General features: G+C 41.5%; 3 protein-coding genes and 2 long non-coding RNA genes across 6 annotated transcripts; 2 read left to right on the top strand and 3 right to left on the bottom strand.

The window, feature by feature from the left end:
• Window positions 1-19,864: 19,864 nt before the first annotated feature.
• On the bottom strand, window positions 19,865-22,285 carry LOC123740622 (zinc finger protein 180-like; the record flags this gene model as incomplete). Its single annotated transcript, XM_045714136.1, has 2 exons — window positions 22,256-22,285; window positions 19,865-20,683 (listed from the first exon to the last, which is right to left on the bottom strand). Coding segments are annotated over exons 1-2 (849 nt in total), but the record flags the coding sequence as incomplete, so codon positions are not given.
• Window positions 22,286-31,623: 9,338 nt separating this feature from the next.
• Window positions 31,624-35,444, bottom strand: LOC106571784 (zinc finger protein 135-like). Its single transcript, XM_014145237.2, has 2 exons — window positions 34,818-35,444; window positions 31,624-32,625 (listed from the first exon to the last, which is right to left on the bottom strand). The coding sequence occupies exons 1-2, from the start codon at window positions 35,155-35,157 to the stop codon at window positions 32,351-32,353; spliced, it is 615 nt and encodes a 204-aa protein (XP_014000712.2). The 5' UTR covers window positions 35,158-35,444; the 3' UTR covers window positions 31,624-32,350.
• Window positions 35,445-68,509: 33,065 nt separating this feature from the next.
• On the top strand, window positions 68,510-113,124 carry LOC106571782 (zinc finger protein 135-like; the record flags this gene model as incomplete). The annotated part of the gene is made up of 3 exons (XM_045714135.1): window positions 68,510-68,659; window positions 82,740-83,178; window positions 112,253-113,124. Coding segments are annotated over exons 1-3 (1,461 nt in total), but the record flags the coding sequence as incomplete, so codon positions are not given.
• LOC106571787 (uncharacterized) lies at window positions 103,463-104,681 on the bottom strand. 2 transcript variants are annotated; one of them, XR_001321004.2, is made up of 3 exons: window positions 104,552-104,681; window positions 103,956-104,109; window positions 103,463-103,755 (listed from the first exon to the last, which is right to left on the bottom strand). It is a non-coding gene; the product is annotated as an uncharacterized lncRNA (long non-coding RNA). The 2 variants fall into 2 exon arrangements; XR_001321005.2 differs by having other exon boundaries at window positions 104,544-104,676.
• Window positions 105,269-112,195, top strand: LOC123740624 (uncharacterized). The gene is made up of 3 exons (XR_006768489.1): window positions 105,269-105,490; window positions 105,910-106,278; window positions 112,082-112,195. It is a non-coding gene; the product is annotated as an uncharacterized lncRNA (long non-coding RNA).
• Window positions 113,125-144,179: the final 31,055 nt, after the last annotated feature.

Below are 144,179 nucleotides of genomic sequence, written 5' to 3'. Positions count from 1 at the left end.
TGTCATACTTCCCAAGTCCATACCCAAACAGTTCGAGCTTCTAATTTAAAAAATGAATCTCTCCAGAAATAAGTCTCTCACTGTTGCCGCCTGTTATAGACCCCCCTCAGTTCCCAGCTGTGCCCTGGACACCATATGTGAATTGATTGCCCCCAATCTATCTTCAGAGTTGGTTCTATTAGGTGACCTAACCTGGGATATGCTTAACACCCCGGCCGTCCTACAATCCAAGCTAGATGCCCTCAATCTCACACAAATTATCAAGGAACCCATCAGGTACAACCCTAAATCCCTAAACATGGGCACCCTCATAGATATTATCCTGACCAACTTGCCCTCCAAATACACCTCTGCTGTTTTCAATCAGGATCTCAGCGATCGTTGCCTGCATCCGTTATGGGTCCGCGGTCAAACGACAACCCCTCATCACTGTCAAACGCTCCCTAAAACACTTCTGCAAGCAGGCCTTTCTAATCGACCTGGCCCGGGTATCCTGGAAGGATTTTGACCTCATCCAGTCAGTAGAGGATGCCTGGTTGTTCTTTAAAAGTAATTTCCTCACCACCTTAAATAAGCATGCCCCTTTCAAAAAATGTAGAACTAAGGACAGATATAGCCCTTGGTTCACTCCAGACCTGACTGCCCTCGACCAGCACAAAAACATCCTGTGGCGTACTGCACTAGCATCGAATATTCCCCGCGATATGCAACTTTTCAGAGAAGTCAGGAACCAATACACACAGTCAGTTAGGAAAGCAAAGGCTAGCTTTTTCAAACAGAAATTTGCATCCCGTAGCTCTAACTCCAAAAAGTTTTGGGACACTGTAAAGTCCATGGAGACTAAGAGCACCTCATCCCAGCTGCCCACTGCACTGAGGCTAGGAAACACTGTCACCACCGATAACTCCACGATAATCGAGAATTTCAATAAGCATTTCTCTACGGCTGGCCATGCTTTCCTCCTGGCTACCCCAACCCCGGCCAACAACTCCCCACAGCTACTTCCCTAAGCCTCCCCATCTTCTCCTTCACCCAAATCCAGATAGCTGATGTTCTGAAAGAGTTGCAAAACCTGGACCCGTACAAATCAGCTGGTCTTGACAATCTGGACCCTCTCTTTCTATAATTATCCGCCGCCATTGTCGCAACCCCTATTACTAGTCTGTTCAACCTCTCTTTCATATCGTCTGAGATTCCTAAATATTGGAACGCTTCCGTGGTCATCCCCCTCTTCAAAGGAGGTGACACTCTAGACCCAAACTGTTACAGACTTATATCCATCCTGCCCTGCCATTCTAAAGTCTTCGAAAGTCAAGTTAACAAACAGATCACTGATCATTTTTAATCCTACCGTACCTTCTCCTCTGTGCAATCCAGTTTCCGAGCTGGTCACGAGTCCACCTCAGCCACACTCAAGGTACTAAACGATATCATAACCGCCATCGATAAGAGACAGTACTGTGCAGCCGTCTTCATCAACCTGCCAAGGCTTTCAACTCTGTCAGTCACCGTATTCTTATCTGCAGACTCATTAGCCGAAAAGAACAACCGATCAATCAACAACCGATCGCTGCCTACACACGCCCGACTAGCATCACTACTCTGGATGGTTCTGACTTAGAATATGTGGACAGCTACAATACCTAGGTGTCTGGTTAGACTATAAACTCTCCTTCCAGACTAATATTAAAATATTAAGCATCTCCAATCCAAAATTAAATCTAGAACCGGCTTCCTATTTCGCAACAAAGCCTCCTTCACTCACGCTGCCAAACATACCCTTGTAAAACTGACTATCCTACCGATCCTTAACTTCGGCTTTGTCATTTACAAAATAGCCTCCAACACTCTACTCAGCAAACTGGATGCAGTCTATCACAGTGCCATCCGTTTTGTCACTAAAGCCCCATATACCACCCACCACTGCGACCTGTATGCTCTTGTCGGCTGGCCCTCGCTACATATTCGTCGCCAAACCCGCTGGCTCCAGGTCATCTATAAGTCTTTGCTAGGTAAAGCTCCGCCTTAACTCAGCTCACTGGTCACCATAGCAACACCCACCCATAGCACGCGCTCAAGGAGGTATATCTCACTGGTCATCCCCAAAGCCAACACCTCCTTTGGCCGCCTTTCCCTCCAGTTGTCTGCTGCCAATGACTGGAACGAATTGCAACAATCGCTGAAGTTGGAGACATACATCTCCCTCACTAACTTTAAGCATCAGCTATCTGAGCAGCTTACCGATCGCTGCAGCTGTACACAGCCCATCTGTAAATAGCCCATCCAACTGCCTACCTCATCCCCATGTTTTTATTTACTTTTTCTGCTCTTTTGCACACCAGTATTTCTACTTGTACATCATCATCTGCACATCTATCTCTCCAGTGTTAATTTGCTAAATTGTAATTACTTCGCTACTATGGCCTATTTATTGCCTTACCTCCGTACTCCATTTGCACACACTGTATATAGATTTTTCTATTGTGTTATTGACTGTTCGTTTGTTTATCCAATGTGTAACTGTTGTTTTTGTCGCTCTGCTTTGCTTTATCTTGGCCAGGTCACAGTTGTAAATGAGAACTTGTTCTCAACTGGCCTACCTGGTTAAATAAAGGTAAAATATATATATATATATGTATATATATATATATATATATATATATATATATATATATATATATATATATATATATAGTAACTTTATTGACAACACCCAAATGGATACTGTCATTAATGTGGTTCTTCAATAATTACACATAATTCTTAATACTGTAGCTGTTTAGTTACAGTCACATGTTCATCTATCATCAGCTGATCCAGGAAATCATTTTCTGAATGACAGTCACATGACAAACATCACGACATGCAACAACAACCAAAGTGCTTCTTCATTCATTACTCTGGTAAAGACAGTTATGCCGTGCTCCACGTTGGATCCAACATTCCTACTTTGGTCATAATGTGTAGAGAACTGTTACTTGATGGATAGGCTATTGTACAACACACAGAGCTATTTTCCTATATTTGTTGTTAGGTGAAGTTATGGGCCAATTTGGCAAACAAGCAGTGTACAAACACTCATTGTCAGGCTGATGGAAAAGCCAAAGAGCATTTTACTGGTTGAAGTGTTTTTTTTAGTACAAATCGGTTGATTTGCAACAATAACACAAACATAATAACACAAACAAAGACAGTACCGTGCAGTATCGAAGAGCCCTCACTGCTGCTCGATCATCCTATTTTTCCAACTTAATTGAGGAAAATAAGAACAATCCGAAATTTCTTTTTGATACTGTCGCAAAGCTAACTAAAAAGCAGCCTTCGCAAATGGAGGATGGCTTTCACTTCAGCAGTAATAAATTTATGAACTTCTTTGAGGAAAAGATCATGATCATTAGAAAGCAAATTACAGACTCCTCTTTAAATCTGGGTATTCCTCCAAAGCTCCATTGTCCTGAGTCTACACAACTCTGCCAGGACCTAGGATCAAGGGAGATACTAAAGTGTTTTAGTACTATATCTCTTGACGCAATGATGAAAATAATCATGGCCTCCAAACCCTCAAGCTGCATACTGGACCCTATTCCAACTAAACTACTGAAAGAGCTGCTTCCTGTGCTTGGCCCTCCTATGTTGAACATAATAAACGGCTCTCTATCCACCAGATGTGTACCAAGCTCACTAAAAGTGGCAGTAATAAAGCCTCTCTTGAAAAAGCCGAATCTTGATCCAGAAATTATAAAAAACTATCGGCCTATATCGAATCTTCCATTCCTCTCAAACATTTTTGAAAAAGCTGTTGCACAGCAACTCACTGCCTTCCTGAAGACAAACAATGTATACGAAACGCTTCAGTCTGGTTTTAGACCCCATCATAGCACTGAGACTGCACTTGTGAAGGTGGTAAATTACCTTTTAATGACGTCAGACCAAGGCTCTGCATCTGTCCTCGTGCTCCTAGATCTTAGTGCCGCTTTTGATACCATCGATCACCATATTCTTTTGGAGAGATTGGAAACCCAAATTGGTCTACATGGACAAGTTCTGGCCTGGTTTAGATCTTATCTGTCGGAAAGATATCAGTTTGTCTCTGTGAATGGTTTGTCCTCTGACAAATCAATTGTACATTTCGGTGTTCCTCAAGGTTCCGTTTTAGGACCACTATTGTTTTCACTATATATTTTACCTCTTGGGGATGTCATTCGAAAAAATAATGTTAAATTTCACTGCTATGCGGACGACACACAGCTGTACATTTCAATGAAACATGGTGAAGCCCCAAAATTGCCCTCGCTAGAAGCCTGTGTTTCAGACATAAAGAAGTGGATGGCTGCAAACATTCTACTTTTAAACTCGGACAAAACAGAGATGCTTGTTCTAGGTCCCAAGAAACAAAGAGATCTTCTGTTGAATCTGACAATTAATCTGGATGGTTGTACAGTCGTCTCAAATAAAACTGTGAAGGACCTCGGCGTTACTCTGGACCCTGATCTCTCTTTTGAAGAACATATCAAGACTGTTTCAAGGACAGCTTTTTTTCCATCTACGTAACATTGCAAAAATCAGAAATTTTCTGTCCAAAAATGACGCAGAAAAATTAATCCATGCTTTTGTTACTTCTAGGTTGGACTACTGCAATGCTCTACTTTCCGGCTACCCGGATAAAGCACTAAATAAACTTCAGTTAGTGCTAAATACGGCTGCTAGAATCCTGACTAGAACCAAAAAATTTGATCATATTACTCCAGTGCTAGCCTCCCTACACTGGCTTCCTGTTAAGGCAAGGGCTGATTTCAAGGTTTTACTGCTAACCTACAAAGCATTACATGGGCTTGCTCCTACCTATCTTTCCGATTTGGTCCTGCCGTACATACCTACACGTACGCTACGGTCACAAGACGCAGGCCTCCTAATTGTCCCTAGAATTTCTAAGCAAACGGCTGGAGGTAGGGCTTTCTCCTATAGAGCTCCATTTTTATGGAATGGTCTGCCTACCAATGTGAGAGACGCAGACTCAGTCTCAACCTTTAAGTCTTTACTGAAGACTTATCTCTTCAGTAGGTCCTATGATTAAGTATAGTCTGGCCCAGGAGTGTGAAGGTGAACGGAAAGGCTGGAGCAACGAACCGCCCTTGCTGTCTCTGCCTTGCCGGTTCCCCTCTTTCCACTGGGATTCTCTGCCTCTAACCCTTTTACAGGGGCTGAGTCACTGGCCTACTGGTGTTCTTCCATGCCGTCCATGGGAGGGGTGCGTCACTTGAGTGGGTTGAGTCACTGACGTGGTCTTCCTGTCTGGGTTGGCGCCCCCCCTTGGGTTGTGCCATGGCGGAGATCGTTGTGGGCTATACTCGGCCTTGTCTTAGGACGGTAAGTTGGTGGTTGGAGACATCCCTCTAGTGGTGTGGGGGCTGTGCTTTGGCAAAGTGGGTGGGGTTATATCCTGCCTGTTTGGCCCTGTCCGGGGTATCATCGGATGGGGCCACAGTGTCTTCTGATCCCTCCTGTCTCAGCCTCCAGTATTTATGCTGCAGTAGTTTATGTGTCGGGGGGCTAGGGTCAGTCTGTTACATCTGGAGTATATCTCTTGTCTTATCCGGTGTCCTGTGTGTATTTAAATATGCTCTCTCTAATTCTCTCTTTCTGTCTTTCTCTCGGAGGACCTGAGCCCTAGGACCATGCCTCAGGACTACCTGGTATGATGACTCCTTGCTGTCCCCAGTCCACCTGGCCGTGCTGCTGCTCCAGTTTCAACTGTTCTGCCTGCGGCTATGGAACCCTGACCTGTTCACCGGACGTGCTTGTTGCACCCTCGACAACTACTATGATTATTATTATTTGACCATGCTGGTCATTTATGAACATTTTAACATTTTAACATCTTGACCATGTTCTGTTATAATATCCACCCTGCACAGCCAGAAGAGGACTGGCCACCCCTCATAGCCTGGTTCCTCTCTAGGTTTCATCCTAGGTTTTTGGCCTTTCTAGGGAGTTTTTCCTAGGGAGTTTTTCCTAGCCACCGTGCTTCTTTCACATGCTTTGCTTGCTGTTTGGGGTTTTAGGCTGGGTTTCTGTACAGCACTTTGAGAATATCAGCTGATGTACGAAGGGCTATATAAAAATAAATTTGATTTGAATTTGATTTGATTAAACTACACCGGAGAATTCACACAAGTGATAATTCTCACTGCTGCTCTGATTGTGGGAAATTTTTTAAATCTTCATCAGAACTCAAAATACACCTGAGAAATCACACAAAAGAGAAACCTTACTTCTGCTCTGACTGTGGGAAGAGTTTTCCTCTGTCAACCAGCCTGATATCACACCAGAGAACACACACAAGAGAGAGACCTTACAGTTGTGATCAATGTGGGAGGAGTTTTCCTATTTTAACCTCTTTGGGCAGCCAGTGTAATCCCGTGGCGCGATATTCAAATACCTTAGAAATGCTGTTACTTCAATTTCTCAAACATATGACTATTTTACACCATTTTAAAGACAAGACTCTCGTTAATCTAACCACACTGTCCGATTTCAAAAAGGCTTTACAGCGAAAGCAAAACATTAGATTATGTCAGCAGAGTACCCAGCCAGAAATAATCAGACACCCATTTTTCAAGCTAGCATATAATGTCACATAAACCCAAACCACAGCTAAATGCAGCACTAACCTTTGATGATCTTCATCAGATGACACCCCTAGGACATTATGTTATACAATACATGCATGTTTTGTTCAATCAAGTTCATATTTATATCAAAAACCAGCTTTTTACATTAGCATGTGACTAGCATTCCCACCGAACACTTCCGGTCAATTTACTAAATTACTCACTATAAACGTTCACAAAAAACATAACAATTATTTTAAGAATTATAGATACAGAACTCCTCTATGCACTCGTTATGACCGATTTTAAAATAGCTTTTCGGTGAAAGCACATTTTGCAATATTCTCAGTAGATAGCCCGGCATCACAGGGCTAGCTATTTAGACACCCAGCAAGTTTAGCACTCACCAAAGTCAGATTTACTATAAGAAAAATGTTATTACCTTTGCTGTTCTTCGTCAGAATGCACTCCCAGGACTTCTACTTCAACAACAAATGTTGGTGTCGTGTCTTTGGGGGTACCATTAAACTGAAGATATGTTTATCAATTAGCTCCCTGTAATTATTATCACGCGATTAAACTGATTAATCGTTTAATTGTAATTAACTAGGAGGTCGGGGCACCAAGGAGAATATTCAGATTACAAAGCTATAATTTTCCTAATATAACTTTCCTATACTATAATATTCTATTCTATTATAGTATAGGCCGATTATCTCCTAGTTTAAATGGTGTATTTACCTCTAGTTCAGTCTCATTCCAAAACGTCGTAAATTGTTGTATCTGCACGAACCCAGTCTTTACTAAAATCATCCATACATCAATTGTCTTAAAATCATTTATTTACTACACTAAGTAATTAACAGAAAAACATACAAACAGTAATTATCGTCAACAAAGGATTGGTATCGGAATGTGCCCTTGTGGGCTAAACAGGCTGGTCGGCCTGTTGAACAATGGGTCATAAATGGTCAGCTGAGAAGTTTACACAGAGTTCATTAATATTACAATTGACAATTGAAGGCTCACTCATTCGGGAACAATTGCAATCAATATATATTTACGCTCAGTGTGTCGTCGTTCTTTGTTGGAGAGTTCGGTTCTGTTGGAGAGTTTTGTCCGCGTTCTCTCTCTCTCTCAGAATGGATCTTTCAGAGCGACATTCATTAATGTCGTCATAGAATGGTGGTTTCGTTGGTCTTCGCGTTCGATTATATAATTTACTTAGCTGCAGACTAATAATTAATATCAAAGACTTGTTCTTATTCTGTCGGTATCAATAGTCTAAAAGTTAACCACGTGGTATGGTTCACTTTCAGTAGAGGAATTGGATGGTCAAACCTCTGGCCATAGAGTGTAGGCCTGGTCTGGAGAAATGTAAATCAGGGAGTGTTTTATAGTGCCCATCGAACAGGCTGGTCAAATGACGCCTGGTCCTGTATATGTCCCTGGGGCGTGCCTATGACTGAGTTGGATTTGGTTACAGAAATACAATTCTATCACATTACATCAGTACATAGCGTCTCAATGTCTTACAAAAGCTTTATCCTTATCAATACATTCCATACACCCATATGAGGCAAGTCTTAAACTGAGTCTATTATATAAACAGTTTTATGATAATATGGCTATATTGTCTCTTCTGAGTATCACAAAATGGTACCAGCGGATCAGTTCGTAGCTGTATTCTTCAATTCTATGAGTTGGAAGAATTTCCTTTGTCTCTCTATGGGCCATGTGGCCGGAGACTTTCCGGGAATTTTATAGGTTTTCTACCCTTTACACACAGGGTGGATTGTGTGCAAAAGGGAGAGGCCAACGTCATGACATTGGTTTGGTCCCAAATAATCCATAGTTATATCCAAATAGCGGCGTTTTGTTCGTGCGTTCAAGACACTATCCGAATGGTAAAGAAGGGTGACGAGCACGACGCATTTCGTGACAAAAAAATTCTAAATATTCCATTATCGTACTTCAAAGCATGTCAACCGCTGTTTAAAATCAATTTTTATGCCACTTTTCTCGTAAAAAAGCGATAATATTCCGACCGGGAATCTGCGTTTAGGTAAAAAGACGAAAGAAAATAAAGCATGGGGTCGACTCGTGCACGCGCCTAAGCCCATTGTCCTCTGATCGGCCACTTACCAAAGGCGATAATGTGTTTCAGCCTGGGGCTGCCTCGATATCATTCAGCTTTTTCCCGGGTTCTGAGAGCCTATGGGAGCCGTAGGAAGTGTCACGTTACAGCAAAGATCCTCAGTCTTCAATAAAAAGAGCCAAGATGAACAAGAACTTGTCAGACAGGTCACTTCCTGTATGGAATCTTCTCAGGTTTTTGCCTGCCATATGAGTTCTGTTATACTCACAGACACCATTCAAACAGTTTTAGAAACTTTAGGGTGTTTTCTATCCAAAGCCAATAATTATATGCATGTTCTAGTTACTGGGCAGGAGTAGTAACCAGATTAAATCGGGTAAGTTTTTTATCCGGCCGTGTAAATACTGCCCCCTATCCCCAACATGTTAATCGCCCTGATATCAAAGAAACCGTGTAGCTCTGATGAATTTGGGAAGAGTTTTGCTTCACCTGGCGGCCTGACAGCACACCAGAGAACACACACAGGAGAGAAACTTTTTGGCTGTAATCAATGTGGGAAGAGTTTTAATCTGCTAAGCAGCCTGATATACCACCAGAAAACACACACAGGAGAGAAACCTTATAGCTGTGCTCAATGTGGGAAGAGTTTTACTTGGTCTAGCATGCTGACTAGACACCAAAGAACACACACAGGAGAGAAACCTTATAGCTGTAATCAATGTGGGAAGAGATACTCTAGTAAAAGATCTCTGATTAAACATCAGAAAATACATGGAGTTGTTTCATGATCTCAATGAATTAATGTCACAATGTAGAATGTTTAAACATTGTAGTAGGAGTATTTTAATGATGTCACAATGTAGAACCCTAAACGTTTGTCCCCTGTTCTATTGATTTCAGCATGATATGGATATTAGCCTCAGGGGGAAAATCCAGGCTCTGAATTGAAAGAGTTACTATTTATGAGATTTAACAAAAAGTGAGTAACAAAAAAAGAGTTGTGTTACACTTACCATGTTGGCGACCCACTGGAATCAAAACGCACCACTTCAAAATGTATCTGGCTGTTTTCTACAAATGGTCCTCTAACCAGGGATTTACACATTATTCCCAGATTCCGTGTGGTTTTTGAGCTGTTCGTTTTAACAGGACGTGCAATCTCATCTCCCTCCTCTCTCACAATTGATCTCATCGTGACATCGATGAGTGATGACAAATAAGTGTTGCATTCCTTTGTTTAGCGACCCCTAAATTTAAATGCATCATTCCAAAATATAGCTGACTGTCTTCTGCAGGTTGTCCTCTAACCAGTGAGGTAAAATATATCTCCCATTTCCATGTGTTTTTTAATTTGAGTTAGTTTCAACAACAGTACAACCTGATTTCCCCCCTGACGATATCAGCGATTTATTGCTACTTGTCAAAAAAATACAAGTAATATGATTATTGTGGCAGATGTTTGTGTATATAGCACATTTTATGTTTAGTTTTTCAATATATCACAAACTGTTTCTGCGTATTTGTTATTGAAAACTGTGTTTTGACATTGGGGCTATCCCATCTAGCAAAATGTCTTTGAAAAGAAGACTATGCCCGATGTCCTATATTCGTTCGGTTGTAGTTAAATTACTTGAAAACAACTTAATTTCAATGTACTTCCAAGTAGCCTAGTGGTTAGAGCGTTGAGCCAGTAACCAAAAAGTTGCTGGATCGAATCCCCGAGCTGACAAGGTAAAAATATGTTGAACCCATTGTTCCTAGGCCATCATTGTCGATAAGAATTTGTTCTTAACTGACTTGCCTAGTTAAATAAAGGTTAAATGAAAAGTGGACAAGAGTTCTAGAAGCTAGTGAGTTTTAGGATTCTATAAAGAATAAAATGGAAAAAATAATACGATTGTATATTATTATTTAGTAATACGTGTTTTTAATTGTTGACATCCAGTAGACACCATGTTTATATTGGTGAAGGTGAAGCATTGTAGTTGATTATCATGTGAAATGGAAGTTGTTTTCTGTTGGTGGTGAGCAAACTTGTCCATCAAAAATATAGGATATATTTGTTGTCTTAATTAAGGGGGAAGGTGTTACAGGCTTTGGTTTTCCCATTTATGTTTTGACGTTGGACTTTAGCACGTCTAGCTCGTTAGCACGTCTAGCTCGTTAGCACGTCTAGCTTTAGCACGTCTAGCTCGTTAGCACGTCTAGCTCGTTAGCACATCTAGCTCGTTAGCACGTCTAGCTCGTTAGCACGTAGGACGCACTGATTGGTGTCACCTTGTTAGTCAGTATGTGTTACACCTGTGCTGGCTTGTCCATCTCGTTAGTGGGAAGGTGATTCACCTGAGCTGGTCCAGGTTCTATTTAAGAGTGTCTGGCCCAGTGCTCCAGTTGTCTTGAAACATGTGGAGAGGCAACACCTTTAGTTGCTCCACCTTTTTGGTTTGCTTCCTGTCTTTAAGTTTGGTGTGGGTTTTTCTTTTGTTTGCCTCTTCTTGGGCAGATTTAGTGGGTCTCATGGTGGGTGTCTTTTAGGTCCCAGTTGTTGTTACTAGTCAACTTTCAGTGGACACAGAGTAAAACTGCAACATTATGTTATAATACTTTTATTGCAACAAATGGTTGTTTTATGCAACAGAATAGAGGGTTCTTAGAACTATTGTGTCTGTGTGTTCTACTGAGGATGGGCCTCTGGGAGAAAACACTGACAGGAGATTTACAATGTCTTTTGGGTGATAAAACCTAAAGAGACCACATTACAGAGCATGAGTTAATGTTTCTGTTCTATATGGTACCAGGGAGAGATGACCCCAGGGCCAGACCCTGGTCTCTACACAAAGAGTACTGTTTTTACAGCAGATACTGTCTGCTGAGAATTATAAGTATCTTTCATACAAATCTTAACCTTGTGACCCGTTCTATACATCTATTGTTCGTCATGTAGATTGAAAGGGGTGTATCTTGGCTGTAAAAGACCTTTGTACTTTTGTATTGTGGCTCTCAACGAATCATCTGGGGGTGATTCATCTCTCAATGAATCATCTGGGGGTGATTTGTCGACCAGCCATCATTATCATAGAGCACTCAATTGATTCACTTTATATGTGTGTGTTGTATTGACCTGCTCCCTTATTAAGTGAATAAAGATTTAGTTTAAGTATAACTCTGACTTGTGTGATAAGTTTGTCTCATTTTATATTAAAGAAATTAACAACCACATTTGGGGATGTGAATCTTCACTTGGTGACCGCTCCTGATGACCTGGGTAAATGGTGCACCAGGGATCCCTCTAACTTGGGATCTCAGGGAGACCACACTTTGGGAACGGAGCAGATGGTCCCACCTTTGATCTGAGAGGCAGCGAGCCGAGTGGATACCACATCTCAAACGTAGTTTAAAAAGAAAGAGGTGAGCGAAGCACGCAAAGTGGAGTTTTTAGAAAATCCTCGTAGGCTCTGAGTGTGTATTTCTTTGTGGAGGTGTAAACAGGGCCCAGTCAGAATCTGAGGCTGAGTCGGCTATCTGTGCAAACTGGATGAAAACTAGAATCTGTGTTTACTAGTTAAGACCATTTATGATATAGTGTAAGATAGTACGGTGCACCTGTAATTGTTTTAAACCTGGACTCCATTTTAGAAGTATTGAAAGATGTAAATGTATTTGTTTCATTATCCTAGGAACTATGAGATAGAAATTAGAAAATATTCCTGCAGGTTAAAATATTGTTGAAAAACAACTAATTGATTAGGTATGTTTGGGAATAGCATTGTGTGACTGTGATATGAGAGTTGTGTGACTGTGATATGAGAGTTGTGTGACTGTGTCTTAATCTGAAGTTTGGATAGTAACAGAGATCTGTCGTTCCTCACAGAGATCTATAGTTCCTCACCGAGATCTATAGTTCCTCACAGAGATCTATAGTTCCTCACAGAGATCTATAGTTCCTCCTAGAGATCTATAGTTCCTCCTAGAGATCTATAGTTCCTCACAAAGATCTATAGTTCCTCAGAGAGATAGATCTATAGTTCCTCAGAGAGATAGATCTATAGTTCCTCATGGAGATAGATCTATAGTTCCTCATAGAGATAGATCTATAGTTCCTCATGGAGATAGATCTATAGTTCCTCATGGAGATAGATCTATAGTTCCTCATAGAGATAGATCTATAGTTCCTCATAGAGAGAGATCTATAGTTCCTCATAGAGATAGATCTATAGTTCCTCATAGAGATAGATCTATAGTTCCTCATAGAGATCTATAGTTCCTCATAGAGATCTATAGTTCCTCATAGAGATAGATCTATAGTTCCTCATAGAGATAGATCTATAGTTCCTCATAGAGATAGATCTATAGTTCCTCATATAGAAATATGCTTAATCAGATGATTGACATGTGGATAATAAGCTTTGATATAACGTTATCTTGGGGTTCCTTCACTGCCCATCATAGAAGATCACGGGGTGGTATTGAGATATATGTATGATAATTTAGAAAGCAGAGGAAGGTCTATAGTTCCTGGGAGGCTTTGATTTTGCCGTGGTCTCTGGGAGGTTAGAGAACCGTTGACGATCCGGTCATTGTCCGGGAAACAAAAGTTTATTTTTGGTTCTGCTGGGTGTATGTTTGGAGAGCTGCTTCGTAGCTATGGAGAGTCCTTGAAAAAGCAAATGGAATGGTTGTTGTGAGTACCTAAGAATTACTTACGTTTTATATGGATTCTGTGAATATATGAAAATATGATGAATTGTATGTGTGTATAATGATTAGTAGAGATTTGATGAAGTAATACTGGGAATATAATTAGATACAATTTAAACAACCCATATGTAGACGAACGTAGGTTTTGAGTTGGTATCTTTAATGGATAATTTGATAAAGATGAGGGTTAAGCATTATTAAACTGTCTACAAAGTCTGGGCAGTTGTCTCAGAAACTGATGGGAGTGTGTCCACTTTAGGGGAAGTTACGGGGGGGGGGGGGGGCTGCCCCTACAAGCGACTTCCCCTACAAACCAATGACTCCCTTTGAAAACTGCGATGCGGCATCAGAAACATTTATTATAGTGTAAAAATGTACTACAAAGTGTAGCTAAACAGAATAACTTTGGTCATATTGACAATATTGATTTAAATAATTCATTGTTGATTTAGTGGCACCACAAATGTGAATTAATATTTACAAAACCATTTACCAAACAAAACACATTACAAAATTGAAACATTTCTGCAGATATATCAGACCATAATAAATAATACATTTGCTTTTTATGACTTTTAAAAATATATAAATAATGATGTACAATAAAAAACATAAAAAAATTAATCATAGGTCAACTAACAATATTGTAGACTTGATGCTAAATACAGATTTTTTTCAGCTTTAGTGTGTATATCATATCCACTTAGTTATGTTAGGAAGTTTTCCATCTTTATGACCGGCCCTGGTAACTTCACCCCAACTTCTCTGATCCCCAGAACACAGTACCTTAACAACATAAGTGTTTATGTGTTCATGACATTTTGGGGAAATTGAAGGGAAAATAAAAAATCCAGCCGTAGCAGAGCCCCAAGTCCCATGGGGACGTCCTCGAGGGCCTGGATGTTCTCCCCATCAAAGGCCAGCGGGATTTCACTCTCATGGTGAAATGGATTTCCACCGATGTGCAGTAAAGGAGTGAAGAGCAGTGAAATCTGTGTCAACAAAAGTAAGAAACGATTAATACACATACAATTAACAAAGAACATAACAAATGTTCAGCTGTAGTTTTATATAAGCATGCACACCTATGTTTAAGAAGAAACAGATGATTGGTGCATAGACATACCTTGTCACGGACATAAAGGCCACTCGGGTCCTCATTGAAGAGGTAGGGCAAGAGCAGAATCGCTGCTGTGGTCTCCAGTCCTAGTAAAGTAAAGCATTGATCTCACTACACTTGCTAATTTTATTACAAAATACATTAGAGAAAGGGAAGGAATAAGAGCTGTTGTTGGCTTTATGGAAACGATATACAATATATGGGAAAGAATATAGTTGAGGAAATAATCCAAACCTAGTTGTGCCTAGTTAGGACATAACGTTAGCTAGCTAGCTAACGGTACTGTACTGTAGCTCATACAACGCCGACGTTCAAACCCGGCTTTCTAATATTTACGTTCATTAACTATAGTGACGTTATGGAAGATATTCACAGAAAACCAGCATTGTCTTCGTTATTCATTATTAGTATGTTATATTATTATAATAAATTATTTGGAGACATATTCAGAGCCAAACATCAACCTAACTTAACCTTTTGAACTGTTGTCGCATCCAAACCTGTCACCATCGTTTTCAGTTGTAATTGCGAAGTTCCCAGAAGAAGTCCAGCAACAACGGAGGTTCCTCGATGAACCCACCTTCTAACAAGTTCTTTGAAGAACCTTTTGGGGCTGTTTTTCATTGACCAAGAACCCTACGGTTCTTAGGGGATCTGAGAACAACTCCAGTTGAACCCTTCATTATTAGAGTGTAGTCGGCTCTATTTACTCTCAGATTCAAACATGATGATTAGTATCAACGATCAAGTCAACTGCTGCTGCTCCAATACAGTATGAGGTGAGACGGTGAACTGATGTTGAACTGGGCAGTCAGCTGCTGCTGCTCCAATACAGTATGAGGTGAGACGGTGAACTGATGTTGAACTGGGCAGTCAGCTGCTGCTGCTCCAATACAGTATGAGGTGAGACGGTGAACTGATGTTGAACTGGGCAGTCAGCTGCTGCTGCTCCAATACAGTATGAGGTGAGACGGTGAACTGATGTTGAACTGGGCAGTCAGCTGCTGCTCCAATACAGTATGAGGTGAGACGGTGAATTGATGTTGAACTGGGCAGTCAGTCATTTATTCTGTACTATGAGTCTATCAACTGAACTGATATGAGTCTGGTAACATTGTTACTGCACATTGTGGTGGAAATTCTAACCAGTCAGGAGAGACTTTGTCATTTCTTCAAACAATCAACCTTTATTTGATAAGAATTGCAATAATGTAGCTGGTCAGCCCTACACTCTGAGGTGGAAGGCCGAGAGCTCGATGACACAAGGAGTTCAGAAGCCTTATATAGTCAAACTATCTTGTGCATATAGAAAACACGTGATCTTGGTATGTGTACGTGTGTGGAGAACGAGACACAGACTAACTGTGAATTGGTCGTCTCGTTCTGTAGCAACAGCTATTTATTCTAGTTTTCTAGTGAGGTGTCAAAACAACAGGAAATCACTCGAGACACAGTTCCTCTGAAGTAGATCAACGGTTCCCTGGATTGGGCCAAGCGCCTTTGGCCTGTCTGCCCAGAGGGTGTGTGGTTGCACACCCACACAAACATACACATAAACTTCTCAACCTTAAAGAGATCCTTCAACACATTAGAAGTCATATCAACTTAAAGAGGTTAACATAGATTCTTCCCTCACAAAATTGCCCAGAGATAAATCAGATCCAGACTGAACTGTGTAATGTAGTAGGGAGTTGTAGTTTCTCTAGAGATAAATCAGATCCAGCCTGAACTGTGTGATGTAGTAGGGAGTTGTAGTTTCTCTAGAGATTAATCAGATCCAGACTGAACTGTGTGATGTAGTAGGGAGTTGTAGTATCTCTAGAGATAAATCAGACCCAGACTGAACTGTGTGGTGTAGTAGGGAGTTGTAGTTTCTCTAGAGATAAATCAGATCCAGACTGAACTGTGTGATGTAGTAGAGAGTTGTAGTTTCCAACAGGCCAATATTCAACATAGTTTAGCACATGAAACTTAATTAACTACAGTGACCATAATCCATTGCGTGCCTACTTGTCTTGTCTGTGTTTCTTTTACACCTGCTATGTGAAAGAGACAGAAGAATGCACAATGGTCAATGCAATCAGGGATCCTTGGGACATCCCTACCCTAACCCCTAACCTTAACCCTTTTAAATGTCAACTAAAATGGCCTAGGGACATCCCAAGGATGTATCGCTACCTGAAAATACATGATCTAAGTGATTGATAGTTGGTATTCAGCAGTCATAAAGCCTTATTTACTTTAATGAACTACTAAAATAGTGATTTTGTCAGACAGCATAGACAGCAGCTCTACACTTTATTGACTGACTGATCCATTCATCCTTCCATCCCTCCTCAGCCTTCCTCTCCTCTGAAGATCCAGTGAGGGTGGAGCTCAGTCAGAGAGCTGTTGAGGGACTGGTTAGGAAGAACACTTCTACATCCAGAGGTGAGAGGTCACACATGGTTTATATGGTAAATATTTATGTCCCCTTAGCGGTTCATCACGTCAGCAAAAGGGAATATGTTCCATCTATGTTTATTTACATTAGTGCAACTTGTCCACTGATATTGGAGTAATTTCTCACCCCTTTTGGCTGTATGAAAGTTAATTTCCCCTCAGACACACACATTTGTTCTTTGATATTATGAAGGTCATTTGTGTAAAATGTACTTTTCCCCTCATTCACCCCATCTCTTTACATTGCTTATGCATATTTGGTGGCTTGACTGCATCCAGACTATGTCAAAGGCCCATCCTGGTAGATCTGAACCTAATGCAGCTTGGAGTGATCAGATGACAGAAGTCACATTTAGGTGCCAGGTGTAACGGAGGCCATAGATGCTCCATATCCATTACTTTGAGTGTTTTATTTAATATGACTACATGTGTTTCTGTGTCACAGGGGCAGTCAAGAAATGGAACAACAAGGCCACAGAACATGACATAAGCAGAGCTGTGGGAGACCACCTCAAGCCCCTGGTAGAGCCGGGGGTGGTGTTTACCACTCCACCACGCCTTCAGCAGGCTGGAAAAGTGATACTGTTTTTCATACTAAGAGTCTGTTGATTGGTCAGTCATTGGGTTCATTTGTTTTATTATATGTTCAAATAAAATCAAGCTTTATTCATACAGCACATTTCAGACATGGATGCAACAAAATGGCTTCACAGGAAAAAGATAATGAAAATAAACAGAAATATTTAGTACACAACAAACATAAGAGGATAAAAAACAGAAGACTTAAACTGAAAGACTAATGAGCACCCTATGGAAATGCCATTGATTAAAATGTTAATTGGATGCAATATCCAACCCAAAATATAAGCTTGGGACACTATGGGGGTCAGTGTCCACTGAAAATTGACTAGTAACAACAACTGGGACCTAAAAGACACCCACCATGAGACCCACTAAATCTGCCCAAGAAGAGGAAAACAAAATAAAAACCCACACCAAACTTAAAGACAGGAAGTAAACCAAAAAGGTGGAGCAACTAAAGGTGTTGACTCTCCACATCTATCAAGACAACTGGAGCACTGGGCCAGACACTCTTACATAGAACCTGGACCAGCTCAGGTGAAACACCTTCCCACTAACGAGATGGACAAGCCAGCACAGGTGTAACACATACTGACTAACGAGGTGACACCAATCAGTGCGTCCTACGTGCTGACGAGCTAGACGTGCTAACGAGCTAGACGTGCTAACGAGCTAGACGTGCTAGACGTGCTAACGAGCTAGACGTGCTAACGAGCTAGACGTGCTAAAGTCCAACCTCAAAACATAAATGGAAAAACCAAAGCCTGTAACACCTTCCCCCTTAAGACAACAAATATATCCTATATTTTTGTTGGACAAGTTTGCTCACCACCAACAGAAAACAACTTCCATTTCACATGATAATCAACTACAATGCTTCACCTTCACCAATATAAACATGGTGTCTACTGGCTGTCAACAATTAAAAACAAGAAAAAAACAAGTACTTCTAAATAATAATATACAATCGTATCTTTTCTCTCTATAGAATCCTAAAACCCACTAGATTCTAGAACTCTCGAGTCCAAACAAAACTCATCTCCAATACGGAAAAACAGTCAAAATAAATAGTGATCAAATGTACACCCCTTTGTTCATCTGTATTGGCAATAATTCACTTAATGGTGAGGCATGGAATAATAAAACATGTGGCTTTTGGTCTTTGGTCCAACGCTCTAACCACTAGGCTACCTGCAAGTAAGTACTGAATGTTTGAAATATGAGGTGATTTGAGTCATGCTTCTTCAGTAGTGGAATAAATACAATTAGCATTTTAATGTTGTCAAGAAATACTGGAGTGATGTAGGATTGTTAATAAAATTGATTATAGACCAATTTATTATACTGCGTCCATGTGTATAGGCTGCAAGTACGTTGAAATTAAGTTATTTTCAAGTCAATGAAAAAGACATCTTCTCAACTTTCACTTTCAACTAAAACTGAATGTATATTGGATGTCAGGCATAGTCTTATTTTCAAAGTCTTTTCAATTACTTTTTGCTGGGTGGGATATCTCAATGTCAAAACACAGTTTTAACGAGTCCAAATCAATAACCAATATGCAGAAACAGATTGGGATAAATTGAAAACCTAAACATAAAATGTGCTATATACACAAACATCTGCCACAATAATCATATTACTTGTAATTTTTTAAACAAGCATCTTATAAACTGCACAAGCACCAAAAACACTGTTGTTTTGACAAGTAACAATAAATCACTGATATCCATTAGGGGGGAAATCAGGTTGTACATGCTGTTGAAACTAACACAACAAAACAAAAAACACATGGAAATGGGAGATATATTTTACCTCACTGGTTAGAGGACAACCTGCCGAAGACAGTCAGCTACATTTTGGAGTGATGAATTTAAATGTAGGGGTCGCTAAACAAAGGAACACAACACTTATTTGTCATAACTCATCGCTAAAATCATTTGTGTGACAGAAGGGAGATGAGGTTGCACGTCCTGTTAAAACTAACAGCTCAAAAACCACACGGAATCTGGGAATAATGTGTACATCACTGGTTAGAGGACAACTTGTAGAAAACAGCTAGCTACATTTTTAAGTGTTGCGTTTTGATTCAAGTGGGTCAACAACATGGTAAGTGGAACGACCCTTTCAGAGCCTGGATTTTAAAATACTCCTTCTACAATGTTAAAACATTCTACACTGTGACATTAATTCATTGATATTATGAAACAACTCCTTCATGTATTTTCTGATATTTGATCAGAGATCTTTAATCAGATTATCTCTGGTCACAGCTATGACATTTCTCTCCTTCTCTCCTGTGTGTGTTCTCTGGTGTCGAGTCAGATTGCTAGATGTAATAAAACTCTTCCCACATTGATCACAGCTATAAGGCTTCTCTCCTGTGTGTGTTCTCTGGTGTATTGTCAGATTTCTAGGTCCTGTAAAACTCTTCCCACATTGATCACAGCTATAAGGTTTCTCTCCTGTGTGTATTCTCTGGTGTATTGTCAGATTTCTAGATCCTGTAAAACTCTTCCCACATTGATCACAGCTATAAGGCTTCTCTCCTGTGTGTATTCTCTGGTGTAGAGTCAGATTGCTAGATGCAGCAAAACTCTTCCCACAATGATCACAGCTATAAGGTTTCTCTCCTGTGTGTGTTCTCTGGTGTATTGTCAGATTGCTAGATCCTGTAAAACTCTTCCCACATTGATCACAGGTATAAGGCTTCTCTCCTGTGTGTATTCTCTGGTGTAGAGTCAGATTGCTAGATGCAGCAAAACTCTTCCCACAATGATCACAGCTATAAGGTTTCTCTCCTGTGTGTGTTCTCTGGTGTAAAGTCAGCTGGCCAGATGTAGTAAAACTCTTCCCACATTGATTACAGCTATAGGATTTCTCTCCTGTGTGTATTCTCTGGTGTAGAGTCAGACTGCTAGATGCAGCAAAATTCTTCCCACATTGATTACAGCTATAAGACTTCTCTCCTGTGTGTATTCTCTGGTGTAATGTCAGCTGGCCAGATTGGACAAAACTCTTCCCACATTGAGCACAGCTATAAGGTTTCTCTCCCGTGTGTATTCTCTGGTGTGATTTTAAATGTCCTGAAGAAACAAAACTCTTCCCACAGTCAGAGCAGCAGTGAGTTCTCTTCCCTGTGGGTCTCTGCGGGTGTTTCTTGAGGTGTTCTAATGTGGAGAGACTCTTCTCTGCCTCTTCAGCATCATGAGGTTGTTGAGGCTCCCCAGAGGATCCACGATAGTCCCGTATCTCTCCTGTGTAAACAACAAAGTCAGACAGATGGTTAAAGGCCCACAACAGCGGTAATCCACTGTAAAAGGTGATGCCAACAGCGGAGCCATGATGTTGTACATTAATTGACGTCTGTAATGAATGTTACAATTATTTGACAATTGTCTTAAAATTAGCAAGAATAGTCATATTTTAGTAGTAACATCGATGATTGTAGGCTAGAAGAAAGTTAAAGTTGCTGAAATCCTAAGCAGTGTGCCAGACGACTTTTGGTCTCCAATATAGGCCCCTTTCTGTGTTTAATACAATTGCGGCACGAGGGCGATGCGCACACAATTTGATTGCAGAAACACCTCCCTGCTAATGAGGAAACCAATACTTTTTGACAATGTATTCTGAATGTGAATGGGGGAAAACTCAGGGGAGTAACCTCCATTTCCAGGTTGCTTATGAGTGCATTTCACACTACTTTGGATTATAATTGTAAGGCTTGTTTGAATGTCCTGCTTAATATTATGTTTGTGTTATTATCGCAAATCAAACACTTTATAACACTTTTAACTCAAAAATGGCTCTGGAGGAGATGGCCGCCGTTTTACGGTCTCCTAACCAATTGTGCTATTATGTTTTCTTTTGCGATATTTGTAAATTATTTTGTACATAATGTTTCTGCAACCGTGTCTTACGGCAGAAAAGAGCTTCTGGATATCAGGACAGTGATCACTCACCTCGGATTAGACAAAGATTTTTTCAACAACAACAACAAGCAGGACTCAGACGATATTCTCCAAACACCCCACAGGGCCGACATCCTAATTATTCGCAAAAGGAAGCGACGCAGAGGACGAAGAGCCGGATGCCTCGTCCGGACCCGCAGAAGGCGAGTAGGAAAGCTGCCATTACCGTCAATATTACTCGCCAACATGCAATCACTGGACAATAAACTAGACAAGGTACGTTCACGAATATCCTACCAACGGGACATCAAAAACTGTAATATCCTATGTTTCATGGAATCGTGGCTGAATGACGACATGGATATTCAGCTAGCGTGATATACGCTGCACCGGCAGGATAGAACGGCACACTCCGGTAAGACGAGGGGGGGCGGTCTGTGCATATTTGTAAACAACAGCTGGTGCATGAAATCTAAGGAAGTCTCTAGATTTTGCTCGCCTGAAGTAGAGTATGTTGTGATACATTGCAGGCCACACTACTTGCCTAGAGAGTTCTCAGCTATACTTTTCGTGGCTGTTTATTTACCACCACAGACAGATGCCTGCACTAAGACCGCACTCAGTCAGCTGTATAAGGAAATAAGCAAACAGGAAACCGCTCACCGAGAGGCGGCGCTCCTAGTGGCCGGAGACTTTACTGCAGGAAAACTTAAATCAGTTCAACCAAATCTCTATCAACATGTTAAATGTGCAACCAGAGGGAAAAAAATTCTAGATCACCTGTACTCCACACACAGAGACGAAGCTCTCCCTCGATCTCCATTTGGTAACTCCGACCACAAATTTATCCTCATGATTCCTGCTTACAAGCAAAAATTAAAGCAGGAAGCACCAGTGTCTTGGTCTATAAAAAAATGGTCAGATGAAGCAGATGCTAAACTACAGGACTGTTTTGCTATCACAGACTGGAACATGTTCCGGGATTCTTCCGATGACATTGAGGAATACACCACATCAGTCACTGGCTTTATCAATAATTGCATTGAGGACATCGTCCCCACAGTGACTGTACGTACATACCCCAACCAGAAGCCATGGATTACAGGCAACATTCACACTGAGCTAAAGCGTAGAGCTGCCACTTTCAAGGTGCCGGACTCTAACCCGGAAGCTTACAAGAAATCCCACTATGCCCTGCGACGAACCATCAAACAGGCAAAGCGTCAATACAGGACTAAGATCGAATCGTACTACACCGAATCGTACTACACCGCTAAATCACTTCTATGCTCGCTTCGAGGCAAGCAACAATGAGGCATGCATGAGAGCTGTTCCGGACGACTGTGTGATCACGCTCTCCGTAGCCGACGTGAGTAAGACCTTTAAACAGGTCAACATACACAAGGCTGCGGGGCCAGACGGATTACCAGGACGTGTGCTCCGGGCATGTGCTGACCAACTGGCAGGTGTCTTTACTGACATTTTCAACATGTCCCTGATTGAGTCTGTAATACCAACATGCTTCAAGCAGACCACCATAGTCCCTGTGCCCAAGAACACAAAGGCAACCTACCTAAATTACTACAGACCCGTAGCACTCATGTCCGTAGCCATGAAGTGCTTTGAAAGGCTGGTAATGGCTCACATCAACACCATTATCCCAGAAACCCTACACCCACTCCAATTTGCATACCGCCCAAACAGATCCACAAATGATGCATTCTCTATTGCACTCCACACTGCCCTTTCCCACCTGGACAAAAGGAACACTTATGTGAGAATGCTATTCATTGACTACAGCTCAGCGTTCAACACCATAGTACCCTCAAAGCTCATCACTAAGCTAAGGAACCTGGGACTAAACACCTCCCTCTGCAACTGGATCCTGGACTTCCTGATGGGCCGCCCCCAGGTGGTGAGGGTAGGTAGCAACACATCTGCCACGCTGATCCTCAACACTGGAGCTCCCCAGGGCTGCGTGCTCAGTCCTCTCCTGTACTCCCTGTTCACCCACGACTGCATGGCCAGGCACGACTCCAACACCATCATTAAGTTTGCTGATGACACAACAGTGGTAGGTCTGATCACCGACAACGACGAGACAGCCTATAGGGAGGAGGTCAGAGACCTGGCCGGGTGGTGCCAGAATAACAACCTATCCCTCAACGTAACCAAGACTAAAGAGATGATTGTGGACTACAGGAAAAGGAGCACCGAGCACACCCCCATTCTCATTGACGGGGCTGTAGTGGAGCAGGTTGAGAGCTTCAAATTCCTTGGTGTCCACATCAACAACAAACTAGAATGGTCCAAACACACAAAGACAGTCGTGAAGTGGGCACGACAAAGCCTATTCCCCCTCAGGAAGCTAAAAAGATTTGGCATGGGTCCTGAGATCCTCAAAAGGTTCTACAGCTGCAACATCGAAAGTATCCTGACCGGTTGCATCACTGCCTGGTACAGCAATTGCTCGGCCTCCGACCGCAAGGCACTTCAGAGAGTAGTGCGTATGGCCCAGTACATCACTGGGGCAAAGCTGCCTACCATCCAGGACCTCTACACCAGGCGGTGTCAGAGGAAGGCCCTAAAAATTGTCAAAGACCCCAGCCACCCCAGTCATAGACTGTTCTCTCTACTACCGCATGGCAAGCGGTACCGGAGTGCCAAGTCTAGGACAAAAAGGCTTCTCAACAGTTTTTACCCCCAAGCCATAAGACTCCTGAACAGGTAACCAAATGGTTACCAGGACTATTTGCATTGTGTGCCCCCCCAACCCCTCTTTTACGCTGCTGCTACTCTCTGTTAATCTTATATGCATAGTCACTTTAACTATACTTTCATGTACATAGTACTTCAATTGGCCGGACCAACCAGTGCTCCCGCACATTGGCTAACTGGGCTATCTGCATTGTGTCCCACCACCTGCCAACCCCTCTTTTTACGCTGCTGCTACTGTCTGTTCATCATATATGCATAGTCACTTTAACCATACCTACATGTAAATACTACCTCAATAAGCCTGACTAACCGGTGTCTGTATATAGCCTTGCTACTCTTATTTTCAAATGTCTTTTTACTGTTGTTTTATTTCTTTACTTACACACACACACACCTTTTTTTCGTACTATTGGTTAGAGCCTGTAAGTAAGCATTTCACTGTAAGAATAACAGAATCACTGTTGTATTCGGCACACGTGACAAACTTTGATTTGATTATCGCAAATCAATCGCTTTGTACTTAAACACTTCAACCAGTAAAATGCTCTTTGGCTTTTCCATCAGCCTGAAAATGAGGGTTTGTACACTGTTTGCCAAATTGGCCCATAACTTCACCTAACAACAACATAAACCTACTGTAGGACCCATATCTTCACCTAACAATAACATAGACCTACTGTAGGACCCATAACTTCACCTAACAATAACATAGTAGACCTACTGTAGGACCCATAACTTCACCTAACAACAACATAAACCTACTGTAGGACCCATAACTTCACCTAACAATAACATAGACCTACTGTAGGACCCATAACGTCACCTAACAATAACATAAACCTACTGTAGGACCCATAACTTCACCTAACAACAAATATACCTATGTCGTGATGTTTGTCATTTGACTGGCATTCAGGAAAATGATTTCCTGGATCAGCTGATGATAGTTGAACATGTGACTGTAACTAAACAGCTACAGTATTAAGAATTATGTGTAATTATTGAAGACCCGTTTTAATGACAGAATCCATTTGGGTGTTGTCAATAAAGTTAAGGGGACGTGTGACACGCAGTTCCTAAAATACACGTTATAAACTAAGCTAATTGTCCCAAAATCCCTTTTAAAAAGTCAGGGTACGAGTGAGAAACCGTCAAGGCACCAACTTTGAGAAGGTTCTAAAACAAAGGTTTCAAACCAATTCATGAATGTTATTGAATTGTATAAATGTTATTGAATCTAGGTATGTTTCACCCTTAATGTAACTGAATCTAGGTATGTTTCACCTTTAACCTCACTAGGGTAGGGGGCAGCATTCGGAATTTTGGATGAAAAGCATGCCCAAAGTAAACTGCCTGCTACTCAGGCCCAGAAGCTAGGATATGCATATAATTGGTAGATGTGGATTGAAAACACGCTAAAGTGTCCAAAACTGTTAAAATAATGTCTGAGTATAACAGAACTGATATGGCTGGTGAAAACCTGAGGAAAATCCATCCAGGAAGTACTATTATTCTGAAATGGCTGTTTTTCCATTGAAATCCTATCCACCATACAAAGACTTATGACCCAGTTCACGATCCCTATGGCTTTCACAACATGTGGCCAGTCTTTAGGCATTGTTTCAGGCTTTTACTCTGAAAAATTAGGGAGAAACACCACTTTCAATGAGAAGACAGTGGACATTTCCAGACATGAGTCCAGCGCGTGACCGGGAGCGTGCCTTTCTTGTTTCTCCTTTTCTATTGACGAAGCTATTTTCCGGTTGAAATATGATTGATTATTTATGACAAAAACAACCTGAGGATTTACGTTTGATATGTTTCTACGAACCTTTACAGTACTTTTTTGATTTTTCGTCTGCCTGTTGTGACCGCGCTTTGTTCCAATGGATTACTGAACAAAACGCACCAACAAAACGGAGGTTTTTGGACATAAAGAGGGACATTATCGAACAAAATGAACATTTATTGTGTAACATGGAGTCTTGGGAGTGTAACCATATGAAGCTCATCAAAGGTAAGTGATACATTTTATCGCTATTTCTGAGTTTTGTTACTCCTCTACTTGGCTGGTTACTGTTTGTAATGATTTGTTTGCTGGGCGCTGTTCTCAGATAATCGCATGGTTTGCTTTCGCCATAAAGCCTTTTTGAAATCTGACACCGTGGTTGGATTAACAAGAAGTTAATCTTTACACCGATGTATAACATGTTTTATGAATTTTTATAATGAGTATTTCTGTTTTTGAATTTGGCGCTCTGCAATTTCACTGGATGTTGGCCATGTGGGACGGTAGCGTCCCACTCCCCCTAGAGAGGTTAATGTAATTGAATCTAGGGATGTCTTGCCTTTAATGTAATGGCATGAAAAATAAATGGCTGAATATTTTACAATGACTTACAGTTGAAGTCGGAAGTTTACATACACATTAGCCAAATACATTTAAACTCAGTTATTCACAATTCCTGACATTTAATCCGAGTGGAAATTCTTCCCTGTCTTAGGTCAGGTAGGATCACCACTTTATTTTAAGAATGTGAAATGTCAGAATAATAGTAGAGAGAATGATTTATTTCAGCTTTTATTTCGTTCATCACATTCCCAGTGGGTCAGAAGTTTACATACACTCAATTAGCATTTGGTAGTATTGCCTTTAAATTGTTTAACTTGGGTCAAACGTTTTGGGTAGCCTCCCACAAGCATCCCACAATAAGTTGGGTGAATTTTGGCCCATTCCTCCTGACAGAGCTGGTGTAACTGAGTCAGGTTTGTAGGCCTCCTTGCTTGCACACGCTTTTTCAGATCTGCCCACAAATGTTCTATAGGATTGAGGTCAGGGCTTTGTGATGGCCACTCCAATACCTTGACAGTGTTGTCCTTCAGCCATTTTGCCACAACTTTAGAAGTATGCTTGGGGTCATTGTCCATATGGAAGACTCACTTGCAACCAAGCTTTAACTTCCTGATGGATGTCTTGAGATGTTGCTTCAATATATCGACATACTTTTCCTTCCTCATGATGCTATCTATTTTGTGAAGTGCATTAGTCCCTATTGCAGCAAAGCACCCCCACAACATGATGCTGCCACCCTCGTGCTTCACGGTTGGGATGGTGTTCTTCGGCTTGCAAGCCTCCCCCTTTTCCCTCCAAACATAACGATGGTCATTATGGCCAAACAGTTCTATTTTTGTATAATCAGACCAGATTACATTTTTCCAAAATGTACGATCTTTGTCCCCATGTGCAGTTGCAAACCGTAGTCTGGCTTTTTTATGGCAGTTTTGGAGCAGTGGCTTCTTCCTTGCTGAGCGGCCTTTCAGATATTTCGATATAGGACTCGTTTTACTGTGGATATAGATACTTTTGTACCTGTTTCCTCCAGCATCTTCACAAGGTCCTTTGCTGTTGTTCTGGGATTGATTTGCTCTTTTCGCACCAAAGTATGTTCATCTCTAGGAGACAGAATGCGTCTCCTTCCTGAACGGTATGACGACTGCGTGGTCCCATGGTGTTTATACTTGCGTACTATTGTTTGTACAGATGAACGTGGTACCTTCAGGCGTTTGGAAATTGCTCCCAAGGATGAACCAGACTGAGGTCTTGGCTGATTTCTTTTGATATTCCCATGATGTCAAGCAAAGAGGCACCGAGTTTGAAGGTAGGCCTTGAAACACATCCACAGGTACACCTCCAATTTACTCAAATGTTGTCAATTAGCCTATCAGAAGCTTCTAAAGCCATGGCATCATTTTCTGGAATTCTCCAAGCTGTTTAAAGGCACAGTCAACTTAGTGTATGTAAACTTCAAACCCACTGGAATTGTGATACAGTGAATTATAAGTGAAATAATCTGTCTGTAAACAACTGTTGGAAAAATTACTTGTGTCATGCACAAAGTGGATGTCCTAACCGACTTGCCAAAATTATAGTTTGTTAACAAGAAATGTATGGAGCAGTTGAAAAACGAGTTTTAATGACTCCAACATAAGTGTATGTAAACTTCCCACTTCAACTGTATCAACAGCTGTAACAATTTGACCCCCACAGCAAATCTTAACAGGCAATTATAGAATATACTATATAGCCTCGAAATCAGGTTAAAAGTATCATTATGACGTTATGGTCCTTGTATTCATAGTGTAGTGAATTCAGGGGGTAGCCCTGAGCTGGACTCAAACTTGGGTCCAGCGACTGTCAAGCCAACACCTTATAACTGTTACGCCAAGATGTCTGAACTTCTTGACGAGGTCGCTAGGTTTTGGGTTAAAGTTCCAACAATAGCTTTCTCTATTTATTTGAGTGGTTACATTTCTCCTTCCCCCATCCCTCAGCTGTTTACCAAACCAAGTCTCTGGACAATCATTTTGTTTCTGTTTAAATCCTAGGTTGTCCCTTTAAAAAAGCCACATCAATCAATCTGCAGTTGAAACAATAACACAGCTGTAATTCCACCACTGTTTTGGTAATAAGATGATGATGGGTCTGGAGAAATGTAACTACTTTCAAATTCATAGACAGACCTATGGATGCAAGGACTGACCATCCATGATATCAACATTATAGTTTTAACCATGTTGAGGCTATACAGTGTTGATTTACATTGTTTCTAAACATTGGAGTAAAAAAAGCTTTTTTGGGGTTATGATGGGGTACAACAGTTGAACTAAGCTCATGAAGCATGTGTTATATTCGTCAAGAATCAATGGCTATAAATTAATAATTTAAAATCCAAATATGGATGTAACAATTGCAGATTTCCGCTTTAACACTAAACATCAGTTCAACAACTGCAGAGTTTGTGCCTCTGTATTTAAGACAGTACTTACTAGTGTTAATCAGGGAACGGTTTCTCAAACCCATCTTATGTCTAAGTTCACCGTTAGAACCATTGGACGCCTTAAGATGCGTTTGGGAAACCGGGCCCAGATATCCATTTTCCTCCTCTTCTTCCACCTCCTTTTTGGATGTGACAGTCATCTCCCCCTCCTCCTCTTTCACTCCAAAAACAGCATCCTCCTCTTCTTGTACAGTAACATCCTCCTCTTTCACGCTGAACGCCTCTTCCTCTTCTTTCACTGAAACGTCTTTCTCTTCTTCTTTCACGGTAACAGCTTCACCCTCCACTTGTTTTTGTATTGTAACATCTTTCTCTTCCTCCTCCTCTTTCACAAGAGCTTCTTTCTCCGTCCAGCAGACCTCTTCTTTAACAGGAGGAGAGTAGCTTAGTGAACTCATGGTCGGGGATGTTAGCTAACTAGCATTAGCGACTAGCCAAGTTCTAAGCTAACTTAGCAAACCAGCTAGCTGACAAACAACGTAAATATATAATTCAATGGGCCAACAAGTACATACGACAGAAGTGTGTTTAATACACAGCGACTAATATACACCAAACTAGTGTAAAGAGCGTGAATGTTGTAGCTATGTTTGCTAGAAAGCTACCGAGGTGTCTGACTAGCTGTTGTTGTTGGAGCGTCCCGTCCACTAGATTATACGTCACACTGGCAGCATCGGCTGAACCTAAAAGACGCACATCGCCATCTGCTGACTGGAGTGGGCAACGCAGTTGAGGAACCAAACGTTTATTTTTCATTTATTTCATAAAAGTGTAATATTATATTAAGTCGATCAAAAAGAAGCATGTGTTGATTGATTCGTGTTTAATGAGTGAGAATTTAAAACAAACTTTACACCCACTACATATTTGCATTGAACCATACTTCTGACATAATTCATTTTGACTCCAGAGGCATATCTTTTATCATAGCCAAAATGTGGTTTATTCAATTCTATTAAATGTTTCATGACTTTGTCAATCAACTTGTTGTTCGTAAATCTAAATCATGGTTTAGTGTTTCTGTATCAATATGGACTTTTAACAAATTCAAATCCTTTGGAGTAATTTTGACCCCAGCCAAAAGCACCTTTGATAAATAGGACGTTTATTTCAAATCAAAATCACATTTTATTGGTCACATACACGTGTTTAGCAGATATTATTGTGGGTGTAGTGAAATGCTTGTGTTTCTAGCTCCGACAGTGCAGTAATATCTAACAAGTAAAATCTAACAATTTCACAACATATACCCAATACACACAAATCTAAGTATTTGAATCTAGGTTTCTCTGTAGACATGATCCATCCCACCAGAGGGTGGAGGGGCACCTGTATCAGTGGTTTTGACCAGATAGACACCTGCAGACACACAGTATAGTGCCTCCCATGTACTCTCCTAAGATTGGACTTTTCTATATCACGTATCACATGACAGTGTATAAACTTTGATTTGATCATGTACAAAACTGCGGTAGAAAAGTAAAGTATTCAGACCCCTTCACATTTTCCACATTTTGTTACGTTACAGCCTTATTCTAAAATGTACTTTTTCCCCCCCTCATCAATCTACACACAATGCCCCATAATGACATCACAATACCCCATAATGACAAAGTGAAAACAGGTTTTTAGAGATTTTTGCAAATGTATTTACTTAGGTATTCAGACCTTTTGCTGTGAGACTCGAAATTGAGCTCAGATGCATCCTGATTCCATTGATTATCCTTGAGATGTTTCTACAACTTGATTGGAGTCCACTTGTGGTAAATGCAATTGATTGGACATGATTTGAAAGGCAGACATCTGTCTATGTAAGGTCCCACAGTTGACAGTGCATGTCAGAGCAAAAACCAAGCCATGAGGTCCAAAGGAATTGTCTATAGAGCTCTGAGACAGGATTGTGTCGAGGCACAGATCTGGGGAAGGGTTCCAAAAAATGTCTGCAGCATTGAAGGTCCCCAAGAACACAGTAGCCTCCATCATTCTTAAATGGAAGAAGTTTGGAACCACCAAGACTCTTCCTAGAGCTGGCCGCCTGGACAAACTAAGAAATCGGGGGAGAAGGGCCTTGGTCAGGGAGGTGAACAAGAACCCGATGTTCACTCTGACAGAGCTCCAGAGTTCCTCTGTGGAGATGGGAGAACCTTCCAGAAGGACAACCATCTCTGCAGCACTCCACCAATCAGGCCTTAATGTAGCAATGATTAAATTGTCAACATTTATTTCAATGGACAATTCAGTGAACTGTTCTGTGAAAGGTGTCGGCTAGAGATGACATGCAGGAGCTTGCAGGGATTTGTAGTCTTGCATGTCGTCTACTTTGACGCTAATTAGCATTTTAGAATCCGAGAGTAAAGAGAGACAAATATAGGCAACAGCTACTCTTCCTGGGGTTTATTATTGATCCCCATTAGTTCCTGCCAAGGCAGCAGCTACTCTTTCTGGGGTTTATTATGGATCCCCATTAGTTCCTGTCAAGGCAGCAGCTACTCTTCATGAGGTTTATTATGGATCCCCATTAGTTCCTGCCAAGGCAGCAGCTACTCTTCCTGGGGTTTATTATGGATCCCCATTAGTTCCTGCCAAGGCAGCAGCTACTCTTCCTGGGGTCCAGCTAAAATAAAGGCAGTTATACAATTTTAAAAATGTTACAATAAAATCACAACACACTGTGTGCCCTCAGTCACCTTGTCCTAGAGAGATTTACATGGTTATCAAAACGTCACATCAGGGTGAGCCTAAACAAAACACAGCCCTATGGGAAAAATGAATGGTGGAAAAACAATTGGAACCATTTCCCTGTTTGAACTCTAGTCTGACGGTCCAAACAAAAACACACATTCTCAGTCAAAAACACAAGTCAGAACACAGCCTCTCTATTCTCTCATGTGATTTCAGGTCCTCTGACTGGGAAAATGTCTTTCCACAATGAGAGCAGTGTATGTCTTCTTCTCCTGTGTATGTGTATGTATTCTTTCATGCTCTTTCAGGTACCTGAACCGGGTAAATCTCTTTCCACAGTGGGAGCAATGGTAAGGCTTTTCTCCTGTGTGTATTCTCTCATGCTCCTTCAGGCTCCCTAACTGGGTGCAACTCTTTCCACAATGGGAACATTGGAAAGGCTTTTCTCCTGTGTGTGTCCTCTCATGCCTTTCCACGCTCCCTAACCACCTAAAACTCTTTCCGCACAAGGAGCAGGTGTAAGGCTTCTCTCCAGTGTGTATTCTCTTATGTGTTCTCAGGGTCCCTAACTGAGTAAAACTCTTTCCGCACTAGGAGCAGTGGTAAGGCTTCTCTTCTGTGTGTATTCTCTTATGTGTTCTCAGGCTCCCTTACTGAGTAAAACTCTTTCCACACTGGGAACAGTGATAAGGCTTCTCTCCCGTGTGTGTTCTCTCATGCCCAACCAGGGCTCCTAACTGAGTAAAGTTCTTCCCACAGTGGGAACAGTGGTAGGGCTTTTCTCCTGTATGTATTCTCTCATGCATTTTCAGGCTCCCAAACCACCTAAAACTCTTTCCACAGTGGGAGCAGTGGTGTTGGTTAGGCGTCTCTGGGTCTGTTTCCCCTGAGGAACTCTTCCCGCTGTCAGAGTCTGGTCTCTCTCCTGCAAAAGACAGATTATTTAGTTAAACAGAGAGACCTGAAATAAACCTCCATTCAATAAAATTGTTTTCCTATCAGGTTTAATCTAGACTAGATCCCTCAATACCCTGAGGTCAATTTTCACAACATTACATCATTAAAAATAAACTTGGTGACGGTGAGATTTAAAAACAAATGATGTAGAGCTCCAAATCTAATCTCTCAGGGAATGTCATGATGTCATAATGATAGATAATGTCATGTTTACAGGCTGAGCAGAGCTCTATAATAATAGATAATGTCATGTTTATAGGCTGAACAGAGCTCTATAATAATAGATAATGTCATGTTTACAGGCTGAGCAGAGCTCTATAATAATAGATAATATCATGTTTACAGGCTGAGCAGAGCTCTATAATAATAGATAATGTCATGTTTATAGGCTGATCAGAGATCTATAATAATAGATAATGTCATGTTTACAGGCTGAACAGAGCTCTATAATAATAGATAATGTCATGTTTATAGGCTGAGCAGAGCTCTATAATAATAGATAATGTCATGTTTATAGGCTGAGCAGAGCTCTATAATAATAGATAATGTCATGTTTATAGGCTGAGCAGAGCTCCATAATAATAGATAATGTCATGTTTATAGGCTGAGCAGAGCTCTATAATAATAGATAATGTCATGTTTACAGGCTGAGCAGAGCTCTATAATAATAGATAATGTCATGTTTATAGGCTGAGCAGAGCTCTATAATAATAGATCATGTTTATAGGCTGAGCAGAGCTCTATAATAATATATCATGTTTATAGGCTGAGCAGAGCTCTATAATAATATATAATGTCATGTTTACAGGCTGAGCAGAGCTCTATAATAATAGATAATGTCATGTTTATAGGCTGATCAGAGCTCTATAATAATATATATTACTATTCCAGTCAATGTTATAGGCTGCATTTGATCTAATGTCAATAACGTTTTGTTGGTGTCCAACTTCATTTCTAAAGTAATAATTACCATATTTTCTAAATGATAATTCTTTAGTTTAGCCTTTCCTTGAAATGTTCAGTCTCCCCAAAACGCTTGTCCTTTTGATAATATGTTCAGTCTCCCCAAAACACTTGTCCTTTTAATAATATGTTCAGTCTCCCCAAAACGCTTGTCCTTTTGCTAATATGTTCAGTCTCCCCAAAACACTTGTCCTTTTGCTAACATGTTCAGTTTCCCCAAAATACTTGTCCTTTTGCTAATATGTTCAGTCTCCCCAATACGCTTGTCCTTTTGCTAATATGTTCAGTCTCCCCAAAACGCTTGTCCTTTTGCTAATATGTTCAGTCTCCCCAAAACGCTTGTCCTTTTGCTAATATGTTCAGTCTCCCCAAAACGCTTGTCCTTTTAATAATATCTTCAGTCTCCCCAAAACGCTTGTCCTTTTGCTAATATGTTCAGTCTCCCCAAAACTCTTGTCCTTTTGCTAATATGTTCAGTCTCCCCAAAACACTTGTCCTTTTGCTAATATGTTCAGTCTCCCCAAAACACTTGTCCTTTTAATAATATGTTCAGTCTCCCCAAAACGCTTGTCCTTTTGCTAATATGTTCAGTCTCCTCATAACACATGTCCTTTTCATGTCAATAATGCTTCTTATTTTATGTATTTCTCCAACATTAAGAAATCTGAGTTTTGCGGGTATACACACTCTACGCAAGGCCTACAATAGACACACGTCAAACGTTTCATTTATAACTTGTTTGCCATTCTGTGAGACAATTAAGTTGTGATTTTGTGGTGGGGGGACTCTGATGGTATACACATGTTACAGTTAAGCAATAAGGCCTGAGGAAGTGTGGTATATGGCCAATATAGCATGGTTAAAGACTGTCCTTATGCACAACACAACGTGCCTGGATACAGCCCTTAGCCGTGGTATATTGGCCATATATCACTGAGGTGTCTTATTGCTATTATAAACTGGTTACCAATGTAATCAGAACAGTAAAAATACATAGCCTGATCTACCACGGCTGTCAGCCAATCAGCATTCAGGGCTTTAATCACCCATTTTAAAATGTAGCTTTAACATTATAACATAAACTCCTAGAGTACAGAACAACATTTTCAAGTATAGAATTTCAATATGCTGCTTTAAAACAACACATTCGTTAAAAACCTTTGGACAGTTAGAGCCCGTTTTTAAGACAGTACTTACTGGTGGTAATCAGATCTTCTGACTCGTCTGTCAATATGACCGTTATCTCTCCCTGTTTCTCCTCCTTCACTCCAAAAACGGCACCCTCCTCTTTCTCTTCCTCCTCTTCTTTTACTGTAACATTCTCCTCTTTCACTCTGAACGCGTCTTCCTCTTGTTTAACTGAAACGTCTTTCTCTTCTTCTTTCACTGTAACGGCCTCACCCTCTACTTCTTGTTTTACTGTAACATCCTCCTCTTCCTTCTCCTCTTTCACGACAATGTTCAGCCCCAGAGCTTCTTTCTCCGTCCAGCAGACCTCCTCTTCTTTAACAGGAGGGGAGTAGTTTAGGGAGCTCATGTTCGGGGATGCTAGCTAGTTAGCATGAGCGACTAGTTTAGTGCTAGGCTAACTTATCAAGCCAGCTAGTTGACTAACAATGTACCTTTAACATTTAAATGGGGGCAATTAACTAGACGTCAGAAGTATATTTAAAACACAGAGGCAAATATGCACAGAAACAGTCTAAATGTTTCGGCTGTTGGCTACCAAGGTGGCTGACTCGTTGTTGTTGATCCGTTCCGTCCGCTAGATTATACGTCACGCTGCAGCATCGCCTGAAAGACGCACATCGCCGTCTGCTGACTGGAGTGGGTACCGGCGTTAAGATTTTTTTTTTTTTTTTGCGGACAAATGTATTTTCATTCCTTTCATTAAATAATACAATTATCTTGAGACGTTCAAAAAGACCTGTGCATATTTTGAGTGAGAATTTAAAACATACTGTCCTTCACATCTGTATTTAAGGCAGTTTCATATTCATTCATTTAAAGAAACCCACTGGTCACACTGGTTGAATTATCTGTCAAACTAGGAACTCTGCAGCCTAGTTGAACAGGGATCTATGTTCTATGAACGCTGCTGGGAGCAAACTGGAGAATAGCTAGAGGAAAACAAACCTAACTGCATCCCCAGTCCCTGGTATATCATCAGACTGTACAAACCTAACTACATCCCCAGTCCCTGGTATATCACCAGACTGTACAAACCTAACTGCATCCCCAGGCCCTGGTATATCACCAGACTGTACAAACCTAACTACATCCCCAGTCCCTGGTATATCACCAGACTGTACAAACCTAACTGCATCCCCAGTCCCTGGTATATCATCAGACTGTACAAACCTAACTACATCCCCAGTCCCTGGTATATCACCAGACTGTACAAACCTAACTGCATCCCCAGTCCCTGGTATATCACCATACTACATACAAACCTAACTACATCCCCAGTCCCTGGTATATCACCAGACTGTACAGACCTAACTGCATCCCCAATCCCTGGTATATCACCAGACTGTACAAACCTAACTGCATCCCCAGGCCCTGGTATATCATCAGACTGCATACAAACCTAACTGCATCCCCAGGCCCTGGTATATCACCAGACTGCATACAAACCTAACTACATCCCCAGGCCCTGGTATATCACCAGACTGTATACAAACCTAACTACATCCCCAGTCCCTGGTATATCACCAGACTGTACAAACCTAACTACATCCCCAGTCCCTGGTATATCACCAGACTGCATACAAACCTAACTACATCCCCAGTCCCTGGTATTTCACCACACTGTATACAAACCTAACTGCATCCCCAGTCCCTGAAATATCACCAGACTGTACAAACCTAACTGCATCCCCAGTCCCTGGTATATCACCAGACTGTACAAACCTAACTACATCCCCAGTCCCTGGTATATCACCAGACTGTACAAACCTAACTACATCCCCAGGCCCTGGTATATCACCAGACTGCATACAAACCTAACTGCATCCCCAGTCCCTGGTATATCACCAGACTGTACAAACCTAACTACATCCCCAGTTCCTGGTATATCACCAGACTGTACAAACCTAACTGCATCCCCAGTCCCTGGTATATCACCAGACTGTACAAACCTAACTACATCCCCAGGCCCTGGTATATCACCAGACTGCATACAAACCTAACTGCATCCCCAGTCCCTGGTATATCACCAGACTGTACAAACCTAACTACATCCCCAGTTCCTGGTATATCACCAGACTGTACAAACCTAACTACATCCCCAGTCCCTGGTATATCACCAGACTGTACAAACCTAACTACATCCCCAGGAGGCCGGGAGGGTCGTCAGTGAAATGGGACACACCTGGGCTGGGTGTGTCCCAGGATAAACGCACCTCTTCCCCGTTCATTGAGGAGACTCTCTCCATGCAGACACAGACAGATTTTGGGTGTCTGCGTTTATGTCATTATTATAGATGACATCCCACACCGTAGCAGCATAACCTTTATGTCATTATTATAGATGACATCCCACACCGTAGCAGCATAGCCTTTATGTCATTATTATAGATGACATCCCACACCGTAGCAGCATAACCTTTATGTCCTTATTATAGATGACGTCCCACACCGTAGCAGCATAACCTTTATGTCATTATTATAGATGACATCCCACACCGTAGCAGCATAGCCTTTATGTCATTATTATAGATGACGTCCCACACCGTAGCAGCATAGCCTTTATGTCATTATTATAGATGACATCCCACACCGTAGCAGCATAGTCTTTATGTCATCTTTTAAACCACTGGCCGTGCTCGAGAGCATCAAATCCATACTGCATTGTGGGTAAATGGTGACTGATTTATAAGTAATAATGAGTAGTTATTTATGATGTAAGGTGATTTGTAGATCAGTCAGTCGGCAGTCGCCTGCAATGTCGAACAAGCTCAATCCCAAACCAATCAGGTGGTTGTTTGATGAAATGAAGCTTCAGACGCCATTGATAACGTGCTGCTGATAAAGTGATACAGGCATCGGTACACTGCTTTGAAGATTACTGCTTAGCGATTTGGACGCAGGCCTCGTAGCTCCGGTATCAAAAGTAACATCCCTACTGACAACAAGGCAGCAGAGTCTACCGTGCTAATGCGTTCCCACTAGATATCACAACCACACAGTATATGAAAGCATGAGGGGTGGCTGACGTTGACAAGCTGGAGCTAGATACCGAGCTGGCATACAAACTCTGTAGCACATAGTGCATTGTGGGTAGTTTAGAAGATATCCGGAAATAAGTGAAGAAATAGGTAACAACGCAAAAACATACCTGTTTGTACTTATGGGGAACCAGATTGTGACTACAACTAAGTTACTGTGTTGTTACACTGGTGAGTAAAAACTCATGCTTCCTAAACTTAAACTTGTTGTCTGAAAATAAAATTTACATTTTACTCAACTGCGTTACCCACTCCAGTCAGCAGATGGCGGTGTTGGAATTTAAGGTAATGCTGTTGGTGTGACGTATAATGTAGTGGACGGAACGCTTCTTTCAAAAGCAGCAACAGTTAATCAACCACCTCGGTAGCTTGCTAGGCCTGTTGGGGCTCGGGGGCAGTATTGAGACATTTTGAAAAAAATATGTGCCCATTTTTAACTGCCTCCTACACCAACTCAGAAGCTAGGATATGCATATTATTAACACATTCGGATAGAAAACACTCTGAATTTTCTAAAACAGTTTGAATGGTGTCTGTAAGTATAACAAAACTCATATTGCAGGCAAAAACCTGTGAAAAATAGATCAAAGAAAAATGTGAATTTTGTGACTGTACTATTTAGTGTCATTGTTTTATAGATACCATAGTGAGAAAGGATTCATTTCGCAACACCTACGGCTTCCACTAGATGTCAACGATCTTTATAAAGTTGTTTGAAGCGTCTATGATAAACAGAGAGCAAATTAGAATCCAAGGAAGTTGACATGTCATCACTTCATTTTTTTGCGCCTGCGCATAAATCTGAGAAACGTGAGTTTGTCATCATTTTTTATCTAGACATAGGATAGGTTGTGTGAAAATATTACTGATGTTTAACGTTAAAAATGGACCAAAAGATTAATGCTAAACAACATTTGACATGTTTGAACGAACATAAATAGATTATTTACTAGGTTTTTTTTAGCTTTTCGGAGTGATTTTACCAGCGCCCCAACCACGTTTTGTGGGAGCATAATGAACGCTAAGTACTTGGTGTTATTTGGACATAAATTATGAACTTTGTCAAAAGAAACCACATTTGTTCCGGACCTGGAATGCCTTCCGGACCTGGGATCCTGCCTTCTGATGGAGATAATCAAAGGTAAGGGGTATTTACAATGTTATTATCGATTTTAGATGATGCTAACTGTATAGCATAGCCTGTTGTTCTTAGCATAGCACCCCGTTTATTGCAAAATGTGATTTCCCAGTAAAGTTATTTTGAGATCTGGCCATTCGGTAGCAATTACGAGATGATAATATATTATTCTTTGAATGACAATATTATAATTTACCAATGTTGTCGAATAGTAATTTTGTTATGTTCACCGGAAGCATTTCAGAGAAGAAAAAATCTGAATTTCACGCTACTGTAAAATGCTGTTTTTGGATATAAATATGAACTTGATGGAACAAAAAATGCATGTATTGTATAACATAATGTCCTAGGAGTGTCATCTGATGGAGATTGACAAAGGTTAGTGCATAATTCTAGCTGGTTTCTGCTTTTGGTGATGCCTGACCTTGAATTGAAAATGGATGTTTGTACTTTTGTGGCTATGTACTGTCCTAACATAATCTAACTTTATGCTTTTGCCGTAAAGCCTCTTTGAAAATCGAACAATGTGGTTAGATTAAGGAGATGTTTATCTTTTAAATTGTGTAAAATAGTTGATGGTTTGAGAAATTGAAATTATTAGATTTTTGATGTTTTGAATTTCCAGCCTTGTTAGCAATCCCGACTCGGGGTTCATTGCTAACCTGTAGCCCCAACAGGTTGCTAGACAAGATAGCCGAACAATAAAACTCTTTAGACGCTTTCGTGTATATTAGCCACTGTGTTTTAAAACCACTACTGTCGTCTAGTTAGTTATCAGATTTAATTTCATATTTACAGTGTTGTTGTTATTAGTCAGCTAGCGGTCTGGTTAAGTTAGCATTAACCTAGCTAGCTAACATCTCCGACCATGAGCTCCCTAAACTACTCCCCGGAGGAGGAAGAGGAGGCTGGCAAAATACAAAAACAAGTAAAGGGTGAGGCTGTTACAGTGAAAGAAGAAGAGAAAGACGTTACAGTTAAAGAAGAGGAAGACACGTTCATAGTGAAAGAAGAAGAGGATGTTACAGTAAAAGAAGAGGATGATGCATGTTTTGGAGTGAAAGAGGAGAAGGGGGAGATGACTGTCACATTGGAAGAAGACGAGGATGAAGAGGAGGAAACTCTATATCTGGGCTCGGTTTCCCAAACGCATCTTAAGGCGTCCAATGGTTCTAACGGTGAAATTAGCTATAAGATGGTTTTGAGAAACCGTAATCTGATTAACACTAGTAAGTACTGTCTTAAAAACAGAGGCATAAACTCTGCAGTTGTTGAACTGATGTTTGGTGTTAAAGGGGAAATATGCAATAGCTACATCAATATTGTGACTTTTAAATTATTTATTTATAGCCATTGATTCTTGAAGAATATAACACATGCCTCATGAGCTTAGTTCAACTGTTGTACCCCATCAGAACCCCAAATAAGCTTTTTTTACTCCAATGTTTAGAAACAATGTAAATCAACACTGTATAGCCTCAACATGGTTAAAACTATAATGTTGATATCATGGATGGTCAGTCCTTGCATCCATAGTTCTGTCTATGCATTTGAGACTAGTTACATTTCTCCAGCCCCATCATCATCTTATAACCAAACTAGTGGTGGAATGACAGGTTTGTTATTGTATGAACTGCAGATTGGTTGATAGATGTGTGGCTATTTTATAGGGGTAACCTAGGATTTAAATAGCAAAACATTGTCAGCCCTGAGACTTGGTTTGGTAAACATCTGAGGAATGGGGGCTGGAGAATTGTAACCACTCTCAAATTCATAGAGAAAGCTATTGTAGCAAACGTAACCCAACACAACTAGCGACCTCATTAAGAAGTTCAGACATCTTGGCGTAACAGTTGTAAGGTGTTGGCTTGACAGTCGCTGGACACAGGTTTGAGTTCAGCCCCGGACTACCCCCTGAATTGACTACACTATAAATACAGGCACTGGCCATCCATAAGGTCAAAATTATTGTTTTTAACCAGATTTCAAGGCTATATAGTGCTTGTTTACAAACAGTGGCGTTTTTCAAGCTTATGTTTTGGTTTCTGATGGGGTAATACAGTTTAAACATTGAGGCATTTATAAGTTATATTCTTCAAGAATCAATGGTTATATAGTAAATGGGTCTTTCTAAAACTGCCAGTGTAGATTTCCTGTGGGGGTCAAATTGTTAGTTGTTGATAAGTCATTAGCTGTGTTAGAATACTCATACTAACCGTACTATTTGTGATGTTAATTGAGTATATAGTGTGCTTATTGGTCATAGTATGATATAATTAGTATGCCAAAAGTTCCCGGATGTCATACTAAATTCACCATAATATGACGTAAACACGCAGTACGTTAGGGCCCATAACGCAATTCTTCAGGAAATGGGCGTGGCTTCACATTGTTTTCAGATTTGTAGAAAATGGCGGAAAATATTCAGCCGAAGTCCAACGAGAGCCGATACAAATTCATTGTTTTAACTAATTATGACAAATGTTAAGAAAATGTTGAGCAATGTAATAAAATAATTACTTTTCAAATAAGTTACCTTACACGTTATTTTGGCTGACAATTTGTTAGCATGTTATTACAGCAGTATGTACCGGTATGTTATCTAGCTACCTAACGTTAGTTGGCTACTTATACATCAAACTTGCCAGTATATGAACTATATTCTATCTAACTAACTACCCAACGTTTATTGACTTGATTATTCCCGTCATTCTTAGCTTAGCTGAATGGTATAGTCGTTGTGCTTTCTCAATGGACATTCGGGTGTTTTCATAAATTCACTCCGGCTATCTACTCTGATTTCAGAGCACTTGTCTGAGTTGTACCAAATAAAATAAAATGTTATTGGTCACATACACATGGCTAGCAGATGTTAATGCGAGTGTAGAGACATGCTTGGGCTTCTAGTTCCGACCATGCAGTAATATCTAACAAGTAATCTAACAATTTTACAACAACTACCTAATACACACAAGTGTAAAGGAATGAATACGAATATGTACATATAAATATATGGATGAGCGATGGCCGAACGGCATAGGCAAGATGCAGTAGATGGTATAGAGTACAGTATATACATATGACATTGTTTAAAGTGACTAGTGATACATTTATTACATCCAATTTTTTATTATTAAAGGGGCTAGAGATTTGAGTCAGTATGATGGCAGCAGCCACTCAATGTTAGTGATGGCTGTTTAACAGTCTGATGGCCTTGAGATAGAAGCTGTTTTTCAGTCTCTCGGTCCCAGCTTTGATGCACCTGTACTGACCTCACCTTCTGGATGATAGCGGGGTGAACAGGCAGTGGCTCGGGTGGTTGTTATCCTTGATGATCTTTTTGGCCTTCCTGTGACATCGGGTGTTGTAGGTGACCTGGAGTGCAGGTAGTTTGCCCCCATTGATGCGTTGAGTAGACCGCACTACCCTTTGGAGAGCCTTACGGTTGAGGGCGGTGCAGTTGCCGTACCAGGCGGTGATACAGCCTGACAGGATACTCTCGATTGTGCATCTGTAAAAGTTTGAGTGTTTTCGGTGACAAGACAAATTTCTTCAACTTCCTGAGGTTGAGGAGGCACTGTTGCACCTATTTCACCACGCTGTCTGTGTGGGTGGACCATTTCAGTTTGTCCGTGATGTGTACACCGAGGAACTTAAAACGTTCCACCTTCTCCACTACTGTCCCGTTGATGTGGATGGGGGGGTGCTCCCTCTGCAGTTTCCTTGAAGTCCACGATCATCTCCTTTGTTTTGTTGATGTTGATTGAGAGGTTATTTCCCTGACACCACACCCTGAGGGCCCTCACCTCTTCCCTGTAGGCCGTCTCGTTGTTGTTGGTAATCAAGCCAACTACTGTAGTGTCGTCTGCAGTTGGAAGCGTGCATGGCCACCCAGTCATGGGTGAACAGGGAGTACAGGAGAGGGCTGAGAACGCACCCTTGCGGGGCCCCAGTGTTGAGGATCAGCGGGGTGGAGATGTTGTTTCCTACCCTCACCACCTGGGGGCGGCCCGTCAGAAAGTCCAGGATCCAGTTGCATAGGGCGGGGTTGAGACCCAGGGTCTCGAGCTTAATGACGAGTTTGGAGGGTACTATGGTGTTAAATGCTGAGCTGTAGTCGATGAACAGCATTCTTAGATAGGTATTCCTCTTGTCCAGATGGGTTAGGGCAGTGTGATTGCAATTGCATCGTCTGTGGACCTAGTGGGGCGGTAAGCAAATTGGAGTGGGTCTAGGGTGTCAGGTAGGGTGGAGGTGATATGATCCTTGACTAGTCTCTCAAAGCACTTCATGAAGACGGAAGTGAGTGCTACAGGGCGGTAGTCATTTAGCTCAGTTAGCTTTCTTGGGAACAGGAACAATGGTGGCCCTCTTGAAGCATGTGGGAACAGCAGACTGGGATAGGGATTGATTGAATATGTCCGTAAACACACCAGCCAGCTGGTCTGCACATGCTCTGAGGACGCGGCTAGGGATTCCGTCTGGGCCGGCAGCCTTGCGAGGGTTAACACGTTTAAATGTTTTACTCACGTTGGCTGCGGTGAAGGAGAGTCCGTAGGTTTTGGTAGCAGGCTGTGTCGGTGGCACTGTATTGTCCTCAAAGCGAGTAAAGAAGTTGTTTAGTTTGTCTGGGAGCAAGACATCGGGGTCCGCGACGGGGATGGTTTTCTTTTTGTAGTCCGTGATTGACTGTAGGCCCTGTCACATACCTCTGGTGTCTAAGCCGTTGAATTGCGTCTCTACTTTGTCTCTATACTGATGCTTAGCTTGTTTGATTGCCTTGCGGAGGGAATAGCTACACTGTTTGTATTCGGTCATGTTTCCGTTCGCCTTGCCCTGATTTAAAAGCAGTGGTTCGCGCTTTTCAGTTTTGCGCGAATGCTGCCATCAATCCACGGTTTCTGGTTGGGGAAGGTTTTAATAGTGGCCGTGGGTACAACATCACCGATGTTCTTCAGGAATTGGGAGCTTTAGCTGCTTTAGTTGCTTCACAACGTTTTCAGATTTGAAGAAAATGTTTCACCTTTATTTAACCAGGTAGGCTACTTGAGAACAAGTTCTCATTTGCAACTGCCAAGATAAAGCATAGCAGTTCGACACATGCAACAACAGAGTTACACATGGAATAAACAAACATACAGTCAATAATACAGTAGAAAAAGTCTATATACAGTGTGTGCAAATGAGGTAGGATAAGGGAGGTAAAGCAATAAATAGGCTATGGTGGGGAAGTAATTACATTATAGCAATTAAACACTGGAATGGTAGATGTGCATAAGATGAATGTGCAAGTAGAGATACTGGGGTGCAAAGGAGCAAGATAAATAAATACAGTATGGGGATGAGGTAGTTGGATGGGCTATTTACAGATGGGCTATGTACAGGTGCAGTGATCTGTGAGCTGCTCTGACAGCTGGTGCTTAAATCTAGTGAGGGAGATATGAGTCTCCAGCTTCAGTGATTTTTTTTTTGCAGATCGTTCCAGTCATTGGCAGCAGAGAACTGGAATGAAAGGTGGCCAAAGGAATAATTGGCTTTGGGGGTAACCAGTGAGATATACCTGCTGGAGCGCGTGCTACGAGTGGGTGCTGCTATGGTGACCAGCGAGCTGAGATAAGGCGGGCTTTACCTAGCAGAGACTTGAAGATGACCTGGAGCCAGTCTGGCACACTGCTTAGAGTTTCAACAACATGAATAACTTATTTCTAGCCTACAATCATTGATGTTACTACTAATGTGAAAACAAGACAAAATATTACTTTTCTTGCTCATTTTAAGACCATTGTCCAATAATTTTAACATTCATTACAGACGTCAATTGTTGTACAACATCATGGCTACGCTGTTGCCATCACCTTTTACAGTGGATTTCCGCTGTTGTGGGCCTTGAACCATCTGTCTGACTTTGCTGTTCACACAGGAGAGATATGGGACTATTGTGGATCCTCTGGGGAGCCTCAACAACATCATGATGCTGAAGAGGCAGAGAAGAGTCTCTCCAGATCAGAACACCTCAATAAACACCTGCAGAGATCCACAGGGAAGAGAACTCACTGCTGCTCTGACTGTGGGAAGAGATTCACCTCATCAGGCATTAAAATTCATCAGAGAACACACACAGGAGAGAAACCTTATAGCTGTGATCAATGTGGGAAGTGTTTTGGTAAATGTGGAGAGCTGACAGTGCACCAGAGAATACACACAGGAGAGAAATCCTATAGCTGTGATCAATGTGGGAAGAGATATACTATGTCTGGCTCTCTACACCAGAGAACACACACAGGAGAGAAATCTTTTAGCTGTGGTCAATGTGAGAAAAGTTTTGGTCAATCTAGCCAGCTCACATTACACCAGAGAACACACACAGGAGAGAAATCTTTTAGCTGTACTCAATGTGGGAAGAGTTTTGGTCGATCTGGCCATCTGGTATCACACCAGAGAACACACACAGGAGAGAAATCTTATAGCTGTGAGTAGAGATAATCTGATAAAAGTACATACATGAAGGAGTTGTTTCATGATATCAATGAATTAATGTCACAATGTAGAATGTTTTAACATTTGTTACTTCTAGGCTGGACTACTGCAATGCTCTACTTTCCGGCTACCCGGATAAAGCACTAAACAAACTTCAGTTAGTGCTAAATACGGCTGCTAGAATCCTGACTAGAACCCAAAAATTTGATCATATTACTCCAGTGCTAGCCTCCCTACACTGGCTTCCTGTTAAGGCAAGGGCTGATTTCAAGGTTTTACTGCTAACCTACAAAGCATTACATGGGCTTGCTCCTACCTATCTTTCCGATTTGGTCCTGCCGTACATACCTACACGTACGCTACGGTCACAAGACGCAGGCCTCCTAATTGTCCCTAGAATTTCTAAGCAAACGGCTGGGCTTTCTCCTATAGAGCTCCATTTTTATGGAATGGTCTGCCTACCAATGTGAGAGACGCAGACTCAGTCTCAACCTTTAAGTCTTTACTGAAGACTTATCTCTTCAGTAGGTCCTATGATTAAGTATAGTCTGGCCCAGGAGTGTGAAGGTGAACGGAAAGGCTGGAGCAACGAACCGCCCTTGCTGTCTCTGCCTTGCCGGTTCCCCTCTTTCCACTGGGATTCTCTGCCTCTAACCCTTTTACAGAGGCTGAGTCACTGGCCTACTGGTGTTCTTCCATGCCGTCCGTGGGAGGGGTGCGTCACTTGAGTGGGTTGAGTCACTGACGTGGTCTTCCTGTCTGGGTTGGTGCCCCCCCTTGGGTTGTGCCATGGCGGAGATCGTTGTGGGCTATACTCGGCCTTGTCTTAGGACGGTAAGTTGGTGGTTGGAGACATCCCTCTAGTGGTGTGGGGGCTGTGCTTTGGCAAAGTGGGTGGGGTTATATCCTGCCTGTTTGGCCCTGTCCGGGGTATCATCGGATGGGGCCACAGTGTCTTCTGATCCCTCCTGTCTCAGCCTCCAGTATTTATGCTGCAGTAGTTTGTGTCGGGGGCTAGGGTCAGTCTGTTACATCTGGAGTATTTCTCTTGTCTTATCCGGTGTCCTGTGTGTATTTAAATATGCTCTCTCTAATTCTCTCTTTCTCTCTTTCTGTCTTTCTCTCGGAGGACCTGAGCCCTAGGACCATGCCTCAGGACTACCTGGTATGATGACTCCTTGCTGTCCCCAGTCCACCTGGCCGTGCTGCTGCTCCAGTTTCAACTGCTCTGCCTGCGGCTATGGAACCCTGACCTGTTCACCGGACGTGCTTGTTGCACCCTCGACAACTACTATGATTATTATTATTTGACCATGCTGGTCATTTATGAACATTTTAACATTTTGACCATGTTCTGTTATAATATCCACCCTGCACAGCCAGAAGAGGACTGGCCACCCCTCATAGCCTGGTTCCTCTCTAGGTTTCTTCCTAGGTTTTTGGCCTTTCTAGGGAGTTTTTCCTAGGAAGTTTTTCCTAGCCACCGTGCTTCTTTCACATGCTTTGCTTGCTGTTTGGGGTTTTAGGCTGGGTTTCTGTACAGCACTTTGAGATATCAGCTGATGTACGAAGGGCTATATAAATAAATGTGATTTGATTTGATTTTTGAGTAGGAGTATTGTAATGATGTCACAATGTAGAACCCTAAATGTTTGTCCCCTGTTCTATTGATTTCAACATGATATGGATATTAGCCTCAGGGGGAAAATCCAGGCTCTGAAATGGAAGAGTTACTATTTATGTGATTTAACAAAAAGTGACTAACAAAAAAAGAGCTGTGTTACACTTACCACGTTGGTGACCCACTGGAATCAAAATGCAACACTTCAAAATGTAGCTAGCTGTTTTCTACAAATTGTCCTCTAATGAGTGATGTACACATTATTTCCAGATTCAATGTGATTTTTGAGCTGTTAGTTTTAACAGGATGTGCAACCTCATCTCCCTCCTCTCGGCACAAATGATTTTAGCATGATATCGATGAGTTATGACATAAGTGTTGTGTTCCTTTGTTTAGCGACCCCTAAATTTAAATGCGCCAGTCCAAAATGTAGCTGACTGTCTACTGCAGGTTGTCCTCTAACCAGTGAGGTAAAATATATCTCCCATTTCCATGTGTTTTTTTAGTTGTGTTAGTTTCATCAGCACAAACAACCTGATTTTCCCCCTAATCGATATCAGTGATTTATTGCTACTTGTCAAAACAACAGCGTTTCTGGTGCTTGTGCAGTTTATAAGGAGCCTGTTTAAAAAAATACAAGTAATACGATTATTGTGGCAGATGTTTGTGTATATAGCACAATCTATGATTAGATTTGGACATGTTAAAACTGTGTTTTGACATTGGGGCTATCCCACCTAGCAAAATGTCATTGAAAAGATGTTGAAAATAAGACTATGCAATCAAATATTTCATATTTACATTTCATATAACATTTAGTAATGACAATTATTTATGCAACCAACTGACAATTTTTTGGTAAAATTATATTGACATTGTTCCCCTGCTTTTAGAATATCAGGGTTCATGGTGAGGACAACTTGGTTTCTGATTGTGTCAAGGGTGGGCAGTCAAACAGTTTTGTGTTTAGCCAGTGCGTTGCCATGGATCACAGTTTATTTTGACTGCAGGTTTTTCCGTATTGGAGATGAGTTTTGTTTGGGCTCGTTCCAAGGGGACGAGAGTTCTAGAAGCTAGTGAGTTTTAGGATTCTATAGAAAGAAAAAGGAGAAAAGATACTATTGTATATTATTTAGAAATACGTGTTTTTTTCTTGTTTTTAATTGTTGACAGCCAGTAGACACCTTATTTATATTGGTGAAGGTGAAGCATTGTAGTTAATTATAATGTGAAATGGAAGTTGTTTTCTGTTGGTGGTAAGCAAACTTGTCCAACAAAAATATAGGATATATTTGTTGTCTTGAAGGGGAAGGTGTTACAGGCTTTGGTTTTTCCATTTTATGTTTTGAGGTTGGACGCCAGCACGTCGTCTAGCTCGTTGTATAGCTCGTTAGCACGTGTAGCGCGTTAGCACGTCTAGCTCGTTAGCACGTAGGACGCACTGATTGGTGTCACCTCGTTAGTCAGTATGTGTTACTCCTGTGCTTGCTTGTCTATCTCGTTAGTGGGAAGGTGTTTCACCTGAGCTGGTCCAGGTTCTATTTAAGAGTGTCTGGCCCAGTGCTCCAGTTGTCTTGATACATGTGGAGAGTCAACACCTTTAGTTGCTCCACCTTTTTGGTTTGCTTCCTGTCTTTAAGTGTGGTGTGGGTTTTTCTTTTGTTTGCCTCTTCTTGTGCAGATTTAGTGGGTCTCATGGTGGGTGTCTTGTAGGTCCCAGTTGTTGTTACTAGTCAACTTCCAGTGGACACCCCCATAGTGTCTTTCAGAGCCCCTCCTAAAAAACAAGCTTATATTTTGGGTTGGATATTGCATCCAATATATATTTTAATCAATGGCATTTCCTTAGAATGTTCATTAGTCTTTCAGTTGTTAATCTTCTGTTTGTTGTGTACTAAATATTTCTGTTTATTTTCATTTTTTTATTTGTTTTTTTCCCCTGTGAAGCCATTGTGTTGCATCCATGTCTGAAATGTGCTGTATAAATAAAGCTTGATTTGATTTCAACAAATTAACCCAATGACTGACCAATCAACAGACTCCTGGTCCCTCTTAGTATGAAAACAGTATCAATCCCACTTTTCCAGCCTGCTGAAGGCGTGGTGGGGTGGTAAACACCACCCCCGGCTCTACTATTGTAAAGTGGTTGTTCCACTGGATATTATAAGGTGAATGCACCAATTTGTAAGTCGCTCTGGATAAGAGCGTCTGCTAAATGACTTAAATGTAAATGTAAAATGTAATGTATCTTACCATTTCTACCAATCTGGTGCCAGTTCTGATTTTCATATGCATATTTTACTGGAACAGTTTAATTTAATTCACAATATTATCTCAAAATCATTGTCTGTGATTAATCTATATTCTATCTAAATCTAAATGAAAATGATACAAATCTAAAAGTAACTTTTATTGCCATTGCCAACTATGTAAAAAAAACGCAAGTAAAACTAAATGCATGCTATTCAATCGATCACTGCCCGCACCTGCTCGCCAGAGTTGTGATGCTGGACGGCTCTGACTTAGAATACGTGGACAACTACAAATACCTGGGTGTCTGGTTAGACTGTAAACTCTCCTTCCAGACTCACATTAAGCTTCTCCAATCCAAAATTAAATTGAGAATCGGCTTCCTATATCGCAACAAAGCATCTTTCACTCATGCTGCCAAACATACCCTCGTAAAACTGACCATCCTACCGATCCTCGACTTCGGTGATGTAATCTATAAAATAGCCTCCAACACTCTACTCAACATACTGGATGCAGTCTATTACAGTGCCAACCGTTTTGTCACCAAAGCCCCATACACGACCCACCATTGCGACCTGTACGCTCTCGTTGGTTGGCCCTCGCTTCATACTCGTCGCCAAACCCACTGGCTACAGGTTATCTACAAGTCTCTGCTAGGTAAAGCCCCGCCTTATCTCAGCTCACTGGTCACCATAGCAGCACCCACTCGTAGCACGCGCTCCAGCAGGTATATCTTACTGGTCACCCCCAAAGCCAATTCATCCTTTGGCCGCCTTTCCTTCCAGTTCTCTGCTGCCAATGACTGGAACGAACTGAAAAAATCTCTGAAGCTGGAGACTCATATCTCCCTCACTAGCTTTAAGCACCAGCTGTCAGAGCAGCTCACAGATCACTGCACCTGTACATAGTCCATCTGTAAACAGCCCATCTATCTACCTACCTCATCCCCATACTGTGTGTATTTATTTATCTTGCTCCTTTGCACCCCAGTATCTCTACTTGAACATTCATCTTCTGCACATCTACCATTCCAGTGTTTAATTGCTATATTGTAATTACTTCGCCACCATGGCCTATTTATTGCCTTAACTTACCTCATTTGCACTCACTGTATATAGACTTTTTGTTATCTTTTGTTCTACTGTATTATTGACTGTATGTTTTGTTTATTCAATGTGTAACTCTGTGTTGTTGTATGTGTCGAAAAGCTATGCTTTATCTTGGCCAGGTCGCAGTTGCAAATGAGAACTTGTTCTCAACTAGCCTACCTGGTTAAATAAAGGTGAAATTAAAAAAGAAAATTTAAAAAATGTATGGGTCCTACAGTAGGTCTATGTTGTTGTTAGGTGAAGTTATGGGTCCTACAGTAGGTCTATGTTATTGTTAGGTGAAGTTATGGGTCCTACAGTAGGTCTATGTTGTTGTTAGGTGAAGTTATGGGTCCTACAGTACGTCTATGTTATTGTTAGGTGAAGTTATGGGTCCTACAGTAGGTCTATGTTGTTGTTAGGTGAAGTTATGGGTCCTACAGTAGGTCTATGTTATTGTTAGGTGAAGTTATGGGTCCTACAGTAGGTCTATGTTATTGTTAGGTGAAGTTATGGGCCAATTGGTAAAATGTTTTGTGTACAAACCCTTATTGTCAGGCTGATGACAAAGCTAGCCAAAGAGCATTTTACTGGTTGAAGTGTTTAACTATAAATCAGTTGATTTGCGACAATAACAGGTGATTCAAGCGAGCCCTACAATTATAATCCATATTTAATGTGAAATGCACTTATAAGCAACATGTAAATTGAGGCTATTTTTGCTGTCAGCCTATGAGAACTCCCCTGAGTTTTCCCCCACGGTGGTGAAGTAGTGAATAGACACAGAGCTTAATGTGAGTTTCCTTCAGTAGCACTCCTGATCTTGCGCTGTAATATTCAGAATACATTATGAAAAACTAAAATCTTTGCTCACTATTTTTTGCTCCAGGCAGATATACTACATCCATAACTAGTGGTTTCCTCATTACCAGATATACTACATCCATAACTAGTGGTTTCCTCATTAGCAGATATACTACATCCATAACTAGTGGTTTCCTCATTACCAGATATGCTACGTTCATAACTAGTTGTTTCCTCATTACCAGATATACTACATCCATAACTAGTCATTTCCTCATTAGCAGATATACTACATCCATAACTAGTGGTTTCCTCATTACCAGATATACTACATCCATAACTAGCAGTTTCCTCATTACCAGATATACTACATCCATAACTAGTGGTTTCCTCATTACCAGATATACTACATCCATAACTAGTGGTTTCCTCATTACCATATATACTACATCAATAACTAGTGGTTTCCTCATTAGCAAGGAGGAGTTTCTGCAATCAAATTGTTTGTGCATCGCCCTCGTGCCGCAATTTAAGCAAACACAGAAAGGGGCCTGTATTGGAGAACAATAGTCGTCTGGCACACTGCTTACGATTTCAACAACTTTAATAACTTATTTCTGGTTACTACTAATGTGAAAACAAGACTAAATATAACTATTGTTGCTATCTTGACAGTCTTGTCAAATCATTTAACAGATGTCAATTGTTGTACAACTTCATGGGTATGCTCTGGGCATCACCTTTTACCTCAAATAAACAGTGGATTTCTGGTGTTGTGGACCTTTAACCATCTGTCTGACTTTGTCGTTCACACAGGAGAGAGACGGGACTATCGTGGATCCTCTGGGGATCCTCAACATCATCATGATGCTGACGAGGCAGAGAAGAGTCTCTCCAGATCAGAACTCCTCAAGAAACGCCAGCAGAGACCCACAGGGAAGATATCTCACTGCTGCTCTGACTGTGGGATATATTTCTCAATATCAAATTCACTAAAAGAACACCTGAGAATTCACACTGGAGGGAAATCTCACTGCTGCTCTGACTGTGGGAAGATATTCAACTCTTCATCAGACCTTTAAATACATCAAAGAATTCACACTGGAAAGAAATCTTTAGACTATGATCACTGTGGGAAGAGTTTTACTACATCTGGCAATCTAACTATACACCAGAAAATACACAGAGGAGAGAAACCTTTTAGCTGTAATCAATGTGGAAAGAGTTTTACTCAGCTAAACAGCCTGACAATTCACCAGCGGACACACACAGGAGAGAAATCTTATATCTGTGATCAATGTGGGAAGAGTTTTACTCAGCTAAGCAGCCTGATAGTTCACCAGCGGACACACACAGGAGAGAAATCTTATAGCTGTCATCAATGTGGGAAGAGATTTGGTGCATCTGGATGTCTGACAAAACACCAGAGAACACACACAGGAGAGAAATCTTATAGCTGTACTCAATGTGGGAAGAGTTTCTCTACATCTGGCAATCTAACGATACACCAGAGAACACACACAGGAGAGAAGTCTTATAGCTGTAATCAATGTGGGAAGAGATACTCGTATAAAAAGTCTCTGATTAAACATCAGAAAATACATGGAGTTGTTTCATGATATCAATTAAATAATGTTACAATGTAGAATGTTTTAACATTGTAGTAGGAGTATTTTAATGATGTCACAATGTAGAACCCTAAATGTTTGTCCCCTGTTCAATTGATTTCAACATGATATGGATATTAGCCTCAGGGGGAAAATCCAGGCTCTGAAATGAAAGAGTACTATTTATGTGATATAACAAAAAGTGACTAACCAAAAAGGAGTTGTGTTGGTGACCCACTTGAATCACAATGCAACACTTCAAAATGTAGCTAGCTGTTTACCACGTTGGTGACCCACTGGAATCAAAATGCAACACTTCAAAATGTAGCTAGCTGTTTTCTACAAATTGTCCTCTAACCAGTGATGTACACATTATTCCCAGATTCCGTGTGGTTTTTGAGCTGTTAGTTTTAACAGGACGTGCAACCTCATCTCCCTCATCTCGCACAATTGATTTCAACATGATATCAATGAGTGATGACAAATAAGTGTTCCTTTGTTTAGCGACCCCTACATTTATGTGTTTTGACATCGGGCTATCCCACCTAGCAAAATGCCATTGAAAATACGTTGAAAAGAAGACTTTGCCCGATGTCCAGTATATGTTCGGTTTTTGTTGAAAGTGAAAGTTGAGAAGGTGTCGTTTTTTTCAATGTACTTACAGCCTATACACATAGACACAGTATAATAAATTGGTCTATAATCAATTTTATTAACAATCTTACATCACTCCAGTATTTATTGACAAGATTCAAGTGCTAATTGTCTTTATTCCACTACTGAAGAAGCATGTCTCAAATCACCTCATATTTCAAACATTCAGCCTGACAAAAGATTCAGTTATTATTATTCCATGCCTCACCATTAAGTGAATTATTGCCAATACATATTATCAAAATTTATTTTGACTGCACGTTTTTCCGTATTGGAGTTGAGTTTTGTTTGGACTCGTTCCAAGTGGAATAGAAGCTAGTGAGTTTTAGGAAGAGAGAGTTCTAGAAGCTAGTGAGTTTTAGGAAGAGAGAGTTCTAGAAGCTAGTGAGTTTTAGGAAGACGAGAGTTCTAGAAGCTAGTGAGTTTTAGGGAGACGAGAGTTCTAGAAGCTAGTGAGTTTTAGGAAGACGAGAGTTCTAGAAGCTAGTGAGTTTTAGGAAGACGAGAGTTCTAGAAGCTAGTGAGATTTAGGAAGACGAGAGTTCTAGAAGCTAGTGAGTTTTAGGAAGATGAGAGTTCTAGAAGCTAGTGAGTTTTAGGGAGACGTGAGTTCTAGAAGCTAGTGAGTTTTAGGATTCTATAGAAAGAAAAAGGAGAAAAGATACGATTTAATATTATTATTTAGAAATACGTGTTTTTTTTCTTGTTTTTAATTGTTGACAGTCAGTAGACAACATGTTTATATTGGTGAAGCATTGTAGTTGATTATAATATGAAATGGAAGTTGTTTTCTGTTGGTGGTAAGCAAACTTGTCCAACAAAAATATAGGATATATTTGTCATAAGGGGGAAGGTGTTACAGGCGTTGGTTTTTCCATGTTTTGAGGTTGGACTTTAGCACGTCTAGCTCGTTAGCACGTCTAGCACGTCTAGCTCATTAGCACGTCTAGCTCGTTAGCACGTCTAGCTCGTTAGCACGTCTAGCTCATTAGCACGTAGGACACACTGAATGGTGTCACCTCGTTAGTCAGTATGTGTTACACCTGTGCTGGCTTGTCCATCTCGTTATGGTTGAAGATTGCATAAGAACAAATTCTTACTTACAATAATTGCCTACCAGGGAACAATGGGTTAACTGCCTTGTTCAGGGACAGAATAACGTATTTTTACCTTGCCAGCTCTAACCACTAGGCTACCTGCCGCCCTCTTGCAAAACCAATGAGCTCATATCTTGGTCCATCTTAGTATGAAAAACAGTATATCCTCCACTATGTCAAAATAGTGCATGGTATGTAAGTTTAGTATCACTTTTCAACCAACCCAGTGCATTTGTTGAAACTGAAAAGTTTTGAAATCAACAATACGTCAAAGGATTCAACAACTGAAAACTGAAACAAACAATTGGATCAAACAGATCAATCCCACTGGACATTAGGTTTCATTCAGACCGTGAAGGGCTTAGATTAAGCCAGAACTAGTTAAACTAAGATATTTAAGTAGCTTTCGTGATCGTGTCTTAAATTTGGCTTAGTTAGTCGGAGACTGGAGTCAGGTAAGTAAGCCTAAATGAGAACACCTGGGTTAAGCCTGATTAGGTTCAGTATGAACACCTGGGTTAATCCTGATTAGGTTCAGCATGAACACCTGGGTTAATCCTGATTAGGTTCAGCATGAACACCTGGGTTAAGCCTGATTAGGTTCAGTATGAACACTTGGGTTAATCCTGATTAGGTTCAGTATGAACACCTGGGTTAATCCTGATTAGGTTCAGGATGAACACCTGGGTTAATCCTGATTAGGTTCAGTATGAACACCTGGGTTAATCCTGATTAGGTTCAGTATGAACACCTGGGTTAATCCTGATTAGGTTCAGTATGAACAAATGCTGTTGGTCTAGTGGTGCTCATTAAAACCCGGAATAGAAAACACCAATACTGGTGTGAATCTGGAGATGAAACAATGGCAGAGGCAAAAATTATTTGTTCAAAAACACTTTAGTGTGCATGAAAAAAACGCTCCAAAACAAATGTTGAAAAACCATCCAGTTATTGAAGGTAAAAACCACACTGCTGCTACTGAGCAGTAGAACAAGAGGGTTGGGCTGCAATTTGCAGTGAATTCAATGGAAATGTAACCACAAGAAGAGAACAACAACTAGAGGTGAGATATCTGCATTATTATCAGGATTACAAGAAGAAACAACAACTAGAGGTGAGATATCTGCATTATTATCAGGATTACAAGAAGAAACAACAACTGGAGGTGAGATATCTGCATTATCAGGATTACAAGAAGAAACAACAACTTCAGGTGAGATATCTGCATTATTATCAGGATTACAAGAAGAAACAACAACTAGAGGTGAGATATCTGCATTATTATCAGGATTACAAGAAGAAACAACAACTAGAGGTGAGATATCTGCATTATTATCAGGATTACAAGAAACGACAACTTCAGGTGAGATATCTGCATTATTATCAGGATTACACATTTCTCATATTCATATTTTTGTGACATCACTTTTATTATTAAATGATATCTGCCTTTTATAGACTCTGTGGAAGAACCTTAACCTCTATGGGCTAGGTGGGACGCTTGCGTCCCACCTACTCAACAGCCAGTGTAATCCCGTGGCGCGTTATTCAAATACCTTAGAAATGCAAAACCTTCAATTTTTCAAACATATGACTATTTTACAGCATTTTAAAGATAAGACTCTCGTTAATCTAACCACACTGTCCGATTTCAAAAAGGCTTTACAACGAAAGCAAAACATTAGATTATGTCAGCAGAGTACCCAGCCAGAAATAATCAGACACCCATTTTTCAAGCTAGCATATAATGTCACATAAACCCAAACCACAGATAAATGTAGCACTAACCTTTGATGATCTTCATCAGATGACAACCCTAGGACATTATGTTATACAATACATGCATGTTTTGTTCAATCAAGTTCATATTTATATCAAAAACCAGCTTTTTACATTAGCATGTGACTAGCATGTGACTAGCATTCCCACCGAACACTGCCGGTGAATTTACTAAATTACTCACGATAAACGTTCACAAAAAGCATAACAATTATTTTAAGAATTATAGATACAGAACTCCTCTATGCACTCGATATGTCCGATTTTAAAATAGCTTTTCGGTGAAAGCACATTTTGCAATATTCTCAGTAGATAGCCCGGCATCACAGGGCTAGCTATTTAGACACCCAGCAAGTTTAGCACTCATCAAAGTCAGATTTACTATAAGAAAAATGTTATTACCTTTGCTGTCTTCGTCAGAATGCACTCCCAGGACTTCTACTTCAATAACAAATGTTGGTTTGGTTCAAAATAATCCATAGTTATATCCAAACAGCGGCGTTTTGTTCGTGCGTTCAAGACACTATCCGAAAGGGTAAATAAGGGTGACGAGCATGGCGCAATTCGTGACAAAAAAATTCTAAATATTCCATTACCGTACTTCGAAGCATGTCAACCGCTGTTTAAAATCAATTTTTATGCCATTTTTCTCATAAAAAAGCGGTAATATTCCGACCGGGAATCTGCGTTTAGGTAAACAGACAAAAGAAAATAAAGCATTCGGTCGACTCGGGCACGCGCCTAAGCCCATAGTACTCTGATCGGCCACTTGCCAAAAGCGATAAAGTGTTTCAGCCAGAGCCTGCCTCGATATCGTTCAGCTTTTTCCCGGTCTATGAGAGCCTATGGGAGCCGTAGGAAGTGTCACGTTATTGCAAAGATCCTCAGTCTTCAATAAAAAGAGCCAAGATGAAACACAACTTCTCAGACAGGCCACTTCCTGCATGGAATCTTCTCAGGTTTTTGCCTGCCATATGAGTTCTGTTATACTCATAGACACCATTCAGTTTTAGAAACTTTAGGGTGTTTTCTATCCAAAGCCAATAATTATATGCATATTGTAGTTACTGGGCAGGAGTAGTAACCAGATTAAATCGGGTACGTTTTTTATCCTGCCGTGTCCATACTGCCCCCTAGCCCTAACAGGTTTTAAACTGGCTTTAAAACGAGAGAAAGCAGAGATCAGAAGAGAGCGATTTACCACCAAAACAACACAACACTGATGAATTGAGTGACTTCCTGTATGGAATAATAGAGCAGCAGCAACCTCTGGATGGTATACCAGATGATGACCAACCTCTGGATGGTATACCAGATGATGACCAACCTCTGGACGGTATATCAGATTATGACCAACCTCTGGATGGTATACCAGACGATGACCAACCTCTGGACGGTATACCAGACGATGACCAACCTCTGGACGGTATACCAGACGATGACCAACCTCTGGACGGTATACCAGACGATGACCAACCTCTGGACGGTATACCAGACGATGACCAACCTCTGGACGGTATACCAGACGATGACCAACCTCTGGACGGTATACCAGACGTTGACCAACCTCTGGACGGTATACCAGACGATGACCAACCTCTGGACGGTATACCAGACGATGACCAACCTCTGGACGGTATACCAGACGATGACCAACCTCTGGATGGTATACCAGACGATGACCAACCTCTGGATGGTATACCAGACGATGACCAACCACTGGATGGTATACCAGACGATGACCAACCACTGGATGGTATACCAGACGATGACCAACCTCTGGATGGTATACCAGACGATGACCAACCACTGGATGGTATACCAGACGATGACCAACCACTGGATGGTATACCAGACGATGACCAACCACTGGATGGTATACCAGACGTTGACCAACCTCTGGATGGTATACCAGACGATGACCAACCACTGGATGGTATACCAGACGATGACCAACCTCTGGATGGTATACCAGACGATGACCAACCTCTAGATGGTATACCAGACGATGACCAACCTCTGGATGGTATACCAGATGATGACCAACCTCTAGATGGTATACCAGATGATGAGCATTTGGACAGTTCAGATGAAGAACTGAGCACTAATTGTACATAAACCAAAGACAGTAAATTGGTTACTTCCTTTGGTAAATATATTCCACTGTCTGAGTCAATCTTTATTCTTCTTCATTCTAAGAACCATATGAGTTTATTTGTGCTTCTAACCATGTTCTTTTTCCAGAGGAAAGGAATGTGAACAGGTTGGAAGAGCCAGTATACAGTGAGGGTGGAATGTGAACAGGTTGGAAGAGCCAGTACACAGTGAGGGTGGAATGTGAACAGGTTGGAAGAGCCAGTATACAGTGAGGGTGGAATGTGAACAGGTTGGAAGAGCCAGTACACAGTGAGGGTGGAATGTGAACAGGTTGGAAGAGCCAGTATACAGTGAGGGTGGAATGTGAACAGGTTGGAAGAGCCAGTATACAGTGAGGGTGGAATGTGAACAGGTTGGAAGAGCCAGTACACAGTGAGGGTGGAATGTGAACAGGTTGGAAGAGCCAGTACACAGTGAGGGTGTAATGTGAACAGGTTGGAAGAGCCAGTACACAGTGAGGGTGGAATGTGAACAGGTTGGAAGAGCCAGTACACAGTGAGGGTGGAATGTGAACAGGTTGGAAGAGCCAGTATACAGTGAGGGTGGAATGTGAACAGGTTGGAAGAGCCAGTATACAGTGAGGGTGGAATGTGAACAGGTTGGAAGAGCCAGTACACAGTGAGGGTGGAATGTGAACAGGTTGGAAGAGCCAGTACACAGTGAGGGTGTAATGTGAACAGGTTGGAAGAGCCAGTACACAGTGAGGGTGGAATGTGAACAGGTTGGAAGAGCCAGTACACAGTGAGGGTGTAATGTGAACAGGTTGGAAGAGCCAGTACACAGTGAGTGGGTTCCCTCCACATCTGCTATAACATCCCTGAGAGAAGATGCTGCCACCACCTTTCAGCAGAGAACAAAGAAGACGACAATACATGAAACGTTAACCAGAGAATTTCATGAGCATAAAATGAAATATCTGAAGGAAGAACATGAAATGAGAATTGTCCAGGTTGAATTGGATATGAAGTTGGAAGAGAGAGGTATGATCCTAAAAAGAGACAGTAATGAGACAATAGTGATGACCAGCCATGGTGAACAATATGATATGTAAAACTATACATGTTTTGTCATTTGGATATTCATGAGAGAGTATTTTAATCACCACAAACTATATTTTAAACCAGCCTTGGTTTAGTCACTCATTTCATTTTGCTGCACACTATTTGAATTTTGTACAGAACACACATTATCAAAGCAAAAATAATCCATAATGAATACATTCCATATTTAAATGCATCTCATCTAGTTGAAGTGCTGCAATGTGAAGCAACTCTGTGCAACTGTGCAAGTCCTCGTTGGTCATTGCCTGCCTCAGTCATGGACACATCTGCCTCAATCACATCTGCCTCAGTCATGGGTACATCTGCTTGATGCTGATCATGGGAGGATCAGGACAGCCATGCTGCTTCAGGTAGTTGTGCAGCACAGCTGTAGCAATGATCACCTTGCAGCATCTTCTTGGCTTGAAACCAAGTGTGTTGCGAAAACACTGGAATCTATTTTTCCATAGTCCAAACATACGTTGGACCATCCCTCTCGTGTGGATATGAGCTCTGTTGTATCTTTGCTGCTCAGCTGTTGTGGGATTTATGTCTGGAGTGAATAAAAAGTTACTCTGACCAGATTACTATGTAGTAACTATTAGTAGACCAGATTACTATGTAGTAACTATTAGTAGACCATGTTACTATGTAGTAACTATTAGTAGACCAGATTACTATGTAGTAACTATTAGTAGACCATATTACTATGTAGTAACTATTAGTAGACCATGTTACTATGTAGTAACTATTAGTAGACCATGTTACTATGTAGTAACTATTAGTAGACCAGATTACTATGTAGTAACTATTAGTAGACCATATTACTATGTAGTAACTATTAGTAGACCATGTTTCTATGTAGTAACTATTAGTAGACCATATTACTATGTAGTAACTATTAGTAGACCATGTTACTATGTAGTAACTATTAGTAGACCATGTTACTATGTAGTAACTATTAGTAGACCATGTTTCTATGTAGTAACTATTAGTAGACCATGTTACTATGTAGTAACTATTAGTAGACCATGTTTCTATGTAGTAACTATTAGTAGACCATATTATTATGTAGTAACTATTAGTAGACCATGTTTCTCACCCTAATATCCACTGTCACCAGGTAGTAGTCCACTATGTTGTCCTCTCTGAAACTGAGACCAATGAAGAGTTGAGGGAAATCCTTCCATCCTGAGTTGCACCTTTCCAACAGGCAACAATGTTTGAGAACTCTAAATTAGGATTAGCATCCACCCTGAACATTGATGGAGAACCAGTTGTTATGGTTACGGTACTCCTCAGCATCAGGAGTTTATGTAAAACTAGTTGTTATGGTTACGGTACTCCGCAGCATCAGGAGTTGATGGTAAACCAGTTGTTATGGTTACAGTACTCCTCAGCATCAGGAGTTGATGGTAAACCAGTTGTTAAGGTTACGGTACTCCTCAGCATCAGGAGTTGATGGACACTTGATGGGAACATGACATCCATCTAACCAGCCAATCACTCTTGGGAACTGCCCATATTCAGATATTCATATTGCACTTTATAGTTGGCTTGGCCAGCAGCATCAGGAAACTAGATGTAAAGACTCCTCCTGCAGACTTTATAGTTGGCTTGACCAGCAGCATCAGGAAACTAGATGTAAAGACTCCTCCTGCAGACTTTATAGTTGGCTTGGCCAGCAGCATCAGGAAACTAGATGTAAAGACTCCTCCTGCAGACTTTATAGTTGGCTTGGCCAGCAGCATCAGGAAACTAGATGTAAAGACTCCTCCTGCAGACTTTATAGTTGGCTTGACCAGCAGCATCAGGAAACTAGATGTAAAGACTCCTCCTGCAGACTTTATAGTTGGCTTGGCCAGCAGCATCAGGAAACTAGATGTAAAGACTCCTCCTGCAGACTTTATAGTTGGCTTGACCAGCAGCATCAGGAAACTAGATGTAAAGATTCCTCCTGCAGACTTTATAGTTGGCTTGGCCAGCAGCATCAGGAAACTAGATGTAAAGACTCCTCCTGCAGACTTTGTGAACTATTAAACACACAGTTGCTTCACTGGCACCGACACAAATCACCAGTTTCACAATGAAAGATTCCAGATGCCAAAAACCTCAGTGATCAGAACTTGGAGGTAATTGGGTGAAGGCCTTCCTCCTTGAGACAGAGAGGAAAGTCTAGGCTCAAGCAGAGATATTATCTCCAATGCATTTTCTTTGTACATACGAAAGCGGTCTCAAAGTATTGTAATGGATTCCTCTTATCCACAAGTACTGGTCTGGCTGGCCTCTGTAGTGCATGTTGGTCTTCATTTAGACATTCCACATAGTCCAGGCTCCCTCACAAACAGCACTAAGCAGAAGTCAAACCTGCCTCTTTTAAAGATTCATTTAATCTTCCATTTAGTCCTGGAGTAGTTCTAATCCTCCCTCTTGCAATCTGCTTTGATTAGTCCAGAACAGGATAAATCTACAACTATTTTAAGATAGCTCAAACAAGCATTTTAGTCTGGGACTAAGCTTAAGCCTTGTCTGTGAAACCGGCCCTGAGTGTTTTATATAATATTACTAAATGTGTTTATTTCTGTGTTGCAGTCAAGAAATGGAACAGCAAAGCCACAGAACATGACATAAGCAGAGCTGTGGGAGACCACCTCAAGCCCCTGGTAGAGCCAGGGGTGGTGTTTACCACTCCACCACGCTTTCAGCAGGCTGGAAAAGTGGGATTGATATTGTTTTTCATATTAAGATGGACCAAGAAATGTATTGTTTTTTACGCATATTTGTTCATTGGTTTGGGATTAGTCTTGATTAGTCAGTCATTGGATTCATTTGTTTTACAATATGTTTAAATCAAATCAAGCTTTATTTATACAGCACATTTCAGACATGGATGCAAGGCAATGGCTTCACAGGAAAAAACAATGAAAATAAACAGAAATATTTAGTACATAACAGAGGATAAAAAACAAGATTAACAACTGAAAGACTAATGAGCACCCTAAAGAAATGCCATTGATTAAAATATTAACAATTGGATGCAACATCCAAGTCAAAAGAAGAGCTTGTTTTACTACATTGTTTGTTGTTACGTTTCCCAGCATGAAAAATCTAAAATGTTGCTCAAACAGAAGAAGGAACTAACAAAGAGTCACTGACAACAACCACAATTAAACAGGTGGGGTTTTAGGAGGGGTTCTGAAAGACACTATGGGGGTGTCCACTGAAAGTTACCTAGTAACAACAACTGGGACCTACAAGACACCCACCATGAGACCCACTAAATCTGCCCAAGAAGAGGAAAACAAAAGAAAAACCCACACCAAACTTAAAGACAGGAAGTAAACCAAAAAGGTGGAACAACTAAAGGTGTTGACTCTCCACATGTATCAAGACAACTGGAGCACTGGGCCAGACACTCTTAAATAGAACCTGGACCAGCTCAGGTGAAACACCTTCCCACTAACGAGATGGACAAGCCAGCACAGGTGTAACACATACTGACTAACGAGGTGACACCAATCAGTGTGTCCTACGTGCTAACGAGCTAGACGTGCTAACGAGCTAGACGTGCTAAAGTCCAACCTCAAAATCAAAGACTGAAACACCTTCCCCTTAGGACAAGAAATATATTTATGACTCAATTTATTAGGATTGTTAATAAAACTGATTATAGACGTCCATGTGTATAAGCTGCAAGTACATTGAAATTAAATAGTTTCCTTTTCAACTAAAACAAAACTTATATTGTATGTCGGGCATAGTCTTAGTTTCAACGACATTTTGCTAGGTTGGAAGTCCCCAATGACAGTTTTAACGTGTCCAAATCAATAGTCCAAATGCAGAAACAGTTTGTGATAAATTGAAAACCTAAACGTAAAATGTACTATATCCACAAACATCTGCCATAATAATCATATTACTTGTATTTTTTTTTAAACAAGCACGTTATAAACTGCACAAGCACCAAAAATGCTGTTCTTTTAGCAATAAATCAATGATATCGATTAGGGGGAAATCAGGTTGTACATTCTGTTGAAACTAACACAACTAAAAAACACATGGAAATGGGAGATATATTTTACCTCACTGGTTAGAGGACAACCTGCAGAAGACAGTCAGCTACATTTTGGAGTGATGCATTTAAATTTAGGGGTCGCTAAACAAAGTAACAACACTTATTTGTCATCACTCATTGATATAATGCTAAAATCATTTGTGCCGAGAGGAGGGAGATGAGATTGCACGTCCTGTTAAAACTAACAGCTCAAAAACCACATGGAATCTGGGAATAATGTGTACATCACTGGTTAGAGGACAACTTGTAGAAAACAGTTAGCTACATTTTGAAGTGTTGCATTTTGATTCAAGTGGGTCACCAACATGGTAAGTACTCTTTCAATTCAGAGCCTGGAGTTTTGCCAAGGCTAATATCCATATCACGCTGAAATCAATTGAATGGGGCAAACGTTTAGGGTTCTACATTGTGACATCATTAAAATACTCCTACTACAATGTTAAAACATTCTACATTGTGACATTCATTCATTGATATCATGAAACAACTCCTTCATGTATGTATTTTCTGATGTTTGATCAGTTAACTTTTCTCAGAGTATCTCTTCCCACATTGAACACAGCTATAAGGTTTCTCTCCTGTGTGTCTCCGCTGGTGTGCAGTCAGATAGCAAGATGTATTATAGCTTTTCCCACATTGATTACAACTAAAAGGTTTATCTCCTTTGTGTGTTCTCTGGTGTAATATCAGATTGCTGGACTTAATAAATCTCTTCCCACATTGATTACAGCTATAAGGTTTCTCTCCTGTGTGTACTCGCTGGTGTATTTTAAGGTCTGATGAATATTTGCAACGTTTCCCACAGTCAGAGCAGCAATGAGATTTCTTCCCTGTGGGTCTCTGCTGGTGTTTCTTGAGGTGTTCTGATCTGGAGAGACTCTTCTCTGCCTCGTCAGCATCATGATGTTGTTGAGGCTCCCCAGAGGATCCACGACTGTCCCGCCTCTCCTGTGTGAACGACAAAGTCAGACAGATGGTTAAAGGCCCACAACAGCAGAAATCCACTGTTTATTTGAGGTAAAAGGTGATGCCCAGATCATACCCATGAAGTTGTACAACAATTGACATCTGTTAAATTATTTGACATTTAAGACAGTCAACTTAGCAACAATCATATTTTGTCTTGTTTTCACAATAGTGGTAACTAGAAATAAGTTATTCATGTTGTTGAAACTCTAAGCAGTGTGCCAGACGACTTTTGGTCTCCAATACAGGCCCCTTTCTGTGTTTTCTAAAATTGCAGCAAGAGGGCAATGCACACACAATTTGATTGCAGAAACTCCTCCCTGCTAATGAGGGAACCACTAGTTATGGATGTAGTATATCTGGTAATGAGGAAACCACTAGTTATGGATGTAGTATATCTGGTAATGAGGAAACCACTAGTTATGGATGTAGTATATCTGGTAATGAGGAAACCACTAGTTATGGATGTAGTATATCTGGTAATGAGGAAACCACTAGTTATGGATGTAGTATATCTGGTAATGAGCAAACCACTAGTTATGGATGTAGTATATCTGCTTGGAGCAAAAATGGTGAGCAAAGATTTTAGTTTTCACAATGTATTCTGAATATTACAGCGCAAGATCAGGAGTGCTACTCAAGGAAACTCACATTAAGGTCTGTGTCTATTCACTACTTCACCACCGTAGGGGAAAACTCAGGGGAGTTCTCATAGGCTGACAGCAAAAATAGCCTCCATTTACAGGTTGCTTATGAGTGCATTTCACATTACTTTTGGATTATAACTGTAAGGCTCGTTTGAGTCGCCTGCTTAATATGTTTGTGTTATTGTCGCAAATAAACTAATTTATACTTAATAAACACTTCAACCAGTAAAATGCTCTTTAGCTAGCTTTGCCATCAGCCTGAAACTGAGGGTTTGTACATTAAGTGTTTAACAAATTGGCCCATAACTTCACCTAACAATAACATAGACCTACTGTAGGACCCATAACTTCACCTAACAATAACATAGACCTACTGTAGGACCCATAACTTCACCTAACACAGACCTACTGTAGGACCCATAACTTCACCTAACAACAACACAGACCTACTGTAGTACCCATAACTTCACCTAACAACAACATAGACCTAGGACTATAAATCATTTAATATTTCAGGTGAAACATGGACACTAAAATGTCTTTGTCGTGACATTTCATAACCTGATCACCAGATAATTTTGTGAATAATCCCACTCGGCTACTCTGTAATGTGTTGTCATTCTAAATGTCCTGGATAAAGGAAAATAGCTGTGTGTTGTACAATAGCCTATCCATCAAAGAACAGTTCTCTACACATTATGAGCTAATTATCTCTGTGTCCAAACAGACTAACGAGACCCTACAGTAAATCAAGCAGACAATAACACTTTATAAACATCAATTTGTTAGGGATGTTGGATCCAACATGGAGCACGGCATAACTGTCTTTATCAGAGTAATGAATGAAAAAGCACTTTGGTTAATTTTTTTTTATTTCACCTTTATTTAACCAGTTAGGCCAGTTCTCATTTACAACTGCGACCTGGCCAAGATAAAGCAAGGCAGTGCGACAAAAAAACAACAACACATGGGATAAACAAAAGTAGTCAATAACAATAGAAAAATCTATATACAGTGTGTGCAAATGGAGTAAGGAGGTAAGGCAATAAATAGGCCATAGTAGTGAAGTAATTACAATTTAGCAAATTAACACTGGAGTGATAGATGTGCAGATGATGATGTGTAAGTAGAAATACTGGTGTGCAAAAGGGAGAAACAATATAAATAAAAGCAATATGGGTATATGGTAGGTAGTTGGATGGGCTATTTACAGATGGGCTATGTACAGCTGCAGTGATCGGTAAGCTGCTCAGATAGCTGATGTTTAAAGTTAGTGAGGGAAACATAAGTCTCCAGCTTCAGTAATTTTTGCAATTCATTCCAGTCACTGGCAGCAGAGAACTGGAAGGAAAGGCGGCCAATGGAGGTGATGGCTTTGGGGATGACCAGTGAGATATACCTGCTGGAGCGCGTGCTATGGGTGGGTGTTGCTATGGTGACCAGTGAGCTGAGATAAGGTGGAGCTTTTACTAGCAAAGACATATAGATGAGCTGGAGCAAATGGGTCTGGCGACGAATATGTAGCGAGGGTCAGCCGACGAGAGCATACAGGTCGCAGTGGTGGGTGGTATATGGGGCTTTGGTGACAAAACGGATGGCACTGTGATAGACTGTATCCAGTTTGCTGAGTAGTGTTGGAAGCTATTTTGTAAATGACATCGCCGAAGTCGAGGATCGGTAGGATAGTCAGTTTTAGGAGGGTATGTTTGGTGGCATGAGTGAAGGAGGCTTTGTTCCTCTGAGGAGATGGGAGAACCTTCCAGAAGGACAACCATCTCTGCAGCACTCCACCAATCAGACCTTTGTGGTAGAGTGGCCAGACAGAAGCCACTCCTCAGTAAAAGGCACATGATAGCCTGCTTGGAGTTTGACAAAAGGCACCTTAAGATGCTAAGACCATGAGAAACAAGATTCTGTGTCTTGATGAAACAAAGATTGAACTCTTTGGCCTGAATGCCAAGCATCACGTCTGGAGGAAACCTGGCACCATCCCTACGGTGAAGCATGGTGGTGGCAGCATCATGCTGTGGGGATGTTTTTCAGCAGCAGGGACTGGGAGACTAGTCAGGATCCAGGGAAATATTAACGGAGCAAAGTGCAGAGAGATCCTTGATGAAAGACCTGCTCCAGAGTGCTCAGGACCTCAGACTGGGGTGAAGGTTCACCGTCCAACAGGATAACGACCTTAAGCACACAGCAAAGACAACGCAGGAGTGGCTTCAGGATAAGTCTCTATGTCCTTGAGTGGCCCAGCCAGAGCCCGGACTGGAACCTGATCTAACATCTCTGGAGAAACCTGAAAATAGCTGTGCAATGACGTTCCCCATCCAACCTGACAGAGGGGTCTGAATACTTTCCGAATGCACTGTATACAGCAACACCTCCCCCATAGGCATTCCTGTCTTTTCTGTAGTTGTTATATTCCTGTATTGCTACTGCTGTATCAAAGGAATTATCTAAGTGAGTTTCAGAGATGAGCACTACAGTGCATTCCAAATTCAATAAGCAGGCTAGTAAACAAAAGTTTCCAAAGAAACACTTTTCCAGAAAATTTCAAAACGTATAATGCCCGTCCAAGAGACTGTCGACCAATCGCATTTCACATTGTGATGCTGTGACACAGTTCCTAAGCTAATTGTCACAAAATCTCTTTTAAAAGCCCGGGGGAACACAAGTAAGCTTCATTCACCAGAAGTTATGCATGCTAGCCAACGTTAGTCAGGAGGCTCTTTAGTCTAGCTAGGTTAGGTAGGGCTGGGCAATATGGACAACATTTTCACAATATTTTTTTATTCAAAAAGTTTGTGAAGCAGCAACTGTAATGGAATGAGAACAATATAGATGCTACTTCGAGAACACAAACTCTCATCTTTCACAGCAAAGAGCAGGGAGTCCAGGGGATCACTGGATGAGAAATGGAGGAAGCATTGTGGGATTCTCTTGGTGTGAGTACAGTTGTGCAGACTGAGTGGACGATGGTGAAGAACAGTGACTCTGTACAGTTGTGCAGACTGAGTGGACGATGGTGAAGAACAGTGACTCTGTACAGTTGGTGAGACTGAGTGGACGATGGTAAAGAACAGTGACTCTGTACAGTTGGTGAGACTGAGTGGACGATGGTAAAGAACAGTGACTCTGTACAGTTGGTGAGACTGAGTGGACGATGGTAAAGAACAGTGACACTGTACAGTTGGTGAGACTGAGTGGACGATGGTGAAGAACAGTGACTCTGTACAGTTGTTGAGACTGAGTGGACGATGGTGAAGAACAGTGGAGTGAAAGGGGCTAAAGTTGGCAATGAACAGCAGTTTATGGTTGGAGTGGGAATCATCAGCAAGGATGTTTTTTTGGGTGACCCGTTAGAGGTCTCAAAGATGGTGAAGGATGAATTGGGTAAAGTGGAATCGGTTTGAGTGACCAGGAGCGGTATGATGCTGATTGTGTGTCAACAGCACAAAAGGAGAAGCTCTGTGACTCAACAAGATGTGGACGTACGATGTGAAAAGCTATGACTTTCAGAGTAGGGCACCGGTTAAAAGTGTCATCTCTGGTGTTGCGTTGGACATAGAGGCTGGGTGGTTTAGGTATAACATTCCAGGTATACGCACGTCAATAAAATGAATGATAGCAGGAAGGTTTTACTGTCGTTTGGTGAACTGATTCTCCCATCTTATGTAAAACCTGGGTATGTGAGATATGCGGTGAGACCCTATGTACAGAAGCCGCTGCGGTGTTACAATTGTAAAAGTTTGGACACGTGGCAAGTGTTCGTCCAAGGAATAAATATGTCGTAGTTGAAGAGTCAGATGAAGCATGTTGTTGTAATTGTGATGGGAATCACGTTCCCAAGATCCTGGAGTGCCCTGTACGGATGAAGGATGTCACAGTAGCTAGGATCAGGCCCATCCAGCAGGTGTCCTATGTGCAGGCAGTGAAAATAGCTGAAGGAGTGAGTAGAGAGAAGGTAGTGGATGTCCCACAGTCTGCAGTGAAGCCATGCAGGAGAAGGATCCCAACACACTAATAGTGTAGAAGGTGGACTGAGTTGTGTTTATAGCGCAAGTGAGAAATTGCACTAGTCAAACTGTTTATTTTGTATTCTATAATTTTAATTAGAATGATTTGTTCTTTCAAAAAAAAAAGATGACCCAAATTAGATGTTACATTACATGTTTTCTTACTTCATGTAGCCGGCTAGCTAGCCAACATATTCAAACTTGTTATTCCTCTCTGATAAGATACCGCTGCACAAACATGCTTATCTATGCCTACACCAGCACTGGCACCAGGCAGTATTAGCCAGCTACGTTTGACTCTTAATACATTTAGCAAGCAAGCTAGTGATTAGCGGCTAACATTATTTTAGCAACACCTTGCTCAGAAAAGACAAATGTTCGCCTTCAATGTAATGGCATGAAAATAATTGCCAGAATATTATACAATGACTTATCAACAGCTCTAACAATTTGACCCCCACAGGAAATCTTCACTGGCAGTTATAGAAAGACCCATTTACCATCTAGCCATTGATTCTTGAAGAATATAACTTATAAATGCCTCAAATGATTCAACTGTATTACCCCATCAGACACCAAAACATGAGCTCGTATAAGGCCACTGTTTGTAAACCAATACTATATGGCTGAGGAGTAGGGTCGATCCAAGCGTTCTGACCTCACAACGACAGTAAAGCACCTAAGCTAACTGGCTACCGTTGGATAGCTTGCTTGACACAAATGAGAAAAAACCTCACTCTTACCATTTTACTTGCCCTAGCAGAGCTGGTTAGGCTGTTTTTATGTTATCCAGAGCGTTGGTGACTAACTGTGCTGCTCGCAACAATTTAATTTGAGCTTTTTTAACGTTTACTGACACCTGGACATAATCAATGGGTGTTGAGCGCTAGTAAATTCTTCAGTTATTCTAAGCTCCGGTACACTCAGACGAGAGTGCTCTGAAATCGGAGTAGAGAGCCAGAGCGAATTTAGGAACGCACCCGAATTAACAATGTCCACTGAGAAAGCACACGACCCCTTGGCTAAGAATGATGTGAATAATCAAGTCAATAAACGTTGGGTAGTTAGTTAGAATATAGTTAATATACTGGTAAATTTGATGTATAAGTAGCCAACTAACGTTAGGTAGCTACAGTTGAAGTCGGAAGTTTACATACACTTTAGCCAAATACATTTAAACTCAGTTTTTCACAATTCCTGACATTTAATCCTAGTAAAAATTCCATGTTACACGGCCGGATAAAAAACGTACCCGATTTAATCTGGTTACTACTCCTGCCCAGTAACTAGAATATGCATATAATTATTGGCTTTGGATAGAAAACACCCTAAAGTTTCTAAAACTGTTTGAATGGTGTCTGAGTATAACAGAACTCATATGGCAGGCAAAAACCTGAGAAGATTCTGAACAGGAAGTGGCCTGTCTGACAAGTTGTTGTTCATCTTGGCTCTTTTTATTGAAGACTGAGGATCTTTCCTGTAACGTGACACTTCCTACGGCTCCCATAGGCTCTCAGAACCCGGGAAAAAGCTGAATGATATCGAGGCAGCCCCAGGCTGAAACACATTATCGCGTTTGGATAGTGGCCGGTCAGAGTACTCTGAGACTCAGGCTCGTGCACGAGGGCACGAGATGTTTTTATTTTTTCTCTCTTTGTACGTATACATGCTTTCCCGGTTGGAATATTATCGCTTTTTTACGAGAAAAATTGCATAAAAATTGATTTTAAACAGCGGTTGACATGCTTCGAAGTACGGTAATGGAATATTTATAATTTTTTTGTCACGAAATGCGCCGTGCTCGTCACCCTTATTTACCCTTTCGGATAGTGTCTTGAACGCACGAACAAAACGCCGCTATTTGGATATAACAATGGATTATTTGGGACCAAGCCAACATTTGTTATTGAAGTAGAAGTCCTGGGAGTGCATTCTAACGAAGAACAGCAAAGGTAATAACATTTTTCTTATAGTAAATCTGACTTTGGTGAGTGCTAAACTTGCTGGGTGTCTAAATAGCTAGCCCTGTGATGCCGGGCTATCTACTGAGAATATTGCAAAATGTGCTTTCACCGAAAAGCTATTTTAAAATCGGACATAGGGAGTGCATAGAGGAGTTCTGTATCTATAATTCTTAAAATAATTGTTATGTTTTTTGTGAACGTTTATCGTGAGTAATTTAGTAAATTCACCGGCAGTGTTCGGTGGGAATGCTAGTCACATGCTAATGTAAAAAGCTGGTTTTTGATATAAATATGAACTTGATTGAGCAAAACATGCATGTATTGTATAACATAATGTCCTAAGGTTGTCATCTGATGAAGCGAGCAAGCGTCCCACCTAGCCCATAGAGGTTAACAAGTGCACCAGTATCCAAAGTATTAAGCGAAATCAAGCACAGAAAACTGCATTTGGCATTAATAAAACAAATTTTCCCACAAATTAAGTCGCACGTAAATGTGCGTCTTTTCTCAAAAATTATTTTCAGAAAGTCTAAAACAGTGCATATAGGCTTACAACGACACGTTTTAAAACAGGGTTAAACAAAGACAACATTCCTGTATATTCATAACGTTGAATTAGCCATTAAGAAGAACAAAAATTAAATATAAACTATCGCGTCTATATGGTTGTTGCAAAAGGCTTCTGTCGCCTACTGGTTAAATTTGTGTCTTTTCGCACGAATTAACAAGCACATAAAATTTGTGTCTTTTCTCACGAATTAAGTCACACCAAAACGCACAAAAACACACGAAATTTGCTGAAATGCATTATGTGCATATATGCACGAATTGATTGTGAGACTGTGTTGCTCCCTCTGTTTCTATCCACTTTTTTCAATAAAGTGGCTAAATCCTGTCCTCGTTACTTTGTTTTTCTTTCCCCATTTTCTTAAGTTTCTCTATCATTATCAGTCCTATTCTCTCCTGTCTGGCTTTCTCCATTGCTTCCATAATTTTACCTTCTCTGGGTTCTCCCGCTTTCTTCCATTTCCCCTCTGCTTTCTGAATTTTCCGCTTCAATGCTCCCAGTATTCTACCTGGCTCACCTTCTGTGGGAACTCCATCGGGGGACAATACCCAACCATCCTCTATCCAATCCATATAGAGTTTCTCTCCTCGTCTCTTCCATTCCTTCCCTCCATTGATTTCCAGCGTGGATTTTAGAGCCTGTAATACTCTCTCCGCTTCTTCACTGATAGTCATATTTTAGTTTTACTGTATTATTTTCATTTTTATTTCTAACCAATTTGATAATTAATCCCTTATTTAAAGCACGTTAACTATTTATTTAAATCAAATTTTCCCAACCTATTTAGTTAAACTCGGTTCTTAATTTAACCTAATTATTTGGAACCGGAGCTATTCAATACAATTCAGATATCAAATCAAATATCACTTCAGAACATTTCAACCCAATTATTTCAATTCAGATTATACAGTGTTTCTTATTAAACATCAAATTATTTAAACTTAGTGTTGTACAGTGTCCATCAATAAAACAACAAATTATTCAAAATCAGTGCTATACAGTGTCCATCAATAAAACATCAAATTAAACAATAATCCAAGTTATTCTAACCCTATTAATTAAACTCGGTGTTATACCGTGTCAAGCACCAAACCTAAAATTAATTGATAAATCACCCCGCTTCTAGCCCACCTATCTAAACTTGGTGTTCGTACACTTGACCATTACCAGATATCAACAAAATCAATAAATCAAACCATTCTACACCATCAAACATTTAAACATTAAAACAGCAAAATAATTGATAAATCAACCCGTCTTAGCCCTCCTTATTCAAACGTGGTGCCTGCGTACCATCAACCATTGAACATAAATCAATTGATAAATCCCCAGCAGTGCCCACGATAACCCATCAATTAAAACATATACTTCTTGAAACTTAACCATACCCTTAGTATATCAAAATCACATTACCCCACCATTCAAAACATATACGTTACAACCCAAGGCACGCCTGCAGTACGTGCTTTACCAATAGCCACAATTATCGTCCTATCTAAAATATTCCTCCAGTCCTTTTACTGGCCTTTCAATTATTCCCTTTACCCCCGGGTCGCACCCTCCAAGTGGCGATCCCAGCCGGAGATCTCAGTATTTTCTATTTTATATCTTCGGGTCGCACCCTGTGTGTTACGATCCCAGCCGGAGATTTCATTATTCAATTAGTCCCTATATCTCCGGGTTGCACCCTACTCGTGACGATCCCAGCCGGAGGTTTCAGTATTTTCTCCGGTCCTAATCGTGACCTATAGTGTCACGGATCTTGCCGGTAGAACAATACTCAAAGTTACCCAGGTAATAACAACACATTCACCATAATGACAATACAATATTACTTATCTACTCATAATAATTCATAATTTGGTTCACTTACATCGAACAGGTGCTTCGCAAAATTTATTTGGTTAAAGCCAATATGCAGATCTTTAGTTATTATAACAATAGGTGTCTGCTTACCTTTTTTTTAGTTGTCCGGACTCTTTGAGAAGCACACCGTTTCCCGAAAGCGAATTCCAATTGGCTGATCAATGCTCAGCGAAGACGTTCTTTCAACCAGACCGTCGGGGTTACTATGTTAAAATTGCTTCTTATTCGTTTCTGGTATCAGAACAAAATAGTCAGCACATAGTAACTTCTGATTTAGCTGTACTTTAATTAATGCAAACACGTGTATGGTAAATATGTCATTCGTATACGGTCTCTCTGTGACACCTCGCGGGGCAGACAGAGAAGAGGACGTCACATCCTATTGTTCTCTCTTATATACTCTGACAGAGATAGTTACCGCTCAATGCTGGCCTGTCAGAGGGAGGAGGAGCATGGTTTAAACTTGCTCCTCCTATCGTCGGCGTGCAGGCTGGTCCCAGCCTCGTGACGCAGTTCCTGTTTCCGGTTGTAGTTCTTCTTGTCTTCAGCAGTTGATTTATCCGTAGTTTATACTTAACATTGTAGCATAGCTTCCCCAGTATATTATATAAGTTATGCATACAAATAGCCAGTTCAACCCTAACAATATTCAGCCAATTGTTTTTCATGCCATTACATTAAAGGCAAGACATACCTAGATTCAATTACATTCATGAATTGGTTTGAAACCTTTGTTTTAAACCCCGTCTCAAAATTGGTGCCTTGCCGGATTTGTAAAAAATGGTTTGTCATGAAACTCTATTTTTTAAATGTATTTAAATGTAACCTTTATTTAACTAGGCAAGTCAGTTCAGAACAAATTCTTATTTACAATGACTGCCTACCCCGGACAACGCTGGGCCAATTGTGCGCTGCCCTATGGGACTCCAAATCACGGCCGGTTGTGATACAGCCTGGATTTGAACCAGGGTGTCTGTAGTGAAGCCTCAAGCACTGAGATGCAGTGCCCGCTGCGCCACTCGGGAGCCCCAAAATCATGTTCTAGTGCTGTCCCCAACTAAAATAAATCTTGGTCAACCAAGAGTCATCTGTTCTTTCTACAAATCGCCCCATGTGTTTTTATAAAATCAACTATATGTACTGAACTTGTCTGATGCTTTAAGCATGCTATTTGATTAAATAATTAAAACACACAAATGACTGGAGGGAGCCAGTCGTCAACATAACCTGACTGGAGGGAGCCAGTCGTCAACATAACCTGACCGGAGGGAGCCAGTCGTCAACATAACCTGACCGGAGGGAGCCAGTCGTCAACATAACCTGACCGGAGGGAGCCGACCAGTTCTGAAAGCCTTTAGCCGTACCCTCATCCTACTCCTCTGGTGATGTAGAGGTTATCCCAGGCCCTGTGTGTCCCCAGGCGCTCTCATTTGTTGACTTCTGTAACCGTAAAAGCCTTGGTTTCATGCATGTTAACATCAGAAGCCTCCTCCCTAAGTTTGTTTTACTCACTGCTTTAGCACACTCCGCCAACCTTGATGTCCTTGCCGTGTCTGAATCCTGGCTTTGGAAGGTCACCAAAAATTCGGAAATTTCCATCCCCAAATACAACATTTTCCATCAAAATGAGAGTAGTTGCAATCTACTGCAGAGATGGCCTGCAAAGTTCTATCATACTTTCCAGGTCTAAGCCCAAATAGTTTGAGCTTCTATTTAAAAAAATGAATCTCTCCAGAAATAAGTCTCACTGTTGCCGCCTGTTACAGACCCCCCTCAGCTCCCAGCTGTGCCCTGGACACCATATATGAATTGATTGGCCCCCATCTATCTTCAGAGTTCGTTCTGTTAGGTGACCTAAACTGGGATATGCTTAACCTCTCTAGGGGGTGTGGGACGCTACCGTCCCACATGGCCAACATCCAGTGAAATTGCAGAGCGCCAAATTCAAAAACAGAAATACTCATTATAAGAATTCATAAAACATACAAGTGTTATACATCGGTTTAAAGATTAACTTCTTGTTAATCAAACCACGGTGTCAGATTTCAAAAAGGCTTTACCGTGAAAGCATACCATGCGATTATCTGAGAACAGCGCCCAGCAGACAAATCATTACTAACAGTTACCAGCCAAGTAGAGGAGTTACACAAGTCAGAAATAGCGATAAAATGAATCACTTACTTTTGATGATCTTCATATCGTTGCACTCGCAAGACTCCCATTTACTCAATAAATGTTTGTTGTGTTCTGTAAAGTCTCTCTTTATATCCAAAAACCTCAGTTTTGTTCATGCGTTTTGTTCAGTAATCCACAGGCTCAAAGGCAGTCACTACAGCCAGACGAAAAACCCGGAAAGTATCAGTAAAGTTCGTAGAAACATGTCAAACGATGTTTATAATTAATCCTCAGGTTGTTTTTAGCCTAAATAATAGATAACATTTCAACCGGACAATAACGTCGTCAATATAAAAGGTAAACAAGAAAGGTGCGCTCTCGGTCTCGCGCATGAAAAATCTCTGGGCCACTGAATGGTCTACTCATTCAGAGTGGTCTTACACTCTCATTTTTCAGAATACAAGCCTGAAACAATTTCTAAAGACTGTTGCCATCTAGTGGAAGCCGTAGGAAGTGCAGTTTGAGTCCTACGTCAATGCAATCTCTATAGGCAGTCAATGGAAAAATAAAAAGAATCCCACTTCTTGGATAGATTTTTCTCAGGTCTTCACCTGTCATATCAGTTATGTTATACTCACAGACATTATTTTAACAGTTTTGGAAACTTCAGAGTGTTTCCTCTCCAAATCTACCAATAATATGCAAATATATGCATATCCTAGCTTCTGGGCCTGAGAAACAGGCAGTTTACTTTGGGCACGCTTTTAATCCTGTCACGGCTGTCGGAAGGAGCGGACCAAGATGCAGCGTATGTGTAGTTCCACATATTTATTTAATCAGTGAAACTTAATGCAATACATAAATAAACTAGAATGTGACAAAACAATAAACTGTGACGCAGAGAGAAACAAACACTACTCAAAATATAATCACCCACAAAACCCAGGAAGGAAACCCCCTACTTAAATATGATCTCCAATCAGAGGCAACGAGGACCAGCTGCCTCCAATTGGAGATCAACCCAAAAAAACAACAACATAGAAAAACTAGAACTAAAACATAGTAAACATAGAAAAACACAAAACACCCCCTTGTCACGCCCTGACCTACTCTACTATAGAAAATGACATCTTACAAGGGTCAGGACGTGACAAATCCGGAGGTGAAAATAGTGCCCCCTACCCTAGTGAGGTAAACACCCCGGCCGTCCTACAATCCAAGCCAGATGCACTCAATCTCACATAAATTATCAAGGAACCCACCAGGTACAACCCTAAATCCGTAAACATGGGCACCCTCATAGATATTATCCTGACCAACTTGCCTTCCAAATACACCTCTGCTGTTTTCAATCAGGATCTCAGCGATCACTGCCTCATTGCCTGCATCCGTTATGGGTCTGCGGTCAAACGACCACCCCTCATCACTGTCAAACGCTCCCTAAAACACTTCTGCAAGAAGGCATTTCTAATCGACCTGGCCCGGGTGTCCTGGAAGGATATTGACCTCATCCTGTCAGTAGGGGATGCCTGGTTGTTCTTTAATTGTAATTTCCTCACCACCTTTAATAAGCATGCCCCTTTCAAAAATGTATAACTAAGAACAGATATAGCCCTTGGTTCACTCCAGACCTGACTGCCCTCGACCAGCACAAAAACATCCTGTGGCGTACTGCACTAACATCGAATAGTCCCCGCTATATGTAACTTTTCAGAGAAGTCAGCAACCAATACACACAGTCAGTTAGGAAAGCAAAGGCTAGCTTTTTCAAACAGAAATTTGCATCCTGTAGCTCTAACTCCAAAAAGTGTTGGGACACTGTAAAGTCCATGGAGAATAAGAGCACCTCATCCCAGCTGCCCACTGCACTGAGGCTAGGAAACACTGTCACCACCGATAAATCCATGATAATGGAGAATTTCAATTAACATTTCTCTACGGCTGGCCATGCTTTCCTCCTGGCTACCCCAACCCCGGCCAACAGCTCCCCACCCCCCCGCAGCTACTTGCCCAAGCCTCCCCAGCTTCTCCTTCACCCAAATCCAGATAGCTGAGGTTCTGAAAGAGTTGCAAAACCTGGACCCGTACAAATCAGCTGGGCTAGACAATCTGGACCCTCTCTTTCTAAAATTATCCGCCACCATTGTGTCAACCCCTATTACTAGTCTGTTCAACCTCTCTTTAGTATCGTCTGAGATTCCTAAAGATTGGAACGCTTCTGCGGTCATCCCCTCTTCAAAGGGGGTGACACTCTAGACCCAAACTATTACAGACCAATCACCATCCTGCCCTGCCATTCTAAAGTCTTTGAAAACCAAGTTAACAAACAGATCACTGACCATTTCGAATCCCACCGTACCTTCTCTGCTGTGCAATCCGGTTTCCGAGCTGGTCACGGGTGCACCTCAGCCACGCTCAAGGTACTAAACGATATCATAACCACCATCGATAAAAGACAGTACTGTGCAGCAGTCTTCATCGACCTGGCCAAGGCTTTCGACTCTGTCAATCACCGTATTCTTATCGGCAGACTCAATAGCTTTGGTTTCTCAAATGACTGCCTCGCCTGGTTCACCAACTACTTCTCAGACAGAGTTCAGTGTGTCAAATCGGAGGGCCTGTTGTCCGGATCTCTGGCAGTCTATGGGGTACCACAGGTTTCAATTCTCGGACCGACTCTTTTCTCTGTATATACCAACAATGTTGCTCTTGCTGCGGGTGATTCCTTGATCCACCTCTACGCAGACGTCACCATTCTGTATACATCTGGCCCTTCTTTGGACATTGTGTTAACAAACCTCCAAACTAGCTTCAATGCCATACAACACTCCTTCCGTGGCCTCCAACTGCTCTTAAATGCTAGTAAAACTAAATGAATGCTCTTCAACTGATTGTTGCCCGCACCCGCCCATCCGTCCAGCAGGTTCTGACTTAGAATATGTGGACAACTATAAATACCTAGGTGTCTGGCTAGACTGTAAACTCTCCAGAGTCACATTAAGCATTTCCAATCCAAAATTAAATCTAGAATCGGCTTCCTATTTCGCAGCAAAGCCTCCTTCACTCATGCTGCCAAACATACCCTCGTAAAACTGACTATTCTACCGATCCTTGACTTCGGTGATGTCATTTTCAAAATAGCCTCCAACACTCTACTCAGCAAACTGGATGCAGTCTATCACAGTGCCATCTGTTTTGTCACCAAAGCCCCATATACCACCCACCACTGGGACCTGTATGCTCTCGTCGGCTGGCCCTCACTACATATTCGTCGCCAGACCCACTGGCTCCAGGTCATCTATAAGTCTTTGCTAGGCCGCCTTACCCTCTCTAGGGTAGGGGGCAGTATTTGCACGGCCGGATAAAAAACGTACCCGATTTAATCTGGTTATTACTACTGCCCAGAAACTAGAATATGCATATAATTGTTTGATTTGGATAGAAAACACCCTAAAGTTTCTAAAACTGTTTGAATGGTGTCTGTGAGTATAACAGAACTCATATGGCAGGCAAAAACCTGAGAAGATTCCTTACAGGAAGTGCCCTCTCTGACCATTCCTTGGCCTTCTACACTCTCTTTATTGAAAACTGAGGATCTCTGCTGTAACGTGACACTTCCTACGGCTCCCATAGGCTCTCAGAAGGCGGCAGAACAGTGAATGATGACTCTGCAGGCCATGGCTGAAAAACAGTAGCGCATTTGGATAGTGGTCAATCAGAGAACAATGAGACTGGGGGCGCTTGCACGAGCCGACCCCATGTTTTTATTTTTTCGTCTTTGAACGAAAACAGGATTTCCCGGTCGGAATATTATCGCTTTTTTACGAGAAAAATCGCATAAAAATTGATTTTAAACAGCGGTTGACATGCTTCGAAGTACGGTAATGGAATATTTACAATTTTTTTGTCACGAAATGCGTCGGGCGCGTAACCCTTCGTCACCCTTCGGATAGTGTCATGAACACACGAACAAAACAGAGGATATTTGAACATAACTATGGATTATTTTGAACCAAACCAACATTTGTTATTGAAGTAGAAGTCCTGGGAGTGCATTCTGACGAAGAACAGCAAAGGTAATCCAATTTTTCTTATAGTAAATCGGAGTTTGGTGAGGGACAAACTTGGTGGGAGTCAAAATAGCTAGCCCGTGATGGCGAGCTATCTACTCAGAATATTGCAAAATGTGCTTTTGCCGTAAAGCTATTTTAAAATCGGACATAGCGATTGCATAAAGGAGTTCTGTATCTATAATTCTTAAAATAATTGTTGTGTTTTTTGTGAACGTTTATCGTGAGTAATTTAGTAAATTCACCGGAAGTTTGCGGTGGGTATGCTAGCTCTGAACGTCACATGCTAATGTAAAAAGCTGGTTTTTGATATAAATATGAACTTGATTGAACAAAACATGCATGTATTGTATAACATAATGTCCTAGGAGTGTCATCTGATGAAGATCATCAAAGGTTAGTGCTGCATTTAGCTGTGGTTTGGGTTTATGTGACATTATATACTAGCTTGAAAAATGGGTGTCTGATTATTTCTGGCTGGGTACTCTGCTGACATAATCTAATGTTTTGCTTTCGTTGTAAAGCCTTTTTGAAATCGGACAGTGTGGTTAGATTAACGAGAGTCTTGTCTTTAAAATGGTGTAAAATAGTAATATGTTTGAGAAATTTAAGTAATAGCATTTCTAAGGTATTTGAATATCGCGCCACGGGATTCCACTGGCTGTTGAGTAGGTGGGATGATTTCGTCCCACATACCCTAGAGAGGTTAACTCAGCTCACTGGTCACCATAGCAACACCCACCCATAGCACGCTCTCCAGGAGGTACAGTGGGGCAAAATAGTATTTAGTCAGCCACCAATTGTGCAAGTTCTCCCACTTAAAAAGATGAGAGGCCTGTTATTTTCATCATAGGTACACTTCAACTATGACAGACAAAATGAGGAAAAAAATCCAGAAAATCACATTGTAGGATTTTTAATGAATTTATTTGCAAATTATGGTGGAAAATAAGTATTTATTCAATAACAAAAGTTTATCTCAACACTTTGTTATATACCCTTTGTTGGCAATGACACAGGTCAAATGTTTTCTGTAAGTCTTCACAAGGTTTTCACACACTGTTGCTGGTATTTTGGCCCATTCCTCCATGCAGATCTCCTCTAGAGCAGTGATGTTTTGGGGCTGTCGCTGGGCAACACGGACTTTCAACTCCCTCCAAAGATTTTCTATGGGGTTGAGATCTGGAGACTGGCTAGGACACTCCAGGACCTTGAAATGCTTCTGGATTTTTTTTTCTCATTTTGTCTGTCATAGTTGAAGTGTACCTATGATGAAAATTACAGGCCTCTCTCATCTTTTTAAGTGGGAGAACTTGCACAATTGGTGGCTGACTAAATACTTTTTTACCCCACTGTATATCTCACTGGTCATCCCCCAAGCCAACACCTACTTTGGCCGCCTTTCCTTCCAGTTCTCTTCTGCCAATTACTGGAACGAATCGCTGAAGTTGGAGACTTATATCTCCCTCACTAACTTTAAGCATCAGCTATCTGAGCAGCTAACCAATCGCTGCAGCTGTACACAGCCCATCTGTAAATAGCCCATCCAACTGCCTACCTCATCCCCATGTTTTTATTTACTTTTTTTGCTCTTTTGCACACCAGTATTTCTACTTGCACATCATCATCTGCACATCTATCCCTCAAGTGTTAATTTGCTAAATTGTAATTACTTCGCTACTATGGCCTATTTATTGCCGTGCCTCCTTACTCCATTTGCACACACTGTATTTAGATTTTTCTATTGTGTTATTGACTGTACTTTTGTTTATCCCACGTGTAACTCTGTTGTTTTTTTTGTCGCACTGCTTTGCTTTATCTTGGCCAGATCGCAGTTGTAAAAGAGAACTTGGTTAAATACCTGGTTAAATAAAGGTGGTTTTAAAAAATAAAATTAAAATAAATGTAAAAAATCGTAATTGTATTGACAACACCCAAATGGATACTGTCATTAACGCGGTTCTTCAATAATTACACATAATTCATAATACTGTAGCAAACATTATATTAAGCAGGACATTCAAATGAGCCTTACAATTATAATCCAAAGTGGTGTGAAATGCACTCATAAGCAACCTGGAAATGGAGGTTTCTCCCCTGAGTTTTCCCCCATTCACATTCAGAATACATTGTGAAAAACTAAAATCTTTGCTTACCATTTTTGCTCCAGGCAGATATAGTACATCCATAACTATCGGTTTCCTCATTAGCAGGAAGGTGTTTCTGCAATCAAATTCTGTGCGCATCGCCTTCGTGCCACAATTTTATTAAACACAGAAAGGGGCCTATGTTGGAGACCAAAAGTCGTCTGGCACACTGCTTAGAGTTTCAACAACATGAATATTCTATATTTCTAGCCTACAATCATCAATTTTACTACTAATGTGAAAACCAGACAAAATATGACTGTTCTTGCTCATTTTAAGACAATTGTCAAATAATTTTAACATTCATTACAGACGTCAATTGTTGTACAACATCATGGCTACGCTGTTGGCATCACCTTTTACAGTGGATTTCTGCTGTTGTGGGCCTTTAACCATCTGTCTGACTTTGTTGTTCACACAGGAGAGAGACGTGACTATTGTGGATCCTCAGGGGAGCCTCAACAACCTCATGATGCTGAAGAGGCAGAGAAGAGTCTCTCCAGATCAGAACACCTCAAGAAACACCCGCAGAGATCCACAGGGAAGAGAACTCACTGCTGCTCTGACTGTGGGAAGAGATTCACCTCTTCGGGCATTAAAATTCATCAGAGAATCCACACAGGAGAGAAGTCTTTTAGCTGTGATCAATGTGGGAAGAGTTTTGTTACATCTAGAGTTCTGACAGTGCACCAGAGAATACACACAGGAGAGAAACTCTATGGCTGTGATCAATGTGGGAAGAGTTTTATTACATGTAACATTCTGACTCAACACCAGAGAACACACACAGGAGAAAAACCCTATAGCTGTGATCAATGTGGGAAGAGTTTTGGTCGATCTGGCCATCTGACATTACATCAGAGAACACACACAGGAGAGAAATCTAATAGCTGTGGTCAATGTGGGAAGAGTTTTACTCAGTCAACCAACCTGATATCACACCAGAGAACACACACAGGAGATAAACCTTATAGCTGTAATCAATGTGGGAAGAGTTTTACTCAGTCAAACAACCTTGTACAACACCAGAGAACACACACAGGAGAGAAACCTTATAGCTGTGATCAATGTGGGAAGAGTTTTTGTCGATCTGGCCATCTGATATCACACCAGAGAACACACACAGGACAGAAATCTTATAGCTGTGATCAATGTGGGAAGAGTTTTACTCAGTCAAACAGCCTTGTACAACACCAGAGAACACACACAGGAGAGAAATCTCTTAGCTTTGACCAGAGATAATCTGATAAAAGATCTCTGATACAATTTTAGAAAATACATGAAGTAGTTGTTTCATGATATCAATGAATTAATGTCACAATGTAGAATGTTTTAACATTGTAGTAGGAGTATTTTAATGATGTCACAATGTAGAACCCTAAACGTTTGTCCCCTGTTCTATTGATTTCAACATTATATGGATATTAGCTTCAGGGGGAAAATCCAGGCTCTGAAATGGAAGAGTACTGCTTATGTGATTTAACAAAAAGTGACTAACAAAAAAAGAATTGTGTTACACTTACCACGTTGGTGACCCTCTGGAATCAAAATGCAACACTTCAAAATGTAGCGATCTGTTTTCTACAAATTGTCCTCTAATCAGTGATGTACACATTATTCCCAGATTCCGTGTGGTTTTTGAGCTGTTAGTTTTAACAGGATGTGCAACCTCATCTCCCTCCTCGCTCCCTCTCGCACAAATGATTTTATCATGATTTGTTCAGCGACCCCTTCATTTAAATGCATCACTCCAGACTGTCTTCTGCAGGTTGTCCTCTAACCAGTGAGGTAAAATATATCTCCAATTTCCATGTGTGTTTTTAGTTGTGTTTCAACATCATGTACAACCTGATTTCCCCCCTAATTGATATCAGTGATTTATTGCTGCGTGTCAAAACAACAGCGTTTCTGGTGCTTGTGCAGTTTATAAGGTGCTTGTTTAAAAAAATACAAGTAATATGATTATTGTGGCAGATGTTTGTGTATATAGCACATTTTATGTTTAGGTTTTCAATTTATCCCAAACTGTTTCTGCATTTTGGTTATTGATTTGGACACTTTAAAACTGTGTTTTGACATTGGGGCTATTTCATATTTTCATTTCATGTAACATTTAGTAATCATATTTATTTATGCAACCAACTGACAATTTTTTGGTATAATTATATTGACATTGTTGCCCTGCTTTTAGAATATCAGGGTTCATTCTCAGATGTGCCAACCCAAATGTACTAGAGCATGACATTGGGGACTGGGCCCCGATCCAACAACATGCCTATCTAGTGAACCCTGAAAAGAGAGAGAAGCTCCGCAGTGAGGTGGAAAGTTACTACGGATATTGCAGGAGTTTCCTCTTGAAATCAGACATGTCCGTGGTAAGGACAACTTGGTTTCTGATTGTCTCAAGGGTGGGTAGTTAAATAGTTTTGTGTTTAGCCAGTGAGTTATCATGGATCACAATTTATTTTCACTGCACGTTTTTCAGTATTGGAGATGAGTTTTGTTTGGGCTCGTTCCAAGGGGACGAGAGTTCTAGAAGCCAGTGAGTTTTAGGAAGAGGAGAGTTTTAGAAGCTAGTGGGGAAAAATATACAAAATTATTGTTTTTAATTGTTGACAGCCAGTAGACACCATGTTTATATTGGGGAAGGTGAAGCATTGTAGTTGATTATAATGTGAAATGGAAGTTGTTTTCTGTTGGTGGTAAGCATTCTCTTAAGTTGTTACAGGCTTTGGTTTTTCCATTCATGTTTTGATGTTGGACTTTAGCACGTCTAGCTCGTTAGCACGTCTAGCTCGTTAGCACGTCTAGCTCGTCTAGCTCGTTAGCACGTAGGACACACTGATTGGTGTCACCTTGTTAGTCAGTATGTGTTACTCCTGTGCTTGCTTGTCTATCTCGTTAGTGGGAAGGTGTTTCACCTGAGCTGGTCCAGGTTCTATTTAAGTGTCTGGCCCAGTGCTCCAGTTGTCTTGATACATGTGGAGAGTCAACACCTTTAGTTGCTCCACCTTTTTGGTTTGCTTCCTGTCTTTAAGTTTGTTGTGGGTTTTTCTTTTGTTTGCCTCTTCTTGGGCAGATTTAGTGGGTCTCATGGTGGGTGTCTTTTAGGTCCCAGTTGTTGTTACTAGTCAACTTTCAGTGGACACTGTGCGAACACAATTGCAAGATTATGTTATAATACTTTTATTGCATCAAATGGTTGTTTTATGCAACAGAATAGAGGGTTCTTAGAACTATAGTGTCTGTGTTCTACTGAGGATGGGCCTCTGGGAGAAAACACTGACAGGAGATTTACAATGTCTTTTGGGTGATAAAACCTAAAGAGACTGCATTCCAGAGCATGAGTTAATGTTTCTGTTCTATATGGTACCAGGGAGAGATGACCCCAGGGCCAGACCCTGGTCTCTAAACAAAGAGTACTGTTTTTACAGCAGATACATCAGATACTGTCTGCTGAGAATTCTAAATATCTTTCATACATATCTTAACCTTATGACCCGTTCTATACATCTGTTGGTCATGTAGGTTGAAAGGGGTGTATCTTGGCTGTAAAAGACCTTTGTACTTTTGTCTCTGGGCTCACAACGAATCATCTGGGGATGATTTGTCGACCAGCCATCATCATTGTAGAGCTCTCAATTGATTCACTTTATATGTGTCTGTTGTATTGACCTGCTCCCTTATAAGTGAATAAAGATTTAGTTTAAGATTAACTCTGACTTGTGTGATAAGTTTGTCTCAATTGATATTAAAGAATTAACCACCACATTTGGTGATGGGGATGTGAATCTTCACTTGGTGACCGCTCCTTGTGACCTGGGTAAATGGTGCACGAGGGATCCCTCAATCTTGGGATCTCAGGGAGACCACACTTCGGGAACGGAGCAGATGGACCCACCTTTGATCTGAGAGGCAGCGAGCCGATTGGATATACCATCAGTATAGTATATACATCAGTACATCTCCAGAGGCAGCGAGCCGAGTGGATACCATCAGTGTAGTGTATATATAGTGAATACCACATCTCGAAAGTAGTTTAAAAAGAAAGAAAGAGGTGAGCAAAACATGCAAAGTGGAGTTTGTGTGTATTCCTGTGTGGAGGTGTAAACAGGGCCCAGTCAGGAGGCTCTGAGTGTGTATTCATGTTTACACCTTGGAGGTGTAAACAGGGCCGAGTCAGTGGTGGATGATCTGAGAGTCAGTCGACTCAGACACCTACCATTGGTCGGTTGCGGGCGACCTAGAGCCATCCTGACACTGAATTGATCACAGTGGGGATTGGTCTGTAGGGGTGAGGGGCCAGGGTGACTGTGGGTTCTGTGTGAAACACGGTACATGGTTAAACTCTATTGGAAGAAGGACCTCATTCTGAAAAGTGTCTGTGTGACCCTCAAAAGTGGTGAATTCCAATGATTTTAAATGTGCTGCCAGGTATGCCCTGGGTTCAGTCATTTAGCGTTAAATATCTAGAATCTGTGTGAACTAGATAACTAGAATCTGTGTTTACTAGTTAAGACCATTTATGATATATTATAAGATAGTAAGGTGCACCTGTAATTATTTTAAACATATACTTGTTTTAAAACTGTAATTGTTTTAAACCTGGACCCCATTTTAGAAGTATTGAAAGATGTAAATGTATGAGTTGCATTATCCTAGGAACTAACCATGAGATAGAAATGAGAAAATACTCCTGCAGGTTAAAATATTGTTGAAAAACAACTGTTACGGATACAGGTATACTGTGCATGTATTTTCTTTCCTTCTGCCCTATTCACAGGTGCTGCCAATCAGAACACACCTGCTCCTTTTCTTTTACCCAATCACATCCCCTTTCCCTTGGTTTAAAAGTATCCCAATCAGTTCTCTCTTTTGTTTTTGCAACTGCATGTCACTTTGTCCGTTATCCTGTGAGTTTTGTTATGGTGTTTGACTGTTTGTTTGTTGGTGGGAAAAGGGGGTACCAAGACAAGTCGCCCATGGGCATACACTACCCCTGGGGTAAATATTATACATACATACACTACCCCTGGGGTAAATATTGTCTAAAGAACACTAGTTAGAACTGGCCAACCACCCACTGTATTTTATTGGTTAGTGAGCTAGCTGTTGTTGAAGCAGGTAGACTAGCTTAGGGGTGTTTTTGAATACTTATTTCTTTCCTTGGGTCCAGTTCAGCCCCTCCCCCCCCCCCCCCTTTACCGTGTGTTTAAAAATAAACCTGACGTGTTTGACGGTAAATTTAAGTTGTCTGTGGTTTTTGTTCTCACTGTTCCTTTTCCCTGTTATAATTTGCGTGAGATATGTTACGGGTCTCGTTTCCATCCCCCCCTAGACTGCAGGAACAAAGGCATTCGTAACAACAACTAATTGATTAGTTATGTTTGGGAATAGCATTGTATGACTGCGATATGAGAGTTGTGTGACTGCAATATGGGAGTTGTGTCTTAATCTGAAGTTTGGATAGTAACATAGAGATCTGTAGTTCCTCTCAGAGATCTGAACTGTCAAAATAGCAGGATGATGTCCTCACCCCTGCCTCGCCTCTCTACCTCTGATAGTCCTTGGATTATCTTGTTGTCCATATCCATTCCATGGACTTGATTCATTTCTGAGAAGATCATTTGCACACATCTGTATGCTAATAGATTTCAGTTTGTATTGACTGCTATGCAGGTTAAATGTACACTTCAAATGCAGCTGTCCTACAACATATCTGTACCTTCTTCTTGATCCCAATTGCATTGTGTCCATGTTCTGTCCTATACGAATTTCAAAGGAAGAGAAAATGTGTCAAAGAACAGTCTTACAAGCATTAATATATATTAAATAAATATTGAAAGATAAATGGCATCGACATGTAATGTAAAATAGAAGAACATATTGGAGAAAGCACTAGCCAATACAGTACTGCCATACAGTAACAGTACTGTCATACAGGCCTAATATCACATTTCAAGATATATTTGTACACATTGTTCAATATTTTCTCAGGCTGACTTGAAAGATTATAAGCAACATTTTGCTGCGTGGCAATACTGTGTTGGGATTCTGAAGGGCATTTATACAAAAGAGGTAGTCTAGACACTGTATTAATACCATTATGCATTTGAATCCCATCTACAGCTACCATCTAAGATATTAATTTCCCTCCACAAGGGGGCGGACATGTAACGTTTCCAAAATGCGATAGCACTGTACATGTAACGTTTCCAAAATGGGATAGTATATTGTACATGTAACGTTTCCAAAATGGGACAGTATTGTCCATGTAACGTTTCCAAAATTGGATAGTATTGTACATGTAACGTTATGCCCCCTTGTGAGTTAATAGTATTGCATGCTGTAGCAGGCTTGTCACCATCGTTTTCAGTTGTAATTGCGAAGTTCCCGGAAGAAGTCCAGCAACAACGGAGGTTCCTCGATGAACCCACCTTCTAACAAGTTCTTTGAAGAACCTTTTGGGGCTGTTTATCATTGACCAAGAACCCTACGGTTCTTAGGGGATCTGAGAACAACTCCAGTTGAACCCTTCATTTTTAGAGTGTAGTCGGCTCTATTTACTCTCAGATTCAAACATGATGATTAGTATCAACGATCAAGTCAGCTGCTGCTCCAATACAGTATGAGGTGAGACGGTGAACTGATGTTGAACTGGGCAGTCAGCTGCTGCTGCTCCAATACAGTATGAGGTGAGACGGTGAACTGATGTTGAACTGGGCAGTCAGCTGCTGCTGCTCCAATACAGTATGAGGTGAGACGGTGAACTGACGTTGAACCGGGCAGTCAGCTGCTGCTGCTGCAATACAGTATGAGGTGAGACGGTGAACTGATGTTGAACCGGGCAGTCAGCTGCTGCTGCTCCAATACAGTATGAGGTGAGACGGTGAACTGATGTTGAATCATAATGATTAAGTTAATTAAAATCAATTAGTGAAACTATTAAAAAATAGTATTTGTCATATTAAATATATTACTCTATCATATAGAAACATCATGGAATATTGTACATCATATTAGCATCAACATACATTATTGTTTCATACAATTTCACATAATAGGGATATTTAATATTTTCAAGATCAGAACTCATCACCTGCTATGTAAAAGAGACAGAATAATTCACAATGGTCAATGCTATCTGGGATCCTTGGGACATCCTACCCTAAACCCTAACCTTAACCATTTTAAATGTCAACTTCAACGGGCTAGGGACGTCCTAAGGATGTATCTCTACCTGAAAATACATTATCTAAGTGATTGATAGTTGGTATTCAGCAGTCATAAAGCCTTATTTACTTTAATGAACTACTAAAATAGTGATTTTGTCAGACAGCATAGACAGCAGCTCTACACTTTATTGACTGACTGATCCATTCATCCTTCCATCCCTCCTCAGCCTTCCTCTCCTCTGAAGACCCAGTGAGGGTGGAGCTCAGTCAGAGAGCTGTTGAGAGACTGGTTAGGAAGAACACTTCTACAGCCAGAGAGGTGAGAGGTCACACATGGTTTAGATGGTAAATATTTATGTCCCCTTAGTGGTTCATCACGTCAGCAAAAGGGAATATGTTCCATCATCCATGTTTATTTACATTAGTGCAAATTGTCCACTGATATTGGTGTACTTTCTCACCCCTTTTGGCTGTATGAAAGTTAATTTCTCCTCAGACACACACATTTGTTCTTTGTTATTACCCGAGCCACTGCCTGTTCAGCCTGCTATCATCCAGAAGGCGAGGTCAGTACAGGTGCATCAAAGCTGGGACCGAAAGACTGAAAAACAGCTTCTATCTCCAGGCCATCAGACTGTTAAACAGGCATCACTAACACAGAGAGGCTGAAAAACAGCTTCTATCTCAAGGCCATCAGACTGTTAAACAGGCATCACTAACACAGAGGCTGAAAAACAGCTTCTATCTCCAGGCCATCAGACTGTTAAACAGGCATCACTAACACAGAGAGGCTGAAAAACAGCTTCTATCTCCAGGCCATCAGACTGTTAAACAGGCATCATGAAATCATTGGCCCTTTAATAATGTTTACATATCATTTCTCATCTCATATGTATAAACTGTATCTCAGTCTATTCTGCTCTGACATTGTTTATCCATATATTTATATATTCCTAATTCCATTCCTTACCTTAGATTTGTGTGTATTAGGTATTTGTTGTGAAATTGTTAGATATTAATTGTTAGATATTGCTGCACTGTGGGAACTAGAAGGACAAGCATTTCACTACACCTGCAATAACATCTGCTGAACACCTGTATGTGACCGACAACATTTGATTTGTTATGAAGGTAATTTGTGTCAAATGTACTTTTCCCCCTCGTTCACCCCATCTCTTTACATTGCTGATGCATAATCAGTAGCCTGACTGTGTCCAGACTATGTCAAAGGCCCATCCTGGTAGATCTGAACCTAATGCAGCTTGGAGTGATCAGATGACAGAAGTCACATTCAGGTGCCAGGTGTAAATGAGGCCATAGATGCTCCATATCCATTACTTTGAGTGTTTTATATAATATGACTAAATGTGTTTCTGTGTTGCAGGGACAGTCAAGAAATGGAACAGTAAGGCCACAGAACATGACATAAGCAGAGCTGTGGGAGACCACCTCAAGCCCCTGGTAGAGCCGGGGGTGGTGTTTACCACCCCACCACGCCTTCAGCAGGCTGGAAAAGTGGGATTGATACTGGTTTCATACTAAGATGGACCAAGAGTCCATGTTCAAATCAAATGTATACAGACTTGCCAGACATGGATGGAACACAATGAATAAAGAGAAATATTTACTACAACAAACATAAGAGGATAAAAAACAGAAGATTAACAACTGAAAGACTAATGAACATTCTGAGGGAAATGCCATTAATTAAAATAGTAATTGGATGCAATATCCAACCCAAAATATTAGCTTGTTTTTTAGGAGGGGCTCTGAAAGACACTAAGGGGCTGTCCACTGAAAGTTGACTAGTAACAACAACTGGGACCTAAAAGACACCCACCATGAGACCCACTAAATCTGCCCAAGAAGAGGAAAACAAAAGAAAAACCCACACCAAACTTAAAGACAGGAAGCAAACCAAAAAGGTGGAGCAACTAAAGGTGTTGCCTCTCCACATGTTTCAAGACAACTGGAGCACTGGGCCAGACACTCTTAAATAGAACCTGGACCAGCTCAGGTGAAACACCTTCCCACTAACGAGATGGAGAAGCCAGCACAGGTGTAACACATACTGACTAACGAGGTGACACCTATCAGTGCGTCCTACGTGCTAACGAGCTAGACGAGCTAGACGTGCTAACGAGCTAGACGTGCTAACGAGCTAGACGAGCTAGACGTGCTAACGAGCTAGACGTGCTAACGAGCTAGACGTGCTAAAGTCCAACCTCAAAACATAAATGGAAAAACCAAAGCCTGTAACACCTTCCCCCTTAAGACAACAAATATGTCCTATATTTTTGTTGGACAAGTTTGCTCGCCACCAACAGAAAACAACTTCCATTTCACATGATAATCAACTACAATGATTCACCTTCACCAATATAAACATGGTGTCTACTGGCTGTCAACAATTAAAAAAAAGAATAAACACGTACTTCTAAATAATAATATACAATCATATAATTTTCTTCTATAGAATTCTAAAACTCACTAGCTTCTAGAACTCTCGTCTTCCTAAAACTCACTAGCTTCTAGAACTCTCGTCCCATTGGAACAAGCCCAAACAAAAATCAAATCAAATTGTATTAGTCATGTCTCATTTCAAGAGCAAACTCCTGCAATATCTCGATAGGCTCGATTGGATCAGGGTCCAGTCCCCAATGTCATGCTCTAGTACATCTGGGTTGGCACATCTGAGAATGAACCCTGACATTCTAAAAGCAGGGCAACAATGTCAATATAATTGTACCCAAAAATTGTCAGTTGGTTGCATAAATAATTATGATCACTAAATGTTACATGAATTGTAAATATGAAATATCAAAACCAAATGTACACCCCTTTGTTAATATGTATTGACAATAATGAACTTAATGGTGAGGCATGAAATAATAAAAAAAAAGGCATATTTTGTCAGGCTGAATGTTTGAAATATGAGGTGATTTGAGTCATGATTCTTCTTTCACTTTCAACTACAACCGAACATATATTGGACGTCGGGCATAGTCTTATTTTCAACGTCTTTTGAATGACATTTTGCTAAATGGGAATAGTGCAATGTCAAAACAGTTTTAACGTGTCCAAATCAATAACCAATAAGCAGAAACAGTTGGTGATATATTGAAAACCTAAACATTTTGAAGTGTTGCATTTTGATTCAAGTGGGTCCCCAACGTGGTAAGTGTAACACCATTTTTTTTGTCACTTTTTGTAAAATCATATAAATAGTTCCCTTTCAATTCAGAGCCTGGATTTTCCCCCTGAGGCTAATGTCCATATCATGTTGAAATCAATAGAACAGGGGACAAACGTTTAGGGTTCTACATTGTGACATCATTAAAATACTCCTACTACAATGTTAAAACATTCTACATTGTGACATTAATTCATTGATATCATGAAACAACTCCTTCATGTATTTTCTGATGTTTAATCAGAGATCTTTTATCAGAGTATCTCTTGTCACATTGATCACAGCTAAGAGATTTCTCTCCTGTGTGTGTTCTATGGTGTCTCTTCAGACAGTTAGAACTAACAAAACTCTTCCCACATTGACCACAGCCATAAGATTTCTCTCCAGTGTGTATTCTCTGGTGTGATTTCAGAGTTTCTAGTCGAGTAAAACTCTTCCCACATTGATTACAGCTATAAAGTTTCTCTCCTGTGTGTGTTCTTTGGTGTCTGGTCACGCTGCTTAACCGAGTAAAACTCTTCCCACATTGATCACAGCTAAAAGGTTTCTCTCCTGTGTGTGTTATCTGGTGTACTGTCAGGGTGCTAGATGAAACAAAACTCTTCCCACATTGATTACAGCTATAAGGTTTCTCTCCTGTGTGTGTTCTCTGGTGTACAACAAGACAGCTAGGCTTAGTAAAACTCTTCCCACAGTCAGAGCAGAAGTAAGGTTTCTCTCTTGTGTGATTTCTCAGGTGTATTTTAAGTTTTGATGAAAATGTAAAAAATTTCCCACAGTCAGAGCAGCTATAAGATTTCTCTCCTGTGTGAATTCTCCGGTGTAGTTTAATGCCAGATGAGGTGAATCTTTTCCCACAGTCAATGCAGCGGTGAGATCTTTTCCCTGTGGTTCTCCGCTGGCGTTTCTTGAGGTGTTCTGATGTGGAGAGACTCTTCTCTGCCCTGTCAGCATCATGAGGTTGTTGAGGCTCCCCAGAGTATCCACGGTAGTCCCGTCTCTCTCCTGTGTGAACAACAAAGTCATACAGATGGTTAAAGGCCCACAACAGCGAAAATCCACTGTAAAAGGTGATGCCAACAGCATAGCCATGATGTTGTACAAGAAATGACGTCTGTAATGAATGTAATGATTACTTGACATTTGTCTTAAAATGAGCAAGTCATATTTTGTCTTGTTTTCACATTAGTAGTAACATCGATGATTGTAGGCTAGAAATAAGTTATTAAAGTTGTTGAAATCCTAAGCAGTGTGCCACACTACTTTTGTTCCCCAATATAGGCCCCTTTCTGTGTTAGCTAAAATTGCGTCATGAGGGCGATGCACATGCAATTTGGTTGTAGAAACTCCTCCCCACTAATGAGGAAACTGATAATTATGGATGTACTATATCTGGTGAGAAAAGATTTTAGTTTTTCACAATGTATTCTGAATGTGAATGGGGGAAAACTCAGGGGAGTAACCTCCATTACCAGGTTGCTTATGAGTGCATTTCACACTACTTTGGATTATAAATGTAAGGCTCATCTGAATCTCTTGCTTCTCCTCATCTGAATTCTCCTGCTTCTCCTCGCAAATCAACCGCTTTGTACTTAAAAAACACTTCAACCAGAAAAAAATGCTCTTTGGCTTTTCCATCCAGGTGACAATGAGGGTTTGTACACTGTTTGTTTGCCAAATTGGCCCATAACTTCACCTAACAACAAATATAGGAAAATAGCTCTGTGTGTTGTACAATAGCCTATCCATCAAGGAACAGTTCTCTACACATTATGACCAAAGTAGGAATGTTGGATCCAATGTGGAGCACGGCATAACTGTCTTTACCAGAGTAATGAATGAAGAAGCACTTTGGTTGTTGTTGCATGTCGTGATGTTTGTCATGCGACTGTCATTCAGAAAATGATTTCCTGGATCAGCTGATGATAGTTGAACATGTGACTGTAACTAAACAGCTACAGTATTATGTGTCATTATTGAAGAACCGCGTTAATGACAGTATCCATTTGGGTGTTGTCAATAAAGTTACGATATATATATATATATATTTTGACCTTTATTTAACCAGGTAGGCCAGTTGAGAACAAGTTCTCATTTACAACTGTGACCTGGCCAAGATAAAGCAAAGCAGTGCGACAAAAACAACAGTTACACGTGGGATAAACAAACGTACAGTCAATAACACAATAGAAAAATCTATATAGTGTGTGCAAATGGAGTAAGGAGGTAAGGCAATAAATAGGCCATAGTAGCGAAGTAATTACAATTTAGCAAATTAACACTGGAGAGATAGATGTGCAGATGATGTGCAAGTAGAAATACTGGTGTGCAAAACAGCAAAAAAGTAAATAAAAACATGGGGATGAGGTAGGCAGTTGGATGGGCTACTTACAGATGGGCTGTGAACAGCTGCAGCAATCGGTAAGCTGCTCAGACAGCTGATGCTTGAATTTAGTGAGGGAGATAAGTCTCCAACTTCAGCGATTTTTGCAATTCGTTCCAGTCATTGGCAGCAGACAACTGGAAGGAAAGGCGGCCAAAGGAGGTGTTGGCTTTGGGGATGACCAGTGAGATATACCTCCTGGAGCACGTGCTATGGGTGGGTGTTGCTATGGTGACCAGTGAGCTAAGGCGGAGATTTACCTAGCAAAGACTTATAGATGACCTGGAGCCAGTGGGTTTGGTGACGAATATGTAGCGAGAGCCAGCCGACAAGAGCATACAGGTCGCAGTGGTGGGTAGTATATGGGGCTTTAGTGACAAAATGGATGGCACTGTGATAGACTGCATCCAGTTTGCTGAGTAGAGTGTTGGAGGCTATTTTGTAAATGACATCGCCGGAGTTAAGGATCGGTAGGATAGTCAGTTTTACGAGGGTATGTTTGGCAGCGTGAGTGAAGGAGGCTAGATTTAATTTTGGATTGGAGATGCTTAATATTAGTCTGGAAGGAGAGTTGATAGTCTAACCAGACACCTAGGTATTGTAGTTGCCCACATATTCTAAGTCAGAACCGTCCAGAGTAGTGATGCTAGTCGGGCGGGTGTAGGCAGCGATTGGTTGTTGATTGATCGGTTGTTCTTTCGGCTGATGAGTCTGCCAATAAGAATTACGGCGATTGACAGAGTCGAAAGCCTTGGCCAGGTCGATGAAGACGGCTGCACAGTACTGTCTTTTATCAATGGCGGTTATGATATCATTTAGTACCTTGAGCGTGGCTGGGGTTCACCCGTGACCAGCTCAGAAGCCAGATTGCACAGCGGAGAAGGTACGGTGGGATTCGAAATGGTCAATGATCTGTTTGTTAACTTGGCTTTCGAAGACTTTAGAAAGGCAGGGCAGGATTGATATAGGTTAAACAGTTTGGGTCTAGAGTGTCACCCCCTTTGAAGAGGGGGATGACCGTGGCAGCTTTCCAATCTTTAGGAATCTCAGACGATAAGAAAGAGAGGTTGAACAGACTAGTAATAAGGGTTGCCACAATGGCAGCAGATACTTTTAGAGAGGGTCCAGATTGTCTAGCCCAGCTGATTTGAACGGATCCAGGTTTTGCAGCTCTTTCAGAACATCAGCTATCTGGATTCGGGTGAAGGAGAAGCTGGGGAGGCTTGGGCAAGTAGCTGTGGAGCTGTTGGCCGGGGTTGGGGTAGCCAGGAGGAAAGCATGGCCAGTCGTAGAGAAATGCTTCTTGAAATTCTCCATTATCGTGGAGTTATTGGTGGTGACAGTGTTTCCTAGCCTCAGTGCAGTGGGCAGCTGGGATGAGGTGCTCTTATTCTCCATGGACTATACAGTGTCGCAGAACTTTTTGGAGTTAGAGCTACAGGATGCAAATTTCTGTTTGAAAAAGCTAGCCTTTGCTTTCCTAACTGACTGTCTGTATTGGTTCCTGACTTCTCTGAAAAGTTTCATATCGCGGGGACTATTCGATGCTAGTGCAGTACGCCACAGGTTGTTTTTGTGCTGGTCGAGGGCAGTCAGGTCTGGAGTGAACCAAGGGCTATATCTGTTCTTACTTCTACATTTTTTGAAAGGGGCATGCTTATTTAAGGTGTTGAGAAAATGACTTTTAAAGAACAACCAGGCATCCTCTACTGACTCGATGAGGTCAAAATCCTTCCAGGATACCCGGGCCAGGTCGATTAGAAAGGCCTGCTTGCAGAAGTGTTTTAGGGAGCGTTTGACAGTGATGAGGGGTGGTCGTTTGACCGCAGACCAATAACGGATGCAGGCAACGATCGCTGAGATCCTGATTGAAAACAGCAGAGGTGTATTTGGAGGGCAAGTTGGTCTGGATAATATCTATGAGGGTGCCCATGTTTACGGATTTAGGGTTGTACCTGATGGGTTCCTTGATAATTTGTGTGAGATTGAGGGCATCTTGCTTGGATTGTAGGATGGCCGGGGTGTTAAGCATATCCCAGGTCAGGTCACCTAATAGAACCAACTCTGAAGATAGATAGGGGGCAATCAATTCACATATGGTGTCCAGTGACGACTGGTTCCCTCCAGTCAGGTCATATTGACGACTGGCTCCCTCCAGTCAGGTCATGTTGACGACTGGCTCCCTCCAGTCAGGTCATGTTGACGACTGGCTCCCTCCAGTCAGGTCATGTTGACGACTGGCTCCCTCCAGTCAGGTCATGTTGACGACTGGCTCCCTCCAGTCAGGTCATGTTGACGACTGGCTCCCTCCAGTCAGGTCATGTTGACGACTGGCTCCCTCCAGTCAGGTCATGTTGACGACTGGCTCCCTCCAGTCAGGTCATGTTGACGACTGGCTCCCTCCAGTCAGGTCATGTTGACGACTGGCTCCCTCCAGTCAGGTCATGTTGACGACTGGCTCCCTCCAGTCAGGTCATGTTGACGACTGGCTCCCTCCAGTCAGGTCATGTTGACGACTGGCTCCCTCCAGTCAGGTCATGTTGACGACTGGCTCCCTCCAGTCAGGTTATGTTGACTAAGGGCTCCCTCCAGTCAGGTCATGTTGACTAAGGGCTCCCTCCAGTCAGGTCATGTTGACGACTGGCTCCCTCCAGTCAGGTCATGTTGACGACTGGCTCCCTCCAGTCAGGTCATGTTGACGACTGGCTCCCTCCAGTCAGGTTATGTTGACGACTGGCTCCCTCTAGTCAGGTTATAGTGATGACTGGCTCCCTCTAGTCAGGTTATGTTGACGACTGGCTCCCTCTAGTCAGGTTATAGTGATGACTGGCTCCCTCTAGTCAGGTTATAGTGATGACTGGCTCCCTCTGTATTTGTGTGTCTTATTTTATTTATGAAACAGCGTGCTTAAAGCATCAGACAAGTTACGTACATATAGATTTTATAAAAACACATGGGGCGATTGGTAGAAAGAACAGATGACTCTTGGTTGACCAAGATGTATTTTAGTTGGGGACAGCACTAGAACATGATTCTGGGACTCATCACTAAGTCCAAGGGTCTAAGGCACTGCATCTCAGTGCTTGAGGCGTCACTACAGACACCCTGGTTCAAATTCAGGCTGTATCACAACCGGCCGTGATTAGCAGTCCCATAGGGCGGCGCACAATTGGACCAGCGTCGTCCAGGGTAGGCAGTCATTGTAAATAAGAATTTGTTCTTAACTGACTTGCCTAGTTCAATAAAGGTTAAGTTTAAATAAATAAATAGTGTTTCATGACAAACCATTTTTTACAAATCCGTCAAGGCACCAACTTTGAGAAGGGTTTAAAACAAAGGTTTCAAACCAATTCATGAATGTAATTGAATATAGGTATGTCTTGCCTTCAATGTAAGGGCATGAAAAAAAATTGGCTGAATATTATACAATGACTTATCAACAGCTCTAATAATTTGCCTCCACAGGAAATCTACACTGGCAATTCTAGAATATACTATATAGCCTAGAAACCTGGTTAAACTATCATTATGACATCATGGATGAATTCTAGAATATACTATATATCCTAGAAACCTGGTTAAACTATCATTATGACATCATGGATGAATTCTAGAATATACTATATAGCCTAGAAACCTGGTTAAACTATCATTATGACATCATGGATGAATTCTAGAATATACTATATAGCCTAGAAACCTGGTTAAACTATCATTATGACATCATGGATGGACAGTCCTTGTATTCATATTGTAGTGAATTCAGGTGGTAGCCCTGAGCTGGACTCAAAACTGTGTCCAGCAACTGTCAAGCCAACACCTTATAACTGTTACGCCAAGATGTCTGAACTTCTTGAAGAGGTCGCTAGGTGTTGAGTTACGGTTTCTACAATAGCTTTCTCTATGAATTTGAGAGTGGTTACATTTCTCCAGCTGTTTACCAAACCAAGCCTCTGGGCAGCCATTTTGTTGCTGTTTAAAAAACCCACACAACCCAGGAATCTGCAGTTCAAACAATAACAAATCTGTCATTCCACCACTGTTTTGGTAATGAGATGTAACTACAGACAGACAGACCTACGGATGCAAGGACTGACCATCCATGATATCAACATTATAGTTTTAACCATGTTGAGGCTATACAGTGTTGATTAACATTGTTTCTAAACATTGGAGTAAAAAAAGCTTATTTGGGGTTCTGATGTGGTACAACAGTTGAACTAAGCTATAAATAAATATTTTATAAGTCACAATATGGATGTAGCAATTGCAGATTTCCGCTTTAAGACCAAACATCAGTTCAACAACTGCAGAGTTTGTGCCTCTGTATTTAAGACAGTACTTACTAGTGTTAATCAGGGAACGGTTTCTCAAACCCATCTTATGGCTAAGTTCATCGTTAGAACCATTGGATGCCTTAAGATGCGTTTGGGAAACCGGGCCCAGATATCCAGTTTCCTCCTCTTCTTCCACCTCCTTTATCGATGTAACAGTCATCTCCCCCTCCTCCTCTTTCACTCCAAAAACTGCATCCTCCTGTCCTTTTACTGTAACATCATCTTCCTCTTTCACTCTGAACGCGTCATTTTCTTCTTTCACAGTAACGGCCTCACCCTCTACTTCTTGTTTTACTGTGATATCCTCATCTTCCTCCATCCAGCAGACTTTAGCAGGAGAGTAGCTCAGTGAGCGCATGGTCGGAGGTGTTAGCTAGCTAGGCTAATGCTAATTTAACCAGACTGCTAGCTGAATAATAACAACAACACCGTAAATATGAAATTAAATCTGATAACTAACTAGACGACAGAAGTGGTTTTAAAACACAGTTGCTAATATACACTAAAGCGTCTAAAGAGCTTTATTGGTTCGGCTATTTTGTCTAGCAAGCTACGGAGGTGGCTGAATAACTGTTGTTGCTGTTGAAAGAAGCGTTCCGTCCACTACATTATACGTCACACCAACAGCATTGCCTTAAATTCCCAGACCGCCATCTGCTGACTGGAGTGGGTAACGCAGTTGAGTAAAATGATTATTTAATTTTCTGACAAAAAGTTAAAGGGTAGGAATCAGGTACGTCGCAAGGCCTAAAATATTCATTACCCCCCTAAATAAATCAATATCAGTCAATATATTTTTTCTGTGATATATTTTTTTCGTCAACAGTTCCATCGCATCTTAAACTTCTTTCCGGGCGGCACTAGGACCAGGGGAGGCTGCTGCTGCACTAGTGACTGTTAGACTTTCTTCAGCAATACTAGGAGAGAGGGGTACCCCTACACAGAACTGAACTGGATCAAAGATGGAGGACAGAAATACTAGGAGAGAGGGGTACCCCTACACAGAACTGAACTGGATCAAAGATGGAGGACAGAAATACTAGGAGAGAGGGGTACCCCTACACAGAACTGAACTGGATCAAAGATGGAGGACAGAAATACTAGGAGAGAGGGGTACCTCTACACAGAACTGAACTCTATCAAAGATGGCGAACAGAAATACTAGGAGAGAGGGGTACCCCTACACAGAACTGAACTCTATCAAAGATGGCGAACAGAAATACCAGGAGAGAGGGGTACCCCTACACAGAACTGAACTGGATCAAAGATGGCGGACAGAAATACTAGGAGAGAGGGGTACCCCTACACAGAACTGATCTGGATCGAAGATGGCGGACAGAAATACTAGGATGGAAGCAAATGTAAGGGATTATAGCGTCATAACGAATCATGCAAAAACATGTACAGTTGACAGGAATGTTAGTTAATGTAGAGACAAACGATTATGCTTTTTTTAATCATAAAGTTCATTTACGAAAATCGCGATTTAGCCAGCTAGCTGACTAGCTAACATTAGCCAGCTAGCTGACTAGCTAACATTAGCCAGCTAGCTGACTAGCTAACATTAACCAGCTAGCTGACTAGCTAACATTAGCTAGCTAGCTGACTAGCTAACATTAGCCAGCTAGCTGACTAGCTAACATTAGCCAACTAGCTGACTAGCTAACATTAGCCAGCTAGCTGACTAGCTAACATTAGCCAGCTAGCTGACTAGCTAACATTAGCCAGCTAGCTGACTAGCTTTATGGGTGTTGTGACATGAGTATGAAATTGTCATTCTGGTTGTTTTAGGGACTCCTGAAACAACCAGCAATCCAGGCTGTCGTTTTGTGAAAAAGTGGATGTATAGAATCTAGCCAGCTGAAGAATTTACTGCAAATTGAATGTACAATTGTGTAAGCTTGCCTTGCTGATATTTGCCATTCAGCTAGATGAAATAACGTAGCTAGCTATGTTCTTGCTTATTGTGCAGTGGATTATTAAAATACCTGTATGCCTATGGATGTGTAGCTAGCTATCTAGCCGATCTGTGTATGGACCCAAACGTTTGGTATACATATTAGTTCAGAACCTAGCTATGAACCTCAGCTATCATAGCCAGTTGTATAAACTTCAAAACAGCCTGAATGACATTAATGAAGCCTATGGATTGAGTAGAATATAATATCATGTTGTACCAAGGATGCAAGTCGTATATACATGTAGTTATTACCATGCATGAGATCCCCACATTGTAGCCTGTACATTTAATATATTCACTGATCATGTACTCTACCTTGGCAAATAAAGGTGCAGTTTAGGTATGAATGTCTTTGAGATTATTTTTCAGTCATATCCAATACCAGGAGTATCAAATTCCAGTCTTTGAATGACATTGTGTCTGCATGTATGTATTACAATTATACACTTCAACAGTGTTTACCAATCTTGGTCCTGGGACATCAATGGTTACACATTGTAACTAATAGACTAGAAACAGGATTTAACTAGTTAATTCATATATACAGAAATATAATGTTAAAAACAGAACACTACACTTCCTATGCATCATGTAAATACTCTAACACTGGTTCATCTCAACATCTAATGCCCTTCATCTGCATTGATCTGATAAACACAGGATAGGTGGAGTATTTCATCACATTACACTTCATTTCAACCAGTAGAGAATGTGAAACGCTTTATTGAAAAGCTCATTATCCAAGTGTTATAAATACAACTTTATTCTGTACTTCAATGCACATCTGTTGTGCATTATAAAAACAGAGGAAGAAAGAGGAGGTGGTGAGAGAGGTGTAAAAGACAGAAAGGGAAAGAGGTAAGCACATAGGAGCAGGGAAGGCAGCACATGATTAATGAATCACAGTGCTACATAAATATTCTCTCAGTTCATCACAATTACATAATAGTGTCTCTCGTCGGCCCAAAGGTTCTTAAAAGCAGGTGAGGTGGCGATGATGGGACTGGGGGTTGGCATCCTCTCACATCAAAACATATCTGCAGACGAGAGACAGATGGAGAGAGAGAGCATGTTTAAACCTTGTGTTTTTATTTTTTATTCTAACATTGTTAGTCATCAATCAGGAGGTGAAATAAAAAACTGACCTGGGATCATTAACTCTGGGACTACTGCATCTCTATCTGTATTTCAATGTAAAGCATCTCTTTAATAATACTTCCTGTATAATATAAACTGACCTGGGATCATTAACTCTGGGACTACTGCATCTCTGTCTGTATTTCAATGTAAAGCATCTCTTTAATAATACTTCTTGTGTAATATAAACTGACCTGTGATCATTAACTCTGGGACTACTGCATCTCTATCTGTATTCCAATGTAAAGCATCTCTTTAATAATACTTCCTGTATAATATAAACTGACCTTGGATCATTAACTCTGGGACTACTGCATCTCTATCTGTATTTCAATGTAAAGCATCTCTTTAATAATATTTTCTGTATAATATAAACTGACCTTGGATCATTAACTCTGGGACTACTGCATCTCTATCTGTATTTCAATGTAAAGCATCTCTTTAATAATACTTCCTGTATAATATAAACTGACCTGGGATCATTAACTCTGGGACTACTGCATCTCTATCTGTATTTCAATGTAAAGCATCTCTTTAATAATACTTCCTGTTGACTTGACCAAGTGACCTCTCACCTCTGATCATGCTGAGCCCTCTATGTAGCCAGTTCAGATGCAGGAGGGGTTCACCGACACAGCTGATATAACCTAGAGGATTTAGGGAGAAGAGGAGAGAGGGATGAAGTGAAGGAGAGAGACTGTTATTGAGAAAATAAGGTAGTTAAAGCGACAGTGTTCAACAGGAATCTGTGTGTGGCCTCACCTGGTGTCCACACCACACTAAGTGGCTGCAGAGTACTTTATGCTGAAAAACATGAACGGACCCACAACGACAAACATTATAGCATAGTTATAGAAATAATGAAGTGTCTTACTATTCTCCATGGTTGGCCCTCTTGCCTATTCTTTGAAGGTGGAAGGAGCCACAGTTATACACCTGAGCCTGCTTACTGCACAACACAATCCATCAATCAGATTGATACATGAGTGTGTAGGTGTGGGTTATAGGGTGTCTAATTGTTCTACATTTTTTCAATATGGGTGATTTAAAATAGCCTGTTTTGTTTTTGCACAGACATCACACCCTTACCTAAACAGCACCCTCACCTGAGAAGTAGAAATCAAAGGGAGAGAAACTGTGAATTGAATAACTGCAGTTGACATAGCTCAGTAAATGGAAGAATACTCTTATTGCAATGTGAATGGCTTTTAAAAGAGCCTTTGTTTGTGCATAGTGTAGTCTATGGTGTTGCCAGGGAACAGCACTCTCTTTGAAGAAGTAGGAGGTGAAGATCTCCTGCACACGGATTGCCTCTCTTGCTGCGTTGTTGGACCCCATCCTTGAAACATCCTGCAGAGCAGCAGACTCCTCCTCTGGCACACGGCGGCGAGCTGCAGATCCCCTCCTGGTCCTCGTGTCCATCCTCATGAAGTTACGCAGGACACAGGTAGCCTTCACACACCTGAATTCCTCCAGGAGGCAGTCCCAGATGACCCTGGTCACCCAACCTTGCAGTGCCCTACACGGTAACTGTAGGCAATCGTTTTGAAGAAATCTCCAGTTACAAAGTCTCTGTAGGAATATGGAAGACAATGTAATTATTAGACTGTTACATCACCAGGTCATTGTGGATTACTAAAGTATAATATCCCTGATAACAAATCATGATAACATTGGATTGATAGATGCATGGGCTCACATATGTACATGTGTAGCATGTGACAATAACAGGATCATATCAAGGATGGCATCACAAATGAATACATAAATACCACTTGAAGCTTGATGATGAGTTGATCATTTGAATCAGCTGTGCAGTGTGAAGGCAAAAACAGAAATGTGCCCCTCTGAGTCCCCAGGACTGAGAACCACTGCTCTTCATTGGGACCTCTTCATATGTAGACTGGCTTTCATAGAGCTCTTTATCTGAGGACAGAAAACCTCATAAGAAACAGACTTCATTATAGTCAAATTACACCACACTGAATATTATGTTACTATTATCTCCGTCCTCACTTCTAGGGACAGGAACTACACAAAAGTACCTGCCCTATCCAGAATAGCCTCCCCTCTCACTGACAGTTGGGGCTGCTATCCTTTCACCCTCCTCCATGGCTGTTAGCTAGCTACCTACAAATGCATTTGGAGTTTGTTTTTTACAGTGATAAATACATCAAGATAGCTAGCTAATATGTAGTTAGGTAGATGGTGATATTTTATTCACTTAGCTATCTATCTATACAGTATTTGAAGTTGGCTAGATAGCTAGCTCATTTAGCAGCTCATTTGAGTTAGCCTGCACTGTAGCTAGTTAGCTAATAATACGTCTTTTTTTTTTTACATTTTCAAAATCTATTTACTTAGTTACTTGAATAGGTTCTTCCAGCCATGTGGACAACTGGAAACAGGGGTAGGCCGTCAATGTAAATAAGAATTGGTTCTTAATAGGCTGAGTTAAACTTCACTGGTTACTAACTCTGTAGCACATCCATATGACGTTGAGAAATACTGCATTATGGGTAGTTTAGAAGATTTCCCGTAATAAGTTAATAAATATGTAATAACGCAAAAACATAACTGTTTGTACTCATAGTGTAAGAATTTGTAAGATTTTCTACTTAGTGTGCCTCTAACATGCACCAAGCTAACAAACGTTATTACCATGAATTGCAGCTATTACACATGTTTTCCACTAACCAACTAGTTATGTCTCAATGCAGCTTACACAAGCAAACTGATGTTTCCACTTGCAGCACATAACAGGAACTGGCCCAACCACAAGCCTGCGGGGGCCCCATCTCGTGATAACAGCAACAGTGTCTGGCATGCCCGACCCTGTGAAAACAGGAACACGCACACACACATAAGCCCTAGCTTATCCAAGGCACACACACCCTTATTTAGAGCTTTGATAGAAACTCAACATCATCAGAACATTGTGCAAGATCGCAGGAAGACGCATGAACAGATGGAGCCAATCGACGGTGACAACGCCTGGACCTGAGCCAACCAGAGGATCGGGACTTCAAGACTCAACCTACTTTCTGTGTTGTATAAAACATGTAAACAAACTGTTTTAGGGGCTCTCTTCTGCTGGCTCCCTCAGAGCTACTGGAACGAGTCCGTGCACGCTGTACCAAATATCTTCACTCTGAATAAACTATCGCTTGTCATACAATTTAGCGCCTTGTCCGAATCAGTCCTTGACCGACTCTCCCTTCTACTCATTCCATCACCAACAATAGGTAACCATAAAGTGACTACAACTAGCTTACTAAGTCTTTAACCACACGGTATTGGCACACTGGTGAGTAAAAACTAATGCGTCCTACACTTTAACTTGTTGTCTGAAAATAAAGTACACATTTTACTCAACTGCGTTACCCACTCCAGTCAACAGATGGCGGTGTGGGAATTTAAGGTAATGCTGTTGGAGTGACGTAAATCTAGTGGACGGAACGCTTCTTTCAACATCAGCAACAGTTATTCAGCCTCCTCGGTAGCTTGCTAGACAAAATAGCCGAACCAATAAAGCTCTTTAGACGCTTTAGTGTATATTAGCAACTGTGTTATAAAACCCACTTCTGTCGTCTAGTTAGTTATCAGATTTAATTTCATATTTACGGTGTTGTTGTTATTATTCAGCTAGCGGGCTGGTTAAGTTAGCATTAGCCTAGCTAGCTAACATCCTGACCATGAGTTCACTAAACTACTCTCCCGCTAAAGAAGAGGTCTGCTGGACGGAGAAAGAGGGTCTGTGGCTTAACGTTGTCGTGAAAGAGGAAGAGGAAGAGGATGTCACAATACAAAAACAAGTAAAGGGTGAGGCTGTTACAGTGAAAGAAGAAGAGAAAGACGTTACAGTTAAACAAGAGGAAGACGCGTTCAGAGTGAAGGAGGAGGAGGATGTTACAGTAAAAGAAGAGGAAGAGGAGGATGCTGTTTTTGGGGTGAAAGAGGAGGAGGGGGAGATGACTGTTACATTGGAAGAAGACGAGGATGAAGAGGATGAAACTGGAGATCTGGGCCCGGTTTCCCAAAGGCATGTTAAGGCATCCAATGGTTCTAACGATGAACAGGCCCTGATTAACACTAGTAAGTACTGTCTTAAAAACAGAGGCACAAACTCTGCAGTTGTTGAACTGATGTGTGGTGTTAAAGGGGAAATATGCAATTGCTACATCCATATTTAGACTTTTAAATTATTTATAGCCATTGATTCTTGAAGAATATAACTAATGCCTCATGAGCTTAGTTCAACTGTTGTACCCCATCAAAACCCCTAATAAGCTTTTTTTACTCCAATGTTTAGAAACAATGTAAATCAACACTGTATAGCCTCAACATGGTTAAAACTATGTTTATATCATGGATGGTCAGTCCTTGCATCCGTAGGTCTGTCTATGCATTTGAGAGTAGTTACATTTCTCCAGCCCCATCATCATCTTATAACCAAACTATTGGTGGAATGACAGGTTTGTTATTGTATGAACTGCAGATTGGTTGATAGATGTGTGGCTATTTTATAGGGGTAACCTAGGATTTAAATAGCAAAAAATTGTCAGCCCTGAGACTTGGTTTGGTAAACATCTGAGGAATGGGGGCTGGAGAATTGTAACCACTCTCACATTCATAGAGAAAGCTATTGTAGCAAACGTAACCCAACACAACTAGCGACCTCATTAAGAAGTTCAGACATCTTGGTGTAACAGTTATAAGGTGTTGGCTTGACAGTCAGTGGACCCAGGTTTGAGTTCAGCTCAGGACTACCCCCTGAATTGACTACACTATAAATACAAAGACTGGCCATCCATAAGGTCAAAATGATAGTTTTTAACCAGATTTCAAGGCTATATAGTGCTTGTTTACAAACAGTGGCGTTTTTCAAGCTTATGTTTTGGTTTCTGGTGGGGTAATAAAGTTGAAACATTTGAGGCATTTATAAGTTATATTCTTCAAGAATCAATGGTTATATAGTAAATGGGTCTTTCTATAACTGCCAGTGTAGATTTCCTGTGGGGGTCAAATTATTAGAGCTGTTGATAAGTCATTGTATAATATTCTGCCAATTTATATATGCAGCCGAAGTCCAACGAAAGCCGATACAAATTCATTGCTTTAACTAATTATGCCAAATATTAAGACAATTTTGAGCAATGTAATAAAGTAATGACTTTTCAAATAAGTTACTTTACATGTTATTTTGTCTGACAATTTGTTAGCATGTTATTACAGCAGTATGTACCGGTATGTTAACTAGCTACCTAACGTTAGTTGGCTTCTTATACATCAAACTTGCCAGTATATGAACTATATTCTATCTAACTAACTACCCAACGTTTATTGACTTGATTATTCCCGTCATTCTTAGCTTAGCTAAACAGTATAGTCGTAGTGCTTTCTCAATGGACATTCGGGTGCTTTAATAAATTCACTCTGACTATCTACTCTGATTTCAGAGCACTCTCGTCTGAGTACCAGACAGCAGAATAATGAATTTACTAGCGCTCAACACCCGTTGAATATGTCCAGGTGTCAGTAAACGTAGGCAAAAAAAAACGTAATTTAAATGTTTTCCAGCAGCACAGTTACAGTCACTCTGGATAACATGAAAACGGCCTAACCAGCTCTGCTAGGGCGAGTAAAATGGTCAGAGTCTCATTTGTGTTTGGAAGTAGCTAGCAAGCTAAGGTCAGAACGGTCAAATCAACCCAACTCCTCGGCCGGAGCGTCCAGTGGCTCCGAGAGCGAAACGGGCTGAATTTACAAACGGACAACCTGACAACGGTCTGAATTTATGAAGCACTCTGGTATTCAAGTTGAATTTAAAAACACACCCGAAGTCATAAAATGTCTAACTAGTAATGTGTTATGCTAACTAGCTAGCAAGAGGTTGCATAGCAACAGCATAAACTTCCGGTAGACAGGAGAAGAGCGCTCAACTGAAAGGAAACGGTTCGGTTACAGTTTACTACAATTAACTAATAGTATGTAGTATATACTCATTAAGTATGTAGTTACAGTATACTACAATTAACTAATAGTATGTAGTATATACTCATTAAGTATGTAGTTACAGTATACTACAATTAACTAATAGTAGGTAGTATATACTCATTATGTATGTAGTTACAGTATACTACAATTAACTAATAGTATGTAGTATATACTCATTAACTATGTAGTTACAGTATACTACAATTAACTAATAGTATGTAGTATATACTCATTAAGTATGTAGTGTACAGTATACTACAATTAACTAATAGTATGTAGTATATACTCATTAAGTATGTAGTTACAGTATACTACAATTAACTAATAGTATGTAGTATATACTCATTAACTATGTAGTTACAGTTAAATTAATTAAACTCTCTTGGGCAGGTAGGACACTACCGTCCCACTCACCAACAGCCAGTGAAATAGCAGGGCGCCAAGTTCAAAACAACAAAAATCTCATAATTCAAATTTCTCAAACGTACAACTATTTTACACCATTTTAAAGATAAACTTCTCCTTAATCGAACCACATTGTCCGATTTCAAAAAAGGCTTTACAGCGAAAGCATAGCATTAGATTGTTAGGACAGCACCTAGACAAGAAAAAACACACAGCCTTAATCGAACCACATTGTCCGATTTCAAAAAAGGCTTTACAGCGAAAGCATAGCATTAGATTGTTAGGACAGCACCTAGACAAGAAAAAACACACAGCCATTTTCCAAGCAAGGAGAGGCGTCACAAAAAAACAGAAATACAGCTAAAATTAATTACTAACCTTTGATGATCTTCATCAGATGGCACTCATAGGACTTTATGTTACACAATACATGTGTGTTTTGCTCGATAAAGTTCATATTTATATCCAAAAACCCCATTTTACATTGGCGTGTAATGTTCAGAAATGTTTTGCCTCCCAAAACTTCCGGTGAATGAGCACATCAATTTACAGAAATACTCATCATAAACGTTGACAAAATATACAACTGTTATTCAAAGAATTATAGATACACTTCTCCTTAATGCAACCGCTGTGTCAGATTTCAAAAAAACTTTACACGAAAACACACTTTGCAATAATCTGAGTACGGCGCTCAGTCAGGAAACCAAACCCGCCATTTTGTGGAGTCAACAAAACTCAGAAAAAGCATTATAAATATTCACTTACCTTTGATGATCTTCATCGGAATGCACTCCCAGGAATCCCAGTTCCACAATAAATGTTCATCTGTTTCGATAAAGTCCATATATATGTCCAAATACCTCCTTTTTGTTTGCGCGTTCGGTCGAGTAATCCAAATGCACTGTGCTCGCGCAGTAAATTCAGACGAAAAGTCAAAAAAGTTATATTACAGTTCGTAGAAACATGTCAAACGATGTATAGAATCAATCTTTAGGATGTTTTTATCATAAATCTTCCATAATATTCCAACCGGACAAGTCCTTTGTCTTCATAAAGGAAAGAGAACTGAGCTCGTGGTCATGGCTGTGCGCGTAACTAAAATAATGGCCAACAGCCAGACACCTGACTCAATCAGCTCTTATTCTCTCCCCATTCACAGTAGAAGCCTGAAACAACGTTCTAAAGACTGTTGACATCTAGTGGAAGCCTTAGGAAGTGCAAAATGACCCCAAAGACACTGTAACTCTCACGGGTACAGAGCTAAGTCTCATGGGTGCGCACACCACTGAGCTCATGTCATTTTTTCAGTCATCTTATTCCAAGATCTCTTATTCTCTCCCCATTCACAGTAGAAGCATGAAACAACGTTCTAAAGACTGTTGACATCTAGTGGAAGCCTTAGGAAGTGCAAAATGACCCCAAAGACACTGTATACTGGATAGGCAATCACTTGAAAAACTACAAACCTCAGATTTCCACACTTCCTGGTTGGATTTTTCTCAGGTTTTTGCCTGCCATATGAGTTCTGTTATACTCACAGACATCATTCAAACAGTTCTGGACACTTCAGAGTGTTTTCTATCGAAATCTACTAATAATATGCATATCCTACATTCTGGGCCTGAGTAGCAGGCAGTTTACTACGGGCACGCTTTTCATCCGGATGTCAAAATACTGCCCCCTATCCCAAAGAAGTTAACTCTCCTCCAAACAAGCTTCAATGCCATACAACACTCCACCCGTGGCCTCCAACTGCTCTTTAAACGCTAGTAGAACTAAATGTATGCTCTTCAACCGATCGCTGCCCGCACCCGCCCGTCCAGCATAACTACTCTGGACGTTTCTGACTTAGAATATGTGGACAACTATAAATACCTAGGTGTCTGGCTAGACTGTAAACTCTCCTTCCAGGCTAATATTAAGCATTTCCAATCCAAAATGTAATCTAGAATCGGCTTCCTATTTCGCAACAAAGCCTCTTTCACTCACGCTGCCAAACATACCCTCGTAAAACTGACTATCCTACCGATCCTTGACTTCGGCGATGTCATTTTCAAAATAGCCTCCAACACTCTACTCAGCAAACTGGATGCAGTCTATCACAGTGCCATCCGTTTTGTCACCAATCCCCATGTAGCACCCACCACTGGGACCTGTATGCTCTCGTCGGCTGGCCCTCGCTACATATTGGTCGCCAAACCCACTGTCTCCAGGTCATCTATAAGTCTTTGCTAGGCCACCTTAACTCAGCTCACTGGTCACCATAGCAACACCCACCCATAGCACGCACTCAAAGAGGTATATCTCACTGGTCATCCCCAAAGCCAACACCTACTTTGGCCGCATTTCCTTCCAGTTCTCTGCTGCCAATCACTGGAACGAATTGCAAAAATGTCTGAAGTTGGAGACATATCTATCTACCTCATTACCTTTAAGCATCAGCTATCTGAGCAGCTTACCGATCGCTGCAGCTGTACACAGCCCATCTGTAAATAGCCCATCCAACTGCCTACCTCATCCCCATGTTTTTATTTACTTTTTTTGCTCTTTTGCACACCAGTATTTCTACTTACACATCATCATCTGCACATCTATCCCTCAAGTGTTAATTTGTTAAATTGTAATTACTCTGCTTCTATGGTCTATATATTGCCTTACCTCCGTACTCCATTTGCACACACTGTATATAGATATTTCTATTGTGTTATTGACTGTACGTTTGTTTATCCAATGTGTAACTCTGTTGTTTTTGTCCCACTGCTTTGCTTTATCTTGGCCAGGTCGCAGTTGTAAATGAGAACTTGTTCTCAACTGGCCTACCTGGTTAAATAAAGGTGAAATAAAAAATAGAATCTTAACTTTATTGACAACACCCAAATGGATACTGTCATTAACGCGGTTCGTCAATAATTACACATAATTCATAATACTGTAGCAAACATTATATTAAACAGGACATTCAAACGAGCCTTACAATTATAATCCAAAGTAGTGTGAAATGCACTCATCATCAACCTGGAAATGGAGGTTACTCCCCTGAATTTCCCCCATTCACTTTCAGAATACATTGTGAAAAACTCAAATCTTTGCTCACCATTTTTGCTCCAGGCAGATATAGTACATCCATAACTATCGGTTTCCTCATTAGCAGGAAGGAGTTTCTGCAATCAAATTGCCCTCGTGCCGCAATTTTAGCAAACACAGAAAGGGGCCTATATTGGAGACCAAAAGTCGTCTGGCACACTGCTTAGAGGTTCAACAACATGAATAACTTATTTCTAGCCTACAATCTTAGATGTTACTACTAATGTGAAAACAAGACAAAATATGACTATTCTTGCTCATTTTAAGACAATTGTCAAATAAATTTAACATTCATTACAGACGTCAATTGTTGTATAACATCATGGCTACGCTGTTGGCATCACCTTTTACAGTGGATTACCGCTGTTGTGGGCCTTTAATCATCTGTCTGACTTTGTTGTTCACACAGGAGAGATACGGGACTATCGTGGATCCTTTGGGGAGCCTCAACAACCTCGTGATGCTGACAAGGCAGAGAAGAGTCTCTCCAGATCAGAACACCTCAAGAAACACCTGCAGAGATGCACAGGGAAGAGAACTCACAGCTGCTCTGAGTGTGGGAAGAGATTCACCTCATCAGGCATTAAAATGCACCAGAGAACACACACAGGAGAGAAACCTTATAGCTGTGATCAATGTGGGAAGAGTTTTAGTCAATCTGAAACTCTGAGAGTGCACCAGAGAATACACACAGGAGAGAAACCTTATAGCTGTGATCAGTGTGGGAAGAGTTTTACTATATCTAGCTCTCTGACTGTACACCAGAGAACACACACAGGAGAGAAACCTTATAACTGTGATCAATGTGGGAAGAGTTTTGGTCGATCTGGCCATCTGGTATCACACCAGAGAACACACACAGGAGAGAAACCTTATATCTGTGATCAATGTGGGAAGAGTTTTGGTCAATCTGGAGAGCTGACAGTGCACCAGAGAACACACACAGGAGAGAAACCTTATAGCTGTGATCAATGTGGGAAGAGTTTTAGTCAATCTGAAACTCTGAGAGTGCACCAGAGAATACACACAGGAGAGAAACCTTATAGCTGTGATCAATGTGGGAAGAGTTTTACTATATCTAGCTCTCTGACTGTACACCAGAGAACACACACAGGAGAGAAACCTTATAACTGTGATCAATGTGGGAAGAGTTTTGGTCGATCTGGCCATCTGGTATCACACCAGAGAACACACACAGGAGAGAAACCTTATATCTGTGATCAATGTGGGAAGAGTTTTACTACATCTGGCTCTCTGACTCTACACAAGAGAACACACACAGGAGAGAAACCTTATAGCTGTGATCAATGTGGGAAGAGTTTTGTTTCATCTGGCCAGCTGACTTTACACCAGAGAACACACATAGGAGAGAAACCTTATAACTGTGATCAATGTGGGAAGAGTTTTACTACATCTAGCCAGCTGACTATACACCAGAGAACACACACAGGAGAGAAATCTTATAGCTGTGACCAGAGATAATCTGATTAAAGATCTCTGATCAAACATCAGAAAATACATGAAGGAGTTGTTTCATGATATGAATGAAATAATGTTACAATGTAGAATGTTTTAACATTGTAGAAGGAGTATTTTAATGATGTCACAATGTAGAACCCTAAACGTTTGTCCCCTGTTCTATTGATTTTAGCATGATATGGATATTAGCCTCAGGGGAAAAATCCAGGCTCTGAAATGGAAGAGTACTATTTATGTGATTTAATAAAAAGTGACTAACAAAAAAAGAGTTGTGTTACACTTACCACGTTGGCGACCCACTTGAATCAAAATGCAACACTTCAAAATGTAGCTAGCTGTTTTCTACAAGTTGTCCTCTAACCAGGGATGTACACATTATTCCCAGATTCCGTGTGGTTTTTGAGCTGTTCGTTTTAACAGGACTTGCAACTTCATCTCCCTCCTGTCACACAAAGGATTTTAGCATGATATTGATGATAAGTGTTGTGTTCCTTTGTTTAGCGACCCCTACATTTAAATGCATCACTCCAAAATGTAGCTGTCTTCTGGAGGTTGTCCTCTAACCAGTGAGGTAAAAGATATCTCCCATTTCCATGTGTTTTTTTAGTTGTGTTAGTTTCAACAGCACGTACAACCTGATTTCCCCCCTAATCGATGTCAGTGATTTATTGCTTCTTATCAAAACAACAGCGTTTTTGGTGCTTGTGCAGTTTATAAGGAGCTTGTTTTAAAAAATACAAGTAATATGATTATTGTGGCAGATGTTTGTGTATATAGCACATGTTATGTTTAGGTTTTCAATTTATCACAAACTGTTTCTGCATATTGTTTATTGATTTGGACACGTTAAAACTGTGTTTTGACATTGGGGATATCCCATCTAGCAACATGTAATTGAAAAGACTTAGAAAATAAGACTATGCAACCAAATATTTCATATTTACATTTCATGTAACATTTAGTAATGATAATTATTTATGCAACCAACTGACAATTTTTGGGTACAATTATATTGACATTGTTATCCTGCTTTTAGAATATCAGGGTTCATTCTCAGATGTGCCAAACCAAATGTACTAGAGCATGACATTGGGGACTGGGCCCCGATCCAACAACATGCCTATCTAGTGAACCCTGAAAAGAGAGAGAAGCTCTGCAGTGAGGTGGAAAGTTACTACGGATATTGCAGGAGTTTCCTCTTGAAATCAGACATGTCCGTGGTAAGGACAATTTGGTTTCTGATTGTCTCAAGGGTGGGCAGTCAAAAAGTTTTGTGTTTTGCATTTAGCCAGTCCGTTGCCATTTATTTTGACTGCACGTTTTTCCGTATTGGAGATGAGTTTTGTTTGGGCTCGTTCCAAGGGGACGAGAGTTCTAGAAGCTAGAAGGGTTTTTCTTTTGTTTTCCTCTTCTTGGGCAGATTTAGTGGGTCTCATGGTGGGTGTCTTTTATGTCCCAGTTGTTGTTACTAGTCGATTTTCAGTGGACACTGAGAGCAAAACTGCAAGATTATGTTATAATACTTTTATTGCATCAAATGGTTGTTTTATGCAGCAGAATAGAGGGTTCTTATAACTATTGTGTCTGTGTGTTCTACTGAGGATGGGACTCTGGGAGATGACACTGACAGGAGATTTACAATGTCTTTTGGGTGATAAAACCTAAAGAGACCACATTCCAGAGCATGAGTTAATGTTTCTGTTCTATATGGTACCAGGGAGAGATGACCCCAGGGCCAGACCCTGGTCTCTACACAAAGAGTACTGTTTTTACAGCAGATACTGTCTGCTGAGAATTATAAGTATCTTTCATACAAATCTTAACCTTGTGACCCGTTCTATACATCTGTTGTTTGTCATGTAGGTTGAAAGGGGTGCAAAAGACCTTGGTACTTTTGTCTCAGGGCTCTCAATGAATCATCTGGGGGTGATTCGTCGACCAGCCATCATTATCGTAGAGCACTCAATTGATTCACTTTATAATTGTATGTTGTATTGACCTGCTCCCTTATTATTAAGTGAATAAAGATTTAGTTTAAGTATAACTCTGACTTGTGTGATAAGTTTGTCTCATTTGATATTAAAGAAATTAACAACCACATTTGGCGATGGGAACGTGAATCTTGACTTGGTGACTGACGACCTGGGTAAATGACCTGGCTCCTGATGACCTGGGTAAATGGTGCACGAGGGATCCCTCTAACTTGGCATCTGAGGGAGACCACACTTCGGGAACAGAGCAGATGAACCCACCTTTAATCTGAGTGGATACCACAACTCAAACCTGGTTTTTTTTTTTAAAAATGAGGTGAGCAAAACATGCAAGTGCAGGCTCAGAGTGTGTATTCCTGTGTGTGTGGGGGGGGGGGAGGGGGGCACCTTGGAGGTGTAAACAGGGCCCAGTCAGTAGGCTTAGTGTGTATTCCAGTGTGGAGGTGTAAACAGGGCCCAGTCAGGAGGCTCTGAGTGTGTATTCCTGTGTGGAGGTGTAAACAGGGCCCAGTCAGTAGAATCTGAGGCCGAGTCAGCTATCTGTGTGAACTGGATGAAAACTAGAATCTGTGTTTACTAGTTAAGACCATTTATGATATAGTATAAGATAGTAAGGTGCACCTGTAATTGTTTTAAACCTGGACCCCATTTTAGAAGTATTGAAAGATGTAAATGTATGAGTTACATTATCCTAGGAACTAACAATGAGATAGAAATGTGAAAATATTCCTGCAGGTTAAAATATTGTTGAAAAACAACTAATTGATTAGGTATGTTTGAGAATAGCATTGTGTGGCTGTGTTATATGGGAGTTGTGTGACTGTGATATGAGAGTTGTGTGACTGTGATATGAGAGTTGTGTGACTGGAAATGAGTCTTAATCTGTCGTCTGGATAGTAACATATAGAAATATGCTGAATCAGATGATTGAAATGTGGATAATAAATAATGATATTTTAGAAAGCAGCGGAAGGTCTATAGTTCCTGGGAGGCTTGATTTTGCCGTGGTCTTCTGGGAGGTTAGAGAACCGTTGCGGATCCCATGGTCTTTGTCCGGGAAAAAAAAGTTTAGTTTTTGTTCTGCTGGGAGTATTTATGGAGAGCTGCTTCGTAGCTATGGAGAGTCCTTGAAAAAGCAAATGGAATGGTTGTCGTGAGTAACTGAGAATTTCTTACGTTTTATATGGATTCTGTGAATATATGAAAATATGATGAATTGTATGTGTGTATAATGATTACTAGAGATTTGATGAAGTAATACTGGGAATATAATTAGATACAATTTAAACAACCCATATGTAGATGAACGTAGGTTTTGAGTTGGTATCTTTAATGGATCATTTGATAAAGAGGAGGTTTAAGCATTATTAAACAGTCTACAAAGTCTGGGCAATTGTCTCAGAAACTGATGGGAGTGTGTCCACTTTAGGGTAAGTTGCCCTAAGGATGAAACTATAAAACGTCCGGGTACCTTAATTGAAATAAAACTGCCCTTAAGGCGTAGGGTTCTTCCCAGTATGAGAGGAGTTGCTAGATTTATTGAATAAACCTTTTTCCATAAAGTTAGAGTGAACCAAGGTGTCTGACTAGTTGTTGATGTTGAAGAAGCGTCCCGTAAAGGTTCCTGGAGTTTAGGGGTTCTTCAAATTGAACATTGAAACTGTGGGGGAACCCCTATAAGTTCCTCAAAGAACATTTTGGGGTTCATTTTTTTAACTCTCGGTCCACCCTCCCTGCATTATAAAAAACATATTTTAATAACAACAATATTGACAATATTGATTTAAATAATTCATTGTTTATTTAGTGGCACCACAAATGTGAATTAATATTTACAAAACACATTAAAACTTCTTAAGGACAGACGTTAGCGGAACGCCTCACCAATATCCAATGGTAGAGCGTGGAGCGAAATACAAATACCTCAAAAATGCTATAACTTCAATTTCTCAAACATATGACTATTTTACACCATTTTAAAGACAAGACTCTCGTTAATCTAACCACATTGTCCGATTTCAAAAAGGCTTTACAACGAAAGCAAAACATTAGATTATGTCAGGAGAGTACCCTGCCAAAAATAATCACACAGCCATTTTCAAAGCAAGCATATATGTCACAAAAACCAAAACCACAGCTAAATGCAGAGCACTAACCTTTGATGATCTTCATCAGATGACACTCCTAGGACATTATGTTATACAATACATGCATGTTTTGTTCAATCAAGTTCATATTTATATCAAAATCCAGCTTTTTACATTAGCATGTGATGTTCAGAACTAGCATACCCACCGCAAACTTCTGGTGAATTTACTAAATTACTCACAATAAACGTTCACAAAATACATAACAATTATTTTAAGAATTATAGATACAGAACAATTATTTTAAGAATTATAGATACAAAACTCCTTTATTTTATTGCGGTGTCACATTTTAAAATAGCTTTTCGGCGATAGCACATTTTGCAATATTCTGAGAAGATAGCTCGGCCATCACAGGCTAGCTAATTTGACACCCACCAAGTTTGGTGCTCACTAAACTCAGATTTACTATTAGAAAAATTGGATTACCTTTGCTGTTCTTCGTCAGAATGCACTCCCAGGACTTCTACTTTAACAACAAATGCTGTTTTGGTTCCAAATAATCCATAGTTATATTGAAATAGCTCCGTTTTGTTCGTGCGTTCAGGTCACTATCTGAAGGGTTACGTGCGAGCGCATTTCGTGACAAAAAAATTCAAAATATTCCATTACCGTACTTCGAAGCATGTCAAACGCTGTTTAAAATCAATTTTTATGCTATTTTTCTCATGAAATAGCGATAATATTCATTCAAAGGCTGAAAGAAAAAAATGGAGAATTCTCATGAACGCGCATCTCCAGTGTTACTGTCCCCAGCCTGACCACTAACAAAATCTCCTGCTGTTCTTCGCCCAGAGACAGCAGACACTTCATTCCACTTTCTGGCGCCTTCTGAGAGCCAATGGGAGCCTTAGAAAATGTCACATTACAGCACAGACGTTGTATTTTCGATAGAGATGCAACAAAAGGAAAACAAATTGTCAGACAGGGCACTTCCTGTATGGAATCTTCTCAGGTTTTGGCCTGCCAAATGAGTTCTGTTATACTCACAGACACCATTCAAACAGTTTTAGAAACTTTAGAGTGTTTTCTATCCATATCTACTAATTATATGCATATTCTAGTTTCTGGGCAGGAGTAGTAACCAGATTAAATCGGGTACGTTTTTTATCCGGACGTGAAAATACTGCCCCCTATACCATAACAGGTTAAGAAATTGCAACATTTCTGCAGACATGTCAGACCATAATAAATAATACATTTACTTTGTATAGTGCTTTTCATGACATTTACAATATATAAATAATGATGATGTACAATAAAAACAACATTAAAAATGAATCATAGGTAAACTAACAATATTGTAGACTTGATGCTAAATACACATTTTTCAGCTTTAGTGTGTATATCATATTCACTTAGTTATGTTAGGAAGTTTGCCATCTTTAAGACCGGCCTTGGTAACTTCACCCCAACTTATCTTATCCCCAGAACACAGTAACTTAAGAACATAAGTGTTTTTCTGACATTTTTGGGAAATTGAAGGGGAAATAAAAATCCAGCCGTAGCAGAGCCCCAAGTCCCATGGGGACGTCCTTGAGGGCCTGGATGTTCTCCCCATCAAAGGCCAGCGGGATTTCACTCTCATGGTGAAATGGATTTCCGCCGATGTGCAGTAAAGGAGTGAAGAGCGGTGAAATCTGTGTCAACAAAAGTAAGAAAAGATTAATACACATACAATTAACAAAGAACAGAACAAATGTTCAGCTGTAGTTTTTATATACTGCTCAAAAAAATAAAGGGAACACTTAAACAACACAATGTAACTCCAAGTCAATCACACTTCTGTGAAATCAAACTGTCCACTTAGGAAGCAACACTGATTGACAATACATTTCACATGCTGTTGTGCAAATGGAATAGACAACAGGTGGAAATTATAGGCAATTAGCAAGACACCCCCAATAAAGGAGTGGTTCTGCAGGTGGTGAACACAGACCACTTCTCAGTTCCTATGCTTCCTGGCTGATGTTTTGGTCACTTTTGAATGCTGGCGGTGCTTTCACTTTAGTGGTAGCATGAGACGGAGTCTACAACCCACACAAGTGGCTCAGGTAGTGCAGCTCATCCAGGATGGCACATCAATGCAAGCTGTGGCAAGAAGGTTTGCTGTGTCTGTCAACGTAGTGTCAGGAGGCCGTAGGAGGGCAACAACTCAGCAGCAGGACCGCGACCTCCGCCTTTGTGCAAGGAGGAGCACTGCCAGAGCCCTGCAAAATGACCTCCAGCAGGCCACAAATGTGCATGTGTCTGCTCAACCGGTCAGAAACAGACTCCATGAGGGTGGTATGAGGGCCCGACGTGTGAGGTGAGACGGTGAACTGATGTTGAACCGGGCAGTCAGCTGCTGCTGCTCCAATACAGTATGAGGTGAGATGGTGAACTGATGTTGAACTGGGCAGTCAGCTGCTGCTGCTCCAATACAGTATGAGGTGAGACGGTGAACTGATGTTGAACTGGGCAGTCAGCTGCTGCTGCTCCAATACAGTATGAGGTGAGACGGTGAACTAACTTTGAACTGGGCAGTCAGCTGCTGCTGCTCCAATACAGTATGAGGTGAGACGGTGAACTGATGTTGAATCATAATGATTAAGTTAATTAAAATGAATTATTGAAACTGTTAAAAAAGAGTATATGACATATTAAATATATTACGCTATTGTTATGATATAGAAACATCATGGAATATTGTACATCATATTAAATATATTACTCTATTGTTATCATATAGAAACATCATGGAATATTGTACATCATATTAGCATCAACATACATTATTGTTTCATTCAATTTCACATAATAAGGATATTTAATATTTTCAAGTTCAGAAGTCAGAACCCATCACCTGCTATGTAAAAGAGAAAGAAGAATGCACAATGGTCAATGCTATCTGGGATCCTTGGGACATCCCTACCCTAAACCCTAACCTTAACCCCTACCTTAACCATTTTAAATGTCAACTTCAACGGGCTAGGGACGTCCCAAGGATGTATCTCTACCTGAAAATACATGATCTAAGTGATTGATAGTTGGTATTCAGCAGTCATAAAGCCTTATTTACTTTAATGAACTACTAAAATAGTGATTTTGTCAGACAGCATAGACAGCAGCTCTACACTTTATTGACTGACTGATCCATTCATCATTCCATCTCTCCTCAGCCTTCCTCTCCTCTGAAGACCCGGTGAGGGTGGAGCTCAGTCAGAGAGCTGTTGAGGGACTGGTTAGGAAGAACACTTCTACAGCCAGAGAGGTGAGAGGTCACACATGGATTAGATGGTAAATATTTATGTTCCCTTAGCGGTTCATCACGTCAGCAAAAGGGAATATGTTCCATCATCTATGTTTATTTACATTAGTGCAAATTGTCTACTGATATTGGTGTAATTTCTCACCCCTTTTGGCTGTATGAAAGTTAATTTCCCCTCAGGCACACGCATTTGTTCTTTGATATTATGAAGGTCATTTGTGTCAAATTTACTTTTCCCCACTCATTCACCCCATCTCTTTACATTGCTTATGCATATTCAGTGGCCTGACTGCATCCAGACTATATCAAAGGCCCATCCTGGTAGATCTGAACCTAATGCAGCTAGGAGTGATCAGATGACAGAAGTCACATTTTAATGCCAGGTATAACTGAGGCCATAGATGCTCCATATCCATTACTTTGAGTGTTTTATATATTACTAAGTGTTATTTTCTGTGTTGCAGGGGCAGTCAAGAAATGGAACAGCAAGGCCACAGAACATGACATAAGCAGAGCTGTGGGAGACCACCACAAGCCCCTGGTAGAGCCGGGGGTGGTGTTTACCACTCCACCACGCCTTCAAAAGTGGGATTGATACTGTTTTTCATACTAAGTCGGACCAAGAGTGTGTTGATTGGTCAGTCATTGGGATAATTTGTTGAAATCAAATCAAGCTTTATTTATACAGCACATTTCAGACATGGATGCAACACAATGGTTTCACAGAAAAAAAACTAATTAAAAAAATGAAAATAAACAGAAATATTTAGTACACAACAAACAGAAGATTAACTGAAAGACTAAGGAAAATTCTAAGGAAATGCCATTGATTAAAATATTAATTGGATGCAATATCCAACACAAAATATAAGCTTGTTTTACGTAACATTTATTGATCACCAGATAATTTTGTGAATAATCCCACTAGGCTACTCTGTAATGAGTTGTCATTCTAAATGTCCTGAATAAAGGAAAATATCTCTGTGTGTTGTACAATAGCCTATCCATCAAGGAACAGTTCTCTACACATTATGAGCTAAGTATCTCTGTTTCCAAACTGACTAACGAGACCCTACTGTAAATCAAGCAGACAATAACACATTATAAATATCGATTTGTTAGGGATGTTGGATCCAACGTGGAGCACGGCATAACTGTCTTTACCAGAGTAATGAATGAAGAACTACATGTGACTGTCATTCAGAAAATGATTTCCTGGATCAGCTGATGATAGTTGAACATGTGACTGTAACTAAACAGCTACAGTATTAAGTATTATGCATAATTATTTAAGAACCGCATTAATCACAGTATCCATTTGGGTGTTGTCAATAAAGTTAAGGTGACTCTCGGTTAGAACCATTGGATTTAGTAAACTGAAATTATTTAGGATTTCTGTGCCCATGAAAACTGTTTTTACAGCATAACATAAGGAGACAATAAATGTTACGTAGTTAGAGAGCATTTCAGAGATCTGAATACAAAAACTGTCCGACAGCAAGATCCAGTATTTAAGTTAAAGTTCATCATATGACAAGCTTAACGTTATGACTATAACTACTGTTCCCTGAAGGAGGGAAACTAGGTACAACATACTATTAAATCCACATGTTATGACTATAACTACTGTTCCCTGAAGGAGGGAAACTAGGTACAACATACTATTAAATCCACATGTTATGACTATAATTACTGTTCCCTGAAGGAGGAAAACTAGGTACAACATACTATTAAATCCACACGTTATGACTATAACTACTGTTCCCTGAAGGAGGGAAACTAGATACAACATACTATTAAATCCACACCTCGCTGGAAGCCCCGCATTCCACAGGTGATGAGCGTGAGACTCGGATATATTCCTTAAATGATTTAATCCTTAAATGTAATACCTCACTTCACCGACCCAGGAAGTGGCGGAGCCAAACAGGTGTTGTAACTCGTTCATAACTGGCACGCAGATCGGTTGAAATGGTAAGATAAATTGGCACTTCAAACGGAAATGGAAAAAGTTTGCCTATTTTACCGGAAACTTCAGGAGCATAATGTCAGAATTAACGAAGGCCAGCAGCAGGTGGGGAATTGGTTATTTTCTTCTGGTTATATTGACCTCTGGCTTCCTCAAGTCATTTGTGTGTGTTAATTATTTAATCAAACGCTTGAAGCATCAGTTCAGTTCAAGTTCTGCACATACAGTTGATTTTATTAAACACATGGGGTGTGTCTATATGAACAAATACACGTCATAAAATTTCAACCAATCAATTGGTAGAAAGAAAATACTATTCCTTTAAAAATCTGCCCTAGAACATACAACATACATGCATTCAGACCCCTTCACTTTTTACACATTTGGTTATTATACATTTTTTTTTTTTTCAATTATCAATTTTCAGACAATAGCTCATAAAGACATCACAATACACCATAAAAGTGAGAAAAACGTTTAGAAATGCTTGTATATATATATATATATCTAGGTCATGCCAGTAGGCTACAGTAGGTTGGATCTCTCTAGGTCATGCCAGTAGGTTACAGTAGGTTGTAACTCTCTAGGTCATGCCAGTAGGTTACAGTAGGTTTTATCTCTCTAGGTCATGCCAGTAAGCTACAGTAGGTTGTAACTCTCTAGGTCATGCCAGTAGGTTACAGTAGGTTGTATCTCTCTAGGTCATGCCAGTAGGCTACAGCAGGTTGTATCTCTCTAGGTCATGCTAGTAGGTTACAGTAGGTTGTATCTCTCTAGGTCATGCCAGTAGGTTACAGTAGGTTGTAACTCTCTAGGTCATGCCAGTAGACTACAGTAGGTTGTAACACTCTAGGTCATGCCAGTACGCTACAGTAGGTTGTAACACTCAAGGTCATGCCAGTAGGTTACAGTAGGTTGTATCTCTCTAGGTCATGCCAGTAGGCTACAGCAGGTTGTATCCCTCTAGGTCATGCCAGTAGGCTACAGCAGGTTGTAACTCTCTAGGTCACGCCAGTAGGTTACAGTAGGTTGTATCTCTCTAGGTCATGCCAGTAGGCTACAGTAGGTTGTAACTCTCTAGGTCATGCCAGTAGGCTACATCTCTCTAGGTCATGCCAGTAGGCTACATCTCTCTAGGTCATGCCAGTAGGCTACAGCAGGTTGTAACTCTCTAGGTCACGCCAGTAGGTTACAGTAGGTTGTAACTCTCTAGGTCATGCCAGTAGGTTACAGTAGGTTGTAACTCTCTAGGTCATGCCAGTAGACTACAGTAGGTTGTAACACTCTAGGTCATGCCAGTAGGCTACAGTAGGTTGTAACACTCAAGGTCATGCCAGTAGGTTACAGTAGGTTGTATCTCTCTAGGTCATGCCAGTAGGCTACAGCAGGTTGTATCCCTCTAGGTCATGCCAGTAGGCTACAGCAGGTTGTAACTCTCTAGGTCACGCCAGTAGGTTACAGTAGGTTGTATCTCTCTAGGTCATGCCAGTAGGCTACAGTAGGTTGTAACTCTCTAGGTCATGCCAGTAGGTTACAGTAGAGTGTATCTCTCTAGGTCATGCCAGTAGGCTACAGTAGGTTGTATCTCTCTAGGTCATGCCAGTAGGCTACAGTAGGTTGTATCTCCCTAGGTCATGCCAGTAGGTTACAGTAGGCTGTATCCAAGTGGAAACAATTATCAACCCAATGTGGAAAGTGTTGAATTTGGTCAACAACGAAATGAATGGCTTATTTGCCACATGAGGTTTACTTGATCTAACAGAAGTTTCGTAATGATTAAGTTGTTATGTGGACACGTGACATACCGACAACTTTGATAAAAACACTATAGCAGTTGTCTCCAGATCGCTATGCATATTCATGCTAGTAGCTTAGCATCTCTCTCCATTGAATACAGGCGGTTGACGTCAACAACCCTCATAGAATATAAACAATAGATTACAATAATAAGATGTATCCACCAATCCAAAGACAGGATAGGCGGGAGCGAGACAACCCACAGTGCCGCTTTGTGGACAACGACTCCCCTTGTTAGGGCGGAGAGACATCTTGTCAGTACATCCATAATCTTTGGTGTAGCCGTCGTCTGATTCTAGACATATCAGTCTTCATCAGATCTCCTATCTCCTCCTCTTCATCTTTCAATGTGACAGTAATCTCTCCTTCCTCCTTCACTCCAAACACTGCATCATCCTCTTCTTTCACTGTAACGTCATCCTCTTCCTCTTTCACTCTGAACGCGTCTTCCTCTTCTTTAACTGTAACGTCTTTCTCTTCTTCTTTCACTGTAACAGCCTCACCCTCTACTTCTTGTTTTACTGTAACATCCTCTTCTTCCTTCTCCTCTTTCACGACAATGTTCAGCCCCAGAGCTTCTTTCTCCGTCCAGCAGACCTCCTCTTCTTTAACAGGAGGGGAGTAGTTTAGGGAGCTCATTTTCGGGGATGTTAGCTAGCTAGCTATCATTAGCGACTAGGCTAATGCTAACTTAACCAGCCAGCTACTATAGCTGACTAATAAAAAATAACGTAATATTAAATTAAATAGGTTAACAAGTAGATACGACAGAAGTATGTCTAAAACACAGTAGGTAATATAGACCGAAAGCGTATAAATAGCTTGAATCTTTCGGCGATGTTGGCTAGCAAGCTACCGAGGTGGTTGACGAGCTGTTTATGAAGAACCGTCCACTAGATTATACGTCACGCTGCAGCATCGCCTGAAAGACGCACATCGCCGTCTGCTGACTGGAGGGAAACGCAGTTGAGTATCAGATTTTAATTACAAAGATTATTTTACATGAATTTAATTAACTTTTTTAAAATGTAGTTTATAGCGTATTCGGAAAGTATTCAGACCCTTTACTTTTTCCACATTTTGTTACGCTTTATTCTAAAATGGATTTAGGAGAAAATGTTCCTCATCAATCTACACACGATACCCCATAATGACAAAGCGAAAGCAGGTTTTTAGAAATGATCAGAAATGTATTACAAATAAAAAACAGAAATACCCTATTTACATAAGTATTCAGACCCTTTGCTATGAGACCTTTTACAGACATATTCAATCTCTCCCTATCCCAGTCTACTGCCCCCACATGCTTCAAGATGTCCACCATTGTTCCTGTACCCAATATATATATATATATATATATTTTAATGTATTTATTTATCTAGGCAAGTCAGTTAAGAACAAATTCTTTATTTACAATGATGCCCTAGCCTGGCCAAACCCGGACAACGCAGTGACTCCCAATCACGGCCAGATGTGATTCAGCCTGGATTCGAATGAGGCACTGTAGTGACGCCTCTTGCACTGAGATGCAGTGCTGTAAACCGTTGCGCCACTCGGGAGCCCAGAAAGCAAAGAAAAATATTTTTCTTGTTTTTAATTGTTGACAGCCAGTAGACGCCATGTTTATATTGGTGAAGGTGAAGCATTGTAGTTGATTATAATGTGAAATGGAAGTTGTTTTCTGTTGGTGGTAAACATCAGTCTTAATCTGAAGTTTGGATAGTAACGTATAGAAATATGCTTAATCAGATGAAACAAACTTATATTTTTTGGTTCAGCTGGGAGTATGTTTGGAGAGCTGCTTCGTAGCCATGGAGAGTCCTTGAAAAAGCAAATGGAATGGTTGTCGTGACTACCTGAGAATTTCTTACGTTTTATATGGATTCTGTGAATATATGAAAATATGATGAATTGTATGTGTGTATAATGATTACTAGAGATTTGATGAAGTAATACTGGGAAAATAATTAGATACAATTTAAACAACCCATATGTAGACGAACATAGGTTTTGAGTTGGTATCTTTAATAGATCATTTGATAAAGATGAGTTTTAAGCATTAATTAACAGTCTACAAAGTCTGGCCAGTTGTCTCAGAAACTGATGGGAGTGTGTCCACTTTAGGGTAAGTTACCCTAACGATGTAACTATAAAACGCTTTTTTTGGGGGGGGGGGGGAGTTGCTGGATTTATTGAATAAACCTTTTTCCATAAAGTTAGAGTGAACCAAGGTAGCTGACTAGCTGTTGATGTTGAAGAAGCGTCCCGTCCACTAGATTATACGTCACAGTGGCAGAATCACCTGAAAGACGCACATCGCCATCTGCTGACTGGAGTTGGTATCGCAGTTCAGAAAATACTTTCAGACAAAAAGCTAAAAAGCGACTGCCCCTAAAAACCAACGACTCCCTTTGAAAACGGGCGATGTGGCATCAGAAACATTTATTATAGTGTAAAAATGTACTACAAAGTGTAGCTAAATATAATAACTTTGGTCATACACCCTCAGCACGTGACGTCCATGGACGTTGAATTATGGTCGATATCAGGTCTGTCTGTTGTGGCCACTATTTCACCCTAAAATAGTTATCCCAAATTGGGCTGTGTATAACTATGTAAATGTCGCTCGGACAAGGTGACTTTTATCAATATACACTCTAAAAAGTAAAGGTTCCTGGAATATCCTTTAGGCGTTCTTCAAATTGAGACTGTGGGGGAACCCCTATAAGTTAATTGAAGAACCCTTTATCATGGTTCCCAAAGAACCTTTTGGGGTTCATTTTTTAAACTCCCTGTCCACCCTCCCTCCATTATAACAAAAATATTATAATAAGAAGAATATTCACAATATTGATTTAAATAATTCATTGTTTATTTTGTGGCACCACAAATGTGAATTAATATTTACAAAACAATTTACCAAACAAAACACATTACCAAATTGCAACATTTCTGCAGACATGTCAGACCATTATAAATAATACATTTACTTTGTATAGTGATTTTCATGACATTTAAAAAATAAATAATGATGTACAATAAAAACAACATAAAAAATGAATGAATCATAGGTCAACTAACTATTGTAGACTAGATGCTAAATACAGATTTGTTCAGCTTTAGTGTGTATATTACATTTACATTTACATTTAAGTCATTTAGCAGACGCTCTTATCCAGAGCGACTTACAAATTGGTGCATTCACCTTATGATATCCAGTGGAACAACCACTTTACAATAGTGCATCTAAATCTTTAAGGGGGGGGTTAGAAGGATTACTTTATCCTATCCTAGGTATTCCTTAAAGAGGTGGGGTTTCAGGTGTCTCTGGAAGGTGGTGATTGACTCCGCTGTCCTGGCGTCGTGAGGGAGCTTGTTCCACCAATGGGGTGCCAGAGCAGCGAACAGTTTTGACTGGGCTGAGCGGGAACTGTGCTTCCTCAGAGGTAGGGGGGGCCAGCAGGCCAGAGGTGGATGAACGCAGTGCCCTTGTTTGGGTGTAGGGCCTGATCAGAGCCTGAAGGTATGGAGGTGCCGTTCCCTTCACAGCTCCGTAGGCAATCACCATGGTCTTGTAGCGGATGCGAGCTTCAACTGGAAGCCAGTGGAGAGAGTGGAGGAGCGGGGTGACGTGAGAGAACTTGGGAAGGTTGAACACCAGACGGGCTGCGGCGTTCTGGATGAGTTGTAGGGGTTTAATGGCACAGGCAGGGAGCCCAGCCAACAGCGAGTTGCAGTAATCCAGACGGGAGATGACAAGTGCCTGGATTAGGACCTGCGCCGCTTCCTGTGTGAGGCAGGGTCGTACTCTGCGAATGTTGTAGAGCATGAACCTACAGGATCGGGTCACCGCCTTGATGTTAGTGGAGAACGACAGGGTGTTGTCCAGGATCACGCCAAGGTTCTTAGCACTCTGGGAGGAGCACACAAGGGAGTTGTCAACCGTGATGGAGAGATCATGGAACGGGCAGTCCTTCCCCGGGAGGAAGAGCAGCTCCGTCTTGCCGAGGTTCAGCTTGAGGTGGTGATCCGTCATCCACACTGATATGTCTGACAGACATGCAGAGATGCGATTCGCCGCCTGGTTATCAGAAGGGGGAAAGGAGAAGATTAATTGTGTGTCGTCTGCATAGCAATGATAGGAGAGACCATGTGAGGATATGACAGAGCCAAGTGACTTGGTGTATAGCGAGAATAGGAGAGGGCCTGGAACAGAGCCCTGGGGGACACCAGTGGTGAGAGCGCATGGTGCGGAGACAGATTCTCGCCACGCCACCTGGTAGGAGCGACCTGTCAGGTAGGACGCAATCCAAGCGTGGGCCGCGCCGGAGATGCCCAACTCGGAGAGGGTGGAGAGGAGGATCTGATGGTTCACAGTATCAAAGGCAGCAGATAGGTCTAGAAGGATGAGAGCAGAGGAGAGAGAGTTAGCTTTAGCAGTGCGGAGAGCCTCCGTGACACAGAGAAGAGCAGTCTCAGTTGAATGCCCAGTCTTGAAACCTGACTGATTAGGATCAAGAAGGTCATTCTGAGAGAGATAGCAGGAGAGCTGGCCAAGGACGGCACGTTCAAGAGTTTTGGAGAGAAAAGAAAGAAGGGATACTGGTCTGTAGTTGTTGACATCGGAGGGATCGAGTGTAGGTTTTTTTCAGAAGGGGTGCAACTCTCGCTCTCTTGAAGACGGAAGGGACGTAGCCAGCGGTCAAGGATGAGTTGATGAGCGAGGTGAGGAAGGGGAGAAGGTCTCCGGAAATGGTCTGGAGAAGAGAGGAGGGGATAGGGTCAAGTGGGCAGGTTGTTGGGCGGCCGGCCGTCACAAGACGCGAGATTTCATCTGGAGAGAGAGGGGAGAAAGAGGTCAAAGCACAGGGTAGGGCAGTGTGAGCAGGACCAGCGGTGTCGTTTGACTTAGCAAACGAGGATCGGATATCGTCAACCTTCTTTTCAAAATGGTTGACGAAGTCATCCGCAGAGAGGGAGGAGGGGGGGAGGGGGAGGAGGATTCAGGAGGGAGGAGAAGGTAGCAAAGAGCTTCCCTAGGGTTAGAGGCAGATGCTTGGAATTTAGAGTGGTAGAAAGTGGCTTTAGCAGCAGAGACAGAAGAGGAGAATGTAGAGAGGAGGGAGTGAAAGGATGCCAGGTCCGCAGGGAGGCGAGTTTTCCTCAATTTCCGCTCGGCTGCCCGGAGCCCTGTTCTGTGAGCTCGTAGTGAGTCGTCGAGCCACGGAGCAGGAGGGGAGGACCGAGCCGGCCTGGAGGATAGGGGACAGAGAAAATCAAAGGATGCAGAAAGGGAGGAGAGGAGGGTTGAGGAGGCAGAATCGGAGAAGGTTTGAGCAGAGGGAAGAGATGATAGGATGGAAGAGGAGAGAGTAGCGGGAGAGAGAGAGCGAAGGTTGGGACGGCGCAATACCATCCGAGTAGGGGCAGAGTGAGAAGTGTTGGATGAGAGCAAGAGGGAAAAGGATACAAGGTAGTGGTCGGAGATTTGGAGGGGAGTTGCAATGAGATTAGTGGAAGAACATATATCATATCCACTTAGTTATGTTAGGAAGTTTTCCATCTTTATGACCGGCCCTGGTAACTTCACCCCAACTTCTCTTATCCACAGAACACTGTCACTTAACAACATATGTTTTTTACTGACATTTTGGGGAAATTTAAGGGAAAATAAAAAATCCAGCCGTAGCAGAGCCCCAAGTCCCACGGGGACGTCCTCGAGGGTGTGGATGTTCTCCCCATCAAAGTTAATTAGTTAGTTAGTTAGTTAGTTAACGAAGCTAACGTTAGCTAGTTCATTATCACAAAAGTGAGAGCTGCTGTAGAACTTAATTTAATCAAATCAAAAATCAAATCAAATGTATTTATATAGCCCTTCTTACATCAGCTGATATCTCAAAGTGCTGTACAGAAACCCAGCCTAAACCCCAAACAGCAAGCAATGCAGGTGTAGAAGCACAGTGGCTAGGAAAAACTCCCTAGAAAGGCCAAAACCTAGGAAGAAACCTAGAGAGGAACCAGGCTATGAGGGGTGGCCAGTCCTCTTCTGGCTGTGCCGGGTGGAGATTATAACAGCACATGGCCAAGATGTTCAAATGTTCATAAATGACCAGCATGGTCAAATAATAATAATGATAGTAGTTGTCGAGGGTGCAACAAGTCAGCAACTCAAGAGTAAGTGTCAGTTGGCTTTTTCATAGCCGATCTTTGAGCGTATCTCCACCGCTCCTGCTGTCTCTAGAGAGTTGAAAACAGCAGGTCTGGGACAGGTAGCACGTCCGGTGAACAGGTCAGGGTTCCAGCAGGTCTGGGAAAGCAGGTCTGGGACAGGTAGCACATCCGGTGAACAGGTCAGGGTTCCATAGCCGCAGGCAGAACAGTTGAAACTGGAGCAGCAGCACGGCCAGGTGGACTGGGGACAGCAAGGAGTCATCATGACAGGTAGTCCTGAGGCATGGTCCTAGGGCTCAGGTCCTCCGAGAGGGAGAAAGAAAGAAAGAGAGAAAGAGAGAATTAGAGAGAGCATATTTAAATTCACACAGGACACCAGATAAGACAAGAGAAATACTCTGTCTACAAAGTCTGGGCAGTTGGATGAAACTATAAAACGCTTATTGGACTTTCTCCATCCGGGTACTACATTTGAAATAAAACTGCCCTCAAGGCCTGAAAATCCAGTATGAGAGGAGTTGGGGGGGGGGTTATTCCCAGTATGAGAAGAGTTGGGGGGGGTTATTCCCAGTATGAGAGGGGTTGGGGGTGGGGGGTTATTCCCAGTATGAGAGGAGTTGGGGGGGGGTTATTCCCAGTATGAGAGGAGTTGGGGGGGGGTTATTCCCAGTATGAGAGGAGTTGGGGGGGGTATTCCCAGTATGAGAGGAGTTGGGGGGGTTATTCCCAGTATGAGAGGAGTTGGTGGGGGTTATTCCCAGTATGAGAGGAGTTGGTGGGGTTATTCCTAGTATGAGAGGAGTTGGGGGGTTATTCCCAGTATGAGAGGAGTTGGGGGGTTATTCCCAGTATGAGAGGAGTTGGGGGGGGGTTATACCCAGTATGAGAGGAGTTGGGGGGGTTATTCCCAGTATGAGAGGAGTTGGGGGGGGGTTATTCCCAGTATGAGAGGATTTGGGGGGGGGTTATTCCCAGTATGAGAGGAGTTGGGGGGGTGGGGGGTATTCCCAGTATGAGAGGAGTTGGGGGGGTTATTCCCAATATGAGAGGAGTTGGGGGGGGTTATTCCCAGTATGAGAGGAGTTGGGGGGGTCATTCCCAGTATGAGAGGAGTTGGGGGGTTATTCCCAGTATGAGAGGAGTTGGGGGGGTTATTCCCAGTATGAGAGGAGTTGGGGGGGGGTTATTCCCAGTATGAGAGGAGTTGGGGGGGGGTATTCCCAGTATGAGAGGAGTTGGGGGGGGGTTATTCCCAGTATGAGAGGAGTTGGGGGGGGGTTATTCCCAGTATTAGAGGAGTTGGGGGGGGTTATTCCCAGTATGAGAGGAGTTGGAGGGGGGGGTTATTCCCAGTATGAGAGGAGTTGGGGGGGGGTTATTCCCAGTATGAGAGGAGTTGGGGGGGTATTCCCAGTATGAGAGGAGTTGGGGGAGGGTTATTCCCAGTATGAGAGGAGTTGGGGGGGGTTATTCCCAGTATGAGAGGAGTTGGGGGGGTTATTCCCAGTATAAGAGGAGTTGGGGGGGGTTATTCCCAGTATGAGAGGAGTTGGGGGGGATTATTCCCAGTATGAGAGGAGTTGGGGGGTTATTCCCAGTATGAGAGGAGTTGGGGGGGGGGTTATTCCCAGTATGAGAGGAGTTGGGGGGGGTTTCCCAGTATGAGAGGAGTTGGGGGGTTATTCCCAGTATGAGAGGAGTTGGGGGGGTTATTCCCAGTATGAGAGGAGTGGGGGGGGGGGGGGTTATTCCCAGTATGAGAGGAGTTGGGGGGGGTATTCCCAGTATGAGAGGAGTTGGGGGGGTTATTCCCAGTATGAGAGGAGTTGGGGGGGGTTATTCCCAGTATGAGAGGAGTTGGGGGGGGTTATACCCAGTATGAGAGGAGTTGGGGGGGTTATTCCCAGTATGAGAGGAGTTGGGGGGGTGGGGGTTATTCTAAGATATTAATTTCACTCCACAAGGGGGCGGACATGTAACGTTTCCAAAATGGGATACTATTGTACATGTAACGTTTCCAAAATGGGATAGTATTGTACATGTAACGTTTCCAAAATGGGATAGTATTGTACATGTAACGTTTCCAAAATGGGATAGTATTGTACATGTAACGTTTCCAAAATGGGATAGTATTGTCCATGTAACGTTTCCAAAATGGGACAGTATTGTCCATGTAACGTTATGCCCCCTTGTGAGTTAATAGTATTGCATGCTGTAGCAGGCTATATAAAGAGGAAGACCTCCATTGACGATTGAGTTCGTTGTAACATCTCGTCTGGACAGGTCACCGTCCTTAGTTAGTTAGTTAGTTAGTTAGTTTGTTAACGAAGCTAACGTTTGCTAGTTCATTATCACAAAAGTGAAACTGCTCTAGATTGGAAACTTACATCAATGAGAGTGTAAAGCCATGTTGGCTTTATGGAAACGATATACAATATATGGGAAAGAATATAGTTGAGGAAATAATCCAAACCTAGTTGTGCCTAGTTAGGACATAACGTTAGCTAGCTAGGTAACGGTACTGTACTGTAGATCATACAACGCCGACGGTCAAACCCGGCTTTCTAATATTTACGTTAATTAACTATAGTAACGTTATGAAAGATATTCACAGAAAACCATCATTGTCTTCGTTATTCATTATTAGTATGTTATATTATTATAATAAATTATTTCGAGAAATATTCAGAGCCAAACATCAACCCAACTTAACCCTTTTAACTGTTGTCGCATCCAAACTTGTCACCATCATTTTCAGTTGTAATTGCGAAGTTCCCGGAAGAAGTCCAGCAACAACGGAGGTTCCTCGATGAACCCACCTTCTAACAAGTTCTTTGAAGAACCTTTTGGGGCTGTTTTTTATTGACCAAGAACGCTACGGTTCTTAGGGGATCTGAGAACAACTCCAGTTGAACCCTTCATTTTTAGAGTGTAGTCGGCTCTATTTACTCTCAGATTCAAACATGATGATTAGTATCAACGATCAAGTCCGCTGCTGCTGCTCCAATACAGTATGAGGTGAGACGGTGAACTGATGTTGAACTGGGCAGTCAGCTGCTGCTGCTCCAATACAGTATGAGGTGAGACGGTGAACTGAAGTTGAACTGGGCAGTCAGCTGCTGCTGCTCCAATACAGTATGAGGTGAGACGGTGAACTGATGTTGAACTGGGCAGTCAGCTGCTGCTGCTCCAATACAGTATGAGGTGAGACTGTGAACTGATGTTGAACTGGACAGTCAGCTGCTGCTGCTCCAATACAGTATGAGGTGAGACGGTGAACTGATGTTGAACTGGACAGTCAGCTGCTGCTGCTCCAATACAGTATGAGGTGAGACGGTGAACTGATGTTGAACTGGACAGTCAGCTGCTGCTGCTCCAATACAGTATGAGGTGAGACGGTGAACTGATGTTGAACTGGACAGTCAGCTTCTGCTGCTCCAATACAGTATGAGGTGAGACGGTGAACTGATGTTGAACTGGACAGTCAATCATTCTGTACTATGAGTCTGTTCTATCATTGTTACTGCACATTGTGGTGGAAATGCTAACCAATCAGGAGAGACTTTGTCATTTCTTCAAACAATCAACCTTTATTTTATAAGAATTGCAATAATGTAGCTGGTCAGCCCTACGCTCTGAGGTGGAAGGCCGAGAGCTCGATGACACAAGGAGTTCAGAAGCCTTATATAGTCAAACTATCTTGTTCATATAGAAAACACGTGATCTTGGTATGTGTACGTGTGTGGAGAACGAGACACAGACTAACTGTGAATTGGTCCTCTCGTTCTGTAGCAACAGCTAGTTATTCTAGTTTTCTAGTGAGGTGTCAAAACAACAGGAAATCACTCTAGACACAGTTCCTCTGAAGTAGATCAACGGTTCCCTGAATTGGGCCAAGCTCCTTTGGCCTGTCTGCCCAGAGGGTGTGTGGTTGCAGACCCACACAAACATACACATAAACTTCTCAACCTTAAAGAGATCCTTCAACACATTAGAAGTCATATCAACTTAAAGAGGTTAACATAGATTCTTCCCTCACAAAATTGCACAGAGATAAACCAGACCCAGCCTGAACTGTGTGATGTAGTAGGGAGTTGTAGTTTCTCTAGAGATAAATCAGACCCAGCCTGAACTGTGTGATGTAGTAGGGAGTTGTAGTTTCTCTAGAGATAAATCAGACCCAGCCTGAACTGTGTGATGTAGTAGGGAATTGTAGTTTCTCTAGAGATAAATCAGACCCAGCCTGAACTGTGTGATGTAGTAGAGTTGTAGTTTCCAACAGGCCAATATTCTACATAGTTTAGCGCATAAAATGTTATTAACCACAATGGCCATAATCCATTGCGTGCCTACTTGTCTTGTCTGTTTATTTTACACCTGCTATGTAAAAGAGAGAAGAATGCAAAATGGTCAATCATTTCTGGGATCCTTGGGACATCCCTACTTTAACCCCACTTTAAATGTCAACTTCAACGGGCTAGGGACGTCCCAAGGATGTATCTCTACCTGAAAATACATGATCTAAGTGATTGATAGTTGGTATTCAGCAGTCATAAAGCCTAATTTACTTTAATGAACTACTAAAATAGTGATTTTGTCAGACAGCATAGACAGCAGCTTTACACTTTATTGACTGACTGATCCATTCATCCTTCCATCCCTCCTCAGCCTTCCTCTCCTCTGAAGACCCAGTGAGGGTGGAGCTCAGTCAGAGAGCTGTTGAGGGACTGGTTAGGAAGAACACTTCTACAGCCAGAGAGGTGAGAGGTCACACATGGTTTAGATGGTAAATATTTATGTCCCCTTAGTGGTTCATCACGTCAGCAAAAGGGAATATGTTCCATCATCCATGTTTATTTACATTAGTGCAAATTGTCCACTGATATTAATAATTTGTGTAATTTGTGTCAAATGTACCTTTCCCCACTCATTCGCCCCATCTCTTTACATTGCTGATGCATATTCGGTGGCCAGACTCAAATTCCGAACACAATGCCCATCCTGGCAGATCTAAACCTAATGCAGCACATTGTGACTTTTGTGCATCCAGACCTAATGCAGCTTAGAGTGATCAGATGACAGAAGTCACATTTACATATATTTATATATATGTACAGTGGGCTCCAAAATTACTGGCACCCCTGACTGGCAATGCACAAACAATACTTAAAAAGATATAAACAATATAATTCCAGAGATAAACTCAAAATACCAACATGTGGGAAATACTGTACTTTATTATTAATGTTTCAATGGAACCAACCAAAATCATTCAATTATTTAATACAAAATACATTTAACCAAAATCAAGGTTTCATAATTATTGGCACTCCTCATTTAGTACTTAGTGCAACCACCTCCGGCAAAGATAACAGCATCGAGTCTTTTCCTGTAATGTTTGACAAGGTTAAGGAACACATTGGGGGGATTTTGGACCATTCTTCTATGCAGATCCTTTCAAGATCCTTCACATTCCCGGGTTAGCGCTTATCAACTGCCCTCTTCCACTCAGGTTTTCGATTGGATTGAGGTCCGGCGACTGGAGATTTTGTTGTCACAGAACCATTTCTGTGTGGATCTTGATCGGGTCATTGTAAATCAATAGAACAGGGGGCAAACGTTTAGGGTTCTACATTGTGACATCATTAAATTACTCCTTCTACAATGTTAAAACATTCTACATTGTGACATTAATTCATTGATATCATGAAACAACTCCTTCATGTATGTACTTTTATCAGATTATCTCTAGTCATAGCTATGAGATTTCTCTCCTGTGTGTGTTATGTGGTGTCGAGTCAGCTGCCCAGATCGAACAAAACTCTTCCCACATTGATCACAGCTATAAGATTTCTCTCCTGTGTGTGTTCTTTGGTGAACTGTCAGATCGCTAGATTGACCAAAATTCTTCCCACATTGATCACAGGTATAGGATTTCTCTCCTGTGTGTGTTCTCTGGTGTAGAGTCAGATTGCTAGAATCAGTAAAACTCTTCCCACATTGATCACAGCTGTAGGGTTTCTCTCCTGTGTGTATTCTCTGGTGCACTGTCAGATAGCTAGATTGACCAAAACTCTTCCCACATTGACCACAGCTATAAGGTTTCTCTCCTGTGTGTGTTCTCTGGTGTACAATCAGATAGCTAGATGTAGTAAAACTCTTCCCACATTGATCACAGCTATAAGGTTGTTCTCCTGTGTGTGTTCTCTGGTGTGACATCAGGCTGGTTGACTGAGTAAAACTCATCCCACATTGATCACAGATATAAGATTTCTCTCCTGTGTGGATTCTCTGATGAATTCTAATGCCTGATGAGGAGGTGAATCTCTTCCCACAGTCAGAGAAGCAGTGAGTTCTCTTCCCTGTGGATGTCTGCAGGTCTTTCTTGAGGTGTTCTGATCTTGAGCGACTCTTCTCTGCTTCGTCAGCATCATGAGGTTGTTTACATTTACATTACATTTAAGTCATTTAGCAGACACTCTTATCCAGAGCGACTTACAAATTGGTGCATTCACCTTATGATATCCAGTGGAACAACCACTTTACAATAGTGCATCTAAATCTTTTAAGGGGGGGGTTAGAAGGATTACTTTATCCTATCCTAGGTATTCCTTAAAGAGGTGGGGTTTCAGGTGTCTCAGGAAGGTGGTGATTGACTCCGCTGTCCTGGCGTCGTGAGGGAGCTTGTTCCACCATTGGGGTGCCAGAGCAGCGAACAGTTTTGACTGGGCTGAGCGGGAACTGTGCTTCCTCAGAGGTAGGGGGCCAGCAGGCCAGAGGTGGATGAACGCAGTGCCCTTGTTTGGGTGTAGGGCCTGATCAGAGCCTGAAGGTATGGAGGTGCCGTTCCCTTCACAGCTCCGTAGGCAATCACCATGGTCTTGTAGCGGATGCGAGCTTCAACTGGAAGCCAGTGGAGAGAGTGGAGGAGCGGGGTGACGTGAGAGAACTTGGGAAGGTTGAACACCAGATGGGCTGCGGCGTTCTGGATGAGTTGTAGGGGTTTAATGGCACAGGCAGGGAGCCCAGCCAACAGCGAGTTGCAGTAATCCAGACGGGAGATGACAAGTGCCTGGATTAGGACCTGCGCCGCTTCCTGTGTGAGGCAGGGTCGTACTCTGCGAATGTTGTAGAGCATGAACCTACAGGATCGGGACACCGCCTTGATGTTAGTGGAGAACGACAGGGTGTTGTCCAGGATCATGCCAAGGTTCTTAGCACTCTGGGAGGAGGACACAAGGGAGTTGTCAACCGTGATGGCGAGATCATGGAACGGGCAGTCCTTCCCCGGGAGGAAGAGCAGCTCCGTCTTGCCGAGGTTCAGCTTGAGGTGGTGATCGGTCATCCACACTGATATGTCTGACAGACATGCAGAGATGCGATTCGCTGCCTGGTTATCAGAAGGGGGAAAAGAGAAGATTAATTGTGTGTCGTCTGCATAGCAATGATAGGAGAGAGCATATGAGGATATGACAGAGCCAAGTGACTTGGTGTATAGCGAGAATAGGAGAGGGCCTAGAACAGAGCCCTGGGGGACACCGGTGGTGAGAGCGCATGGTGCGGAGACAGATTCTCGCCACGCCACCTGGTAGGAGCGACCTGTCAGGTAGGACGCAATCCAAGCGTGGGCCGCGCCAGAGATGCCCAACTCGGAGAGGGTGGAGAGGAGTATCTGATGGTTCACAGTATCAAAGGCAGCAGATAGGTCTAGAAGGATGAGAGCAGAGGAGAGAGAGTTAGCTTTAGCAGTGCGGAGAGCCTCCGTGACACAGAGAAGAGCAGTCTCAGTTGAATGCCCAGTCTTGAAACCTGACTGATTAGGATCAAGAAGGTCATTCTGAGAGAGATAGCAGGAGAGCTGGCCAAGGACGGCACGTTCAAGAGTTTTGGAGAGAAAAGAAAGAAGGGATACTGGTCTGTAGTTGTTGACATCGGAGGGATCGAGTGTAGGTTTTTTCAGAAGGGGTGCAACTCTCGCTCTCTTGAAGACGGAAGGGACGTAGCCAGCGGTCAAGGATGAGTTGATGAGCGTGGTGAGGTAGGGGAGAAGGTCTCCGGAAATGGTCTGGAGAAGAGAGGAGGGGATAGGGTCAAGTGGGCAGGTTGTTGGGCGGCCGGCCGTCACAAGACGCGAGATTTCATCTGGAGAGAGAGGGGAGAAAGAGGTAAAAGCACAGGGTAGGGCAGTGTGAGCAGGACCAGCGGTGTCCTTTGACTTAGCAAACGAGGATCGGATATCGTCAACCTTCTTTTCAAAATGGTTGACGAAGTCATCCGCAGAGAGGGAGGAGGGGGGGAGGGGGAGGAGGATTCAGGAGGGAGGAGAAGGTAGCAAAGAGCTTCCTAAGGTTAGAGGCAGATGCTTGGAATTTAGAGTGGTAGAAAGTGGCTTTAGCAGCAGAGACAGAAGAGGAGAATGTAGAGAGGAGGGAGTGAAAGGATGCCAGGTCCGCAGGGGAGGCGAGTTTTCCTCCATTTCAGCTCGGCTGCCCGGAGCCCTGTTCTGTGAGCTCGTAGTGAGTCGTCGAGCCACGGAGCAGGAGGGGAGGACCGAGCCGGCCTGGAGGATAGGGGACAGAGAAAATCAAAGGATGCAGAAAGGGAGGAGAGGAGGGTTGAGGAGGCAGAATCAGGAGATAGGTTGGAGAAGGTTTGAGCAGAGGGAAGAGATGATAGGATGGAAGAGGAGAGAGTAGCGGGAGAGAGAGAGCGAAGGTTGGGACGGCGCAATGCCATCCGAGTAGGGGCAGAGTGAGAAGTGTTGGATGAGAGCAAGAGGGAAAAGGATACAAGGTAGTGGTCGGAGATTTGGAGGGGAGTTGCAATGAGATTAGTGGAAGAACAGCATCTAGTAAAGATGAGGTCAAGCGTATTGCCTGCCTTGTGAGTAGGGGGGAAGGTGAGAGGGTGAGGTCAAAAGAGGAGAGGAGTGGAAAGAAGGAGGCAGAGAGGAATGAGTCAAAGGTAGACGTGGGGAGGTTAAAGTCACCCAGAACTGTGAGAGGTGAGCCATCCTCAGGAAAGGAACTTATCAAGTCGTCAAGCTCATTGATGAACTCTCCAAGGGAACCTGGAGGGCGATAAATGATAAGGATGTTAAGCTTGAAAGGGCTGGTAACTGTGACAGCATGGAATTCAAATGAGGAGATAGACAGATGGGTCAGGGGAGGAAGAGAGAATGTCCACTTGGGAGAGATGAGGATTCCAGTGCCACCACCCCGCTGGCTCGATGCTCTGTGGTTGAGGCTCCCCAGAGGATCCACGATAGTCACGTCTCTCTCCTGTGTGAACAACAAAGTCAAACAGATGGTTAAAGGCCCACAACAGCGGAAATCCACTGTAAAAGGTGATGCCAAAAGCGTAGCCATGATGTTGTACAACAACTGACGTCTGTAATGAATGTAAGGATTATTTGTCTTAAAATGAGCAAGAATAGTCAAATTTCAGTAGTAACATCGATGATTGTAGGCTAGAAATAAGTTATTAATGTTGTTGAAACTCTAAGCAGTGTGCCAGACAACTTTTGGTCTCCAATATAGGCCCCTTTCTGTGTTTAATAAAATTGCGGCACGAGGGCGATGCACATGCAATTTGGTTGTAGAAACTCCTCCCCACTAATGAGGAAACCGCTAGTTATGGATGTACTATATCTGCCTGGAGCAAAAATGGTGAGCCAAGATTTTAGTTTTTCACAATGTATTCTGAATGTGAATGGGGGAAACTGAGGGAAGTAACCTCCATTTCCAGGTTGCTTATGAGTACATTTCACACTATTTTGGATTATAATTGTAAGGCTCATTTGAATGTTCTGTTTAATATAATGTTTGTGTCATCCTCGCAAATCAACTGCTTTATACTTAACCTCTATGGGCTAGGCGGGACGAATTCGTCCCACCTACGTAACAGCCACTGCCAGCCTGTGGCGCGATTTTCAAAACCTTAAAAATCCTATTACTTCAATTTCTCAAACATATGACTATTTTACAGCCATTTAAAGACAAGACTCTCGTTAATCTAACCACACTGTCCGATTTCAAAAAGGCTTTACAACGAAAGCAAAACATTAGATTATGTCAGCAGAGTACCAAGCCAGAAATAATCAGACACCCATTTTTCAAGCCAGCATATAATGTCACCAAAACCCAGAAGACAGCTAAATGCAGCACTCACCTTTGATGATCTTCATCAGATGACAACCCTAGGACATTATGTTATACAATACATGCATGTTTTGTTCAATCAAGTTCATATTTATATCAAAAACCAGCTTTTTACATTAGCATGTGACGTTCAGAACTAGCATACCCCCCGCAAACTTCCGGGGAATTCGCTAACATTTTACTAAATTACTCACGATAAACGTTCACAAAAAGCATAACAATTATTTTAAGAATTATAGATACAGACCTCCTCTATGCACTCGATATGTCCGATTTTAAAATAGCTTTTGGTGAAAGCACATTTTGCAATATTCTAAGTACATAGCCCAGGCATCACGGGCTCGCTATTTAGACACCCGGCAATTTTAGCACTCACCATAATCATATTTACTATTATAAAAGTTTGATTAGCTTTTGTTGTCTTCGTCAGAATGCACACCCAGGACTGCTACTTCAATAACAAATGTTGGTTTGGTCCAAAATAATCCATCGTTATATCCGAATAGCGGCGTTTTGTTCGTGCGTTCCAGACACTATCCGAAATAGTAAAGAAGTGTCGCGCGCATGGCGCAATTCGTGACAATAAAATTCTAAGTATTCCATTACCGTACTTCGAAGCATGTCAACCGCTGTTTAAAATCAATTTTTACAACATTTTTCTCGTAGAAAAGCGATAATATTCCGACAGGGAATCTCCTTTTCGGCAAACAGAGGAAAAAATCCCAAAGGCGGGGGCGGTCTGGGTCACGCGCATAAGCCAGTGTCCCTTGATCGGCCACTTGAGAAAGGCGATAATGTGTTTCAGCCTGGGGCTGGAATGACGACATTCTGTTTTTTCCCGGGCTCTGAGCGCCACGACGTGGGAAGTGTCACGTTAGAGCAGAGATCCTTAGTAAATGATAGAGATGAAAAAGAAGTTCAAGAAATGGTCAGACAGGCCACTTCCTGTAAAGGAATCTCTCAGGTTTTGACCTGCCATTTGAGTTCTGTTATACTCACAGACACCATTCAAACAGTTTTAGAAAATTTAGGGTGTTTTCTATCCATATGTAATAAGTATATGCATATTCTAGTTACTGGGTAGGAGTGGTAACCAGATTAAATCGGGTATGTTTTTTATCCAGCCGTGTCAATACTGCCCCCTAGCCCTAACAGGTTAAACATTTCAACCAGTAAAATGCTCTTTGGCTAGCTTTTCCATCAGCCTGACAATGAGGGTTTGTACAGTAAGTGTTTGCCAAATTGGCCAATAACTTCACCTAACAATAACATAGACCTACTGTAGGACCCATAACGTCACCTAACAACAAATATACCTATGTCGTGATGTTTGTCATGTGACTGTCATTCAGAAAATGATTTCCTGGATCAGCTGATGATAGTTGAACATGTGACTAACTAAACAGCTACAGTATTAAGTATTATGTGTAATTATTGAAGAACCACATCAATGACAGTATCCATTTCGGTGTTGTCAATCAACTTAAATGACTCAGTTAAAACCATTGGATTTTGCAAACTCTGAAATGATTTAGGATTTCTGTGCCCATGAAAACTGTTTCCCAGCGTAACATAAGGAGACACTAAATTCTACTTAGTTAGCGTGCATTTCAGAGATCTGAATACAACAAACTGTCTGACAGCAAGATCCAATATTTAAGTTGAAGTTCATCATATGACAAGCGTAACGTTATGACTATAACTACTGTTCCCTGAAGGAGGGAAACTAGGTACAACATACTATTAAATCCACACGTTATGACTATAACTACTGTTCCCTGAAGGAGGGATACTTGGTACAACATACTATTAAATCCGTGCCTCGATGGAAGCCCCGTCTTCCACAGGTGATGAGCGTGAGGCTTAGATTTATTCCTTAAATTTAATACCACTCTTCACCGACCCAGGAAGGGGTGGGGCCAAACAGGTGTTGTACCTCGTTTCCCTCCTTCAGAGTAGAACACCTGTTTAGGAGCGGTGCTGGCTAGCAGAGTAGAACACCTGTTTAGGAGAGGTGCTGGCTAGCAGAGTAGAACACCTGTTTAGGAGAGGTGCTGGCTAGCAGAGTAGAACACCTGTTTAGGAGAGGTGCTGGCTAGCAGAGTAGAACACCTGTTTAGGACAGGTGTTGGCTAGCGGAGTAGAACACCTGTTTAGGAAAGGTTTTCATTTCATAGGTTTCATTTTAGTATACTGTAACAACATACTTAATGAGTATATACTATTAGTTCATTTAATGTATTAGTTAATTGTAGTATACTGTAACTACATACTTAATGAGTATATACTACATACAATTAGTTAACTGTAGTATACTGTAACTACATACTTAATGAGTATATACTACATACTATTAGTTAATTGTAATATACTGTCACGACTCCTGCCGAGGGTGACTCCTGTCCCTGTTCAGGCGGCGCTCGGCGGTCGTCGTCACCGGCCTACTAGCTGCCACCGATCCCTTTTTCCCTTTTCTGTTGGTTTTGTCTTAATTGTTTGCACCTGTGTACGATTAGTGTCTATTTAGTATTTAAGCCCGTTTCCCCACCTGTTCTGTGTGCGGGCTTACTTTCTGTTGTCGACTGTTGTCTATGCAGTGGTACGTGTTATTGGATTATTGTGTTTGTTGGATCACACATAGTTGTGTTTTCGTGGGTGTACTTTTCTTTTACGGTGCAATTCATTAAACGCCCGTTAGCAACTACTCCTGTTTCCTGCGCCTGACTCGACACCCACTACTGCAAGCGTTACAGAAGCCCGCACCTCGAATTATGGAGTCAGCAGGAGCAGCCACCACCCCTCTCCCGTCTATGGAGGAACGGGTCCTCCACCACACCACCGTGCTCCATCGAATCGGGTCTGCGATGGACCAAATGATGGAGAGGATGGATCGATGGGAGAGGAGTGGTCTCCTCTCTTCGCCCCCCACTCACCAGAGTAGTCTACCTACTCCACCCCCTCCTACGTCAGGTTCTGGAGCATTGCGTCTTGCACTCCCGAGGGAGTATGACGGAGGAGCAGCGGGATGTCAGGGGTTTCTGCTGCAGATTGACTTATACCTAGCTACAGTGAGACCGACTCCCTCGGGAGAGGAGAGTGTCAGCCTCCTCGTCTCCTGCCTAACGGGGCGAGCGTTGGAATGGGCCAACGCGGTCTGGAACAGACCCAACTCAGCGAGGGAGAATTACCCTGAGTTCACCCGCCGTTTCCGGGCCGTATTCGATCACCCTCCAGAAGGCCGGGCGGCGGCTGAGCGATTGTTCCATCTCAGGCAGGAGACGAGGAGCGCACAAGACTTCGCGCTGGAGTTTCGGACCTTAGCTGCCGGGGCCGGGTGGAACGACAGGGCCCTAATGGATCATTTCCGGTGCAGTCTCCGGGAGGACGTCCGCAGGGAGCTAGCGTGTTGGGACAATACACTCTCCCTGGATTAACTGATTGACATGTCAATCCGACTGGACAATCTGCTGGCTGCCCGCGGGCGTTCAGAAGGGGTCCTGTCAGTTCCACCTCCTAGCCCTCCGGCGCCCATTCCCATGGAAC

The sequence above is a fragment of the Salmo salar genome, unplaced genomic scaffold (assembly GCF_905237065.1).
Source record: "Salmo salar unplaced genomic scaffold, Ssal_v3.1, whole genome shotgun sequence".
Classification (NCBI taxonomy): Eukaryota; Metazoa; Chordata; class Actinopteri; order Salmoniformes; family Salmonidae; genus Salmo; species Salmo salar.
Note: the sequence above shows the minus strand (reverse complement) of the source record. Positions and strands in the feature narration are given on the sequence as shown.

What these genes read in the sequence shown, in the direction of transcription:
- LOC106571784 (XM_014145237.2), bottom strand. Translation starts at nt 35,157, where the DNA reads ATGAGCTCCCTAAACTACTCCCCTCCTGTTAAAGAAGAGGAGGTCTGC. An exon ending in AGAAGATCTGATTACCACCA is followed by an intron (nt 32,626 to 34,817) that starts GTAAGTACTGTC and finishes TGTCTTTTGCAG; the next exon opens with GAGAGAGACCAGACTCTGAC.